Below are 124431 nucleotides of genomic sequence, written 5' to 3'. Positions count from 1 at the left end.
TTCCTGGCTAACAACTAATAAAAAAATTATTCCCTCCTCCACCCCAATAAATGTGTAAAAATACAGAAAACAGGTATTATGTTAAAACAATAATATTGTAATAGTATAATAGTATAAGTTATTCTTACATGTCASCTTTACACCTATGATGATTACAGGAGTCTAACAACGTAATGATGGACCTGAGATTTACTGAGATTTTAATCCTAGTCTTCCCACTGTTACAGCTCATGCATGCAGCCATATCCATGCCTCATTTAACTTCATTTTGCAGATGAGAAAATAAATACTTCCCAGYCTATTCAATAGCTATATTATGGAAAGACACAAAGAATTTTATTACTATTATTTTTATTGACTTATTTTCTGAAGAAATGCCATCACCTAGTTTAGAGAAATAGCATTTATTCAAAGAATTACCATTTATTCTCTRAAAATTACATTTCCTTTACCATTCCATAGCATGGCACAGGAACAAAAAAAAGATCAGCAGCCATTAAGGTATTGCAGCAAACACCACATCTATTCAGGTCTTAAATCAGTCTGAAATGTGTAGTGCAACAGAGATTTATCAGGTAATTGGTGCAAATCTCTGATTCCTATGAAAATGAYTCATTACAAATTTCTATTTTTCCCATAGAATTTTTCTGCAGGTTAACACTGTCACCATTCACTGCACCTCCATGTACATGCACATAACCGAATACACACATAAACATATATAATGTGTGTATGTATACGCACATACAAAATGAAACACATGTAGAAAATATTAAAACAGTATTTTCACTGAGCATTCAATAGCTTTAAAGACAGTGTAACTATAACTGAAAAGTAATCAATTAAACATATTTTAGTAAACATTTCCCCCCCTGATTCTAGGGCCCTTTAACAGCAGCCATACAGATACTGTATTTGCGATCTGCTTTTGAAACAGAAGTAGTCTTTTTTTGTAGACTGTAGGTCCAGTACAAATACACAAAACATTTTCTACATTGACATATTTACTCCAATGCACAAAACTGCCCTTCCATTGCTCCACTTATTCCATTGGTGTCGGGCTTAAATGATGCAGGAGGCTTTCAGCAGTGAGAGGAATGCCATTTTCAACAGCCCAATGAAAAGATACACAATACAGCAACCATGACTCAATACTGAAAAATATTTTGCAAACAAATGCCTAAGTGTAAACAGTACATTCAGGTCCAGCCTCAGACAGAAAGTAAAATAACTTCTCCCAACAGCATTAGGCCCTGATTCAACCCAGCATTTAAGAATGTGCTTATTAACAATAAGCTCTAGCTTTAGTCAAYACAATTTAAATTCAGGCTTACATGCTTTCTTGTGCCAGGGCCTCAATGAATAGATGAGGCTCAATTACAAATTAAAAGCAACAAAACAATCAATATGCACTGGGAAAACAAAAATGTACAAGCTTGCTTCAGGCTCAACAACTGGTCAGATATGGTCAGTGCGAAGTGTGAAAGACTAAACTTACTTTGCCAGTGCTACRTTCCAGAAGAATAAACTGGAAACACTATAAAGCATTTGGTTTTGTCTCACTTTCCCTCTACATCCTACCAAAGTTGCCAAATAYATTATTTGAGTAATTTCAGTAATTTCTTCAACCAAACTTTTTCCCAATGAAGCTGCTCAGTGCAACCAAGAATGGAAGTAACTGATGTGAGAAGTGTTATGGCATCTGTGACTACCAGAAATAGGAGAGGGGATGAGTGAGAATATTGCTTTTATATGGGAAGAAATTCAGTGGCAATATAAAGCATTTTCAAAAATGTCTTTTAATAAAATCAAAAGTCATTGACGTTGATTAAATTGTCTTTTCCCTCTGAAATACTAAGGATGATTTAAAACAATTTCCAAGGAAATAAGATGAATATTTTGTTCCACYCTAACAGGACTGGACAATTTCAGTCAAATCTGACAGATAAGTAGGGGTGTCARTAAGCTCTTAAGCAGTCGCAAGAAAAAAAAATCAGTAACAGAGCAGCCACTCTGCTACTAATCAGGCCACAAAAGGGACAGCGACAAAGAAAGCAGATGTTGCTGCTCATGCCTCCGTTGAGGGYGAGCTCAGCATGCCTTTGCCTGCTGCCTACCCAGCCAGACCCACCTCACTTGGGAAGAGCCCAGCACAACGCTACCCTTCGCCTACCCAGCTGTTATGGGACAAAGTAAAATAATTGGGATACACTGCAAGGGAGGAAGGAGGAAATCCCATGGGACAAGTAAAGGTGAGAGCCACAAAACTGAAGAAAACCAAGCTTCCTTTCATTGCTCACATTAAAAACAAGTGACAAAAACAAAAAAAGTGACAGATTCTCGTCTTTAAGGAACTCTTGGCTTAAAACCCCAAGCAAGTTGCTGCAGGGTAACACACCATGTGCTTGCTGGAACTGCTCACAAGCATGCGGCTATCGAAGGCTGCTGCCTCAGCCCTGCGACCTCCCTTTGCGCTCCGAAGAATTATAGCAGTGTCATAAGCATTTCACAGTCCCTTCGAGCAGGATATTGTTCAGYCTCGTTCTATTGATAAAAGTAGAGGTTAATCTCCTCGCACACTCAGTAATTGGCACTTCTTAACTGAGTGAATTAGTGCCCTTTTGATGGATGTATTTGTGTGGGGATYGTTTTTCCCGAGGAAATTTATTTCTCATGGGACTATTAAATATTCATCTGGTAACAGCAACCTTGTTAGCACCAAGCAAGCCACATCCAAACACTGACCTACTGATGGAAAAGTCTGCCTTCGTGACCCTGAGCTACCCAGTTCCTATTTATAAAATTACTTCAATCTGTTGAGCAAACAGATGATGCCATCCTTCAAATTCATATATATATATTAAATTAAATKAAGTTGCTTGGAAGAATTCTTTTTGCCACTTTCAATACTCTTTTCATTATTTAGATGCCATAATCAGATGTACAGTATATAGACACAGTTATGACTAAGAAGATTAATACATTGTCTTATCTACTACATCCCTCCCATTTTTGATTCTTTCACAKGCCAATCTGTCAGAGGGCAAATCTATGGAAAAAGACACTTGTTTTATTCCTAAAAACAGAAAAAATTACATGTAAAAATTACTCTTCAAAGCAGATAAGCTACTTATTTTTATATAGTGTTAGACAATTAAAAATGTTGCAGACTACTGYTATGAATTTCAGTGTCTCTCTCTCCTTCCTTCCAAAAATATTTTTCCAGTACTTACAAGATGGTATAGAATAGAAACATAGCAAAAGCTTTTACTAGTGCTTACAATTCCTACRTCTATCTTAAAATCTGCATTAAAAAATGACAGATAAACTCTGGTGCCACTGCACAGAACAGCAAAAACTTCCAAATTTCTGGACTATTACATAATCAGTTCTCTCAGTTCAATTTTAAATTATAATCTGGCATAAGCATATACAAAATCAACAGCTGCATGTAAACAAATTATACTTCTGCACTGTACAAACTGTACACTTCAGAAAAGACTACTTTTTGCCTGTGTGTGTGTGTGTATATATATATGTACGTATGTATATTTTTAAACTTAAAAAATCAGCTGGAGGTTTCATCATGAAGTGCTCTGTTTTTCTGCAGCACCATGTTTAGTTCCTGAATCACATTTGATGGCAATTTGTTATCCATATCCAAAGTAGTCTTGTTTGTTTTGTTCTTATTTTTCTTCAGCGCCTTTGCTTCCTTATGTGGTCTTTGGTGTTGGTCAGTTCTGCCTACACCTCGGTCCTCCACACAGATCAAGCTCCGATGTTTTTTTGCTTGATTTTGCACTTCCTCCTCCTTGCGTTCCAAACACTGTGCCAGAATAGAGGCTTTTTCTTTCAAGTTTTTTCTTTCTTCCAGCGAGTCATCCTCTTGATGTTCAACAAGTCTCGGTTTCCCAGATTCCAATTCTATATTCTGAACAAACAAGGCAAGAGAAACAAGATCATTCAAATTAACACAATATTCAATAATATTTAGATCRCAATTTTGGCTTATTAGTTTCACATAACAGTTTAAAAGAAGAATCAATTTTACAAAAGAGCTGGGATACCACAGCTCATAGTTCTAAATTCCTGCAATTTGTGCTATTATGATTTAGTAAGCATACTTGCTTGATTAGTGATACTTCTGAAAATTACATAAATTTACAAATTTAATGCACTGTGACAGTGAATGAATTGAAGACATTCATTTTCAGATATTCACAATTTGATTTTTCATCCTATCATGGTAGATTAAATTTTAACTTTTTACAGCAACAAAACACAGCAGATCATGTAGTCTTCACAACTTTACTGAACTCTAAGACAAATAAAACTGATAATGTCGCCATTTTGATTACTTAATGCCTGAGCTAGATGAATGTACAAAGTGTAATCTTACACTATACAGACAGACATTCTCAGCAGCTGCTCAATGCTGGCTGGTAAACTAAAAAGACTTTGTCTGCTTTTTCAAATTATGCCTATGAATTTTAAGTAACATCCTGAGAACTCTGCTAAAACAAGCTGATGGCAATACAGCTGTTCCATATTGGTGTCCATCTTTAAATATTTAGGGGGTAGGAAATGAAAGGTGAATCAACAGCCACTTCTAAATTAGCAAGTAGTGTGGCCCACCAGAAGCACATCTGCACGGTGAAAGAGTACTGAGGACCTGACATCTACGCCATACCCATTTCTTTTTTTTTCTTTTTCTTTTTTATTTTAAATACACCATAGGCTAACTTTGGCCTTCTCCCATAGACTGAATGACTGAATGCTTACTTGTGTGCATTAGATATAGCCCTGGAGAACAACTTCCAGTTCAGTTTCATCTGAAAGAAATTCATGTTCATGTGTTCCAAGACCACCTTGTAATATGAAGAAGTTATGGCAACTATTGGAAGATTGATTCTAAAGCACACTCACTCCTGATCCAGAGTAGAAAACTCATGTGGATATCTAAACTAGCTTCTCTCTTCCTAAAAGAAGGTTTGAATATATTTCACATTTGCTTTAGCATGTATGAGGTATCAAGATTGCATGAGATGATTTGCTCATATGGTATGGGGGTGAATCACTTCCAACTGAACGAGTGCCACACAAGAATGTGAAAGAAAGAACTAAGTGCCCCTCAGTAGTCAAAGATGTTATATACATATAAGAAAAAATTCTAAAAACTCATTTTCCTCTAGAATTATAAGGCTTTTCCATAAATGGAACGACCTGCCTGCTGTCAAAYGATCTGAGCAGACATAATACAATAATTCCTTTACCATTTTTGTTTGCCTTTTTATTTGTTTTAAAGTGACAGTGATTTCTTCATGAAGTCAACAAATGTAAGCCCAGAGCAAAAGTAAGTGTTGAGGCTGCAAATTATTTTCCCTCCTACACAGCAACTAACAAAATATCAAATKAATTTCCATCAAAGAAATCTAAGTCATAGAGCAAGGCTTATACAGTATCTTGATACTTCATCTGAACTAGGATTTGTTTGATAAYAAAAGCAATAAACACAAGCATTTGCACCATGTAAATCACATCAGTTTAACTTAGGAACTGTCCCTGTGACTCTTGATTAGGGGGAGGTCTGTTCTGCCTAATCTTTGGAAAAGGTATCATTTTCCATTTCAAATAGTTTCTTCCAACTTGCATGAAGACAGTAAGTGTGAGATCACCACTGATCAGTGAATCTTGTTCAATTAATAGAAGTTACCAKCTCCAGTAATATACACACAACATGTGACATTTAAATTCATTAATATAAATCATTAACAAAACATGTTATTTAGTCCCTTCATACAGCAAGAGCCCTTCCCCATCCCGAGTGTTTCTCGGGAAAGTTTCTTTTAAAKGAAAATAAGAACAATTCAAATACAAAACTGAAATTTAAAGGATACCTCCTTTTCTGAAATAGTCTAGTATAGTGACATGTATTCCTTYAACACAGGCTGCTACTCAACATTTGGAACTTTTTAAGTACATTCAGTAAATACTGAGAAAATATTCAATTGATGGAATCAAATYCTGTTTTTCAAATTGAAATGAAGTAAGTAGAAGCTAGCAGAGCAGTTACAGTAGTACCTTTCCTTATGAATAACATGTCAAGATGGTATGTGAAAAAAACRCTGCCATATCCAATTTCCTAATAATATTATTTCTTAATAATATGTGATCTTCTGCCTACTYTTTTTTTAATACAAAAATACCTGTAAATTATCCTGGTGGACTCCATGCTTTTCTCCCAATAATCTCTAACTCAAAAAGCAACAATTTGATGTAAAGAGAAGCTKTTTTGCCTCTTCAGTCTCTTAAGCAAATAATGGGTAAATAAAGTGATAATAATTATTATATCCAACTATATTTTTTCCTTCTTCTGCACAACACCAGCAAAAAATATATAACAAATTTATTCACATCCTTCACTATTCCTAAGAAATTCCGTTCCTTTCAACATGCTACACAGGTATAATTTATTAAAATTCAGTATGATATTTGCTCATGGCTGTAAAGAAAGGAGGGTTTTTTTGCACCTTAATCTTCCTGCATTAAAAAAAAAGGTTGTATAAACTTAGTATAAATATACAGCAGTGTATATTCTATTTTTCTATATTCTGTACATTTCTAATTTAGTTAAATGATTATATATGGGAAATACACATATTTTAAATGCACTTCTTTTCATGTATGTAATGAATGGTACAGAAATAATGGAAGTCTGCTCATTCTATTTGTTTTTAGGAGGTTTCTTAATAAGTGATTTGAAACTTGATTACATGTTTATTTTGTTAGCACACAATAAAACTACTTCCAATAAATATTAATGCAAAAATAAGAAGATCTATAGCTTTTTTCTTTTTTTTTAGCACAGATACAAAACTCCTCTATTGATTACACAGCTGTGTAATGTTTCTTCTCACCGAGTTATATGATGTACTTACTTCCTACTAGCCTTTTGTTATTCAATCCAATTTTGACTTTCCAGGTAAATAAGTGGTAATTTATATTTTCCACTATAGAGTTTGCGCTCAAAATTCCCAAAGTATGCAAATATGACTATAACTAAAGTTGTGAATTTTTTTAGTGCCACAGCCTATGATTTCCTTTCATGAATTTTTCTGTTTTTATAAATGCAAACATTAAAAGAAACAAAGAGTTGCAAAAGTATTTTTTGAGAAAAAATTTAAAATGATAGGACAAATTAAATGAAAAGGGAAAACCTTAATAGCATTCACAGGATATTATATTACTTTAGTAAGGCAGAGCAGAAATGGCTGAAGAAACTATAACAAAAATAGACATAGAAAGATGGGTTTGTCTTGTAGACAGAGCACTACTTCTAGCTTTGCTTTTGGTTTGCTACAGGACTGAGTCAGCTTCACCCATCTGTACCTCAACTGCTATCTCTGTAAACAATGATAATACATTCCTTGTTATCTACTTCCCTTTCAAAGCTACTGAAACATGCAACAAATAATGCTGTGTACAGTTAAAGGTCCAAGTTGTTTTTTTCAACACTCATTTGCTGTTGCCATCACATTAGTTATCACTATTTTCCCCTAAMCAGACTAGTGCTTCACCTACCACTACTTTTTTCTCAGCTGGAAGGAACGCAAATAACACCTCACCACAAACATCACCGTATCTCTGTATGGGTGCCAGGAATTCATCTTAGTGTAAGATGTTAAAATTGAGATGTATCTTTAGCCCAAGTAGTGTAGTGACACTCAAGTCTCTCTCAGACATTCTGCAGAGAGTAGTAATGAAGCCCCAACCATGCTCTTCTTTGAGACTAATAATACTACAACTTAAAAGTATAGCAGTTAGTTCCACCTGAGCTTTCCCTTTACATACAGGGTATGTAACTAAAACTGCACRGTTATTCTGGCATTAAAACAATGACATTATCAATGGTATTGACAAYAAAAGCATCAACATTTTATATTTATCCAGCTCTAGAGAGTCCATTATTCCTGGACTACTTCAAAGGACAGCATTGTAGATAGAAGTTCCACAACAAGTTTAAAACCCTTTTACCTCTATATTCCCTTCGATTTTACAAGTGTCTTTCTCCTGTTGAATGGGAATTAGTGGTAGACCTCCGATCTTTGGACTTTTAGTTATAGACTGTTTTCTTGCTTTTCCAGCAGGTGGCCATATATCTGCATGCTGAAAAAGAAAAAAAAATCATCATTTTTGGCATGAAATTTCAAACTAACCACCTTGGTAAAGCTGTCTACCATATCACACTTGATCTGCCTTTCATGAGAGRAGGAGGAGGAAGACTACAGTCTTAAAATTATGTTAATATTTCATAACAGCTGCACAATATTGAATGAACAGAACTGAAAAGACTGTACAATTGTCATGCATCAAACATCTTTCCTCCATATTACATCCAAAATAATTATCTCTACCAAGAATATAAAATGTTATCAAACAAGAAAGAGACACACATTTGATTAGCAGTTTTTAAATTCTAGGTAAATACACTTTCAGGAGTTCCAGTGAAAGTTTCTGAAATGAAGTAGCAACTAACTCAATTTACAAACAAGTAATTCAACACTTACATTCACAATTTAGGAGAAAATGCTTATTTTCTCCTAAAACACAACATGCATTATCCAGAATGGAGTGACCTTCAAATGCCCAACAATGAGGACCTACAAATCAGCAGATCTGGCTACAATAACAGCTTTTGCTTGGGCTCTACTGAAACAGGTCTGTTTTGGGGAGAATGCCAAAGTGTGCAACTTCATCCTGAGTGAAAACATGGCTTGGTAGATGAGGGAAGAAAAATCAGTAACAGAATATATYAAATAAAATGCTTAAATTAGCTAGCTAAACTAGCACCACTCCAAAGAAAACTGGCTAGCTAGAACTGCTGCAAAGGTATTCTAATGAAAGCTAGGAATTGATCTGGGTTAATATTAATAAAATACTGCTGCTTTGTATTATTTTTAACAAGTAAGAGATTATCTGATCTTTCTAACAAGAAACTGTCCAAATCTCCAACAGATCTCTTTTCACAGGTTTCAGAATCTTCATTATTCCTTTTTTAAAATTACTTTTTTTGGTATTCAACCCTCCACATCCATGAATTAAGATCTTCTCTCTTCAAGACTGTAAACAAAATACAGTTATGGATCTGTGATTATACTTGTMGATGGTCTACCTGTTGAAACAGTGTTATTAGAAAGCCACCAGAATGACTGCAATTCCGTCGTTATTGACTTAGAATAGCAGTCTAGAAACTGGAATTGCATAGCAGGAAAAGTTTTTCATAGACTCACATTTTTATGGAGTAAAAAATTCCCACAAATGGTGCTGACCAAGGTGTGGTACAATGTTGTTGTAAGACTTCTCCCCAATGGATGTTAAAAAAGCACTTTTCACCACAGTGAAACATTAGAAATGCCTCATCTGAGAGAGGGGCTCTTGTTAATCAACAGCAGTTTATTGTGGACCCAGATATCATACTATTCATGGAGCTAGCGCATGAGTTTTGTGCACTCTATCAGTGCATACTTCAAGGACTCAAGACATCTTCTACACTATTTTGAAACTTTCAGATAAGTACATAAAATCTTTTTATATCCATATACTGCACAATAGAACCAGTGGCAGAAGACACTTCTTTGGTATTTTTGATGAAGAGAATAACTGCAATTTAGGTGCTGAATATGGAAGGCTAGGCTATTCTGCTGTAAACTAATGTGATTCAGAAAGTGATGGAGGACCTGTAAGTTAGGCCCTGAAGGAACCTGCCTCCATGAATTTTCAGCAAGCTTAGGGAAACGATCCCTGTCAGTTAAGTAGCCTGATTTCCCTTTTGTGTCTGTTACATTTCTTAAAATAGAACTCTGGAAAATACATCAGAAATACCAGCAACATATTAGGCCACATAATAAATGTATTTATTCATAGTTTTGACCTATCTGCACAACTGCACCTCATGGTAATGTGCTGTGCCTCTCTCTAGCTGATCAGAGGCATGGGAATTGGAAGAGACCATATGTAATTGTGTCCATCTTCGTATCAATTAATTACTTCCAGCTGTATGCTATTAAGTGATTTTGTGCAGAACTGCATTACAGAATCCAAGAATTGGGTTTTAGATATACTCTATGGAACGATTTTGCACAAAAGGTGGAAGAAACTATAGTTGTTCTTAGAATCATCTTAGTATTTAAACTACAAGACGAATAACCTCTGGGATAACTTGAGTTTGTGTAACAAAAGTGTTAGATTACAGCAGGACCTAAGCTTTGTTATTAATACTCTCTGCAGAGCTTACACTATGGGAATAAACATTATCAGAAAATGTGAGAAAAGAAAATAATTGAGTCTTACTGGTATTATTTACTAATAAAATCTCGCTCTGTTGGAGTACTGAAGAGCACYGTAATACAGATTTCTCTCCTAATTGCACTGGATCATTTAATGTAAATGTCTTAATACTTCAAAACTTACTTCATAATATTTTTCTCTTTGCAGTCTAAGTCCAGTAACTCCATCAATATAAAGAAAATATGCTGCCTGCAATATCATCTCTAACACAAAAGTGTTAAAATACTATGATAATTAATAATGTAGAAGACAAGCTATCTTCCCCAAAGATAGCCTCGATTCTAAAGTTCTAACTAGAAATAACCTCAGCTGACATTTATTTTTTCTGGTTTAGAAAGGGATAATTTGATGATAATTGCCTGCTACTACTGTGTGATGTAAAATATTTGGAGATCTTATAGTAAGCTTTAACAACATGAGTTATTGCATTCTCAAGGACAGATTTTCATTGCTAATAATATTGCCATCAAGCAATATACTGATTTTGCTTCATTAGCACTTAATCTCACAAGTAATTCACAGACTGACAACTTCTGCTGATATCCAGAATACTGATAACCAAAAAAGCCACCCTCTGAACACAATTTGTTAGTACTGTTGATTCATTGGCCTCATGAGAACAACGTTTTCAAAGAAAATAGTATTAAGTTATCGCAAAGTTAAAAAAATGCACTTTTAAACAATTTCTTTGGTTGTAAAAATCTCCTGAACAGTGAGCTGTGTCTCTCAGTTTTTGATCTATATTATCAGAGGAACATTCTATATACCACACTACTTGATCAGACTCCTAATAAATAGCCTTTCTTGTGATTTTACGTCAAAAGGATTTCAACAGTTACTAAGCTCGTATGACTTATTTCCTAGCAGTCTGTATCAATAACCTCTGAGCCAATTTGTTGTGACACTGCTCATGTTATGCCCATGAGATGTATGCCAGGACTGGTGGCCGTTTCCATAGAAACCACACTAGCTCCTTCAGTTAAGGGAGCAGAATAAGACAAAATTTTGGAAGTCTTACTTATAAGGCATACACTGTGCTTCTAGTATTACTATTGGCAAAAGTCAGAAAGACAGATTCTCTTTTAGAAAGCCTCTGTGAAGTTTGCAGTGCAACAGTCCTGTTGCACTTTATGTAATACGTAAAGCTCACAAGTAATCATAAATCTAGTGATGTGTATTCACAGCAATATTCCCCAAAGTTCCTTGAATGTTACGGGAAAGACAAGAAAAATCTGACACAAACACAGAATCCTTTTAAAAACTTAAACTCCATTCCAATCTCTGCCAGACTGAATCCTTCCCTCCTCTCTCACTCCCACATCCTGTCATGTAAATATTAAACTCCATTTGCAAGGATGTGTTAAGTGGCCGCCACTCAAATTTACATCCACCTTATTCACAATCTAGTAGAACTTCACGTGTAGAAGATGACTTGAGATAGTACCTATTCAACACCATGAGTCATCAGTGTTAGCTAACTAACCTGAATACCAAAAAAATATAGCTGTGTTGGCAGAGCACTCCCTACAGAGGTACTTCACTCCGCAGTGTGCTTAAGCAGAGCACCCTGCACTCATGGCCATCTTGCACGCAGTATCCAAATAAGCTAACAGAAAAAAAGTACTCAAGGCATTGTGGCACACTGACATACCCTTTGGATCAATGGCCAGAATTTCACCCAAAAAGCAGTTCCCTGCTGCTAAGAAAGGGAGCAGTATCTCTACCCAGCTTCTCTGCAACACAACAGAAAAAAGATCCTATAATGTAATCTTCTGCTCCAATATTGATGTGGAATAGTTGGGAACAATAGCCTTCATAGGCTAAGATCAACTTTTTGTGGTTTTATTACACCAAGTATTCCAAAAGCCTTAATGGTATTGCAGTTTTATCCATAATGCACATATAACATATACACATATATGAGATTGCCTAACAGGATTTTCATAACAGTAGGAAAAGTTATATTTCTTGTATTTGACCAGATTAGTACCTGTGCAGTAAAAACACTGATCAGCCACTCCATCTGTTCATCTTGTCCATCGCAACATATATGCCTAGAACGAAATACATAGTTAACAAGAAAAACATGAAAAAAATCTAGTGGCAGCTAGCCATATTAAGAGAACAGGTTTCTAAATGAGTTCAAATATGGCTTACATTCATCTGTGAATGTCATCCGTATTTATTAACACTAGCTCACAYAAAAGGACAGCAAAATACACAAATACCTCAAATTACCTCTTCACTATGCTTCAAAAAGAAGGCAGGCAAGTGCTTAACTTAAAGCATGTATACAGGTTTCATAAATTTAGAATAATAGATTTTAAGATTGTTTGCTGATTTAAGGCCACAGTAAGGGGACAGACATCTAACCTCAAATGACTACCAAAAACATATCATTCTATAATTGCTTAATTACGAAAAATAGAAAAAAACAAACATGCAGACGAAAACATTAGTTTTCAAACACTCTCTTTTTAAAATGCTGAAATTAAACATTTAAATAAAAATTTAACACTGAAATTAAACCAATCATACATGATTCATGTTTACTTACCACTGGTGTTTTTCAGAAACTACTACAAGACCCCAGCTGAAACAAACACACAAAAAAAATTCAAAAATCAGTTCTAGAAACTCAAGATAGAGACATTTCCCTAAAACTGCAGAGACTGCTACATAACGCTTCTAAGCAAAAAAAAATATAAAGTTTAAATGAGTACTGTAAATCTAGAAGGTTATTGAAAAACGAAACTGCATGATTGATGGTGGATTTTGCTCATTTGTTCATAGATGACTCAGTCCATGAATGTTCTGTTCTGGACAAAGGCTAAAGCCAAGCTCTACAGATGAAAGCTGACTATATGTGTTGTTGYGGTTGTGGATGTACTTTCTGAAAGCTGCTGGAAACAAAATTTCTAAGCTGACATCCAAGAAAACATTCACATAAAGCAACTTCGTGGTGGGGAAGGCACAGAAGGAGCATGAGTGTGCTTGCAATGGAAACAGAAAGAATCACKTAAGTCTGCTAAGATTAAAAAAAAAAAAGGCTGAAAACAGGGAGTAGGTGCACAATGAAGCCTCTGAGGTGACAGACAGACAAACAGACAGCTCCTAGGGATCCAGAGAATGTGTGATGTCTGATGCTGAAAATTGTTAGACTGAAAATAAACCTCAAGGAATGAGCCTACCCTGCAAAGATCTAGACTTGTTTATTAGACTTACATTTCTACTCTAAACTACTCACCTACTTTTTCCCAAGCTTAACATACTTTATTGAAACCAAACAAACCACCACATTTTGTCTAACAGAACTAAGCTCTGAAATTTACAGACCTTTTGAGGACTTTCATGTACCAACTATAAGGCATAAAGCTTTGACCGAACAAGTTCTTGAAACACCTCTGAGAAAAAGGTGTCATTTCTCAATCTCTTCTCCAGAGACATAGTCACTGATGTTTGGAAAAGGCACTGTAGTCTTTGTTTAGAAGGAAAAATGTCAAAATAATAAGGATCCTGAAAAAAAGGAAAATCCTCTGCTGAACAACAGGGACTGTCACTCAAGACAAACTAGCTGGTCTGGGTGCAAGGAAGGTGTGCCCATCGATGAAATGCAGGACACATACCACAAAACTAAGCGAGCTAGCAACAAACACATCCACAAGAGATAATACACTTAAGATTAAGAAAAGCCAATCAATAAAGTAATTTCCTAGCAGAGAGGAGTTAACATGGAACACAAAAGTAGAGATAGCAACAGAACAAATAATATTATGGAGGGTAATTTAATTCAGTGTACTTCAGTTGGCTTCTTGATTTTTCCCTGTTCCACAATATTTTATGTTCCTCTTTCATGAAGATACTAYAGTACCTTGCTACACAGCATTTAACTTATTTTCTTTTCTATTCTTACTTTGTTGGTGGCTTCATTTTCTTTTTCACTCCAAGATAAAGCTTCAAGGAATTGATGGGCAACGCTTTCTCAGGTTTGCTAGCCTGAAAATAAAATAAGATTCTTATTACTGTATGAGAAATATAAAGAAGAGGAAATGCTCTGTAACTATTTCGAGAGCAACTTTATTTCAGGGCTACACCCCACTTTTCTTATTAGTCATTATGTTTTTTACATCTTTCTTTCCCACTAACAAAGAGTGCCAATCCCTATCAATGGGAGAAGACTATTACGAAAATGTGAACTCTCTGTAATGTCAAAAAATTAAAATATAGTCAGAATAGCAGAGCTCTGGCAGCAAAGCTCACATGACTGGAGTGCTGCAATTGATGGATAGAAGCTCTTCAGGAGAGGCAGTCAGGGAAGCTGGGGGGTGCCCTCTATGTTAAGGGCAGCAGAAGGTGAGTGGACTACATGTCAGGGAGATCTTCAGTGAGATGAATATCAGTGTGTTTGTTTCGGACTGCTCAATTAGGATGAAGCAGCAAATGAAGTCATCTTTGAAAAACTCAAGGAAGTATCTGAATCACAAACCTTCGTTCTCCAGGTGGGGGTGGGGTTGCTTTCCCTGACATCTTCTGGAAAGGCACCATGGTGGGACAAAGCAATCCAGAAGATTACTGAAGGGTATCAGGGATAATTTCTTGACACAGGTACTGGATGGGCTAACCAGAGGCGATGCACAGCTGGGTTTGAAATTCACAGGCAAGGAAGAACTAGTTGGAAATGTGATAATCAGTGATAGTTTTGGCCATCATGACCATGAAATACAGCTTAGGACTTTAGGAAAGCACATYTGGGCTTATTCAGGGAGTTGCTACATGTAATCTCATGGGAGGAGGCAATTCTGAAGGGCAAAGCAGCTCAGGAAAGCTGGTAGGTCTTTAAGGACAGCACCTCTTCAAGTACAAGAATGGTTCTTCATGATACTCAGGGAAACAAGTAGACGTATCAGGACACCTGCCTAAACAAGGAATTCATGGCAGATCCCAATGCAAAAAAAGCCAGCATACAGGAGGTGGAGGCAGGAAATTTAGAAACACTGCCTGGACATGTAGATATGGTGCTAGGAAAGGTGAAGCTCATCTGGAGTTGAGACCCACTAAGGATGTCAATGGCAACAATAAGAGCTTCTACTTCTGCATTAGAAGAAAAAGGCAAGGAGACAACATGGAAAATTCTGAGTGGAGTAGCTAGATGAGCACCAGTAGACACAGGTGAGGTTGAAGTACTTGAAACCATCTTTGCATCAGTCTTTATGCCAGCAAGGTCCCTTAGACCTCTCTTACAGACAGGATTCAAAGAGAAGAACAACCAGCACCAAATGCGGATCAAATTASAGATTATTTGAGAGAAATTGAGCCATGCAAGCCCACAGGACCAAACGGGCTGTATCCAAAGGTGCTGAAAGAGCTGGCTGGTGTCCTTACAATGCTGCTTTTTCTCATCTTTGAAATGTCATAGAGATCAAGGCAATTTGCTGATGATTGGAGAAAGACAAATGTTGCAGCTACCTTCAAAAAAAAAAGAAAGAAAAGAACAATTTGGGAAATAACCTGCAATTCAGCTTCATTTTGGTCTGTTGGAAAATCACAGAGTGAGTCCTCCTCGAACAAACTCCTGGGCATGTGAAAGAGAAGGCAGTGAACAGGAACAGTCAGAATAGATTTATGCAGGGTAAATCCTGTTTGACCAGCCTGATTGACTTCGATGATAAAGTGACTGGATTCATGGATGAGGGGAGAGCAGAGGATATCTTTTACCTCAGCTTAACTGAGACTTCTGGCACAGTTTTCCGCAAAATTCTTGTATATTAGTTGTAGTATTATGGTTTGGATAAGTGTATATATATATATGGATAAAAAGCTGGTTGCATGATCAGGCTCAGAGAGTAGCAGTTAATCAGACATACTTTATCTGCAAGCCTGTGACAAATGGAGTWCCTTAGGGGTCTATCTTGGGACCTGTCCTGTTTAATATCTTTATCAATGACCTGTAGGACTCCATGGAGTGCTTGATCATCAGGTCTGCAAGATCAACCTAGAGAACCATACATTTCAGGGCAGGGCTGCCTTCCAGAGGCCTGGACCCAGACAGGTTGAAGGAATAGGCCAATGGGAATGTCATGGAATTCAACAAGGAAAAATGCCAGGTCTTCTGGAAAAGGAAGAACTCCCTAGTTCCTGGGTATTCCCCACCCACAACGGGGCCTGGTTGGTGTTGGTGGACAACAAGCTGAGCACGAGCCAGCAAAGGTGGCCAAGAGCAACCTGGGCTTTACTAACAGGACCACAGCCAGTAGGTTGAAGGGAGTGATTATTCCCCTCTCCTCAGCTCTTATGAGACTGCATCTAGAGTCCTCTGTCCATTTTTGGTCCCTCCAACAGAGGAAAGACATCCATGAATTGGAGTGAGTTCAGTGGAGGCTGACCAAGCTGGTCAGAGTTGGAGCCCTTGCCCTGTGAGTAAAGACTGAGGGAGCTGGGCTTGCTCAGCCTGGAGAGAAGATGGCTTTGGGGGATGTAACAGGAGCCTTCCACAGCACCTATGAAGTGGTCACTAAGAAGATGGAGCCAAGCTCCTCATATGATACATGGTAGGAGAATGACAGACACTGGGCATTAATGGAAACTAGAGAGATTCAGACTGGCAGAAGAAATTTTTTCCCTGAGGACAGTCAAGGACTGGAAGAGCCTGCCAAGATAGGCTGTGAAGTCTTCATCCTTTAGTATTTTCAAGACTTGACAGGACCTGCTCAGGACCTGAACAACCTGGTCTGATGTCATAGCTGGCCCTGCTTTGAGCAGGAGGTTGAACTCCTGAGGTCCCTCTAACTTGAATATTCCTGTGATTCTTTGACGATCAAATACATTCAGCCAGCTTACAACAGATATACACATACTTTAGTGCCTGAAGTGAATGCATCTTGAGGCTGAAATACTGAAAATAAAAAAGAAAATTCTTACACGCACTGATCTAGAACAAGCAGCAGAATAAAATATTATTCATTTAGTACTTTTAGGCCAAGTGTTTCAGGCTTCGATTTACAAAATCTTYGATTTACAAAGTCTTGTTAGACTGTGCATTACAATGGCAAGCTTTTTCAGCCAAWTAACACAATACAGTAATTTAATATACAATATCATGAAAACTTTTAACTCTCTGATAATTCCTCTTGAAGAAAACATTTAGCAGAATTTTATCTCCTCTTGCATATATAAATTTAATTTACTGTTATGAGAATTCATAAATTAATCCATGCAGTCTTATTAAATGCAATTTTCCACCTGCAACGTCAACTGCTTCTACTATTCATTTCTAAATATGACTTAAAATTGAACAAAATTATTGGTGGTAGATAAACATCTCTCAAAAGAAAAAAAACAAATTGAAATATGCTATTTTGTCAGAATCATATTTCCATTTGCTTATTTAAAAAAGGTGTAAAGCTATTTAAAAGTAATGCAGTATTTACACTAAGTACAAAACTCCATCTGAGTTTAGGAACCATTTAATGCTTTATGATCAGAATGGCTGAAAAAGCAATTTTAACATAGTACAATAATCCTATCATAAACTCTTTCCCAGATCCTAATTAAGGTTTTATAAGACTATTAATTTACTCTCACACATACGACAATTAGAGTTTTAGCACTAAATTATGCTACACTATTTTTGACATTCTAGGGTCATCCTAATTAAAAGTATATCCACAGTCCTACAAGAAGACCTAATATTTCTTTGTATTAGCTTACATTAGCAATTAATCCATAAGCTATACATATATATGTATTTTTTCTCCTGAGTATTTTAGGAAGGTCAGCAAGGCTCATATATGTTAGATAGGCAAAAACAGCATCCAGCAAAAATAAAAGCACTTGAAATATTAAGAASTGTTGTTTATCAGAAATTAACAGAACCAAAATGAACAGCACAGCTCACAATATATGTAATTCAGTTTTATCCATTAACATAAATYGCATACACCTGAAAACATTCTTCACAGAAAACTCCTGTGAAAAACACTCAGTTTAACTTACTATCAAGTATGCCTGACTTTGCTTCTGTGAAATTCTGACRTATATCTAAGCATCAGTACTAGCATCTGCAAGACTGTGATTACATCAAGTCCCCTTTTTTCTGAAGTTTTACTTCAAGAGGAGTTTATATTTCCTCTTCATCACTGAGAAGCTGCTGACAACTTTGCAGCTGGGAGGCAAGGAAAGATTTTGCTAGTATATTGAGAGATATTGTTTTTTATAACCTTTTCCATCATGACATTTTTAAGTAAAAGACCTCCGTTGCTTGTAATTTCTAAAGGCTCTGAGACTTGAAGACAAAGCAGCATGCAGCTCACTTAAGTCCTATATTGCTTCTACTACAGCTCAATACAAAAAATTTTCATAAAACTTAGCCACTTAGTCAGAAGTGGGCATTTCTAAACTTTGGTTTATTTTTTTTAAGTTTATAATAATGCATAATAAAACTAGCTACATCAGTAACATTCATAATTTAATTTTACTAAAGTCTCTGAACTAAAAATACTTGGACTTCAACCCTAGACTTTGAAGATTGCCATTTAACACTGTTCACCTGTTTACCTTTCTTCTCATTTCCATATGTAAAAGAATGTTTTAGAGGTTATGATTAAACTGGTGAAGTGTTTCTGTCTGTTGTACCTTCATATCCTTGTAAAGAAGCAAGTTTCCTTCCCGTAACACAAAATAACGTTCTTGAAATTTGTTTCCAGACAGTAGCTTTGATGGTTCTTCTTTGTACTTCAGATAGCCTGCTTTCATACTACCTTTCATGTTTTTCTCTGTCAAGACAATAAAAAGCATTTTGTTAGAAGATTTTGAAACAGTGGAAAATGCTAATTTTTAAGTGCTCCTAGTATTTATTACATACATCAAAAGACTAAAATAACAACTTGACTGGTCCAAATTTTATTAATAAAGTATTAAATATTGACAATATGATGATTTTAATTATTGGAAAAAAAAACAGTCTTCTCTATTTCACTTCTAAAATAGACAATATAGAAAGAACCACTGACATACTTCAATTACAATAACCTGTTCAGGAAAGAATGCGCATTTAAGTACCAAAGTATGTATAAGTTTTTGCCTCTCTGAAGCACAAGTATATTAAAATTACCAGAAAGCTGATTCTGTGAGACTGTGTATATTTTTCTGTTTAAGAGTGTCAAAATACACAGAGGAACACACATATATTTGTCAAAATAAACAAAAAACCTTTTAAAGCAGTATCTTGCAAGCATTTTTAGGAAGAATTAAAATTGATTTTGAAATTAAAAGATTTCTAATGAAACAAATCAGAATCATTGATATTTTCAGTGATAAAGACTAGATTTTCAGTATAACGTTGACAGTATTTTAAAAATCTAAATAAAATAATACAAAAAAGCATTGAAAATGAATTCCTTAAAGAGAAAGAATGGGTCTTTTCTAAATGTTGCTAGATGAAAACTACTGCAGCACCACTTCTACAAGTTTGTCTTTTCTTCCCAATCTTTTTTAAAAAAATAGTTTATCTGCTTTGCCCAGAAAATCCACTTTCAAATGGCAGGACTTCTGACCACTAATTACAATAATTACTATGCTGAAATGACTCATGCATATACATTCAAACCAAAACAACATTTTAACAAAGTARGGAGCAATGAAAAAGAAAAATAATTCCTACTTGCATCTTGTAGAAAGCCTTAGTGAAAGAACACAAAATTSATCAGCAACACTATTCTTTTATTCTTGAGGTAACTGTTACTTAAGGTAGACTGTCAGTGTGAAGACAGAGAGGCCAGACAGAAGGAAATAAACTGCTCTCCATTCCAGTCAACATTACCAGTACAGGCTGGGGGCTGACCTGCTGGAGAGCAGCTCTGTGGAGAAGGACCTGGGAGTGCTGGTGGACAAGTTGGCCATGAGCCAGCAATGTGCCCTGTGCCACGAAGGCCGATGGTATCCTGGCCTACACGAGGAAGAGTGTCGCCAGCAGGCTGAGGGAGGTGATCCTGCCCCTCTACTCGGCCCTGGTGAGGCCACATCTGGAGTGCTGCATCCAAGTCTGGGCTCCCMAATATAAGCGAGGCATGGAGCTACCAGGGAGAGTTCAGCAAAGGGCCACTAGGATGATAAAGAGCCTCTCACATGAGGAARGGCTGCGAGACCTGGGATTGTTTAGCCTGGAGAAGACTGATGGGGGGCTTTATCAATGCATATAAATATCTGAAGGGAGGGTGCCAAGCGCATGGGGCCAGACTCTTTTCMGTGGTAGCCAATGATAGGACAGGAGGCAACGGGCACAAACTGAGATACAGGAAGAACCTGCAACAGGTTGTCCACAGAGGTTGTGGAGTCTCCATCCTCAGAGATATTAAACACCTGACTAGACATGGTCCTGGGCAGCCTGCTCTAGGTGAATCTGCTTGAGCAGGGGGGTTGGACTAGATGATCTTTAAAGGTCTCTTCCAACGTCAACCATTCTGTAATTCTGTGATAACTTCCTCTCAAAAAAGAGCCATACTAAACAGGGCTAATATCCTTARCCTAAAATACTATGAATCTACTACTTATGCCAGATTTTGGCTTGGGACMCCTATTTTCTTTTGCTAAATGTAGATATTTCCTGTAATTCATTAACATATTGAGGAAATTCTGAATAAATTTGGTTAGGCGCTCTAGAATGACACCACAAACTTTTACACTGTATCAWTTCAAAATAAGAAATGAGACTGTGGTGTAAAAGGAGCATGTAGTAAACAGAGAATGGCATCCTTGCCCAATTACTCAAGTGGCCTCTTTTCCATAACATTTCACTAAGGACTTGAGAATTTGATATAAAACTCTATTATCAAGAAGCAACACAGAATACACTCTCAAAAAATAAAAATAAGGAAAAATATTTTAAATAAATTAACAACAGAAGATAAGATATATTTACATTTACTCAGGAAAGACAGGAATATAGGAAAGAACCAACTTTCATATGTGTTGAATTTCTTTGCATAGATTTGATTATTTGTGAAAAGCAGTATTATATAAAGAACTATAAAAATAGTCACACTTTGGAACCGGTAGTTTCTACAATATATAGTAATGAAAATTATATATGTGTTTTTCATCTCATACATTCATTTTAATAAGCACTCAATATCTTCAAGTACAGTATTACATGCAGAAATTAGGTATTAAAGATGACAAGATAGACTTAAGAATTTGCATGGAATATCACTAATGACCATAAAATGAATGATCCAGTATAAATATATTGCACAGTAGTGTTTGCATCTACATGTATTTCAGTATTTATGTTTTCTGCCCTTCTTTTGGGGAACCTGTAAACATTTATGCCACATATAATTACTTAGGAAGAGCCCCAACATTCTAATAGTGAAACACGTATTATTGCATAAGATGTATAATGTGYGTGCACAAAAGGTAGGCAAGTAATATCTGGATTCAAATGTCTGATTACGCAAAYATATTTTAAAATGTGCACACAAGACCAGTTAGGCTACATTTTAAAACACAGACAAATCAGATTCTTCTGTCATTTGTATGGTGTAGTGAGACTTCGGGACTAACTTGAAAAGAYATATCTCAATCCCATCTCTCATACTGGATGAAAATTAATTTAGATTATTCCTCCTACTAACCCTAATTATTTGAAAAAAGAAGATAATTAAATATTGTGAATCTAATTCCCTCTTGCTTTATATCTGAGTACAAACTGAAGTTATAAAAGACATTGTAAAAATATAATGGAAATTAAAAAGATAATAAACTCCTCTGACTTCATCAAATAAAACCAACTCCATTCTAATTGGCATGCCTTCCATTAAAGGGAAATCTCAACAGATTTCCCAGTATTTTCACTAGCTCAAGACAGACTATAAAAACAAAATCAATACATTTCTAACAATTAAAATCAAAAGTTTGGATTGCATTGATCTGAATCCAGTTAGCAGTGCAATATATTTGTACAGTTAAAAAAAAAAGAGCAATATAGTCCCTCTCTGCCAATGTAAATACTTGTTTCATATCCAAAAAAGGTGCAAAACTTTACCCATATCGTCACATAAATTTTATTTTATTTTTTAAACTTCTCAAATGAGAGCAGGAGGATACTTTCAATTCTATACCAAACGGGAGGATTGGTCTAATTCTGCACATAGCTCTCAAAATGACATTAAAAAAAAAATCATTCTAGACTGTGCAGCATTCTCGCCATAACAAATCTATGAATCACTTAGTACATATAAAGATCTTAGAAGAGTCAGAAGGCGGAAAAATAGTCATACTCCATAGTTGATGATTTTCTGTATTCTTTAGCARTAAGTATTTAATGAAGTAAATCTAAAATAATCTGGGTATGTTTTAATCAGAATGATTTTTCATGTACAAACTTGAAAAGCTATGCAAAACTTTTCAGAACTCTGAAACCCCTAGGAACTAGATAAACTTAATCCATTCAGGATTGCTTTACTTACAGTTCAGAAGTTTGTGTTCAAATAATATCTCTAAAAAATAACCTCTTTTCTCAGAAAAATCAGTATTTTCCACTCGAATTATACAAGTCTTTACTGGAAAATTTCAAGTATCTGTATACACACTTTATTGTGAATTTATTCTCTTACATTTTTCTAACAGATGAAACTTTAATACAGGAAATTTTCACATAAGGAGAAGAAAGAGGGTCTTGAAAGAGAATGCACCAAGTATCTGCTATACCAAAATATAATGCACATCTTGCCCTTCTGAACAGCACTTGAAAGACAGTACTCCTGCAAAAGCATGAAAAGCTATAGAATAAATTGTCAAGAGAGAATAACTAAAGATCAAGAGGAAAGTGGAAAACTTACCAAAATTTTTTCTGAAGCTACATCATTAAAAATAAACTATTTTTTTTCCTTGATAAGGAAAATTGATTTCTTGTAACCACAACTCTTTCTCTAGTCACCAGGAAAACTCCTTCCYTGCTGGCCTGATCCTGTGTCTTTTCCCACTCTGCCACTACCTAACAGACAGAAGTACAATATTTATCTAAAAAAACTCAGCTTTGTGTCTTGAAATATCTGCTTACACGTTTTAACAGATTAAGAACAGAAATTCTAAATGGGTATTCCTGTGCACTAACATCCACATTTAAGAACAAATGCGAAGTCTGGATAAATAATACATTTTTTTGTGCATTTTGATCTACACTTAATATATATACATCTCTGTATACACACACACACATATATATATATGTATGTATATGTGTGTGTGTATATATATATATATATGTACACATTTTATTTCCTCAGTATTCCTGATGGTTCAGGGCACATATGCAAGCTGTAAGTAGACTCAAAATCTCTGCAAGACAAAATGACTAAAGTATAGTGTTATTTTAAACATCTTTATTTTGTTATAGTAAGATCCAATTAGTTGTTCTGTTGCTCTACTATGCTATTTTTAAGACAGGAAAGTAGTATATAACCCTRCCCTCCCTATTTTTGCAATATATTTCCTGTTTGATGAAATACATGCAGTGTTACTAAGGAAAATGGTAGTTCAGCTAATAATGACTCAACTAAAYCACATTAGATCTACTTTCTTTATCTCCTTTTTACTTTTTTGATACGAACCTGAAGGTATACCAATGCAATGTAGGGAGCAATATTGATAGGGTTGGTGGCTATTTGATTGATTTGAACCAAAGTAAAGAGAATAGTTAACTACCCCCAAAATTTCCAAGTATACCCTCTAAACAGTATCTAGAGGTTCCTGCTTGTTGCAAGATAGAATTAAAAGGTACAAAATCTAAATATTTAGAAAATAAAATTTATTCCTGAGGTAAAAGCTCCTTAAAATGACAATCTCACATTAGAGTACTGATCTGGCAACAGGAAAATTACTCTGCCACATTAGGATTGCCGAGGTCATTACTATAAGTTTGTAATATGTCAGAATGTTTTTTAAAACCCTTCAAACCACTGAGAAAACCTGTATAACTTACTCAATTTTTATAACTTGTTTAATAAGATTTTAATTATTTTAACACCAAAGAAGAGCCACTAAATGTAAAGATGYGATCACCAAAAGCCAACAGGTCTAGACTAAGGTCAAAGTGAACAAGGYAAGCTTAAGTAGTGTGATGAAGAGGGCAAGAGGGAGAAGAAATGGACACAAAGACCATGAGAGAAGAAGGATGGCAAACGGCAGACCTCCTCCTTAAATAATACTACACTTTATAAGTTGAACGACAGGCATTTGCCTGCTTCTCATTTGTTTCTCAGAGCAGTGGTCCATACGTAGTCCTTATACCCCATTCACTTTTCTGATTATACCTCAGTACATACTGAATGAGGTGAGGGCAGCTCGTATTTCAGGTTTTTAATGAACCAGACCATTTCTCTCTATTCACTATCTGCTACAACACACTGAAAAGAGATAGTGAAACTCAAACATAAAAMAACATGAAGACCACACTTGTTAAGTTTGGGTCATATCTGTGGAACTTGTTTTTACAGAAATAAAGGATGATGAGAGAAGGCTATTACTTTCAGAAGAACAAGAATAATGGCATAACTTTTATTTCTTGAAATCAAGATGTAAGGGATATATAGATGGAGAAACTAAACCCTTCTGTGTATGGGGGAGAGATCTAGAAGAAAAGAAAAAAGGTTATATATTTGAATAAGCCATTACACAAAATCAGTTAGGCATAAAACCAGGCATCAAATGTTACTATCTTATGTTTTATAGTGAGACCATACAAAATGTCAGCAGCTTGAAAACAGGGTAATCATTTTCTGACAGCTCTAACTTTTAATCTTCTGCTCCCCTCAGAGTGAATACTACAAATTACTACCTGCGAGATTTAACCCCAGGTATTTAAAGCCTGGGTCATCTTGTAAATCATACATTTCAACTAGCTGTATTTCCTTTCAAGCATCAGACTTATATTCCTCCTTCTACTTAAAGGCGATGTACTTGCTGCAAGTCACTCAGTTGCTTGAGTATGTCATCCAAATTAGTCTTCCTATTTAGAGGCATTAGATTATATAATACACACACAAAGACAGTAATTCAGATGTTCTGGGACACTTTGTTGCAATGAAACAGAAAGAAAAAAAAAAGTCATCCTTGTATCCCCATGGAATATCTAGTTAAAGAGAAGATACATACCAGTGTAGAGTTTTATCATGTCTGCTGTGAGGAATCTCTTTATTATTAGATAGGCAGTGCCAGGCTCCGGTAGCGTACTCCAGTGAAGAACCTGCTCTAGCACGTTCTCCGTATAATGCAGAGGACGTTCTGAAAAATGTCCAGGAAAAAAATGTTGAAAAAAGAGAAAGAAGATCAGAGGCTCTTTAAGTTATGTATATCTATTGATAAAAATTTAATGATAGAAGAAAAAGTTGATTTTCAAATAACACAATTAGGCATTTCACCGACCTTCCACAGCAATATCTTTGCTGGTAGGGTCTGCATTAGTTTCCCTTCCAGGTAACACAGAATGAACAAGCAGTAGTTATATGTTCAGTAAGTCTTTGGTACTTAAATATTCATTTTTCCTTCTCAAAAGATACTAAAACACTGCTTTYACACTAATAATAGAAGCTAGGAAGTATCAGAGTGCATATGTGCATTTGATCAAACAGTATTACACAGAGTATTATTAGAGACCTGCAGCTCTCATTGCTCTASGCTCCATGCTCTTCACTTCCAAATGGAAGTGAATCTTCCCAGCCAGAAATGCTCTTGAATCAAAACTATATACAGAATTTGGAATAGCCTTAGTGGAAAATATATATATACACACATACACACACATATATATATTGGCACAGATTACATTGCATGTTAATGATCAAAACAGACTGAACCGGTTTTTTGGTTTCATTCTATTCCTTTTACTGAAAGGGAAAAGAATATGATCTTACTAGGTCTTCTCCATATTGCTGTGTTTGGGGAATTTCCAAATTTGCTATTCCAAACTCAAGCAAAGAGTACAGCAAAATTAAAATTAAAATAAGTGGAGGTATGACTAGAATGTGCATGCACTTCAACACTTTGGTTACTGAAACATACATTTGTCTACAGACAAATAGATAGGTATTACCCAGTCCTAAAACAGAGACCCTGAAACCCTTCCACAGGTTTGAAGAACTGCAGAGATAATACATCCCAAACAGTGCACCATACAAACTCCAGTTCACACACCAGATGAAAGCTGAGAAGACTTAGCAAAAGGTCCCTAAACCTGCATTATCAGATCCAGTAGCTACCTAAATGTGTCACACATGTGACACTCAACCTAGGCTACATGCATCATCTTAGGTGATACTGAGGGCACAAGACTGTGCAACACCCCTGTCTAACTGCTTGTTTCTCCAGATACACATCTGAAGGCTTTAGCCAACTCACTAGTAAGCACCTATTATAAACTGGAGGTTCAAAGAAAGCACAAAAACCTTAACAATGGCCATGCAGTCTTAGAACAGTGGATCCAAGAGTCATTTTATCTCCAAAGTCAAACCCCTCCAAAGTTCTGATTTCTCATTTGGACACCAACATATGTGGGTGAGTCTTCAGAAGAGTCGGGTACAACTGCTAGAAAAATCACACCTGTGTGACATTGTCATCTGGGTCAGGCAGTCTAGCTCAGTATTTCTTGGGCACTGAGGGGAAAATTATGGTATTATAATCTTATTTTTCATTTTTGCTGGGGTAGCTGAATATGAAATACCAACACCTGTGTTGGGACAGTCCAGCACTATACTCTACTTGGACACCTTTTCCTGAACACCAGAGCTCTAGGAAGAAGCAATCACAACTGCCGCTTGTACCTCCTTTATTTATAGCACACTATTGAATGGCAGAAAACAACATTTCTGTTATCAGAGGCAAAAAAGCTACCTTACCTATAGACATATCAAATCACTTACATACAGATTTCACTAATCAGACATGATAACAAAGCAGCCTAACAGAAATAACTATTCCTCAGAGAGCAGCTCAACTGCTCTTTATAACTTAATTTTTCTGGTCCTTTTGATTTAAATGGTCCAACTTTCCCAAAAGGTGAAAAGAAGTTTAAAGACTATGGACTTTTAAGTGTGATAAAGTTAAAACAACTTGTTGCCTTTGTACAGCAGAAAAATCCACTTAACGAGAAAAAAATTACAAAAGAAAGGTAGGAAAAGCTGGCAGATCATCACATCTTCCTAGAACGCTAGCACTCCCAGAGTAAACACCTACTGTTTTATTTATAGTTACATTTAAGACCATCTGTCAGCATGGATTACATGGTACATAACTCATCATGCTGAAATGCATTAGTTATATTACTGGCAACACACCTCATTTAAAAACTATCCATCAAGTACAAATTACTAAAAAAAAAGAATACACCCTATTTTATAAAAGCATATGGTACTGAAAGCTCTGCATTAGGTTAGATAATTTTATCAATAATTTCAACTTTTCTATATGCAAATAATTTAGTTGATTTTTAGTACTGCAATTTCACTATTTTTAACATCAARCAGTCAATGCATACATTCAATTACCATTTTACTTAGGTCATCATATATTTGCTGGTAAATATCCCAAACCAATCATTTTAGTCTTAAACAGCAATAGCTATCAGAAGAAAATTACTTTTTAGAAAATGTAAGATTCTAATTTTCTCAACGTTTAAGGGTTAGTTTTTAGAGCAGTATATTCTAAAAACATTTGATGAGAGCTTGAAGTAAAATAATTCTTACAAAAACTCAGGCTTGAGTATAACAACCCAAGTATCACCATACACTGGACAGGAACCAGACCACGGAAGGGACACAAATATAAAATTCATTTCTATTGGAAAGACACTGCAGTCATCTACATAAAGTTGAAGCGAACAAGCAGACTTTGTTACTGTCATGAGTATGTCAAGATCCCAACTTACTTTTTAAGTGCCTCAGATGAGGCAAAATTAAATAGTCCTTATCAATTGATACTAGTAAAACAACCTGCAGCAAAAAAACTCAGGTACTTTGTTGCTTCTTTAGCTTCACGTTTGGACCAAAGACAACAAAGAACTATTCTTCCTCTTGTTTGTTATTTCCTCAATGTTTCAACCTTGCGAAAATCTGTTAAATCAGCCATAGCACTAGAGTAGTCTTCCTGAACAAGTGCCTCTTATTGTCTGAATTATTTTCAGTTTTCAACTTCTATTAATTCAGTTCAGTGTTCTAATGCACAGACTCTTCCACAATGGGTCCAAAAATGGGTCCATTCCATCAACACAGTCTCTGCTTATCTGCTTATTGGAGCCAAGTGCTGAATTAGGACTTAAATCTTTATTTAGTTGTCTTTTTTTTTTTTTTTTTTTTTTTTTTTAAGACACTGAAAAGGCACTTTTTATTTTGCAATGTAAAACTCTTCTTTCAATGGGATATTCCCTTGGCAATATTTATGTCTTATACAGGGTCTGTAGAGTCTCACTCTAAGCTTAATTTTTCCAATCCTCCATAGTCATTAATACAGACAAACTTTCTAGTCCACATTAAGATCCTAGTTACTGCACTCAAATACCTCCAGAAGCTGTCTTGAGCTGTCTTTTTCATCTACCTTTCTACTCTTTCGTGATATCTAGTTTAATTTTCAGTTGCTAGTGTTATCTATCAATTAAAAAAAAATAAAAATCCCACTTCAAGTTTTTCCATTCCTCAGTCAAAAGAAACAGGATTTCTAGGAGTTCTTGCAAAAGTTATCAGGACTCTTCTGAAGATGCCAGTGTTCTTCGACAGCTGATGCCCACATCTATGAATCTGGAAACGAACTTTACCTTAGAACTCTACATAGCATCCCCACAAGACTGTATGCTGCAAAAAGAGGTCACGATCATTCAGTTTACGTCAGAAGGGAGAATGTACTTATGTTGCTGTAAATATTGTCAAGTTCAAGCTGAGTATATCAGGAATGCCAGTAAACTTTAGATGACTGTAACTACATCTTAAGTCAAGTAGAATACAACTACTCTGGTCATCTTGGAACAGTTTAGCTCAGTTGGTTAGAGCGTGKGGTTAATAATGCCAAGGTCAYGGGTTCGTTACCCGTATGGGCCACTCACTTGAGGGCTGGACTAGATGATCTCCAGAGGTCCCTTCCAACCTTAGCAATTCTATGGTTTGGTTGACTTAGTTTTCTCCATTTGTTTCAGATTGTTTTTAAAACATGAAAATAGGGATTTCCACTACAGAAGTTAGTCCCAAGTCCACTTTTGCAACATGCAAATAATAATAAAAGCAACTCACTTAAAAGTGCTAATAGAAGTTACTTTATATATACTACAAGCACATTTCTGCCCCAAGTATTCTTCAAAAATGAGATGACAGTGAGTATTCATCAAAATACAGTTTTAATAAAGAAAGGATTCCTTTATTATTTTGATTATCTCTAATAGTAAAGCATGAGCTCCAGTATTAGCATAGCACTCCCAGTGTTAAAATCTGTTTACAGTTCATGAATATTTTAATCTTTGCCACCGTTAGCATCAGACCTATCTTTAAAATAAATGTTTCAAGATTCTATTTACACCTTAATGTCACACAGACAAGGTTATAGAAATTTATACCTCCTTTTTTTGTCTGCACACTTAAAATAAATTGACTAAATAATTAAAAAGAACTTGTCCTCCAAGTACTGCCTGTATTTTATTAGTTCATTTTCTGAAAGACATGATTCCTTAGAAATTGACTGCTGACTAAATGAAAATAAGTATCTGTGAAACTTATTGGTAAGATCTACTTTTCCGTAGCTGATGGCTAACAAACTGTGAACCAGAGTACTATAAAGAATGTTTTTCAGCCACAAATGCATAAGCATTCTAAACCAATTCCTGTATTTATGACAAACAAAATGTAGAAAGGAATTATGCATGTATTGCAGCACCCAAACAGAAAACAAAGGAATAAAGGCTAATTGTTGTTTTGTTTCTACAAAGTTATAGTAATTTTTCAGTTACATGTTTAAAAATAAAAACTAATGATAATTTGATAAATACATAAAAATAAAAGTTCCACTAACCTAGTTCTCCATTCTCAACTACCTCAAAAACAGCCCAGATATCATCTTTGTTGGGAGTGATGTTTTTGATTCCTAAAACATCATTAGTTAATTCTTCTGCTTCTGTCAAAGGTGATACCTGGAATAAAAACTGAGTTAGTTTATAAAGTATTACAATTTCGGATCTCTGATTTTTGTACAAAATATTCCTCCTTGCAATTGACAAAAAAAGTTAAAAGAAAGCAGATGTGCTGAGTAAATCCAGTATTTCTCACTTCAATATATTTTGATCCATGAAATTGAACTTACTGAGTTATCAATCAGCTAAAAGTCATAATTAGAAATTCCTTTCTTTACTTTTAAAAAATTAGAAAAAAACTTGCATATGTTTTCAAGAGTATGAAAACGTAAATTTTACAAAAGCACCATAGCCACTTTTTCTCCTAGTGATGCATGCTCCCATTTTTATTCATATTAAGGAATGCATGTCTTCTTGGGTGCATGCATGTATGTGTGTATATATACCTAAATATACAAACACATAGCATGTATACATGAAAACATATGTAGTTGTATGCTGAGTAGAGCAAAAAGCTAGAAAAAGTTAAAACTGAAAAAAAAAAGTATTGTCCTAAGTTTGCTTATTCCTTCTTAACTATATCTGTCCTTTGTCATTTCAGAAATTTAAATTTTTTCCTAACATCCAAATAACAGAGCACAACTGCATGGAGACCAGACCCTTTCAAATATGCTATCAGATACAAGGCTGGAAATCTCAATTATAGTTAGTAAGCTTAGGTTTCTCAGCACTCAAGCAACGCAGATCGCCGCTAGCAAAAAAAGAGAGGAGGAAGGTCATTTAAATGTCCTTGTATTGAATAAAGCCAGTATTCACTGCATACTTGTTAATTTTCTTGTGTGTTGCAGCCATAGAGCTGAGAGAATTTATATACTACTGTATACAGCAGTAAAACTAAAGGAAGATGTCTGTCATGGAAAGACTGCCCCAGGCTTTTCCACGCGTCATACTATTAATTTCTTCTGCTCATTCATGTGGGTGCTAATGATACCAAGGGCAAATTGGAAACCATCAAACACGATTTCAGAGTTCTGGGGATGGTGGTCAAGACTGTGGGAGCCCAGGTCATTTCCTSCTCAGTCYTGTCAGTGAGGGGGGAAGATGGGATAAGTAGATGGATTTTCCAAGTTAAYTGGCTGCGCTGCTGGTGTTGGCAACAGAGTTTTGGTTTCTATGACCACAGGACCCTGTTTGAAGGTTGACAACTGATGGGGAGAGATGGGATACACCTTACCAAGCAAGGTGTCTTTGCCAACAGGTTGGCCAGCCAGGTAAGGAGAGCTTTAAACTAGGAAAGATGGGGGAAGGGAACAGTTACAGAGACAGGGTAGTCAGCAAAATGTAGCTCAGGTGGGGATATCTTGAGTAGGTGCATGCAGCCAGGGAACWGCATACAGGACATGACTATGGAGGATCCRCTTGAACCTGCAYGCTCAACTACCTCTCTGAAATGCCTGTACACCAATGCATGCAGCATGCGGAATGAACAGGAAGAATCAGAGATCTGTGTGCAGTCACATGGTCATGATCCYTCTTTGCAATTACAAAGACATGGTCGGATTTCTCGCATGACTGCAATGTTGTCATGGATGGCTACATGCCTTTTAGGAAAGACAGGCCAGGAAAGCAAGGTGGTGGTGTTGCTCTTTATGTGAAAAAGCAATTGAAATGTATTGAGGGAGCRGATGAAGAGCAAATCAAGTGCTTATAGATAAAGGATTCAAGGGCAGGCTAACATGGGTGACACTGCTGTGAGTGTTTACTACAGGCCACCTGATCAGGAAGAGGAAGTCAATAARACCTCCTACAGACAGCTGGAAGTAGCCTCACCATCACAGGCCCTGGTTCTTATGAGGGACTTCAGCCACCCTAATATCTGCTGGAAAAACAACACAGTTTGGCACAAACAGTCCAAGAGGTCCAGAGCACTGATGATAACTTTTTGACACAGGTGGAGGAGCCATCAAGGAGAGGTGTGCCGCTGGACCTTGTGCTAACAAACAAAGAAGGACTGGTTGCATATGTGAAGGTTGAGGGCAGCCTTGGCTGCAGTGACCATGGGATGGTGGAGTTCAGGATCCTACAAGGAGGAAGCAAGGCAAYAAGTAGAATCGCAATCAGGAACTTCAAGAGAGCAAACTTGGGCTTCTTCAGGGACCTACCTGGAAGAATCCCATGAGTTAGGGCCCTAGGAGGAAGAGGAGGGAGATCCAAGAGAGCTGATAAATATTCAAGCATCACCTCCTCCAAGCTCAAGAACAGTACATCTCTGTGAGTAAGACATCAAGCAAAGGGGCAGGAGACCTGCAGGGATGAGTTTTGCCAGGAGCACTTTACTCAAAGAGAAGAAGAAAGTACACAGAATGTGAAAGCAGGGACAGGCCACTTGGGAGGGATATAGGAATATTGTCAGAGTCTGCAGGGATGCAAGGAGGAAGGCTAAGGCTGATTTTGAATTAAATCTGGCAAGAGATGCCAAGGACAACAAGAAGGGCTTCCTCAAATACATCAGTAGCAAAAGGAAGACTAGGGAAGGTGTGTGCCTGCTGCTGAATAGGGTGGGAGCCCTGATGACAAAGGATGTAGAGCTACTGAATGCCTTCTTCGTTTCAGCCTTTACTGCTAAGGCCAGCCCTCAGGAATCCCAGACTGGGAACACAAGAGACAGTCTGCAGAAAGCAAGGCTTTCTCTTGGTCAAAGAGGAATAGGCAAGCTTGACACCCACAGATCCATGGGCCCTGATGGGGGGCATCCATAAGTGCYGAGGGAGCTGGCAGATGTTGTTGCTAGGCCACTCTCCCATCATCTTTGAAAGGTCATGGAGAACAGCAGAGGCGCCTGAGGACTGGAAGAAAGCCGATGTCACTCCAGCCTTCAAAAAGGGCMAGAAGAAGGACCCATGAAACTACAAGCGACTCAGCCTCACCTCCATACCTAGAAAGGTGATGGAACCACTCATCCTGGACATCATCTCTAAGCACATGGAGGAAAAGAAGGTGTTCAGGAGTAGTCAGCATGGATTCACCAAGGGGAAATCTTGCTTAACCAATCTGATAGCCTTTCATGAAGGAATGACTGGCTGGGTAGATGAGGGGAGAGCAGTGGACGCTGTTTACCTTGACTTCAGCAAGGCTTTGAACACTATCTCCCGTAACATCCTCCTAGAGAAGCTCAGTAAGTGTGGGTTAGATGAGAGGAGAGGCAGAAGGCTGTGCTGCCATTCAGAGAGACCTGGACAGGCTGGAGAGTTGGGTGGAGAGAAACATTACGAAGTTCAGCAAAGGCAARTGCAGGATCCTGCACTTAGGGAGGAATAACTCCATGCACCAGTACAGGCTGGGGGCTGACCTGCTAGAAAGCAGCTCTGCAGAGAAGGACCTAGGAATTCTGCTGGACAAAAAGTTAACCATGAGTCAGCAACGTGCCCCTGTGGCCAAGAAAACCAATGGTACCCCGGGGTGCGTTAGGAAGACTGTTGCTAGCAGGTCGAGGGAGGTGATCCTGCCCCTCTACTCAGCCCTGGAGAGGCGACATACYGTCTCCARTTCTGGGCTCTTCAATACAAGAGAGACATGGGRCTAATTAAGAGAATCCAGCAGAGCTCTACAAAGATGATCAGAGGACTGGAGCACCTCCCTCATGAGGAGAGGCTCTGAGAACTGGGCCTGCTTAGCCTGGAGAAGAGAAGACTCAGTGATGATCTTATCAATGTCTGCAAGTATCTGAAGGGAGTATGTCAAAAGGATGGGGCCAGACTCTTTTCAGTGATGCCCAGTGAGAGGATGAAAGACGACATGCACAAATAGAAACACAGGAGGTTCCACCTGAACCTGAGGAAAAACTTGTCTACTGTGAGAGTGACAGAGCACTGGAACAGGTTGCCCAGAGAGGTTGTGGAGTCTCCTTCTCCAGAGATATTCAAAACTCACCTGGACATGATCCTGTCCACCTGTGCAAGGTGGTCTAGGTGAGCCTGCTTGAGCGGGGGGGGGGGGGGGGTTAGACTAGATGATCTTCAGAGGTCCCTTCTAACCTCAAAAATTCTGTGATTCTTTCTTTCCTTTAAAATTATATTATAGCCTTTTGCTTAGAAATGCATAATGAGCGCTCTACAAAATTTACGCAATATAGCAAGCAAAAGAAAATATTCGGAAAAAGATAGTGAAACATAAATTCATACTTTCATTATGCAATTATAAGAACATGTATGAAAATAAGTCTGGTACATTTCATGAGAAATTGTTTAGTAAAAACCATTGTATCACTTTTATGCACTAACCCTGATTATAATACTGCAGTCTGGCTCTTTTCTTTCCACAAAAACTTCAATAAGTAAATCTCCAGCCTGGGAAACCTAGAACAAAACACAATTTACAAAGATTAGAATGTCTTAAAAATACTTTAAATATACATTCTAATGGGAATATGAAATGATTATTTAATAGATGTGCTAGAACCTATTGCACATTAACCTTTTTTTCATATCCTGATCTACGAAAATAACTCAAGCATTGACTCTAAGGGAAAAACCTGAACTACATTAACTAGTGAAAAGAAAGAGATCCTGTTCTAACTGATTCAGGTAAAAATTCCTGACAAACCTGACAGAAACGTTTCAAAAAAAAAAAAAAAATTAACACATTTTGCAAATATACATTCAAGAGTAGGAAAACTAAGAGAGACATGACAAAAATGGATATCAATCTACACATGACTAAAAGTCTACATAAAAGTACTTTAGTGTTTTAAACTGTCAAACGTTTAAYTCTGGTCTGTGTGTTAGAGTTTAACTAGGCTCATTTCATAGTCAAAATGCAGAAATACTGTTTAAAATCAAGATGAAAAAATACAGGACAGGATCTCCAAACTTAAAAGAGTTAGTTAACAATGACAGGAAAAATTACAGATTTCAGTATTTCAGACATTTAGCCATTTTACGGAATTTGTACCTACTGAGATAATTAACAGTCAATAYTACAAAGATTATTATATTTATGACTATTAATCACTGCAAAAAAGTCATACTATTTAAAAAAGTAATTAAAACATATGCTCTTGACAGAGACTTCTGCTGAATGTAAGTCTTCAAATTTGTTAGACTAGTTTGTCTAAACTTTCATGTCAAATGCTAATGTGTGGAATAATCAGATAAAAAACCCAAATATATTAAATAATATATAATTGTTTAGTATATTCAACAGCAACAAACATAATTTAAGAATGTCTAATAGTATTTAACTTCCTTAAAAAGGAATTGGAAAGTCAGTAAAATCAAAATTTTATGACCAAGGGAAAAAAAAAATATAAGAATCAATAGAAGTTCAGTATTTTCCATAGTTATCAGGYTTGCTAATTTAAAACAATAATATTATTTTCTTAGATTAACTTTACTCTTCTATAGATAAAAATGTCCAATGTTTATATAAAAACCTCATAGATGCCTTAAGAGGTTGCCACAAGCATCTTCATAAGATTTTAATTCACCCCGATAGTAAAAATATTTTCTAAAACTAAATACATGATGATGATGATAAGAGCATAGGAAGAMAAAAAATGAGAGGAAAATGGACCTTTCAATGGATGTAGCCTTTTATTAGTAAGCCAATATAAATAATGACTACGCAAATTAACATTAAGCATAACAATTTGTATCTTAATTATGAGAACAGCATTCACAGTGATGCTGCACTACAGATCTATTTATATATTACTAAAACTCAGAGGAAAAGGATGAGAAAAGTAAAACCAACTGCATCATATATAGAATAAGATATGGAGAAAATAATAAAAACAAGCAAGCTTTGAAATACATTTTGAATGATTTACAGATGCTAAAACCACATTTCAATGGAAAAATAAATAGCAGCACTCAATTTTAAAGAACATTAACATTATGGAAAATGGTGACTTTAAAGTTTGTTTAGCCTTTGAGAATAAAAAACTAATGGAAACATTTGCGAGGAAAAACATTACAAAACTACTTTGAAGAAAGCTTCCTAATTATAGTGGCACAGACTCAAAAAAGCTCATTTAGTTGTAAAATTTGCTTTTTAGATGATATTACAGAAAAAGGTTGGAAAAAAAATGAAGTTGACATTTGATTTCCACTGGGCTCATTTAAACAGCCATATGACAGAAAATATGCTGTAAATTACAGCAGCAAACAGAAACAGCTGGCATAAGTATATGGTGGACAGAAAATAAAGAGCAGCTAATGAAGGGCCACCTGGAACRCAGCTCCAGTGACATTTCAGACAGGAGAACATACAGGGTTTCAACAGAAATCTGGTCCAGTTGTTYTCTGAACACTCTCCACATCATCAGCCTGGAGATAATTCTACTTTAGCAAGATATATATTCTAAATACATTAAATATCTGCATCACTGGTTCTCCTACCAACACATCTACATTTTGATATAATAGCACCAAATTATCAGATGTTAAATGGTAAGGATTCTTAGACATAATTCGTAATTACAGCTGCTCAAGGTCTAAGCTGACAATCATCCACACAGTAAAATCACTTAGTCTGCACGTTTTCTCCATTTTTAAGCCCATCCAAGAAAATTTCCAAAGAGCTAGCTCTCCTGCACGAGACTGAAGTCCAATCTCTATGCTGCAGAAAAAGCATCTTGCAAACTGCTCACAAGCTAAATGATCATACCTAATGAAGGGGAGGAAGCAGCTGGGAAGAATACAAGTACACCCATTTCTTCCACTGAAATAATGAAAGATAGTACCTTAAAGAAATAGTGTTCCAATGAACCATTTACTCTGTTCCAAAAATTGTTACCTTATTTCAGGGTCTGTACTGGCAAATACAGATCATGATAATTGGTTGGGGTCTGGTTATGCTTCATTAGTGTTGATGAGAATGTGACAAGCACTAAATACTAAGTTGAACTTAACAACAGTGGGTTAAAAGAAGTTTGTATGACCTAGTCTGGTAAAATATGAAATGTAGACTATATATAATCTAGTGTTCTGAAAATAAGGATAATATGCACTTTGTACTTGTGACAGAAGTTATAAATGAATAAAAATAACAAGTTCAAGCTTTTACAAACACWTAGGGTTAGTCCAGGTCTGGCCCTTCTGTATTCCACAGAACCACAGACAAAGGGTATAGTTAGGACAATGCTGAATTCTGTAGAAAAGATTATATATAACCTCAGAACATCTTTGCAACAACCTAGAGAAAGTGTCATGAATCAATGGGCTTCAGGCAGTTCGTGCTTTTAAATGTAGCAACTGCATTGTCTTTGATCAGAGTTACACCCTTCTACACTGAACTGGTCCCAGGCACCAGACACACATACATTTTCCATGTTAYACATACACTTCAATACATTTCAGAAAAATATACTTCCAAATTTCCTAGTTATGTTAAACACATTGCTATAGAAAAAAAACAGCTCCTACGGCAACAGGCATAAAACGTTCCACAGCTTAATTCAGAGGGAAATTCACAGTCACAGTCAACTTGCCACAAATGGCTATCAGGCTCTGGAGAACAGTATCAGTGGGACGGAGTCCAAATAAGGATAACAGGCCGGCACAGCAAAGAGAATGCAATTCCTATCCCAACAGGCAGTTCAAACTTAAATTTATCAACCATGGAAAGGTATACATTTTGTTCCAGTACGGGTTTAGAAAGCTGAAAAGAAAAAAAGCTGTCCTCTCTGGGGCAAGCACTTCCAAACAACTAAGGTTACCTCAGTTGAAGTTCATTAACTTGACTTCTGGTTGCTCTTTTTCCAGGCAATGTAATTATTAAAGTTTTGATAACATTCAAAATCATTCTGTAACTCAAACTCAACATTTCATGATGTTTTCAGATAGGATATTGGTAGAGATTAATTAATATAATCCAGTACCTCAATAAATATTTCTAAATATAACTGGCTAGGTTAGAAGGCTTCCYCTGTGTGGCATGCTGACTGTTAAGACACCCAATCTCCCTACCCATTTAATAGACAATTTAAATGCTTGATCTGGGACAAAACAGCTTATCTGGAATCAAAGAAAAGCCGTGCACTAAAGGCTCAAAATGGAAATACTGTGTCTTGCATGACGCAGTGCTTGAGTTCACATCACCATGAAACAAACTGTATGGGCCAGGGAAGAAGAGAGGAATTCTCTGGTCAGGCCTCTGCCCTGGGCAGACAGCCCAGGGAGGGCTTCTGCCCCACRGTTAAAATTAGCTTTTGTACATCTAAGACCTTTGGGCTACCACTCTGTGGTATATAAACGCAAGAAATCTTGCCCAAAAGAACAAGGCCAAGACAGAAATCGTAGCYGTGATGGAACATAACTTATATTCCAAATTCTCTGAGACAGCACTTAATGAAGGCAACAAAAACCTACTGAGAATTCAGGCAACAATATGATTCAGCGACTATTTAATGGCAGCAACATGTCAGCCTCAACGGGCAGGCTCCATAGTCCAGCTAAGACTACAGTACATCAGATCTAGGTATTTGGCACTTTTCATACCCTTTGGAGATTTTTTCCCTCCAATGGGACGACCAAAAGAAAAAAATAATCTTAAATTTATATATCTAAATACAATTCCTAGTACATTTCTTTCTAGCCCCTTCATTCCCTTCAAATGTAAATTGGGATTGCCATTTTCTTCAATTTTCTATTATTCTATTTGTACAGACATTCTCTCTGAAACTAAAAATTGTAAATTCTAGCAATGCAATGTGTTTTTAAGAACATACAGGAAGATAACTAATTTGATGATTGTATACAACAAAGTAAGAATCTCTTTTATTGCTGCCTCCTGAATTTTGTACCAGAAGACATCGCAAATTACTCATTGGTAGCTGCAAAGTAACAGACTTAATTTGAATAGGATTTTGTTTYATTTTGTGAAAATTTATTTTTTTCAATGATTTAAATCTTAGCAATGTGTATGATGAGAATCAAGTGAGAGCATATTAATGGAGTGGGCGTAAAGCTGATTATTGATGGTAGCGATCCCACTGAGAGCCAAATTAGGATAGCTAAAATCACAGTTCAATCTTCTTTATAACTCCACCTCCTAACAACTTGTGGAGTCCTAGGAAAACATCCCAAACAGGCTCAATTATTCATGAAGGATCAAATTTGATTACATACTTTAAAACTGAGAAGACTAGCTCTTTCAGGTGTTGCAAACTTTTTAATTAAAAAAAAGGAAAGCCTACACTTTTATTTTAAAAATGAAAAGAAGATTTCTGATATCTTTCTTGAATAGAAATAGAAAGTCTTCCAAATATGACAGACCACTCAAAGGGGATCTCACAGTGGTATCTGTGGTGCAAAAAAAAAAAAAAAAAAAAAAAAAAAAAATCAAACAAACAAAAATAAAACCCCACTACTTTCTATTCCTCACAGCTTCAGGTTTAGATGAACTTACCTAACCAGCAGTAGTTGCTGCAACAATATTCAATCTATCATTGTTTTCTGCCACTTTGTACCCAGCCAACAAGACGATATGAGGAAGAACTAAGAGTCAAGAGAGTAATGTACAGAACTTGCAACTTCTATTCGTATTTGCAAAAGCCCTTCTTTTCAGTGATGGCTTRCAAGGTACCACAAAACAACTGTTGCAAAGGAGGAAGGGAGCCCTCAGAGAAAGCATCACAGTTTTGTTTCTGATGATTTTCTTTTCCARTTTCTAAAGCTCTATAAACTCCCAACTTACTGAATTGCTGAATTACTGAAAGCTTCTCTCCACCACTTCAGATTTCTGAAAGAGCTTGTAAGCTCCCTCTGCTTCCCTTTACTTCTCTTAATTCACATACCTTGGCCAGGTTATTGAACTTACCAGTTTTTGCTGTAATAAAGGCTGTACACAAAGACTACTCAGATAGTGAAACATGCTATCACTTTGCTGTTTCTTACCAATTCTGAAGCTATTCAGAAGCTGTTATAGGCAAGACCAGCACAAGATCTCCTGTTTTCTTTTATTCTATCCCAGAGTTCAGTCTGACTGAGGTAACCTTATACGCGTTTGGTGGTTCCTCAAATAGTGTTTGTAATTCAGGGTTCAGTATTTACTCCCAAAACCAAGACCCAGCAAAAGATTCAGACACTTTAAACTCACAGAGATGGCTATTCTGTAATGAATAAAGGCCACATCTGCCCAAAGCTCTTGAAATAATAGAAATGTTAAAATACATTTCAAGATTTTAATATGCATGTTTGAAAACAAAAAAGAGAGATCATTGGTTTCACACTTAATGTTGATCGTTCCTTTCTACTACAGTTTATGAAGTGTAGTAAAAATATGAGCATGATATACCAATTTGTAAGTTATCCCAGTGCACAGGCCAGAACGTAATTCCACAGTATAATCTACACAGGGCTGCTTTGCTTTATTAGTTTACACTTCCCCTTTTATTTTTTTCCTCCCAGTCCTGTATTTAACAATGCAAGTCACTATACAAATTTAGAGACTTACATTTAGAAATCTAGGTATTGAACCCTAGAAATAACAAAATACTATTTGTTAAAATCTTTCTAAATCTGCTGATTTTTGCCACTTACCTGAGTGTCTTTCCACCTGGTAATAAAGCTGTTCTCAATATCCATTTGTTTCACCTGGTCTTCATTAATCTGTTCAAAATTGATCATCTTTGTAAGTTATAGGAAAACTAATACAAAAACTATAAATACAAAATAAGCTAACATAAATGCTACTATAATATACTAACATAAATATTAGTATAAAATAAAAAAGAGAAATTCTTACAATATTAACCCCACTCTTGCAGGAGCAGTTATGCAAATTATTATGTCAGTCAGAAAGATCATTTCATTGACGGGTTATTATGCACTTTACCAAATATATATTAAACTCCCMAAAAAAATATTACAGCAGAACAGTAAACTCCAAATTGAAAGGSCTACAATAAATTTGTGCCAGCAGTAAATAATTCTCAGTCTAGCTGGATTCAACATTCTTTCTAGGCCCTGGGAATCAAACAGTTTTTCTCTATTTGTTACCAGAGATCAGAGACTAAGACAATAATCATCATCTTGAAGTTTCCTTGAAAGTTGGCATGTTAGTGCCAGCAATAAGAGTTGTAGGCACCCTTTTGGAAAACAGTGATTCTCAACAATCCCATAAATATAGCTTTTCCTACTCAGACCAAACTATCTGGAAACTTAACAAATAAAGCAGACAAAGAACAAAGTCACTGAATAAGAAAGTTCAACAGCTTTGCAAATCAGTGTAACCAACACCAAATAAAAGTTGTTTGTGAAAGAACCACCTTCAACTGTAAGAAGATTTCAATTTTTTATCGCCTCAACCAGTAGAGCTTTTAGGACACTATTTTATATAAAGATACCTACATCAAAAAGTTGTACAAAATTTTTAATTAGATCTTCAATTACATTGACTTCTTCACTAGTCTGGCCTTTAGTTTGAAATAAGCATGAGGAAAACACCATGGCTAGATTGTGAGGGTTCATATGATTGATTTCAGAACATTTCTGCACCCTGTTGAAGGAAAAATAAATCTATTTAGAAAGCTCCATTGTTCCTTCAGTTATTCAGAGCTCCCCTGCAGAATATGGAGTGCATTTCAAAAAGAATAACTACATTAAATGAAATGACCCAACGAAATATTATTTATTGTTATGTACACCTAATCTCCCATTTCATTATAGAAATGAAAACACATACTTTCCACACCTCAAGTGATATCAAAATTATTTGCTGTATTATATAACTATTTCCTGCAAGCTGATGATTTAAGATGATTTAAGATCACACAAAATATGGAAAGAAATGGAATCATTTTTTTGTTTCTATTTTTATTGTAAAGTTTTCATATCAGTTCTATTGTTTACGTAACATATCTTCTTCAGGAAGCAAACACTTGAAAACATCACAGAAATTTGGCTGTTACATGAAAACAAACTACTTTCAGAACAGCTGTAAGAGCATGTAAGTATCTCAACTGGATATGCTTAGAAACTCATTAATTGCAATACTTACTGTAATCATTATCCCCAAAATAACACTAATCATTTTAATATTTGCATAAATAGTTTTTAAAGGACACCTCCTTTTTAGCAGCTTTACTTTTAAATGCAGTATCTCATAAGATAAAGTTCTACACATTCTCTACTCCCTGTTTTACTGGGAATACAATAACCTGACTTGTGGAATGGACAATAATACCATGTAATAATGGCCATTATTATGTAGCCATGATTCTGCAGAGTCATAGTCACACTTTTTTTAAAAAAAAATCTGCTTTTCAGATTTAATAATAGGATCTGTTGTTTGTCTTAGTTTATATTTTGGATATTCTCCAGAGCTACCTCACTGTTAAAATGAAGCAGTGATGAAATACAGGAAGGACAGTTAATTCTCAAAGTCATCTGGTGCAATACAGTTTATAGAGATAATTTGAAAATTATTTTAACCTCAGAAGCCACTTGCAACAATTCTCTGTAAGACTGGCAGACTGAGGAGAATGACCTCATGTAAAGAAGCTCCATCAAAAATTACCCTACTTGGACATAAACACTGGCAGTCCTCTCCCACTGCTCCAGCCAATTGATATTAGATGCCTACTGCTGAAAATTCTACTGAAGAAAAAAAAGATTATAAATTAAAGGGAGTATTGCCTAGGATCTATTATACTTAAGCATGGCAAATACTTAAGGTTTGATGCTTACTGGTTGATAAAACAATCCACATTTCATTAATGCTAGAGCAACACTGAGACCAGACTACAAGTATTTCTCTGCTACAACGAATTACTTGCATTGACCTGTAAAGGTGTTCAATTAAAGCAGCCAGGGTTGCTCTATTGACCGATGGAAGTGTCCGAATAAAAGCTCCATACTTCCTCACACGTTCCTTTTCATTCTGTGTGTCTAGCGGAAAATAATAATCACTGAGCATTAGTAACAGTGTACAGTGGAAACCAACAGCGTTCTTGTTAACTACATCAGCAACATCTAGTCATTTAAAATTACAGTTTATCCAATCAACCCATTCTTTATGAAGACAATTGAGACAATCTATTATCAGCGAAGTCTATTATGGTACACTAGTTCAGGGAAAAAACATTCAGCAATAAAGTGTTGCATTTCTACATTCACGCACCATTTGCTATAGTTTAAGACTAAATCCCAGGAAAACAATTGCTTTTGCATTCAAAAGACGTTTTAACCTGTAGTGTGTGTGTGTGCATACACGCGCGTGTGAAAATAGTTCTAAGAGTTCCTAGAGTTAAGAAATGACAAGATCTTTTCATTTTTTGTATTTTTATAGAGCAGTGTATCAAGGTCCAAAGCAGTTCGAAGTTCTAAACATATAACGCTAACAAGAGCTGAGCAAAAGAGAAGCAGTGGTATGTTGTACAAAGTAACGCAGCAGAACAGCGGCAGGGACATTAACAAAAACTCCTGCCTTGAGGATGATGGTGTCTGAGACACTGTCACAACGCTCTATCTTTAAATCAAGCCTGCCTCTCTCTCTTGCATAGACACTGCTGTGTAAAGTCTACACAGCAAAACCCTGCTCAGGGCAGGAGCACAATTACTACCATTTAAAAACATTTTTCTTCTCAGTCCCTTATTTGCCTCAAATTTATTAAAATGAAAACCACAGAAAAAGACTCTCATTCTTTTCAGGTGATTGCTAGCTATTGAATGTACTAGGTTTTGACTAAAAAAAGTAGTTTCAAAGTCTTCAAATCTGTGTAAATTTTGCTCTCTGGGGTATCTATCTTCCTAAGTGTTTTGGTCTCCCTACAAGTACTTCTGGTGTCACTTATCTACAACAGAACAGGATTATCTGCTTTAAAGCTGAAGCAGAATTTTAGTCCCATGCACAAATCAGGAAGTTAAATCAGTAGGACATCATAACGTACTTTCATAAAAGAGCTAATTTAAATCTAAACAGTTAGAGACACAACTTTTGCTGATTCCTGATGAGATAAGAGCAATCTTGTGATGAGTAAATACATTCTTAATATTCTTCCCTCCAGTTTGTTCAAATTGAGGTGAAAGATCAAGAATGTATAATATTCATACTTGAATTTCCCAAACTTACAGTGGCTCATATTAAAGCAATCTGTATATGTTTTAAATTAAGCAAAAACAGAGAGAAATGTCGTTTTAATCATCTTTTCTACAGACTAAGTTAGCCATATGGTCAATAGGCCTATACTATTTTAGCGCGCTAATGCAAAATCTAATGCCCTGTATTGATTTTTCCTATGCATCTTCTGTTGCTATGCTACTGCACAGCTCATCCCCTGTAAGGTATTTATCCTCGTATCATCTATGTGAAGCCTCCATTTCATACAGGGAAGTTAAAATAGAGAACGAATCAGGAACTGCCTGGTATCACATTAGAATCCAATGAGAAAAATACCATTCCCATGATATGGGCTGGCAACCTCAACACTGGACCATCATCTGCAATTTCATAGCACAGTTTGTGAGCTAAGGAGTTTTTGGTTCTTGCATTATGCAAATAGTGCAATATAAAAACATAAAACCAAATACACATCTTTGTAAGAATACTATTAAAAAATCATGATTTATGTAACAAGTAACTAATTGATGTGTTAGCGCTTGATTCAGCTCTCAATCATTTAAAGACACATATTCCTGATGTTACAAACACATCACAAGTTACGCTTTGGGTTGAAGATGCTAAGGTGTTCTTTCCAATTAAATTCACATTTCTAAGGAAATAAAGAATAAGTAATAGTTGTTAATAAGTATATACTATTCCTATAGGTGCATGTTTGTATATTAAAAGTTATATAAAAGATATTCAAAGAACACAAATGTCTAAGTTGTGCATAGCTATCATGCAGATGACGTCTTAACATTTGTCTGTTTCTTGTATACTACCACAATGCTTCCTTGAAAAACTGATCATTCCCACTTACATTATTTGATACAACTAAAACACAATGAAATATCGGTCTATTGTTCACAGCTATATTGTCAAGCAAACATCATTATTTCTTCTTATTATTCTGTTTCACTTAAAGGCAATAGATTTCTGACATATGAGTCTACTGCAGCCAGTGTCTTTAAACAATTTTTCCCAATAATGTACGCGTAATTATTTTCTCGATTATCAAAACCTCTAATATATGCCTACATAGGGCAAGTGATAAACAAAATCCTTAAATTTGACACTGAAAATGTGCATATGACCTTTACTGTATCCAGAGTTATTAAATATATTACCTAATGCAGAGATCCAGAAGGGGTAAAGTTCTTTAGTGAGAAGTGCATCATCTATTTGAGAAAGAAAACTTTTCAGTACTTCAGTCACATCTTCAAGCTGATGTTTTCCAGCTCTTAGTTTAACACTTCTTGCATCTTTTTTGAAGCTTTCTAGCAGATCAGCCACATTGGAAGAATTGCCATTCTTGAGATAGATCTCTTTGCTACCTAAACCTAAATTGCAGGAATATATGAGAGGAAAAAGAAAAAAAAGAAACAAAAAACCAAAAGAATACAGTCAAGTGTTCTTTTAAAAATTTGAAACCTTACCATACAAAACGCATGCCTGGCTGACAAGCAGACTGTGATTGCTACGGATGTATCTCTGAGCTTTTACACATCCTCATCTCGTGAGAGAAAAAAACACTGACAAGTCTGCTTACACCCACCCAACCTCTTTGCAAATACAACCATCGTAATGTTAAGGAAGCTTGGGATTGCAATTTTACAAATACTTTACAGATAAATTCAAATCCCCAAATCTCTTCAGGACTTCCTGAAACCATAGTTTTAAAAAGCTCAGTATAGGAAAGAACTTTTAATCACTTGTATTGTCTCTACGCACACACGATGACTGCTTTTACAACCAATACTCCTATATTTTTCTTCCCCTACTGATCAACTCTTAAATACACTTTTAAAAGCCTCAAGATTAGTAGCACTAATTCCCTTTTTTATGTTATTTTATCAGGTTCAGCAAGCCACTGGACAAGAATAGTGGCTCAATGTTGAAGTTAGTATGTAATGACCAAAACCTCTAAAGCCCAAACGCAGCTTAAAAATCATAGTCTAAAACATAGTTAATGCTACTTTTAATTACTAAATGTGAAAGTAGCAAGAAACAAAACATTATTATTATTTTTTTAGTACTTGTGGAAGCTTGTCATAGATGTTTCTTTTTGTAGAGGAGTTTCCTGCCTTCCCCATTTTGCTTGAAAAAGAGGGAATCATACTTCCTAAAAAAATTGCTTACTAGTCAAAAGAAGAATTCTGCTAAAACCTATGCAAACTGCATCTTATGTTCTTCTGCCAGCTTCCTTGCGCTGCGATGCCCGCAAGGGCTCCCGTTTGATGCTGCCTTTGTGGTATTACCCTGAGGAACTGGGGGGACCCAATAGGGCCTCTCACTTGTAGGCTACAACTACTGACAGAATCTTTATTATGACAGCAAAAACAGGTATGAACCTAAGCAATGTATACAAATAATAATTCCTCATACAGATAGTAATTCCTTTCTGCCTAATGCCATCAACTTTCAAATGAACATTATTACACACGGTAAGACAAAAAATTATTTAAATGAAGATTTAAAAGACATTTGAAAACTGAATTTTAACTTAAAACACATCTAGTGATAGTTCTGAGTGAGGAACATAATTATCAGGCATATGAAACACAGTAATTCCTATTACTGTTATTACTCCCATTACTAATGATAACACTCCCCTCCCCCAGCAAATCATTTTTTCTTGGTTTTAGTCCAAAGCTATTTGCTTAAATATCCACTACTGAAATATAAATTAGGCTTTCTCATACTGTCAGAGGTCACAGAGAGCATTATCCTGAAAACAGATGTGTACAGCATTGATATGTATGTAGCATCTTCCAAGAGGACTGATTAATTCTCAGCAGTATAATGGAAACAGACATCATCTATATAAGTTCTAATGCAATGGAAAATTATGCTGGCAATAATTACTTACGCAAACTGTAAGCAATTCTACTTTCTTAGGCCATTATGCTGAAACAGAACCAGCCTTAAGACTCAACAGGGGCAGCAGAGTTTATCCCAGTTTCCCAGAATATATGCTGACCAGTCCAGGCCACAACCTCTCCTGGTCCACATAGCTTATTTTCTGGCCAGAGGTGTTCTGCTCTGAGGCACTGGACCCAAAGGCTGAGCTACATCAAGCAGAAAAGTCAGATTTAAAAATACAAAGGGGGGCCTATTGAGCTGCATCTCCCCAGACTGCTCTTTCTCAGATGCATTGCGCTGTACTTGGCTATCCAACCAACAAGCAGCAGGGCTAATGAGAGGCACAGTTTTAGTTTATGTATACATAAATGCATTCAATGAGATTTGATGGTGTGGCAGCTTAGGTATTATACAAATGATGTTAAGTTGAATAAAAATCTGCTATACTTACCATACTGTGTAACAAATGCTATACAGCTGTTCACTATAATAGGAACATCATTTTTGCTGAGCTGCTGATCTTGTAAAGCATTACCATCTGTACCTGCTGCTTTTTCAATTGCAGTATACCAGACCATGAAATCCAACTTCGTATGACCATGGATGTACAATGTTCTGCAAAGTTTAAAAAGATTTTGAAACCAGAGAAGAAGTGGAAATCTGCTGTTGTTCTACTACAGCAGCATAGCAGTTATCAGAAATCAGTTATCAGAATTCAATGGTTTGAGGAAATATTTGGAATACGACATCAAGGAACCTTCTACCCTAGAAAGCTGTGGTGTTTTATTGTTACAGCACCTTTATTCTTCAACGAATTCTCACCTACTATAATAGTCATTATTCTTGTGACAACATTGCAAATAACATAGTATTTGTGCTAGCAGTGTCACAATAAATGGAAGAAGATCCTCAAACAGTCAGGTCTTTCCTCAGGACCTGACAAACATTTTACTACTCTTCTACTCTTCTGGCCTTACTCCTGCTGTGCATTCATACAGTAAATAGCCACTAAGCAGGAAGTACGGATTTTTCAGACAACTTTCAAAGGAAAAGGCTTCTTGTTTTGCTCTTTTTTCCCCTCCCTGTGAAGAAGCTGAGACTCCTTGAACTTCTCTCCTTCCCTCTGTCACTTGCATGGAAATGATCCCCCTTAAGAAGCCATAGATCTAAGGAATATATATGAAAAAAAATATGAAAAAATATATATGAAAAAACAGTTGCGGCATCCCAGTAGAATAAACTTAACCCTTTAATTACCTACCTGATTATCTCAAAGCATGCTTTGCTTTTGTTCCAACTGTATTATTTAAACAAGCTACAATAACCTCCTCTGTTTACCCTTGACAGGCTAGCTTCTAGGAGACAGTTGCAAAACTGAATAGTTTAAGAGAATATGTTCACCCATGTGTGCACATATAAGTAACAGCTGTTTTAATACTAAATTACATAGCAATCTCTCTCATATACATTTTATATAGAACTGAACACTTTTATTTCAAAATGGGATTTTTTGGAATTGTGTATTGTATATATTTTTGTATATTGTAAATATGTTCTGCTTTTTCATATGTTTCCTTCTTTTTAGCAAAATACAAAGGACTTTTATAAAGGTAATTAAAAAATGAACTATTCATAATTGATTAAAACAAAATTTCATTTTGTTCAAATCACGTTTTTCTATATGTGAAACCTCTTTGTTCTTTTTCTTTTGCTGAGAGGTGGGAGCGGGGAGATGACGACTCAATCTCTCACACAAGATACCTAAATTCAGTCAGTGGTATCAGGTGCAGTTAAAAGAAAAGAATGAGAGAACATCACAGCTTACTGCCGTCTTCTACACCTCACCTTCTTGGTGTTCGTACGTTCCCTACGCAGGTCAGTCAACAAAGCAAACAGCTTTGGGCCAGTTTCCAGGACTGAATCAGCACAAGAAGAGAGCGGGTGATCGTCAGAGCTAACACAACGGAAAAGACGGGAACAGCACGGGAGAAGGGAAAAGCTAACTTTACCAAGAATATGGTGTTAAATTATTTCATGTCTCATCTAATGGCACTTTAGTGAAATTTTACACACGATGTTCTGTGTCCAGCTCATGTGAAGGCACAGTGCAAGCCAATGAGCAGTTCTGGAATTCACTAGGAATCTGGGGCTATTTCTAATCTACGTAGTATGTACACTACAGATGTCCGAATGTTCAGAATAGGGGCTTATTCAGCGTGTTTTCTGTACTTTTTCAGCCTATTCATCCAGTTTTCCTCCCATGGAAACACGCATCTATATATTACTATCTTCTTTTTCTACAGAACAGCGGGATTTACATTAGAGTACTATGCAAAAAGATAAATGGAAGCATCAACAGATTTTTTTTGTTAGCCAAAGAATTATGATATATACAGGAAGCAGGCTACCGTAGGTGAAATATATTAATACATCTAAACAAAAGAAAAAAGCAACTCTGCTGTTTATCAGTGAATAGATATTAGAGGAGGGGAGAGGAAGTACAGTAGTGTATTAAACTAACTTAAACATATTGCACCTATATATTTTCATAGAGATATGAGAGTCTAAATCAAGTGCCTGTCAATCAGCTGATACATATACCAATTACTTAAACTACGTGAAAGAGAATATCCCCTATGGATCTTCCCATCTTCCCTTCAGCGGAGTTACTACATCACATAAAGAAATATAGCAATGTAATTGATGAACTATCAGCATAAAGAAATTGTGCCAGTATGCAGAGAAGGTTTATTACCTATAATAAGAAAGAGCTAACTACAAGAGAAACAGGAACAGGAAAAAAAGTAACAGGAAAAGAAAAAAGAAAAGGCATTATCTGGATTACATTATGGTCTGAAAACATTCACCTATACCTAAGAGAGAGCCTAAATGATTACAGAAAAAAAATAATAAAAGAACATTTGAGTACTGACTTGTCTGCACAACTGCTTTTCCTTAAAGTAAAAGGCTAGAGATTTGGCAATAATATATATGGAAGATATCTTGCTGCATACATTTTTTTTCAGATACTTTTCCCTTCTAAAGTATAAAATCAGGTCTCTCTATTGACTTCTGTTGAGTAATAACAGTTATGCTTCTTCACCCATCTACTAGAAAACTTTTGTTTGGATGACAACAAATAATCAAGTATCATTAGTCATTTGCTTTGGGAATTTGCCAGATAGGTAGGAGAGATCAAGGGAACAAGAAAAACTGAATATGGCAGAAACCACAAGATATCTCTTCGTAACCGCAGAGGGAAATGTCAGATACAGAAGTCTGGAAAGCAGTTTGCCACATCTAGAGAGAAATCTAGAGAGAAATGAAGAAGCAGGCTTAACTTTGAAAGCAGAACATGTGAGGAGGTGAAAGAATTATGCTTTGATTATGTCATCAAAAAAAAAAAGCTTTGGGATAAGTCAGGATTTCCACCTGTATTGTAGGTAGTATTAGTAACTTCTAACAGAAATTGCATTGCAAATAAATTTTAATAGGTGCCGTGAAAGTGTGTTCTTGATTTAATTTACATTAATAAACACTCTCAAACACGAATATGAAACATCTTTGTGATTTGAAACAAAATTCTACAATTAGAAAAAATCTAGGATTATTGTGAAAATTAGGGAAGTTTACTGAGTTTCAAAATAAAAATAGTCTATCTACTAAAAAATTACATTAGTCTGGTTCAACATCTCATAATTACTCTGCAATGTTTGTACAGTATGAACCTTTATTTCTGAGTTGGCAGTCTCTTTTTGCTGAACATATCAAATACCATCTTTATTAATTTATTAATTCTCGGAGTAGAAGACAGAGTAGAGAAGAAAGAGAACAAAAAAAGAAATAAAAAGGAGGAGGGAGGGATATGGGATCCATATGTACAAAATTTCAGATTGAAATACAAAAAGAAAGAATTAGAACAAGAACAAAAACTATGAAAAACCTCATGTGTCTTTTGGTACTGTTCTCTCTTTTACTGTACACAAGCTGGAAAGCATACTGAACCTTCAGCCCCTAATCAATTCAAAAGCAGAGAGACATCGAACATTTAATAACCAAAGCAACTATGTATTGCCCATGCCTGAAAGCAGTGACTCTCCATTTGAGTAGTTATGGATCAGAAGAACCTTCAGTTTATGTACTCTATAAATTTATCATAAGCATAAATTTACTACTAATTATTTCTTAGAAGTCCAGAATTCATGGAGTTATTATATTTATTTTAGCAGTAAGCCTACAAGCGTTCATAGTTCTGAAATCGTTTACTTGTACAGAATCACTTTTAAATGAGAACTCTGTTTGTAACCAGTTATTCATTTGCTTGAATAACAAGTCATTCAAAGGTGCATGATGTGTATAATGTATGACCTCCCACCATTAACCAGCCCAGTGACTGGGACTCAAAAAACGGGCATAAGCTTTTGTTAGTAGTGGGATGCTAGACCAACAAACAGAAGAACAATATGAGCCTCAGTAGGAGACTACTCAAGGTTTATCCTAGGTTTGTCTAGGTATATTTATCCTGGGTTTAACTAACTAAAGAATTAATGTGGAAGCCATCAATTGATCAGTGATATAGACTTATCACTCTAATGCAGAGTTCCAACTCTGCATTAGACAGGCACTGATATAAGATTAAATACAAAAAAGGAAACCGGGCATATCATTCAGTTGATACTGACTTCTAGCCAAAAAATATATTATTCTTATTAATGAATTTACATAGAGTTATGGAAGGGGAGGGGAAATTGCTGGGTTTTTTACATATAAAAAATATGAATCTGAAGATAAAGATTTTATTCATTTTCCACTCATGCACATTAAATTTTTTACCACTGCAAGATGAAATATCATGCAACTCTGCTGAACACCTGGATACTTCTGAAATATCCTGAGTGAGAATCACTCTGCCAAAGCTGTCATACCTATAAGGCTTCTAATGGTTAAGATAACATGAACACTATGTATTTGAATTTATCATGGAAGACTTCAGTGGAGAAAAATTCAACATATTCACGGTCATAATACATCAGCCAGTGCTCCTGTAGAAATTATTTTCAAATAGCTCAGAATTTCCATTAAACTATTAAAGAATTTCAGGGAAAACCTGTCTTCACTTAACAGAAATATCATAATGAAGAAATAATAAAATCTGACTTGGAGCTATAAGTTTTGCTCTGCACTTATATCTATGAAATTAGATGTATGGTTTGCATTAATCTGTTGGACTGTACCTTGAATAGGATACCTCTGGTTCCCTAGTCGCTCTGTGCATGTTATTTAATGCTGAACCTTTCAACGTTATTCTTGAAAAAACTTCAAGGAAAAGGTGTTTGTTTCTGATCTACAACACCTTATTAAATTCTGATGTGCTACACATTTTTGAAGCTTAAATAGTATCTGAGGAAAACTTAACATTGACAAAAGTTGCAAGGAGTTTCTCCAACTGTGCATAGATGTCAAAGGTATCTATTTTTCCCCCCAAAAGAGATATAATCAATCTTTTTTTAACCTAGTATCAGCTGTTCAGAAGACTGAGTTAACAGAGGACCATTTCCTTTACAGATGTTTGCCCAATATTCTATCCATGAGATAAATTCTATCGTGAAATAATTGTCACTTCCAATAATTTTATTTTCCTCTTTAAATCGAACTCACATATAAGGCAGAAATACCCTATCAGAAGCCTAACTTCATTTATAAGAAGCCTAGCCTCATTTATAATTTATCACCCTCCCATATCACTACATTTGACAGAGCCATGATAGCAGAACATTCAAGCAGACATGGATTATACTTGCTTCTCAAGCGTATTTTTTCTAGCTAGTATGCTGCTAACTGAAATCAGACATTACAATAAGACTAACCAAGCGAATAATACATACCCTCTCAAGTCCTAATCTACAAAGATTTACATAGAGAATTCTAGGACATAACAGCAGTAGAAACTGAGAAGTAAGCGATAAATGCTCCACAGAAGTACTTTTTTTTTTCTTTACAGGCTAAAGGAAGTGAAGCCCTTTTGAAGAAACAATTATTGGCAGACTAATCTGACTGGGAATAATTTTCTCAGTGGGAAAACTGCATTCAATTAAGCAGTACTTGTTAGCATTTCCTGACACAGACATAAAACGTAATTAATACACAAAGCCTTTCTTCCTTTAAGAAGTCTGCAAATTCACTGTCTCTCTAGCAACCACAAGTGAAAAAGCCCCACAACTGATCAGCAAGAATTCCAAGACACCAATATACAGGCAGATCACAAAGCTTTATTCAAATAGAGACCTTACCTTCCTTTTTCAACGAGCAGCAGGACATCTACTTTTTCTCCATTTTGCATCACACTACTGATTGCTAAAAGCAAAGCACACACACATTCATATTATGTACACATACACATATATACACACACAAATATTTTTTCAGCGATCTTCAGTGACAGAAGTACCATGAAATTCTTAAAAACATTTAAAATCTCACACTGCCCGACCTTTTAATTCTGAATCAAGATCAGAAAGTGTTCACAAATTTAAATGACAGCTGAAGGCACAAGAGTATTCCTGAGTAAAAAGTACTTTCACATTGTTATTCACAGGAAATATTCAGGGGCAGTAGATAAACCATAGAAAGGTCAATGGCATTTAGGCAAGTTCCTGTAAATCAATCTGAAATGTAACAGTATCTACAAAGACAATCATCGATACAGTGCTGAATTATTTTATCTACACTACTTTGTATAAAAACTCAATTTATTTTTACTTTCCTATACTGCATACTCTGCTGCTCAATATAACACATCTAAGGCAGATACACTTAAAAAGGGCTCAAAGTATAACTACAGCCATTGATATAAAAATGGAAGACCATGGAAGACCATTCGTCTAAATATTCTTAACTTTTCCACATCATGAAATTGAGCAAAGAATACTTTTAGCACCAGCAAAAAAATGTCTATTAGTCTCTGAAATAGTCTTCAAAGAGAATTATAATTTTTCCACTACTTTTGAGTATTTTAAAACTAAGTCTGTCGATCATCTCAAGAGTAGATTCTGCAGTGAACACTTCTGTACTGTCAAGAAGACAAGACAATAGTCCCCAAAGGTCATGTATTACTATACAATTCGGTACTCTTGTAAGAAAGATATTGCTGCAACTGGAACAAAAATTGCCCTCATTCATTATGAAGCAGTGAAAATATCTCTAGTGTATGCCATCAAGTTAGGGAAAAAAAAAAACAAGAGAGAACTTTACCATATTTAGAAGAGAGTTGGGATAGCACCTAGTTCATGCAAAGGAATATTTACTGAGCTCCCTAATGTTCAAGCTTTTAAAACGCAATAGGAATTGTGACAACAGTAAATTAATTCTGAAGAGTATTTCCAGAATTCTAGATGTTAACTGAAATTCTTACTTAGTTCTTGCAGCCTCCTTAAATATATCGAGTCTTCTTGGGCATTCTCCATTTCAAGACAAAAATGTAGGCTTGACTTGTCCAGAGCAAACCAACCCTTTCGCCACTGGTCCAGGTTATGGCAGTCCTTATAGTACAGCTGTCCAATTAGATCACAGTCCCTTTCCAAAAAACATCCAGCCACAGGGGGAACAAAATGCTACCAAACAGAAATAGATGAGTCAGAAAAACACTGCCCCTTCTTTCCCTAAAAAAATCAAGATATCGCAAATCTATAAGATACAAAGATGAAACCTGCATTATCAGATGATTTCTGGATTTATGATTCATAACAGGACATAAACACTAAGTTTAAATCATAAAATCAAGTACAGTACCTTTTTCTCCACTCACACTATACAAGCCAAATGTTTTCCTTTTAAGTTACAAGCAATTTTATTAGCAACATGACTATTAGCATCTGGTACTGTATTAGGCACAGTATTGCTTTAAGAATTCTGTTTCTTGAAAAAGAAATACAAATTGCAACCATAAACAACTTAGCTGAAATAAATTCATAGTGTACACTATTATCCACTGAAATGAGCAGCTACAGCACCTTTAAGATATTCGTAAGGCCAGTATTAAAATGTTATTTCAATTCCTTTTCCATTTCATTGTATTACCTTGTTTAAAACATTAAATCACAGAATTTATTTCTTCCTGCTGTATAAAAACCTTTACACATAAGATAGATCAGTATTCATCAAGAATTGCTTCCCAGAAGATTTTAAGCCAACAATGCCACTTTATTCTTTGTGCAAATGTTCCTGGCCTAACTTGAAAAGATAATCATCAATATTACCTTAGCTATTGCCCAAGTCCATTTTCTTTGCGAATATGCAGTTTCAGCTCCAAATAGAAAAACACGTTCTGACATTAAGTAGATTTCAAAGGGAAAGATGTCCCTAAAGCAAGCAAGAGGAAAAAGACAGCTGTATTTAGTCTTTAAAATGGCAGCCAAGCAAGAATTCAATTTTTCTCTCTATAGTTCCACTATTTCATTCCTATGGAATACATCTGCATATCTCCTTTGATGTTACAAACTGGCTAATAACATAGGGTATTTTATATAACACAACACCATCAAAGTACCTTTCAGGTCACTAATACATGTCTAAAGGATACTGCATTCAATTCTGAAATTAATAAAAATATTTAAATATAGTCTTTAGAATTCACAGGGAATTATTTGCATCTGCAATTTCATGTGATTTCAGCAAGAATATTGCCGTGATACATTTAAAACATTTTGTTTAGGTTCAGTAAAAGCAAATAAATTAACTGACTAGAAAGCTGCAGATAAGTTATCATAGAATCACAGAAATGTTGGTTGCAGGAGATTTCTGGAGGTCATTTGGTCTAAACTCATGCTCAGAGAAGGACTATCACCAACCCTGAATCAGCTCATCAATGGTTTTGCCTGGCCAAGTCTTGGAAGCCTTCAAGCACGTAGATTTTACTGTTTCTCTTGGGAACCTGTTCCAGTTCTCTGCTACCCTTCTAGCAGAAAGGCTTCTTCTGCCTTCCAAACCGAACCTCCCAAGCGGCAATCTGTGGCCACTGCCCTCCTTATATTGCCTGCCAATACTCAGAAGAGTTTGGCTCTGTCACATTTTTAAGTTGCTGTAGTAGCTCAAGAAGTTCTTAAAAGATGTTTCGATATTTAATATACCGTTGTTTTAAAAAATGGACCAATTTATTTCCAACTGTAATTCTCAAGTAATGAGTACTATAAAGTCTATACCAAAATAGTATAGCATATTAAAAAAATAACTGTGAAAGACAAACCATTTGAAATCTGAGCGAAATTGAGAACATGAATACCTTGTTGGGCCTAGAGTCAATCTTTACTACATAAATTATGATTTAGCATTTTGGTTTTATTCACCTGTGACCTCTCTCTAAAATCTAAGTCAGCTGGACTATGCTTTTTCCTTTCAATACTGGAGATTGAGTTTTGTCTAGTCAGTCTGGAAAACTGAACCTGAATCACTTCTCTCTTTTGAATAACCATTTTGAAAATTATATTTAAATACATAATTCTGACTAATAGAACAAGCATTTTAAGGACAGATTGTTTCACTGTACAAAATGTGGAATTTAGCAAAACTTATCATAAAACTACCCGAATACATATCTCAGGTACAGCATATCAGGGTGTTTGTCATTCCCCCAAAGTGAGGTATTTAGTTGATGAAATAATTTTAATACCTATGTATTATTCAATCATTTGGAAATGTAGAAAGCAATATGCTGGATTTCATGACAGAAGGGAAAAATGGTATTTTTCTTTTTTCTAGACACCATTAAGGGATGCCACCTCAAAACAATGAAGACTATCTCCTCTGTATTTTATAGTATGGTGATGGATCACCATTTGTCAGGATTTCTCCCCTCCCACTCCCCTTATTTCTGTTATAGTTAAGGTCCTTTCTTCAGAGCATCCTTTTCTGAGGCATACTGCATAGTCCCCATCCTTTCACAGGCACCCTTTGCAGCTTCAAGTGTTCCAGTACTATATATACACAATACAAGGATCTGTTTGTTATTTTTCACACATGCAAAAAGATTAAAAAGGAACGTTATAGTGTCTGTTAGGAATCCATAACCCGCAGCGCACACGCACGCACGAGCGTGCAGAAACCCCCCCTGCAGTAAAGTTAAGGGGAACAATGACATCTGATTTCAGTGTTGCTGCAGTTTTACTTTAGCACACATCTTTTTTTTCCTTCTATATGTTGATACTTTGGACAAAACTAAAAACAATTTCCACCGAGCTTTTTGCAGTCAAAACAAAACACCTTTGTCTACCTCTGTCAGTCAATTACAGCCATTCATAAGCCAGGAATTTTCTTCCTCTCCATGCCCCATTTTTTCAGGTAAAGTTTCAGAATTCATAAGAAGTGGTCATCTCTCCCACAGAAACTTCATATGTATCCGTTCCCACTGGTGTGTTATTTGAACAACACAGAAAAATTAATTTATGTTTCAAAAATGCTTAGAAGTTGAGGAGTGTTCTTGGAAATACTGTTGTTTTCCTCATGACTCTGAGACAGTCATAAGCGTGTATACACTTTTACTCTATATTAATGTTTTATACAAAACCAAAATGATTTCCTTTAAACCTTCACTTTGCGGTGCCATTTATATCTTATTACAGTATCTGTAATCCTTGTATTTTACACTCAAGACAATAGTTGATTCCTGTCGGCTTACAATATTATAGGCAGATGACAGCACGTGTGAGAGATGCAAAAGAAAAATCAAGATCACAAAAAAGTCACGTGGAGACCACCTCGTAAGGAGTCTTCACGAGGCCGAATGCTTGTCTCACATTCCTGCTCTCTCTGTGTGGAAGGAGCCTGGTACCTATCCTGGTGGCTGAGTTGGGGAAGTCGAGGAGTGGAAGCAGACAGGAAAAGTCATCATCTTCAAACTAACTGACTGTTCAGCAGTTACGATATCGTGCTCAGCTGCAGAACAAAGAACTTGCAGAAGGCTCAACTATTGGCCTTCAGAGGCCAAAAGACCCATGACTAAAACCACAAGGATTGTAAAAAACTCTAAACTGTTGTATTTATTATCAGGAAGAAACAAAGCAAGAGTTTTAGCTTAAGGCAGAGGTCAATTCCAGAAAGAAAAGTGACTATTAATTGTTCAATTTATCATCGTGTAACCCTTTAAGTGTTGAGAATATGCACCACAAATTTAATAAGAAACAGACATATCTAATTTGTGCTGCCCTTTTAAATTACCCTAACGTTTTCACTATATCACTTTTAAAATAATCCCCAGACACCACTTAGCACTTATTTCTTGAATTCATCATAAATCAACCCTTTCTTTTTTTTTTTCTAAAATGCATGTCCAAAATTCAGGGACAAATGAACAACCATGAAAATCCAGAACAGAACTGTTAACAATATCCATATTTATTTATTAAATTATTAACTCTGGAACCTACCCTCTATTTAAAAAGAAGTCTGACTTGTGCACTACAAGACAGATAACTTCACTGATGTCGATCATTCCATTCGGAGTGGTAGCTTTATCATTCTCATAGTAGCTTAGAAATCCACTTTCCAAAGTGCACCATCTTCTGTTGCAATCTGTGATAAAAGAAATAATGGAAAAATCAGTTGCTATAAAAAAAAAAAAGAAAGAAAAAAAAAAAAAAAGGAACTACCTCTTCCTACAAAGCTTGCCTCATAGGATGCACAGTAATAAATTTATGATGAAATCTCAGTCCCATTGACTTCAGTAGACCAGAAATTCAATATCTGTGTTGATACTACTTAACCTACAGAAACTCTAGCACATGGTAATTCCATAAAACAGTATTTCATATACAATACACTCATTCTTATTTTATGAGTATATTAAATTGCTTTGTAAGCTTTGCCTTCTGTTTTTACTTTACTGTTTTTCCTTTGCCTAGAGCTTGATGAGGAAAGAGATAATACATAGTATCATGCTATCTATTTAGCACAGAGAGTTAAGAAAGCAAAAAGAAAACACACTGCTGAAAACTCCAAGAACAATATATCCTGAAGATAGTGAACTTCAAAACAAATGGGTGAATTATTGTATGTAATAGCAAAAAAGGGCTACTCTTTCTTTCATGTTAGCTGGAAACAGAGGCCGAGTCGAAGTCAATCTGTTTTCCAGTGTTAGGTGGTGCCCACTCTTTGTCACAAGACCAAGGAAAACAATTTTAAAAATTTTAAAAATTTTATTTATTTATTTTAAATCGTAGAGCAACTCAAAGTATTATTTGGCATATTTAATTTTTTACCCTCTTTTAGGAACCTAAATATAACATGTAAAATAACGTATTTCTCCTCTCCGGAATTAAAACAGCCAGCTCACTTTCCTTGGGTAAAGCAACCATCTTCTTTGAATCGTCTTAGACAGAGGGAACTGAAACTGTTATCTCACCCATACTGCTGCTCTAGCCATCACATTTTCTAATGACAGCAAGAAGGGGGAAAAAAAATGATATCACCAATATCTGATGATCTGCAATGTGCACATACCGTATTAGCTCATGTTAATGAGATTTTACGAAAGTACGTAGTTACTCACATAGAAAAAATATCAACACGGGAGGGAAAAACAGATTATAAATTCTATGTTTTAAAGAGTAAAAGACCTTTTCTTATAATATCTTTCTAGACATTGCTGAGATATATTAGAGTTCTCAGGCAATAGCTGTTTCCAATTAAAAATTACAACTTTTCCCCCTCTTTCTTGGCAGCTAGTAACATCTATGCAAATATCATTAATGTGAGAAATATTCTTAAATGTTTTTATTTATCAATAATTAACTTAATCATTTTTCAGTAGTTCAATTTTCTTCTTTCTCTCTCTGTCAACCCCTGAATAAAGAGATCAAGACAATCATGATTTTCTTTATATGAAAGAGGTCTATAGGATCAAGAAAGCACGTGTCATGTCAAAGATATATGTATCTTTAAACAAGTAACATAAGAAGTTTAACAAAACCATACCATGCATATTAATTCAAATACATAAAGTAAAAGTGAACTACCTTCTTTTAATTTCTTCTCTGCAAGAAGCTTAGCAGTAGTAGAAGAAACTTTGTATAAAAATTCACAAAGGAAGGTGGCATGTGAAGAACCTTGAGAGAAGCCACTTTCGAAACAAGTATCAGAGTTTGGGAAATCTATTAAAAAAAAAAAAAAGAAGAAAAAGGAGTAAGTAACACAGAACTTCCTCTAATACTAGTTATAACCATTTTCCTCATGTCTTTCTTACTGCATAGCTACAGTTGCTCTGTAACATTGGTAAAAATAAATAAATAAATGAAGAGTTGCTGTAGTAAGCTTTCATCTTCATCTCTTATTTGGCATACTTGTATACAAGGGAATTATTTCCTGATGGTTTATCTTGACGTTTACCACAAACTCTGGCAGCAGCCAGATGATGATAAGGAGAATCACTGTCAACCTGCAGTGACTTCCCTGTCCTCAAGGGGAAGAGGCAAGCCCCAGCCCGGGCACACCGCTGGCTGTCCTGGCTACAGAGCCGAGAGAAGCAAACCTCTCTGCAGCCTCAGGACCACCGCACAGCATAAGCAGCAAAAAACATCGCTGCTTGTTTACACACGATTCAACTCAACGTACTAGGATCCGACGTCTGCACTTGTTTCAAAGCAGGGTTCACGCAGAACTGTAGGCACCGCTTTTGTTCTAGAAAGCCCTAAGCCATTCAGGAGTTTGCCACTGAAAAGCTTTTGTAGTGCCATTTTGCAGAGCTGCATGAGACAATGTAAACAAGGTCCAGAAGTAGGTCTGCACTGCTGGCTGCAGTACAGCATAGCTGATTTCTTCCAGTATAATCAGCGTGTGAACTTTCATTCCCAGACTACTTCAGCCACTCAACAGCTCTTTTAAAAAGTACATTGAAGCACATTTGTAATTTCTTAAAAATAGCTTTCTGACTTCAAGAGCATCATAACAGTCACCCATTGAGACCAAACCTGTTCGCTTCCGCAGCCAAATCCACAGTTTATCATGTGCTCTGAGCTATAACAGAAGTTATGATCAGAAAAAGGGTGGTTGGAGGGATAGATCCTATTACAGATTAAAAAGGTGAGTTATATTTTGGGAGGAGAGTTTGCGAAAACAGGTAAGTCTGAGTGCAGTAGATGCACATACCAACTTAATCACATTTAACAAACACCAATACCCACAGGAGTGCTTTGGATAGATGTTAATTATAAATATCCATTTCTTTTCGGGTAACAGCCTGGTAATATGGGCAGAACATATGATATTTCTCTCTGTGCTGCAAAACAAGAGTATGAGGCCTCTGAGTTACCATCAAGTATTTAACTATTTTTTTAAAATCCTAAATTTGATGTCTGAGTAAAAAACAAGTCAATCACACATAACTGCATTTGCTATCTGCTAAAATCCAGTTAATGCTGACCTCCCTATATTATCATTGTTCAACTCAATTTCAATTATATTCTTCTGAGTTCCTTACTCCCTTTTGCTCATATAATATCAGAAAATCAAAACAAAGAGAATATTTCCTACCTGACAGCTTATTATGGTAGAGGAATTCCATTTGTAATCTTTGTCCAGCTTTCTTGGCTAGTAAGTATGGAGTACTGTAAACAGGATCTCCAGTGGCACACATAACATCAGCCCCACTGAACAGCAACATCAGAGTTTCCAGCACATCTTGTTTAACTACTGCAGCACACAAGGCCTGATCATGCAGAGGGAAAAGTAGTTGTCTGTTTACATCAGAAAGTTACTGGTAACAAGTACTTGCAATTTAGATTGCAAGAGATCTTTTCGCCTCTGATACAGTCAATCCCCCTGCATCCTCGAAGACCATTATCACTGAAAAGTAGCAGGAGTCATGAAGTATGGTACGAATCTACCAAAAACCGAAAACCCACCTAACCAAAAGACACTCAACCATCCAAAACCCAAATCCTGCAAGATGTTGCTGTCACCAGTTTTAATAAAGCAGGCTAGCATGAATTATCATAACTGGAGGAACACCTTTCTGTTTATGTCAAAAATTCTCTCTCACCTCTCATCACACATCTACTAAACTACTAAAAACACATAGTATTATTAATAATATAGAATTTTAGTTCAACTAAAGAGACAAGATCAGATCCTTAAACTCATTATTAGAAACCATAGTGAAATTCATAGTAGTTTTACAAATTCATGGTCTCACTCAATAAAGGTGACCACTGTTCAGTGCGTCTGCATACTTGGTCACCTTATCTGAGGTTTAAAGATATCAGTACTTATTGAAAAATCCAACCTCTCTCATGTTTCTATATACAAAGGCAGACATCACAAATCCTTTTTTCGAAGATACTGGTTCACAAAACTTAAAATCCAGAGTAGCTATATAACTTCAGCAATCTACTCCATGACAGTTTCTATGATTTAATGTGTATTTATAGTATTTATTAAAGAACAGGCTTTTCCGGAATGATTAAGGCCACAATTGCTCAACACATGTATTTCTCTTCAAAATTCAGCTGCTCTAATAAACATACAAGCATCCAGAAGGCAAGATGAGAAGGCAGATAGTTCAATAAAGGTCCAATAATTACTTGGGAATGGCCACTTTATTAAATTGTAATTTCATGTCTCTATATAGAATTTCATCATTACCTATGATATTACCCAGCAGTTAAATGCTTAATTGACAGACCCCCTTACTTCATCAAAAAAACAAACAGAAACTTCAGAAAAATCAAGTCTGTAAAATACAGCAAATTATTCAATTTTCTGTGGTCAGCAGTTCTGATATTAAAAAACAAAAAAAAAACAAAAAAAACAAAAAAAAACACCTGTTGCATAGCTATCACCAATAAATAAAAAAATACAATTTTTTTACATTGCAAAGACGTAAAGGGTTCTCCATTAAACCTAAGAACATCTCCTCATTCTAATGAAATACAGCAAACCTGAATTCAAGGGAAACAGAGATGTGGTTCCATGCTTTGGCTAGAAGTGTTTTAAAGATAGCAATGTTTTTACATGCCTTTGTTTTGGCTTCTTATATATATGTAACTATGACATATGACCTATGAAATATATGAAAACACTTCCATTTTTAATACAAAAATTATTGAAAGAATGAAATCTCTAGTACAGGTCACAGTCAGTTTTTAACACTACCATCTCTCTACACTCTCTGTATATACTTTGAGAGAATTTGACCCATATGTCATTGAATGCATTGAACATACGTGTCTTAACTCTTTAATATTCACAAATTCTAAACAATCATGTTTCTGAAATCAACAGATGGTGTAGATCAGTCAACTGGACATCAAAACTACGTAAAATTTAAAACTACAATTACAGTTTTCCACTTTATAACTATACGCAATCTATTTGCATAAAAACAAACATTGAGAACTTGCATTTTTCATCATTTCATTAATTCCAGTTTGCTTCATTTCTTATTAACTATAAGCTACTATGCAAGTGTGCACAAGCTACTTTCACCCTTGATAACAATGAATCGTTTCCTGTGCAACATCTCTAGGTGACCTTGCTTGAGCAGACGGGTTCGACCAGATGATCTCTAGAGGTCCCTTCTAATCTCAATCACTCTGTGGTTCTGTGTGATTCTGTGAATCATCTAACGTACTGGAATGTTAGACGGCAGGCATGGAATATGTCAGAAATAAATTAAGGAGGAATCTAAATAACTGAAGTGGAAATTTTCATCTTTAAAGTGTGAATCTGAAAACAAACATCTACATTTACTGATGGCACTGGGAAACATACTATAAGCAGCATAAAGGTACATGCATATCTTCTACATGCATATCTTCTACAAATAAACCAAAAAAACCCCCCAGGATATAACATTAAAAATGCTTTAAAATACTATAGATATTTCATCCACAGAAAAAAATCTGAAAAAACTTAAACCTGTAAGATCTTTTTTAGAAGAGTGAATTGTTTGTTTGTTTGTTTGGGTTTTTTGTTTGTTTTTTTGTTTTGTTTTGGTTTTTGTTTTTTTTTTTTGGTGGATCTCACTGGCAGGATCTGGCTGCTTGCTCCCTACAAGAAAACTCAAGGTGAAGTCATTTTAAAACTCATAGACAGTGTGTCTTGTACACAAGTCTTTCAAAGTAGCTAAAAGAACAATAGAGACTCATTGTTACTGGCCTATTTTCAAACTACCACAAGATTACTCTGCAGTTAAACCACTCTTATCCCAAACAATGGCTACCTAATACAGAATTAAAACGTGGAGCCTTTTATACTCAAAATATCTGAGAGCTTTAATATTGGCTATAGTGCTTGAGACTGGATTGACGTTGAATAGCTGTCACTAAAAAAATCACAGCTTCATGAAATGATGTACACAAAGGCTCCATAACAAGCCTTATTCAGTTCTGTGACAGATACAGTTCAAGATTCTGAATTTGTCTTTCACTAATTTCACAAGTTGACCAAAATGCACAAAGATCAATACAACAGGCATGGTAAGGACTTATCTGTTCTAGTATTACCTTATTCAACTGTTCTTTGGTTTTGTAGACAAAAGGTGCTTTCCTGAATTTTCCCTCCTTGTATTTTTGTGTAATGAATGCTATCCTTTTTTCTGCAGGGGCATCCACGTGCAGCTCTTCATCTGGAGGAAGATTTCCTGCCCAAAAACTGTTTGCCCTCTTATTTCCAATGATGATAAAGAGCTGGGTGATGCATAACGGAAAGCAAACAAACAAACAGTATGAAAGATACTAAGCTAGTGTCTAAATAGTTTTCATCTGCTAAAGTAAGAAAAAAAAATTATTAAAGAAGAGAAGAATGCAGGAGAGAGACTGCAGGAGAGGCAGTGGAAGCCTCTTGAAGTCATAGCTTCAGGTGACCTATAAATGAATAATGAAAGTGTATAAAAATACATAAAATATAAAAATACATAAATAATAATAATAATAAAATACTCGTGATTTCCCAGCAAAAGCTTTACAAGGCTAACCAAGACTTATACTGCAATACCTCAACCCTGTCTATCAGCATCACTTCTAAATACACGACAGCAACTAACCTTCTAGTGAGGAGACGCTCTCCCTTCTTCTCCCCTCTCCCAATCCCGCCTATTGTGATGGCTCTAAAGCATCTCATTTTCCATTTCCTTCCAAAACTACATGCTCCAGGAAATAAAAGAAAATGCTACAGATGTTTCTCAAAGCAAAAGAGTATTTTGAAAAACTTAGGGATTCAGTACTCCCAGAAAGGTCAAGTTTATTAGAATTTAGCATCTATACGGTTAGTTTTATTGCAACTAAAACAAACAGATAATTCCTATACATGCTGTAATTTTCAAGTCATAACAAAGAGTTAAAATATCACAATATACCTCAATAAGTTCATTGCTCCAGATGCTGGTATCCATCTTTAGGCTCCGGACCTTTGAATCTCTAGGTCCGAGAGATCTGTGCTGTCCTGGAAATCAAAGAATACTTCTACTTAATTAAAGAACTTAAACTGAGTCTCTCTTCTGAGGTAACAAAACTACAATTTTCACGAATACAGATTTATTCTATCATTTTTCTAAAAAAAAGGTATTTTGTTTGATGTTTGAATATATAGTAAAAGTATCAACACCACTTCACCTCACCCCACTGCCAGAAAAAAAATAGATTGCATTTGGAGCAGGAATAGCATCCTCTTTAGGTTATACAAATATGCATATTTTACATGTTTGATAGTAAAGAATAAATAAAGTATGCTGTCTGATGTGGAACATCCTTTGAAGGGTTTGTTTTGAAAAGAAAAGACCTAAAGAATTCTTTCCCTGCATTTACTGCTTAAGAACACATTAAAAAAAAAAGTACAAAAAGACATAACTGAATTTGTAGTACTATCTGAAAAAAATATCCTTTTTGACAGCGAAATATGGTCTGATGTAGTCGAATTAATATCCCAGCTTTATGTTTTACTGTGTCCACAGTTACTGTGTAACTGTGCAAATTGTTATGCATTGGAATCCGGCCTTGGCAAAAGCCAACCATTTCCAAGAAGTGCTAGTGTACCTTCATTTTCACCAAATATTCATCGGAGGAACACCAATCACCTTGCAGACCTGTCATTTATGCATGAAAGTGCTTTAAAATACGGATGAACTTAGTAGTATTAAAACATTACGTTCATTTTTTGTCAAAACTTTTGCAAGGATGGCATGCTAAAAATAAAAAAGCTAATGGAAGGACCTGCACAGCTATGCAAATACGACATTTTGTAGAAACCACATGGCTTATCATTAATTACTCTACCTGCACACTTCTTACAAATGACAACACAGAGATTGATGGACGCCCAGTCAGGATTGGGAGCTTTACAGTCAGCACAGCTCCTGTTTGACTCATTGAACCAAATCTTCTCAGCTACTTCATAATCAGACAGAGTTTCTGCTATTGATTGCTGCAGTGCTTCAATCCAGTCTTGTTTCTCTCTTTCCGACTCTGCTGTAAAGCTGAAACAATTGACTTTTCTGCATTATTGATCTGTATTTTAAAACCCAATTAAACAGCGTCTGTAGTCTCTCTTATTTATTGTATCTGTATGTGAAATAAGAGTCAAAAAACCCTCTTTTACATAGATTTAAATACTAAGATGGAATATATTACTTTGTACTGTTATTCAGTGAAAAGTCCTCAGTATACAGTATTTGCAACTTTCATGTTATGGTCCTGAGTTACTTTCAATCTTTTTATGTCAACACATAAATTTAAAACCTGTACTTTAACAACAGCATAGATTGACTTACAGAAGCACGGAGACTTACTAAGCAGTAAAAATAGATTTGCTACATATAACAGTCAAAAAAAAAGGCTTTTCATTTAAATTGATTTTTTTGAAAAATAAAAGTAATACCAAAACACACACCAACAGGGTGATGGCTTAGAGAAGTTCAAAGAACTTGCTATCTACCGTGTAACCATAGACCCGAATCACTGATCAAGACTAATTTACCTGCTACTCTGGTCTGCTGAGAATGAAAGGAAATTGTTTGCTTTTCAGTCTCCTATCTCAAAGTTAACCTTTAACAATCGAAGGAGAACAAAGTGATTTCTTCTCTTCCTATATTATTGAGATTTCATTTAAGAAACACTGCTGCACTTAATAAAAGGCTTTCATATCTTTATTAGTATGCACTTTTATTTTGTTTTCTTAAAAATCATTAAAGGTCACAGTTTCGGCCACAGTGGGACTTTCTACCGACTTCAGTAGAGGATTTTCACATTGGGTGGAATACAACTGATTCTTTTTTTTTAGAATGAAATGCTTAATATTAGATGGATGCACATTTTTTTCAGTACTGTAGTTTATTATTTCTTTAAGATAAAGTGTTTACAGTAATTTTCTTTTCTTCTGTCCAAGCACAGAATCAGCAAAGACTCCTATGTAAAGATACGAATCTGTGGGCATACAATGTCTAGTAAGGGACATAACTGCTGAAGTGCACAGCTAAATGAAGCCTTAGGTTGTTTTTAAAAAAGCATATTAAAAACATTAAAAGATTACTTTTTCACCTAAACTAGGTTATACCATCATTTTCATATTTTTAATATTTATATTAAAGTTCTCACCTAAAGCTTTTATAAGGAGTAATTATTTCAAAAGATTGCCTTGCAGTCCGATCCACTTGTTTTACGTTTGCCACATTCATAGGGATTAAAGTGATACCAAATCCTGTCTTAAAATCCTAAGGGAAAGACAATAAAATTAGAGTTTTCAATTATTCAAGAATCAGAAACATTACAAAACAATTAAATCAGCATGGTCCAAAAATGCAGGGTCAGTAGTACTGTTTTTGGCAACAACATGCAATCTCTTCCTAATTCATTAAGAAATAACTAAAGCTATATTAAACTATGTCAAAATACTATCCTTCCAATTTTGAAGCCTGCTTGAATGATCTTGTTTGATTGTGAGTGGCAGAAGAAACACATACTATAGCTTTTAATAAAGGGAAAAAGGTAAATAACACGTTACAATAAAACGTGCATCTAAAAGTATAGGAGTTTCTAGCTTAAATCATGCTTTATGGGCTAAATAATGTCAATCTATCTAAATTCTTCTCATTGACAGCAGCTTTGCCTGCTTTTAAACAGAATGTTTTAACAAAATATATAAAAATTATAGTTTTTATATCTTTGACTGCTCATGCTGCTGATGGATTATGTGAACTAAACATGTCAAACATGTTTTAAAGAAAAGCCCTATACCTAAAATAGCCCAAGAGTTATTTGTGGCCCAATTAGAGATGTTAGGCATTTTTGCCTGAAAAAAATGAGAAGTCATATATATGTTTATTTCTGACATATTCTGAATACGCATTATTTCTTTCTTAAACTAATTTAGATGTTCGTCTAGCAGCGATCACCTTCACAAGTTTATTTCATATTTCTTGGAATATGAGCCGACTTCTTGGAAACACTAACTGCACTAGAAATAAAAAATCCTCACTCAAGTAAAAAAGCCGAATCCACATCTGCAAGATGTTTAATAAGTCACTTTTCAAAAGATAACTGGGTGAGAGCTGATATGAGTAGATACAAAATGCGGCCACTGCAGACAAAAGTCGCAGCAGTTACCTGCATTTGCAGGGGAGATTGGTTTTCTATTAAATACATATTTAAACCTGCATCACTGACAAGTTTCTTTTCATGAGATTTTCAAATTTTGTAATAACATTAAAGCTCACGTGCAGAGCAAAATTCACAAAACAAATTACATTAAGTACATCAACAACAGGATTAAAGTTATCAAATATTTCTTTGGTACTGAGTATTCAAGATGTGGATTTCAGCGTGATTTATAAAAATTAAGAACTTTTCAACAATCTTTCTAGCTTAGCCACTCATCACATAATTGTTTTTCTTGAATGTTTCTAGTTCTCCTCTACTCTTATTCCCTGTAACATACACATTCTTATTCTTTTCCCTCAACCTCAGCCACCCTCCCCACCAATTTTTCTTTAAATCGATGGTTTTGATACAGATACATCTGCTTTGGAAAAGATCTCTGTGAAGCCTACACAGTCCCTAATTCATCCTCAAAGAGCAGTTCTTTGGGAAAGGAGTGGGCAGTATAATCTCTTTTTGAGTATGAGCTTGACAGCATGTTTTGTAGCAATGAAACATTCTTAAAAGTCAGACATCACCACTGACAAACAGAAGCATGAAATACAGAGTAAAAAAGAGAGAAGATGGAAAAATGCAGTACTAAATTCCAACTTCTATTAGTAGCAGTGTCTTAAATCAAATGAGCAAGACAAAATGAAAAAATAATCTTCCACTTTTTACACTTAAGTGATTTGTACATTTAAGTGGTAAATTAGAGGCATGCGTCAATTAATTGTCTATAACTCTAAGGTGGTCAGATTTAAAAGGGCAGTAACAAGACTATGCTTGTACCTGGATAACTGTGCACCACATTCTTTGTTATTAAATGACAGCTGAATGACTGCCAGAAAACACAATTAATAGGAGTTTAATACACTCTCAAGTCTAGATTAGAGGTTATTGAAAGTAAAAGAAGAGTAATGAAGAAGAGTGACCATAAAAACTATCATACTGAGCCTGATCAAAGTTCATCTAGTGCACACAGTAGCTTCCCCTTAAGCACTTGTTATTGGCAACTGTCATAAAAAAAAGTGTAAACCAAGTAAAGGTATATTCTCATCTTCTCAAATAAGCTTCCAGCAATCTAGGGACTTCTAGCTCAGAAAGTCCCTGAACAACCAGCTGCTGCCAAGCCATCACACTTAATAGTCATCGACAGCCATATCCCCAAGGAATTTAAACAAGTTCACGCTCAAAGACCTCCACAGCATCCTACTTTCCTGAATTTCCCAACTACTCATGGTGCACAACAAGTACTTCCTTCTGTGCATGTATGTTTATTTTAATCTGTCAACAAAGAATTTCATTTCATGGCTTTCGCTCTTGTGCTAAAGGAAACATCAACAAACTACTAGTTATCTACGTATCCCACACCATTCCATCTTAAAAATCTCTGTCCTATATTCCCTTCATTTTCCTGTTTTCCAAGCTTAAGGGCCCTTCACTTTCCCTATCCTAATACCAGCCACTATTTAAAGACAGACACCAATTTTTTTTTTGTACTGAACTTAATGCAAAACTTAGCATTTATAAACAGAAGAAATTGAATACAAAGTCTTTACTGATAGTCGGAACATCAAGCCTCAAAAAATTTGTACACATATCCAAAGTATGCAACCAGTCCCACTGAAGAGAGTAACTACTTTCCATGCTTTTAATTCAACACGTTTGTAAGAACTTAGTGTACCGAATTTCAGTGTGAGGAATATCAGAAAGGTGAAGAAATCACGAGCGAGGAATATACTTTTCAGAAGTGAAAAAGAAGGTAAATTAACTGATTTTGTAGGTGTGTGAAAATAGGGTTCTCTCTGAAATGGTCCAAACAAACTCTTCATGGTTACTGTACAACGTTTGGCATAAACTAGGCTTTGTGAGTGACAAGTGCACTGGAAGCTAATTTTCAAGGTTCAGAATTATATGCTTTCAAAAGTGTAGCCTGGTTCTCGCCTTCAGAAACAGATGTGGGAATTGGTACAGAGGGAAAGAAATGCTCCACTTTGAAAAATAAATGCATTCATTTTGAGTGCACAAGAGGACAATTTGGCCATTCAAGCACTACACGAAATGTACTGACAGCAAGACCAAGCAGTATCTTTTTGGAATAAGAATTGCTCTGCTCCAACAGTCTGAAAGTTCATTCCTCTAGATAGATTAAACTATATGTTAGATTTTCTGACAATTGAAGAAAATATTTAAGAATATTCAAAAATACAGAGAATGCTGAGTTTCTGTGGGTTTTTGTTTTGTTTGGTTTTAAATTTTAGATGTCTATATTGATATTATCTGGATGCATTTGGAGAAGGTGAAAAAAATCAGTTGACAATAGGAGATTTTTTTAAAAARAAATCCACGCTTTATGTGTATAACAACAGACCAACAGGATTCACTAAACAGCACAGTTAACTGAGCTAAAAATATTAATAGAGGAAATAGAGGAAAGTAGTTAACTATGTGATAAATACTGGGTTTCTGAAAGGTTACAGCTCCCTCCTGAATAATTATTATGTGTGAATCCTATTGTCATTATCCTTCCTGTTCAAAACCTATAAAAATCTGTCATCTGTACCTGAACCATGAAATTTTATACATATATATATATATATATATATATTTAACATTCTTTAAAGTCTATCTACATAGTGCATATCCGTCTACAAACTTGCTTCTCTGTAACATAGTACCTTTACATAGACAAAGGCTATCCTGATATCTGGTCAGTACACAGACTATATTAATATTTCTTTGATTCTTTTCTTCTATATGCAACTCAATGAGCTACAAAATTAGTCTCCTATCTTTGTAATATAATATCACCATTTTATAGACACAGAAATATACACTGAGTTTAAGGAAAATTTAACTACATTTATGAGTAAAATCTATGAAGTCTGATTTTCAGAGTTGCGGAACATTCATAACTTTTGGCATGTTAGCTTAAAATGATAGGTCTAAGCATCTTTCTCTGTGAAATTTTTATGCAAATCTGTAATGATGGTGTGAATCTTGTGGTTCTCAGTTAACGAACAGGCCATATCCACAAAACTATTCCTCTTCTCCTTGAATAGTATAATATGTTCCTATTTTTTTTTTCTTCCAGTTTTACATTACTGCCACTTTGGCCAGCATTCCTGTTAGCTAGATTGGCCAAATCAAAATTTATCTGAACACAGGAGTCCAGAGCTGTTGCCTGCATTCCTTAGATTTCGCTGGTTTAGCAGTTATAATTGTGTCTTTGGATAATCAGTCTTTAATGAATTCAACATTATTTTAAAGATATAACTTGAAAAAAAGACTTGATTTAAAGAAACAACACAAAAAGCGAGTACAAGCTTACACTTCTCCCTCAGAAAAATCCTTGGAAATAACTCTCAGTTTTATTTTAAAGGTTAACTAACTCTAATATTTTCCCATCAGAAATATCAGTCCACATTTTTATCTCAGATGTCTGCTAGAGGATTAAGGGGATAACAACAAGAGCATATAAGAAGGAATATTTCTGCCATGTTTTCAGGAGAATATCTATATATAGAGAGATATGTATTATCTATCTATATAGACAGATAGATATAGATAGATACAAGACTCTATTCCTGTGCTACTGTCCATACACAGAAGGGTCTCGATCTTTAATCGCAATGCTTCTGATGAAAGTTCCAAAATACAGTCTTACACATTTCCTTGCACTTACCTCTGCTACTTGCAATAGCTTATCAGGTTTACTTTTGGGAAGCTATCACCAGGTTTGTGAAAATTAGACTAAAAATTACTTCTGAAAAAACCTGGGAAGGACCTTAACATTTTTACATGATTTAGACTTTTCCTTTACACTAACCTTATGCCACTTGATTCCCTTCAAGTAGCCAAATTATTTCAGAGAGGCCAGTAACTAGAACAGTTCAAGTAAGGCAATTACAGCTTAGTTAGCATAGCATAGCTATATAGTTCAGCCTTTCTAGCTAGCAGGGAAGGTTAACTTTTGCAATAGAAAGATGGAGAAATTTATAAAAACTTAAGACATGCTTATGTATCAGTTTGAGAAATAGTGACTAACAGTGCAGAAATTGATTCGATATTAATTCTTCTCCAGAAGTTTATATTGATTTCTTCTCCTTTTTAATTATACTTTGCCTTTGCCTATTCAATTATCTTTCATTAGGCTTTCCTGATCCTTAAGGACTCATGTCCCTTATTTCAGCCTAAAATCTTACAACTTAGATTTTAGGTGATAGTCGCATATCATGGATTGGAATCAAAAGCACCAAGACTAAAAACATACTCACTCACTCTTGGTCTTACTAATGAGGTTTCAAAATGTCAGTGAAGCATATCGTATATAATTACACAGGAAAAAAAAAAAAGAAGAAGAAGAAGAACCCTCAAGCCCTGATGAGCATGGAGATGCTAAAACTGAAGCTGTCTGTGTATGTTAATTCTGTAGCTTTGTGTTCATCTATTATAATTCCTGGGGGTAGTCACATCATCAGTTTTAGGTTCTTTACTTAGTTAGCAAAATTCCCAAGTTCTAAGCCCAATAACAGAATCAGTTGAGTATGATTCAGGCTACAAATTACAAAACATTTTGGTGATGAGGACCTGACATCTATAGTTTTGTGGGGAAGGAAAATCAAAAGGATGGGGAAAAAGGAAAGGATAGGGCTAAAAATAGAGGGCAAGAAAGAAAGGACAAAAGAAAGAGCAAGGATAAAAGGAAAAGAGAGGACACCAGACTGGCTCTAGTCAGTACCACGCACTGTAGGGCAGTTTGCAGCATAGTGGTCTGGAGCAGAGCGCATTAGCTGTGCTAACGACCCTGCAGCGCATTTACAGCAGAGGCCTCCAGTGCCCGCGCTTCGGGATGGCTCCACGCTGCAAGCCAAGGCACGGCAAGCAGGGACAATTCTGAGAGCTGCTTCAAAAACGCATTCCTGTCTAACACACAAATGCAGCTACATTCTTAGATCACTTATCATTTATGTTACAAATCTCTTTATCCACTCACTACAGAAGTAGTTTAGAACCTTAACTTGGTGTTAAGATGTCTGGATTTGGCACGTGTTTGAATTTTACAGTATGAATGCAGTTTTAAATTACTTGATTATGTACCACCAGGACGATGTCTTGCTTGCTGAATGGACCGATCTAGGACATATGAAAATGAAAACCATCTTAACTCTACAGATTGCAAAACACAAAAAAAAAGGGATGATCACATATTTAATGTGACTGAGTATTATCTGGGAGAGTTGCCTCTTATCTTTGCCTTAGCCAATTTCTACACAGTGTAAATCAAAAGCCTTAACATACAGTCATTTCGTTGCACATTTTTCATTTTCTAGTATCTGACTTGAAGCTCTAGGGTTTCTTCTGCAGAATAGCTGAGAACTAGGAAAATAGTATTTCAGGTAGGTATGGTGAGACATTAAACTCTCCCCTCCTCTTTCCCTCTTCCCCCTCAATGAAAGAGAGAGAGAAACAGATAACACAAAATATATGGATATTTGAATCATACACCCTGTGCGGTCATAAGGAGGAGGAGGCAACCACATTCCCTTATCTAACAGAAATGGATGAAAAATAAGTTAATCCTTGTTCCTCAAGTAGCCAAACACAACATGAACTGATCATTTCTTCACAGAACTATCTTCTTTTGGTGAAAGACTTTTGCTTTAAGGCATTTTTCAACAGTGTACAGTAAAAAGCACGTGGGAAGAAATTAGGACATTACTAACATTTACTAAGTAAACAAGGCACTGATTGATCTACTGATCCTGTGGGAAAAGGAAAAGAAAAATGTTACTGTATCCCCTGCACAATAATAGATTCTATAGATTTAATAGTGTGAAATTAAGGCTGGAGAAGTAACCCACCTTTCTCCCACCTTTAAAGGGGGCACACAAATCTGTAAACGTGATAATGTTCTTTCACACAGATCTGGTTTGAATTTTCACAGGTTTTTAGTTCAGTTTCCCAAGAAAATGAGGTTTACATAATCACAGGTACATTTCTAACCCCCAAAATGTTCTTAATCTAGACAGATGTTTGACTTCAACCAAATTCACCATAACGGCAGCTACTGAAGAACTTGCGTCTTAACAACGTGTAAGGAATATAAGCCACAGTAGAGGACATTAACCCCCCCTTTCCTCTCCTTTCCACTCCCTGAAGTAAAGGCTTTAGTGTATGTTCACAGTGAATTAAGACCAGATGATACAGCCTAGGAAGAAATGTCCAAAGACCACAGCTACTAATAAGCACTAGTAATTAAACAGATAAATAAAAGTTTAATTTCTTAGTCCTCAAAATCAGAAAAGACAATGGCAATGAGAAGTACAGTAAAAATCAAAATTCCAGACATTAATGAGCTTCTCACTACTACAGAAGCAAATTGAAAGAGAAGGAAAAAAACACACTATGTTGCAGAAATACTTGTCATTGATGTGGCTCATCAATAAGCCGGACCCATCAGAAATCCCACTGACTTATTTTTTAAATATGACATTTATCAGACGACTCCATCCAGTATCTAGTTTGGGGGTTATCAGTTGCTTTGCTGTATAATCACCAACCAACTCTCTGAATTATGAGCAAAACCAGAGTTTCAACATCAGAGTTATGAAAAGGTCTTCATATTATGATGCAAAGATTACAAATAATTTGTAAGCGTGACAGTTAGTGATGGTCCAATAACCTTTTTTTGTTATTTCTGAAACTGTGAGAGTTGTTGCAATAGTGCAAGTAATTGAATTTAAGTAAAGCTGTACATTTTAACTCAAAGCAATTGAAAGCTATTACTAGAAGGTAGAGTTCATGACTTAAAGGTACCACAGTAATTTGCACAGTTACTTTAGAAAAATACTGAAAGGACTGACTTCTTCAACAGTATTACAATTCAGAGTTCAGCCGAGGTACAGAAAATAAACTCTGCACATCAATGCTTTCTTTTCCTTATCACTCAAGGCACGAGGAAAGAGCCACAGTCCCCCATCTGAGCCACCAAGAACCACGCACCAAAAGCAAGCTGATAACATTGCATGTCTAGCGGTCTCCCTCGATACCCTGACAGATATCAGGCAGGAGAGACTTAACCGCTCTTTTTTGCCCCTCCATGAAAAACTGGTGCAGACAAAATTCCCCTTTGAACAATTACTGGAACTCCTTTCCGGCAAGGCTCCTCGCTACCACGTAGCTTGTCGCAGTTCGGTATCTTACTAGCTGAAGAGGCTGGCGCAACTGCAGCGTGCCTGTGCTGCGATCTCCACGTTTGGCTGCCTCTGGAAGAGTCATGAGCGCACACAGACGTGTGCAGCTAAATAAACATGTAAACAAAATTAAAAGCCTGTCACAAGCAAGTACAGCCTATATTCATGTCTTTCACCTTTAGTCTTATTCAAACGCTCACTTATAACAGCAACATTTCTTTGCTCATAGTAACAGAGACGACCGCTCCTTACGGTACGCAATGTGTAACACACGGAGATTTGTTCCATTTCAGAGTTTGTTCTTTGCTATTTGTTTGATGCATTTTTGCCCCAAAGGGATGTTACTTCAACGTAAGTGAAACCTCATATTATTACCTGGAAATTCCTCAGCTGTCCTTGCTTTTACTGTTTCATCCCTTCCATCCCTTTCTTTCTTTCTTTTTTTTTTTTTTTTTTTTTTTTTTTTTTTTTTTTTNACAGGTTTCCCTATAGCCACCATCTCAAACTTGCATGTATTGTTAAAAATTTTCACTGTAATCAGCACCCAGAGCACCTCTTGTTGATGCAAAGACATTTATAAATATAACTATTACTATTAAAATTTTAAGTAGCCGTCTGGACCCTTCTTTGAAAATGGTTCACAACTGGAAGCTCTCTTGGCAAATTTATGAAGCCTGTTCTCCAGAGACAAGTAGGATCTGTTTATTTTAAAAGTACCATGTACAGTTATGGCTTTCTGAATTCACATTCAGAAGGTCTACATATTCACCAAAAATCTTATTATGTATTCATAGTCTAGACAAACTGCTAACAAAGTGCTTAAATTCCTAGAGGAAGGACAGATTGTGAATATTTAGATGATATATACAATGGCTATCATGCAAAATTGATGACTCTCTTTATAGACCTTTTTGTACAGCTGTCACTGGACAGAAGAGAAGCCTAGTAAGAGAATTCCTTCTCCCTCTAGCCCAGCAAAACAAGAAAATCTCCAGCCAATGGGGTTCCTGCTATCCCCCAAATTTACCTACGGAAATGAATAAATATGTATTGACAAGTAAAAAATATCATTGAGTAAGCAAAAACACTTTTATTCTCTGATTGCAAACAGAAAACTTTCAAGACACTTAGTCCTCTTTTATATATAAAGACAATTATTTTTATCTTCCTACCTCCTGCTTTACTAAAAAGGAAATGTACTTCTCCAATATCACAGTTTACAAGTAAAAAAAATGATTAATTTTACCTTCCATAAATTAATAATTATTAGCAAAAGAAGTAATATTTTCTCTTGGAGGAAGTTTTCCAAAGCTTTTCTACTTGTCTCTCTTGAATCTAATCTCAAAGTAATCAACAAAATTCAAAATATTTTCAAAGGAGGATTAATACAAGAAAGTTGTTTCAACACTTTTTAAAGCCATTCAAATAGGATTAACTATAAAGAGCATTTTCAACCATAAAGACAGAAAAACAAGAACAGTTTCTATGGCTTTCCAAATTCTCTAAATTCCAAATATATCCCAACTGGATCACTATCTGATTTCAGTGCTGATCTTAGTAACAATTGCAGTCCAAATTTCTGATGCTGTGAAACTGAATGGCATTTTAAGATGATGCAAGAATACACAAGAAAGTCTTAATAAGAGTACATTAACGAAATACAGAGATCTCTGGATTGAGTTAATGCTGCATAATCCAGTTAGGGAAATTTTACATACTTGCTGTTCACAGAACCAAAAAATTGCACTTTAACTAGTGTCATCATTATCTTTAGATTAAGACAAAAAAAATAATCTAAAGAAATACAGACCCACACAAAACTTTTGTCTGGATGGTATAAATTCTTATTTGTTTTAGAAAACTTCTCTCTAGCAGAATGGAGACAATCATTACCAAATTTCAGATTTATTTATAATCTGAAATTCAGATATTTTTGAAATATCTGAATAAAAATACATACCTAGCTAAATAAATTTTGCACTTACAAATAAATACTCATTTAGCAGAACTGTATTTTGCACATAAACACAGAGGCATGCATGTGTACTTTGAAGAACGTGCCTCGGACTACATGGAGACAGACACATTCCTCCAGAAGCCAGTTTAAAGCAAAAGCTTCTTACTGTTGACTAGAATCAGAAAACTAAGGAGGGCAAACAATGATTTGTGAATTCTTCCAATTTCCAGAATATTTATTCTAAAGTAGTGAAGCGACAACAGCACCTATATTTTTCCTATACGTTCTGCCATGCCCAGTGCAAGCAAGGGATGATGCCAGGACAACAGTAACACTGCACAGCAGCTCTTGCTGAGCAGAAATCTTTCCTGACCTACTACTCATCCATTTCAGCACTGTCTCTCTGGGGATTAGATTCTGCTTGTATGTAGTTCAAACATTAATATATTTTTTTAAAATAAAATATTTTCTTCTAATATTTTTAGGTTCCTGTATGCTAAATTGCCCTAAAGAGATACACAATAGAAAGATAAAGCTAACTGACAAATGAACACATAGGAAGTATTTTGATTTTACATAATTCAGAACCACTAATAGACACACTTAAAGTTCCTATTTGGTGTCTATTAATTCGTATATTTGCCAGTGCCTTTTGTCATGAAGATAAAATGATTCTACATGCAGAAAACACTATTAATAAGTGTAAAAATGTTTCATAAATTAATGCAATTTAGAAGCATGTTTGCTACCTAAATATTGAAAAAGTTAGAGTATTAAATGCTCGTGGAATTACTGAGCTCTCAGTAAATCAATCCTAAATAAGCAATTTTACCATGGGTTCATAAAAGCTTTTGCAATTTGCTTTTAGTGAAAATTTCTTTATTTTTAAAAATCTTTATTTTACAGTGATTATTAAAGCTGAGAAGGACAACCATCACAGCTACATATTAGCTTATAGCTGCAAGGAAGCTACTCAAACATTTTTATAATAGTCCAAAATAGAATGAGGGCCCAGCCCTAAAACATCTGAATTGAATTTACATTCAGGTTTAGCCCTAGAATTAATATAGCCTTAATGAACTGAACATCTGTGTCTTAATTAGCATAATAGTCTAAATCTTTATGACTATCAGTCTTAAAGACCTAAAAAGTTATGAGCTAGAAAGCATCTTATGTAAAAACAAGCAAGTTTAAACTTGCAAAAAAGTTATTTTCTGCTAGTGAGAAGCAGAGGTTAATATCCAAGAGAAAAGTGCAAACTATCTGTATACACAAACACAGAACAAGTGCAGCCTTAAGACATGCTACTTCTTATACTTACTCTCATACCATTACAAATTAAAAAAGAAAAAAATAGAAAAACAAACAGAATACATACTCCCCTCCAAAAGGTTCCAAACTTGGTATTGCAGAGGTCTAGTTAGTAGAAAGAACACTGAAAGCTATATGATCTTTAACAGACTAGAACCATTTACCATTTCTACAGTTACCTCCTGTCAATTTTAGAGTTTCCCGTTTTCATACAATGAATGAGCCGGGAATGGCCCGAGGCACCCCAAAAAGGCTACAGCCCTGTGCCTCCCTTGGCACATAATGGTTCCACCAGCCTCCTACTTTCCTTTCCGTTTCCCAGTCTCTCACTCCCATCTTCTTTCACAAGGAAGAAGTAAATCCTGCTCATCTGAATTTTAAAAGACCCTAAAAAAGCAAAACTTGCCAAGACTGATGTTAACTCTGCTTCACTGCACATTGTATAGGGATTTTGATCATTACATGCACTATTATTCTAAAAGCATTAATATACTTGGTAACATGGTGAATGGAAGCTTAACTTTCACATTTATGCAAGTTCACAAATTTACTTCCTCAAAGTTTTGTTAGAACAGTCTTTTAATTATTTTATGAATTTATAGTTATTTGAAACATGCATTACTATACTCAGATAACTTGAGATATCTTACAAATCACAGAGATGTAATTCAGAGGCTGATCTAACAGCAACATCGTGACCCAAAGACCAGCAAATGGAAACTACTTTCTGGTAGTGCTGTTCTCGTTCATACGGGAACATATGCAGGTTTACCTCATCACACAAAAGTTGCATCAAGACTGTAGGGGTTGATAAGATCCCTGTAAAAGACAGTCTTACAAATGGTGAAACAGAACCGAAATTAGAATTATAAAATTGCCCCATTTCAGGATATTTTGAAACTCAGCAGCAGCATTTTGTACCAGCTGTGCATACAGGTGGGGAGCTACAACGAGTTGCAGTGTTTTGTAAGAATAGAAAAACTACAAAAAAAAAAAAAAAAAAACTTTTATACTAGCAAGATTGGGCAGTTGCAATCTGTAACGACCCAGCATTTTCCATCTGCATTTTCCCAGCACAATCATGCCTTTAAGAAAGTAGGCTGAAGAGGAATTCAGGTACAAAACAACATACTTGGCAAAAATGAAACTTGGGCCATGCTGACATTAGCAACAAAGCTCCATCTGACATTAACAAAGCCGAAGAGTCACCCCCGGTATCTGTGTTTAATCCTACCAGCAACAGCTTTCCTTAAACTGTTCTGCATATACTGAAAACATACCTTCAACTTTTCCATTTACAAGGACAAGCAGCTAGAACAAAATCAGTGCAGGCTTCTTAAGACTAATTTTAAAATACATCTTCATGCAGTGTAGGAGAATGAAATTTAGGTCTGCTGATGAAAGACCTGCACAGTTAGAAGCCCCGAAGAGCCAGCACCACAGACTCGTGAAGAACTGTGATGAGATAACATCTCCTGGTTTTGTACCTACAGTGCACTCTATTAACCTTTATTTTTTCTTCTCCCTGTAAAATTCCAGAACAGCTCCCTCTGCATACATTAACAGAGATGTTTCTGATATTCCATAGCTCAGCTATGACAGAAGGATGAAGAACACTGATCTGAATATCAAAATGGAAACATCTAAAATAGAGCCTTATGTAACCCTTTTACACCCACGTAAGCATTTATTAGTGAGAACACCAAGACAGCCAGGCAAGTTTCACATAAATTAAACTGCTAATTGCTCGCATCAGCTGAAAGCTAGTGCTACTACCTAAGATCATCCTCAAGTTAGACTTTCAAGTTTTGCCTACTGCAGGTTGTCATTTAATGCTAACAGTGAGAAAAGACAAAACAGGTAATATATCATTCTTTTTTTCAGCTGTAACAGGAAAGTGAGAAACTGCCAGTTCAAAACACACAGGAAGGATTACAGAGCACACAGGGAACACGCAGAGAAACAAGTAATGTTTTTATTCAGCGTGAAACAAGCCCCTTCTCTGCAAGTCACACCGAAAGGGCAGGCATCTCTGCTAGCAGCGCGGGGTTTGCCCTGGAAGGCAGCAGCTGCTGGAACCCCCCCACTCGCTTTTGCCGAGAGGCAAGTGCAAGGTCAAACCAACCAACGTGAAAGTCAGGCTCCATCTCCCACCTCGGCACCAGCGATGACCTGTCAGCACTGCTGCCTTTTCTTTCTTATGACTACTCAGATCTAACGAATTTTGCCTTGATCACTGTTTCTCAACTTTGTTCTGACCCCCGTCTCTCGGCTCATCTCTTTTCTCGCAGCCCAGTAAATTGGCAGCTGCTCGGTTCCTTCAGGGGAGACGGGGGAGAGTCAATCGTAATAACGGGCTGCAATTACTCCGGTGTTGCAGGAACCGAGCCGCTGTTGCTGACTGCTGTCGTTTTTATCTGCCTTTGAACTTCTTTATGACCCTGTGGCAAGGAATTACGGCCCTCAGCTGGAGAAACCACCACACCTCGCATCATCGCACAGCATCCTGCCGACACTCTCAAGCGTCGGGCCAGCTGCCTGTGGAACAGGAACGGTATGTGCAGCCAAAGCAGTTATACTAATGCAGCCTTATCGCCTCAGGCCTTTCGCAAACCTCGCTCAGGTACCTCCGAGACAGCGCTGCRCTGCGGACACAGACCGTAGAGAGGCGCACGGGGGGACAGACGCCTCCCTGCCCGGGCACAACCGGAGAACACGCGGCAGCACGAGGCAGCGTGCCCTCTGCAAACAGCCCGCCGGCCGCTTCGCTCTCGGCGCTACGGGGCCACAGCCCCCGGTCAGCAGCACCGTTTTGACATAGCCCAACTCGTGCGAACGGAGAGGAACGGGCAAGAGCTGAAACGGTCTGTTAAACAGCAGAGGATGTTAGGCTCCCTGAAAGGGCTAATTGAAGTGCTGGTCTTCGCCAGCAAGATGAATTGGTCAATCACGGCATTCTTCGGGTTAACATTTTTATAAAAGCAAGTTTTACTAGAAATACTGCAGAGGGATGACATAAAGGCAGCTCTAAAAACTTCAAAAGGGGAAAAAAGTTACAGATAGACATTGTTTGAAATATTCAAAACATACTTACGTCATTAGACTTCACTTAGAAAACAAACAACTCTTATTTCCTGCATCATTCCTGTACATCTTCTCTATTACTAAGCTGAAGGCAATTTCCCTTCTCAACCACTGTCAAGTCCTGTCCTTTGACCTTCGGTGAATCTGAATAACAAACGTTGATTTTTGTTATGAATTCAGTGCATGTAATGAAAAAAACCCCCACTATTTTTCAAATGCTTCTTTTAAGGTTTTGGACAATCGATCAATCACTTTGGTGCATCTTTGGGTGGTCTCATTCACACGCTGAGATAGCAATAACTTCTGAGTGAAGTTTTCTAGAAAAATCTATAAGATATTGATTTTTGATGAACGAGTTTTAAAATGTGCCATCTCTAACATGGTATTTTAGTGCAAGCAAATTTTTTTAAGCRAGAGAATTTAATTTAATAACAATAGCACTGATATGTTACATGAAGCAGTAATTCAGTTTGAGTTGATAAATTTCAAATTTGTTGGCCTAGTAATTTATTAACCAGAGTCAGAAATCATTGTCGAGAAAGCACACTGGGGTATTCCTCATATTCTTAGGATGCTGCAAATCTTAAGTTCCCTTCCTTTTGCTGTGAGGATGGTGCATTTATTTAGAATAAAGTTTGTAGAAACAAGATAGAGGAGGAAACTTGCTAATAAAGAAAACAATGCTCAGCTACTGTCTCAAACGATGTCTTACTACTCCAAATAATACACAAAAACCAGRACAAACAAGCAACAATTTACTTAATATCCAAAAGACGAGAATGTCACTAAAGCTACAAAGGGATTAAAGTTCAGTATTTTACGGATTATCTTTAAAAGATTTATTTTAARCTACCTATCTTCTACAACTAATGAAAACTCATATGACCTAATCTATACAGACCACTAAATGGCATCAATCTTTTTATTKCAATTATTTTACCAGTCCAATAGCAACGCCAACGTGCCTCCCCTCTACTGTCAACGATGACGCTGTTTGCATTTTTAGTATATGCTGTGCAGAAGATGACAATTCCAGGTCAGTTGTCCACTGTTGGATTAATGGTTTGTAACAAAAAAGGTGGAGGGTGAAAAGGGTATGAAGAAAAAAAGAGGGAGGAAAATACAAATTCTGGACATCTCGAACAAATTCCAAGGATCCTTACTCTAACAGARATTGGAGCAAAAGCAGCACCCATTCTTGAAAATTATCAAGAAGCAAAGAGAAATCATGAATGTCAAAATAATGTTCTTCATGAACACTGAGCTTTGCATGCTTACTCAGCCACTGCAAACTAAATACATTATGATTAATCACCTGCTTTCACCTGCTTGGGGTTCTAGACATTATGGTGTCAGTTATAAGGCACATTAATTAACTAAAGGCATAATCTAAGTCTCTTGTTAATGTACAATAATACTTTTATTTAGTATTGCACCCAAGAGGAACATTTTAATCATCATGATGGGACTGCCAGGTATGATACRATCATACCCATAAAGCAAATCCTAAGGTCAAACATACTGCTATCYACTTCAAACTGGACTCAGCTTAAAAATCTTAAAACACTTTGAACTCTGAAAGCTTAAAGTTTATCTTACACTAAAGGTTATCCATAGAACTTGGGTCTTTATCTTACAGGCAACACAAAAAACCTCTCTGTGATATTACTTGTCTGAGCTCTCCTACACAAACTAATTTAACATTAGAGAAAATTCATAAACTGCATTTGGTTAATTGAGTTTTAAACAGAATTCACAAATGGCAAGTTGATAACACAAAATATATTCTAAACAAATACAAATTTGCAATAGCACATTATGGTATTCTYGCCTACTTTGGAAATGAAATTCACATATCCTATCATGACATGTGACTGCGCTTAGCTTTAAAAACTACATTTGTGGAATGGACACTTAAGCGATGACATGTCATACACAATGCTTCAAAAATACTCTACTCTTCACTCTTACATAATGGTCTTGTAACCTTACATAACACAAATTAACCAGCTACATAAAATAGTTTGAAATAAAGGACGCAGGTTGAGAAGAAAAACAAACAATAAAAATCAATTTTGCCACTTGTATGGTTAAAAGTTACTTCTGTCCCAAGATATGGCCATGCATTAAAGTAATAGACRTATAAGAAAAAATGTGCTTTACAGTGTCTTTAATTTTAAAAAAGAAAAAGTAATCTAAACGTACTGATAAGTGCTTAAGCATGCCTCCTATGAGTGTTGACTGATATAGCTAAATTAATAGAAATCAACTAGGTACAAATAGCATTCCAGTTGTATTCAATTTTATGATATTTTGAGCTATTGAAAAAGAGTTCTCAACTATTTTTWAAAAATAAATTGCCTTTTTATTAATTTATTGTCATCTTAAACTGACTTGTAGCACAATAAAAAAAGCACTCTAAGTATGTATATCAGTGGGTTATACAATCCTTTAGATTAACTGGATGAAAAAATATTTTGTTCATGTATTTAAAAAAAAGAATAGATATAGGTTCTATCATTATACACAAAAATATACATAACGGTGCTTTGCTCTCTGTATTTAGGGCTTTTATTCAATAGATYATTTTAACATGGTATTTGAAGCCAAACTAGTAGCTTTTTAAATGCAAGTAAAACCATGTAGGATGACGGATAATGTTCTCAGATAGTTCCAGATCTCTTGTATCTTAATAGTGTAAAAACAAAACCAACACGAAAAAAACACTCATAAACAAAAATTAGTTTATTAAAAAGTTATTTTCTTCAGTGTGCAGTTGAATTAAACTTTGGTTAAGAGGATTCCTGTTTATGCTCTTCTACGTGTTCTTTAATATCTTCAACACATTGGAATAATATCCTACAATGTTATTTCCRAACGTAAAATGTAGATTTTTTTTCTTAAAAAGTCATCGTCACGTTTCTCTTGTTTGGATTTTACTATAATAATATATTATTTCAAATTTGTGGGATTTTTTTTGGGGGGGGTGGGGGAATTAGGGGTGCGATTGGTTTAAATCTGAGGGAGTTTTGATCAGCACAACGGCAAACCTCCTCCCACCCCTGACATTTGCTGTAATTTGGGGCTACACTGCAAGCAGAAAAGGAAGTTTTTAAGCTTTCTTACAGAATTCAAGTTATCTTCCTTTTAAGTTGTTTCCGATGTTATGAACAGCAATTGATCTTTGCCACAGTTCTGAGTGCAGAAGACTGGAATGAATTTGATGTCAAGAAACTGCTGGAAAATGAGGAATACAACCTTAATCTATCATCCCAGCTACAGCCTGATAAAAATGACTTTATTTAAAAGAGGTTGGATCATTTGCTTCTACTTCACGATGCCAGTGTAACAGTATATTTGATCTTAAAATGGCTGATGATATTAATCCTCTCCCTTTCCAAGATATTTCCTTGGATTTTTTTTTTTTTTTTTTTTAAACTTACTACAGATGGCATCATTTTAAAGCAAAGAGTAAAACCTGAATGAATGAAATGAGGACAAATGTCCATTTGGTATCCTTCCTCCTCCACCTACGTGAGGCATCTCAGACCAGAGTCATTCACAGGCTTGCTAACATGTTTGTTCATAGTTCTCACCAGTAGTCATCTCTATTACAAAATATTGCTGTTCTTTATAGACCTTCCCAGTTATTGTTACAAATAACTTATTGACATGACATCTCCAAAAGGACATATGTTCCAGAGGGATGAAGGGAAGATGGGGAAACATTCAATGCCTCTTTTGATTTTTTCAGTTGCACTAATTATATCTTTCACTGCCCAAATTTCTCTCTCTTCCCAATATCTCCTAGCAGCTATCTAAAAGGTCTTCCTAATTCCTTCTCCTGCTTTCTCTTGTTGTCTTTAATCCGCTGCCTCCTCCCTCATCTCCCTTTCGAAAGCTCTGTCTGTTGCTTTTGTAATATATTAATATCACAATACCTTCCTAGCTTGAATTAGCATCCACTAATCTCAGCTGGTACTCGAAGTACTGCTCAAGGCTTCTTACTAGCTCTAAAAATCTTTAGGCAACTATTTTGCTCTCGACACAACTTACATTCAGCTCTTCTCTTATTTCATATTGCTGTTGTCATCATCTCAGTCATTCCATATTCACAAACATCATCGTGATGACACAGCAAAGAACTGAAATACAAGCTAAGTCTTTCTCACGCTTCTTCAGTGAGGCAAGCAATCATTACTATTTATATTCAGGACGTCATTTAATCCCCTTAGTTGGGGGTTAAACCCTCCCTTATTTGACACTCCTTCTACTGTACTTTCTATGGTCCTTTACTTATTCTTTTGAAAGCTTCTCCTTCTCATCTACCCTGTTCACAACTATTATTCAGGATTAYACCCTCACCAAAAACAGAGCATTTCCTAATGAATGATTCCTTTGCAGATGATCTTCATACATTCTCATAGTCACAGTACCAAAGTCATAGACTTCTAAGTCTGCCTCTGAATCCCAACTTCATCATCTCTGGCACTTGATTTCAAATATTCCTCTTTAAACCTGCATAATAGAGATATCTCTTAATTTTTAAGGTATCTTTAAAAAAAAGAAATTAATCTGTACATATTCCCTTCATTTCACTCCACTGACATTCACTTTCCTCTCTTTCTCTCTTTCAGCCTATCAAACTCAAGTATCATCTTTGACTTGTTCTTCTACCTATCCCGTCCATTCTCTACCTTTTGCCATCTTTTGTCTGTTTAATATAATTTCCTATAACACATTTTATGTCATCTAGTTTTGCTTTAAATGCATGATTTGCATTAGAGTGGAAATAAAAATTATTAGGCACAATCTTACTTACAACATGCATAAACATTTCCATTTGCCAGAGCAAAATCATTTCAGTCTTAAAAAGAAAAAAAAATGCAATCAGAAAGAGCATTGAGCTAAAATGAAACGTGAGGTTTTTGATAAAAAGTGGGTAACATTTTGTGTACATAACAGAGAGCTCTCTCTTATCACCATTCAAACTTTAACTGATCATGGAAGGGTAAAAAAATCTCAATAATCTTGGCACACAGTCACACATGCCATTTCCCAGTCTATGTTTGGCAAGGTTTCCTCAAATCTCCCAGGTAAATACATCTGGTTTGGAACCACTCAAGGCAGTGACAAAGAGGGTCCTGAGCTCTCTTCATCAAAGCCACATGCCTTTGCAAACACTGCTGGACCTAGGCCTTCCCTAATTTCAAATRCCAGGGAGTCCTGAACATGCCCTAATGAAGAGGGTATATTTGGCAGACTGGACAAGCTTCTGTCACAGCCCTTCCGATGATCTCAGAGGAGAGGTTATCACTGGCACCATCACAGCAGACTGACATTTCAAGCCAAGGTTTAAGATGTCATGAAGGACTAGATGACACATTTTTATTTAACCATGAATGATTTTGAAACAGAAATGGGAATTTCAGTGAGTTACAGGTTGAACAAATTGATTCTCCACGATCTRTTTTTCACTTTTTCTCCAGTGAGGAAGTTTAAGAAATTCACACTACATGGAGTCAGAGAAATTGATGGCTTCATACTACCACTATATCACTGCCAGAAGCTTGAGCTAAACCAATCACTTTTTAACTAGAAATKGGCCTGAGACACGATGTTCTGATCTCAATCTGAACTTCACAAAGTTCATGGTGGTTATGTTAGGATTTGATATTTGGCTTAGGCTCTTCTCCACTTTTAACAATGAAGAAATATCTTTTAAAGTACCAGTAGACTCTTCTCTATCAAGTTTAATAGAAATCAATAAATCAGCTTGATCCAATCTCATTTCAACATTGAAAGAAGTCTAAATAGGTGTCTTTTAGCACTGCAGTTATAATAAACCCCTCTAATTCTCTCTGGGAGTAGTTTTAGTGTGGATGTGAATTCCAATATGAACAGGATTCGAGGACATCCCTGGACATATTTGCCTGGTAATTACTGGGTTGAGTACAAACTTTAAATAGAGAAGATTTTTGGAACACCAGAGCCCCCTACTGTCTTAACACCACATTACTGGAGATTTGGTTTTGAACATGAAAATAAAACACTAAAGATACTAGAAGCATAAAAAAAAGAGTGCAGACTTCAATAAAGAAGCTACACTCTACAATTTCAAAATAGGCAAAAGTCATATAAAGAGAGAGACATTCACTCAAACGGAGAATCTATTAAGAAACCTCTTATGACCATTATATATTTTTACAGTTTTAAGTAAATCAGCCTGGAGAAGAAAGTTTTGCACCACTGTTTGCAATTTTTGCACAAGCAGAAGAAATAGAGGTGGGGAGCACCTTTGAATTTCATCCTTTTTCAGGACTCTGTTTTGCCTCCTGTTGCACTGCAGTGATCTCTGCAGAGCACCTGTGCATTAGAAAGGAATAAGCAGAAAGGCTTTATAAGGGTGTGCTTTCCTGATCAGCTAAAACTAATCTAAAATCAATGACGTCGAAAGGGCACAGCTGGTACAACTTACCATACAGCCACACAAGCAATAGATCCAAAACACCACTCCTCATCCAACACACACCCCCCTCCCCACCCAGAGTAAATAAGCATACGCAGCTGGAAGGAAATGGACAGGGGTTAGGGAGAGGAGGAAAATAAAATAGTGTTAGATTATTTTAGATCAGTCATGATCTACCCTGAAAAGATGTAACARAGCCATCAAGGATCCTTCAATAATGAATGACTCTGGAACAGTTTTCTATCAACACAGACAGTCCTCAAAGGCAACACAGTCAGAAAAACTGACTCAGGAAAGAGGGCAGAGCTTAGAATTTCCCCCATCAGAAGAGAAAGACCAAGGGACTACTTGAGGCAAGAAAGATGCTCTCTATGGTTATAAGCAAGTAGAATRAGAAAGAAGGAAGAAAGCAGGAACTGTTTGCCTCGTACTAAGACTCAAGAGGGACATGGTCGGTCTCAAATGATCTGCTGCTCCGTGGAAGAGAAATTGCTCTGCAAAACCTATAGTCCTCATTTAAATACTATATTTGTCCCTTAATCAAGAAGCTCAGAATTTCCATAAGGGAGCCTTCAAAAGTATTCAGGGGCAGAAGAGAAATATAGTATTAATTCTGAAGTCAAAAGTGGCTCTTTACAATGTCTACAAACAGTGGATTCTCATTAATGAAAACAAATTAACATATTTCATGGATTCTCATCGATATATCTGAAAATCCCATGGCAGCACAGCAACATTTAGAGTATTGCATCATCTTATAGGCAGAGACTGTAAAGTAAGATGATCTTCATCCCTTCTACTGGAACAAGCTAAGAGAATAGTGGTAAACTACAATCTACTACTTTTTTATTTAATTTCTTTTTTTTATTTTTTTTAATAAAGACCTCTGGTGCTAGAATTTACTGAAATAGACATAATTTAAATGTCAAGTCAGCTGTTCATTACCATGATCAAGATCAGAAATGTTAGTATAGCTGTAAAGTATTGTGCTTAGCTACAAAGACCGATTCCTCTCCAGGGTGCTCRATCAGCCAAATACACTGTAGGCTCAAGTTCAATGAGATGCAGCCAATACACATTTGATAAGATATTACATGTCTAAAGCACTCGCACAGAGTTTTGTGATAGCTACAGAACAATATACATCCATAAACTGCATTACATTTTTGGATCAGTTGGTAGTTGATTGACCTCAAACAACGCACCTATTGAGTAAAACCTCCTTGGAAGACAGCAAGTAGAAAGAAAAGCTTTCTCAGTCTCAAACTTTCTGCCTTGCCCTGAGAAAGAACAATAAGGTCTAATGCTGAACAATAAGCTGACCCCCAAATCCATCTGAATAGTTTCACAAAGAAGAGGGCAGCGGGAGAGAAATTGAAACAAAMCCCACAAATCTTCCTGTCAGATCATTCACATTTGAAACACGAGATTGCTTATACACAAAGTTGCCTAGCATTATAACGTCTGGTTTAGCTAAAGTGGGCAAGGGCAAAGAATATACTCAAGTTACTTTCGCCTGYCATCTGGTCCTTCTAGAAAGCAAATTTTTGTGTGACTTCAGAACAACTCTTTCCCCTCAAGAAGTGCACATGGAATTGGGTTAGATGAAAGATCTGTCAAACCCAGTATTCATACTGTTGTCTTCCCCTAAACAAGGGCATGAGAACAAGGCAAGCATATAACAACAGCTCCTCAAAATACTCTCTCAGGCTTGAGCAACCTGCGAATATATACCTGCGAAATAATACCTTTCAGTTAATGTCCTGCAACAGATTTTTTTTCCCCAGTGATTTGCCCAATTGTTCATTGAACTCAATTATCTACATATATCCTCCATATACACATCATCCTATTGTAAGGAGTTTTAGTTAACTACATTATTATATCATACTGTATTCATGCCCAAGACAATACAAAAACCTCTAGATTTTAAGAGCTGAACTGATAGACCTACTTCATGTTTTTTTTAATACTGGATTTGTATAAAGTATTACAGTGCACAACAGAAAMTGCTCAGTCTAGATTCTTAAAAACTGAAAGGACAGCAGTTTTGAACATTTAATTGAGGTATCACTTAAATTTCACAATGTGCTTCTGAATAATGCACTAACTAGAGCACTGTATTACAGGAGGATGGTGAAACCAGTGCACAAAATAAGCCTTCTGAATTAGCAGAGTCTTTATGACACACACTTAAAGAGTGAATTAATCACAGCCCTGCCACTAACCTGTTGTGACACTCAGGGCTTTTCACTTCACCCCACTATATATTCAGTTTTTCCATTGTGCAATAGACATAATGATACTTCTCCTGCTTTTTGAAGCCTTCTGAGAATAGTAGCAATAAAAGTACTACATAAAAAGAGATATGCATTTATATTGAAATGTATCTATTCACTAAGTGCCATCAATTTCTAACTCACCAGTTAAATCATCTTTATAAGCATTCATTCACAAAAGAACATGAAAAATTTACCTGCTCATTTTTGCAGATCCACACTGTATTCCCCTGAAGTAGAATAAAGATTTTGGCTTTGTATCCTTTCAGTTCAAGATACCCACATTTCTCAGGGGCAACAGTTCGAGGCTGAGAGTTATTATCTGACTGCGATTTCAAGGCATTGAGCATCGTATTAACCCAGTCATTCCTTTCTTCTAACAACAAAAAATTAAACAAAGACAAGTTATATGTTAAGCAGCAGCTCCATTCTTCGCTACCATCTTGGTTTTCCTATTCTTTCTATTGTTATACTGCCATATGGAATAACTATACTAGATCAGAATGAACATCCACCTTGAACAGGAGGTGCGAAAAGGAAAAAAAAAAAAAAAAAAAAAAATCTCACCCCAAACCATGAGCCCATGTCAGTGGAGAGCTTAGAAAAAATATCCATTCCATTAACTCCCAACAATTAACATGTAAACTGAATATACAAACTGATGATCAATATTTTAAAAATTTTGACTTATTGCACTTAGATGCTTAATTTCAGAAAGTTTAAAGACTGAGGCCATAAAGGTGGAATGTCTACATTCTGGAAGATTAATGGAAAAGAATTATAGAAGTTACACAAGTAAAAATTGGGGAGTCTAAATGTTATCTGCTACTAAAGAGGCAGGCCATTCCCCAATCCTGTTTTACGTTTGACTATGTTTTACACAAAAACATTTGGCAGTTTACAATCTATTCCATTAAGGTATAGTGGTTAAGCTTGATATTGTCAAGAGAACTGAGTAACCGAGCAAATGCATGTTTGAATCTCTTGCATGCATTATTAATTTAACATCTCACAAATCTATGAAGATAAGTAGGTGAGGTAATAAAGTTCCACTCAGTCCACTATGTTTGCACGTTTTCCAGATTAAGAACAATATATTTTAATATTGAATAGTTTGATTAAATCAGACTTGTCCCATGCAATAGGAACATTGTGAAAATTCCAGTAGTGAAATACACTTGGCCAAATAACGATTGTGAAATTTTGACTACACATATGTTGGGTCTCCCCCTCCTCCCTCAAGGAAAAAAAAAAAAAAAAGTTCTGTTCACAGTATATATAAAGTTCATAAAATCAGTTCCCAACATTGCAAAGAGTACCACCAAAACAATAATGCCTCTTAATAAAGTCTTCTTAATAACAATAAAGACTTCTTAATGTCACATGTATAATAAGGAGGAACAAATAAATGAACTTAAACATGAGAAAATGATTTGAAGAATAGGAAGACAGTAGTCTGATATTCTAGCACAGAGAAGATAAGCTGAGTATTCCTCTTGGAAGTATGTTTTATCTTAAAACAAGCTTTTAAAATTGTTTGAAAATAGTTAAAAAAAAAGATTACTGGAATTTCAAGAATAATTGAGGGTATCACATTAACCTAAAGCATTTTTGATAGTGTTTCACTCCAATCAAATAAAATCTGACCATATCTGGATAGATCATGCATCTAAATCATTACTACCACTTAACAGAATAATTTTTTGCCCCTAAATGTTCCTCAACTTGCCAAGGTATATATATAGTGCTCTTTAACCTCTAGCTATTTAAATAAATCAAAAAAATAGTGGGTTTTGATATACCAATAAAAAAAAAATCAGAACATTGAATGTGAACTAAGTGAGCACCACAAATTGAGGACCCATACTGGTACGAAGCAACAAACGTCTGCAAACTCAGTGATAGCATTCTGTATTTAATACTCCAGCAGAAAGAAAGAAAAGCTAGTAAATAAAGTCCACAGGGTGAAAACTTGTAGAAGTCTCCATTTCAAAATCTTTGAGTAAAAGTTAAATACACTTGGAATAGCCCCAGCGCAATTTTCAACCATAAATTCACAGGACTAGAATCAAGTAACAGTTTGTGCACCTACCAGAAAGCAAGCAGGGTTATTTACATAATTTACTGTGAACACATCATCCAGCTCTGGATATAGTAAGGACCAAATTGCTTGTCCAACACATATTTCTAACCTTAAGTGAACAGCTTTACAAACAGGCCACTCTGTCCAAAGAGGGTTACATACCAAATAAAAATACAATTTCATGGGTAACAAGTGGCTGTTCTGAATACACAGTACTAAATATTTTATAAGTAAATATAAGTTGTTAATGTTTTTATAGCATTCAAAAGCAACAGTCCATAAAGCAAATTATGGCCCTGCAAAATTCATGTATCGCACTAAGGCTGTTGCATTCCAATGTGTTGAAAAARCTCTATTTTAAAAAGAAACAAAGTCAAAAAATAATAAAATAGACTTATTTTTTAACTGAGCTAGCAGCATAAAAATGCCTGAAATGATTTGAGCCAAACCAGATAAGAAGGATTTGTTCACTGATGCTGCATTCCTGTTACAGCCTACAGCAAATGTTTACAACCAAGCTATAACCCATAGCTTGGTTATAAAAAATGAGAATTGATAATGGAAATGTGGAGAGACCCTAAGCTATAATGGTGCTAGCATGTACTGCTGTAAATACATATTGCATATCTTTTAAGTACTCCGTAGATACTCCATTTTATTTTATTATTTCATAAATAAGTTAAATCATACATGCATTAATATTGATTCTACATATTATAGCTGTTGGTTGATAAAGCATTAAATTAGAACATACACTAACTTCTCATTTACATTTGTATTCTCTATCAATACATTGTAGAAAATACTGTATAAGACAGTAAAYAAAGACATCGAGAAAAATCCAGATTTTCTTTGATCACAGTGTCACATCCAAGCCATCAACTTATTGTTGCTGTTTGTCAATTTTATATCAAGCAGTGACTTGGAGCAGATGGCTAAAAGGAAGCAGACTAAGCGCTAATAGTACGTGCTAAGGAATGCCCAGGGGAAAAAAAAAGAAAAAAAGAAAAAAAAAAAGAAAAGAAACTTTGAAAATGATAGAGAAGGAGGTAAGAGCTGGAAATTAGCATTCTTATTTGATTTTTTGTAAAGCCATTCTCTGACAAATTCAGTTCTTCAAAGCAGATTTTCTACCAACTAAGCCTATCAATGTTTAAAGGATACAATTATGCTGGAGATCATAAATTAGATCCTTCAAGTAGCATCGTACTAGAGGTTTTCTGATGCTCTTGCCAACCCACTTTGGACTGGGTTCCTAAGGAAACAGGCTTACACAATTACACTGTGTAAACTGACATATGCGTATCTGTCTATCCATCTAACAACTTTTAAACCCACTAGAATATTTCAAGAAAATTTTGCATAGCAATGTCAGTATGAAAGGTAAGCTGCAAAATCTGCATAAAACAGTTGTTTGCACAGAAAAGGTGCTATCACATGAGCACAGATCCTATAAACGACTTTTGTGGAAAATTTCGGTATTAACTTTGAAGCTATAATACATCAAACTTTATTCAATCTGGTGCCCACAGAAGCTTTTTTTTTTTTTTTTTTACTATTATTATAATCACAATATATTGGTTTCAAGCATGGAAGTGAAATGAGAAATATCCTTGATCTACTTCAAGGAGATTTAGGTGGTAAATTCTGAGAAGTTGGGCTAATAGTTGAGCTTCATTAATCCAACTACTCCATAGAATTTGAGAGAGGCATTTAGTTCTGGATAATGTAAAATAATTCCACTTTTTCCTCAAAAAAAAAAAAAAAAAWTTGCTTCTCTGGAGTCCTAAAATTCCAGTAGCAATCTCCACTGTGCCTAGACCATAATTTAATTTAGAGTCTCTAAAAAGAATTTTTAATCCAAAACTTACAATTATCTCGGGTCTCACTTTATGAACCTGAAACAGCTGAAAATATTTCTGGTAGTGTGACTTTACACATTACATTTCACAGGCATGATTTACCAGCAGTTACCAGCCTGCTCAGTATAGCAGTCATCACCAGAATCACATGTGTTCTACTTACCTTCTTTATCCACCCGGAAGACAAAAGTCCTGTGGGATGTGACAACTTCAAATTTATTCTCTCCATGAACTCTTACTGTTGCTATAGCAGAAAGAAGGATTATTCCCTTGGAGAACACTTCCTATAATAGAAGCACAATAGAAATAGTTAATAACCCTCAGGGAATACTAAATCTCTCTCTCTTCTGATCTAAATATCACATTACTTGCCATAATGTTTAGGAGGTTCACATATTCAAATGGTGYTCTTTAAAGTTAGTAACATTATTAATAGAAGCTGCACTAATTAGCAAACTATTTCACTACCTACAGTCACTGACTTCACTGGTATGCCTCTATGCACACCTGATGCCTTGTAAAACAAAGTAAAATCATATACATATATATATATATATATATATACACACATATATATGAGAGACTCCATTCCATGAATTGTCTTGAGACAATTACATTGAGTTAATTACATTGAGTATCTCACTGAGTTTTTTTTTTAATTGAGGTTTTACTTGTGGAATAGAATCAGAAAAAAAAAAAAAAAAAAAAAGAGTACCTTCTCTAGGTTTGAAATTCTAGACAGTTTTTGTGCCTTTTCTTCTCCCTCACTGGGAGTCAGTAAGAAAAAGGGTAAGTAAACTTGCTGATTTTATCTCTAATTGTGAACTGAAAGGGGTCACCATTTCTCTGCAAAAATCCATTACCCTGTCAATTCTAAGCAGAAACTTCTAGCTTGGCTTGGCATGTTCTTTTCTGCTGTATGAGATGGGAGAACAATCCCTTACAAATATCATTTGCAAAATTTTCTGAGTAAATTTTCTCCAAACTTTCTCTTTTTAACTATGTAAATGGGACAACTGAACTGAAAATTAAAGCAAGTCAGGAAAACAGAATTACCACAAGACTGCTAAGATTTATATCTTACTGCTATGATCCACATGTAGTAATAGAGTCAGCTTCCCATAAGAAGTTTGTATTGCAATAACTTCCTTCCTAAAGTATAAATTATTATTATAAGGACTCAAAGCACCACTATGAAGGTTAAACATGGAGGATGTTCAGAATATATTTTCTGTTTCAGCTCAATATATTTCTTTCATAAATTCACACTTTCACGATGTTCCATTTTTACATACAAATGTGTGTCGAATGTTGTTCAGATAACAGCAATTATCAAAAATATCAAAAAATGCTGAAATGAACACTTTGCTATAATTAAACCACAAACTTTTCTCTGTCAGTCAGAATAGTCTTASTATCAAATATTTCCATTATGGCTATATCTTTTCAAAGAGATTTTAACATGGCAGTTTTGTATTTGTTAAATAAGTTAGATAGTCTGTTAACGACTGATCTTTCACAGTAGCAAAGCAAAGTCTTACTACAGATATTATTTCTAAAAGTGTTCAGATATAACTATACTATGGTGTTTGCAGGCATCTACTGGCAGTATTGGGTACTGTAAGAGAATACCTCAGACTGTGATAAGTATATAAGCTATAAGTAACTGCTATCTCATTTTTCTTGCTTTTAAATAAAGCGGCTTTCTTTTTAAGCTGAATATAGTTTTGGTTTTGCTATTTAAACAGCCAACCTTTTAAAATCTTTATTCTCCAAGGCATATATATTTTCAAATACAGTTTAAACAATGATAATTTTTCCATCATTTCTATAGCAACTTCTCTTTCATATACAAGAAATAACACCYACTATTACAAGCTCTCTTGTTGATCAATACAATTTCTCTCAAATACTCAAGACAAAAAAAAACAGAGAAAAAAGAAAAATAATCCCAAAACAGGTATTTCTTCTGTTACAAAAAGATGTCTACATTAGCTTTTGAGCTTTTTAACAATTCTCTAGCAGAACAATTTTCCACTGGGGAAAAAAAAAAAACAAGCTTGTTAAGATCAATGGGTTTGAGGGAAATGTTTATTTTCTAATATAGTCTAATGGAACCCTTCCTCGCTAGTTATGTTTCAGAACTGGCTTAAAAGACCCATGAAAACACCATTTTGCACTGTTTTGGCTTTTCTTCTGCAACAGACTAACTATGAGCTATTTCAAGAATGACAGTGATTCCTCTGTTTCCCCAGCAAATTTCATTCCTTGTTAAGCTCAAGTGCAACACAGCATATCAAAATATAGGAATTACTTTTCTCTAAATCACTAATTTATTTCTTAGGGCTCCTAAGGTGCTTTAAAATGAAAATAGCAATAAAAGCAGGAGTTTTGCCTTACTATCTAGTATGCTTTATAGCATCAGAGTTCTTCTGTCAAACATGGGAAGAACTCCCAAATAAAAACTATGTATATTTGGTAGCTGAAAAGAATTYTCAAACTGTATCTTCTTTTCTTGAGCTTGCTCTTGCTTCAGTTAACCACATTCTGTTAAAGACAAAACCACACAGGATGTTGCTCTGACCACATCATCTTGCTCAGAACTGTGAACATCAGAAGTGAGCAGCATCAGTGATTCAMACAAAAACAGTTCCTACGTTTGTTTCTGCTGCTTGTAGAAAATTATGATTTTTTCATATATGCAGGTATAAAGGAAAGAAGAGATCTGTATTGATTTAAAAAGCACACACAACTAGATCAAAGTTAGAGAAAGCTTCAGACAACTCAGGTTTAGAGCATTTAGGAATGTGTCATAATGGGCTAAGTACATGTTTTCATGAATACTACCCTCCCTCATCCTACACACACTTCACTCTTGATTAGCCATGTAGCACAATTCCCCTCCTTGAGAACTGCGCTCCTCTCAAGTTCCTAATTTGAGTGACAAATAKAGTAACTCAATATTGGTAGTGTTTCTGGGTAAAATAAACTTTTTAAAAATCATTCAGTYTACCTCTCTCTCCGAACGCTCCTTACAGTAATGAGGAAAATATCTCTGTAAGGATTTGCTCTCTTTTGAGAACTACTTTTAATCGAGATTTGTGAAGCTAGTAGTATAACACTTCCTTCAGAACTAGCTTGTTTGTGAAGAAGTGTTCTTGGACAAACACATACTAGAATAAAGGGATCTGGTCATTAAAATCTAGATGCTAAGAAAACCCAGCTTCCCTATTTAAATATAGCTAGACATTAAGACCACTCAGAGGAGAGACATGTGCAATGAACTATAYGACTATGCCTACCTTTTATCAGAACTGGCAATGCTAACTCCTGAGCTGCATACAAGTCTTGAAGAGCCTGCAGATAGTTACTTATAGTGTTAAGGTAACAATACACAAGCAAATGCAACGTGCTGGGATCCACCTACTAGGCAATGCTGGCTATAGGAGGAGTGATTCAGCAGAGATCACTGGACCAAAAACTCCACGTCCCGTAATGACACCACCACTCGGTCCAACACAGTCCCACTGCACTAAGAACTATGGGTAGACAAGTATGTTYGTCTTATCTGCAAACTGCTCCAAGAGTTTCACCAAATCCTCGGCTGTCAGTTTGCTTCAGGCCTTGTATTTCTCAGATATATGAAGATTTTAGCACGTGACTCATCAAGTTAAATCAGACACTCAGGCATGGTCAAATAGTACACACACAGATCAATCAGTGTCTCTTCAAATCTCAGCAGTGAGGTTTTGTACTCAGCTTCCAAGAAAAAAAGAGATAAAGAGGCTTCAAATCAAGTCTTTCCCGAGGTTCTGGTAGCCAGTCTCCCTCCTTGTGCCCCCAGAGACCTTCTATATAGAGGAAACAGAGATGGTAGCTTCCTATGGGTCCTGTACCATGTTACGTACTTCATTAAACAGAAGGGAAGATTTCTGGAATCTCCTATSACAGATGAATGGAAAAAATGTCCCAGGCCAGAGTCAGTAACCTCAAGATAAGTGTTCAGTTGCATTCAACAAAAAAACAACAATGGCCTCAGTATAGATATAAAGTTTGATGTAATAGCACTTCTTTCTTCAATTATGCTACAGACAATGATAAACAAATACCAGTGCTGAATTCTCCAAGTCTTAATGACTAAACCTGCTTTTCTGCTCCTCTAAAGATCTGGGACGAACACACAAAGAAGTTAACAATTCATTGTCACTCCAATCCCAATGTTATTCTATTGCACCTACACAGCCATGTCTTTCGCTGCAAGTGAAGTTAAAAAAGAAAGCATGAACAAGTTGTCTCATGTTCCTAATCAGTAGGCAATAATGAGGATCAATGAATATTATTATTTTTTGAATTTGTGTCTAGTTTCCCTGGCCATTCAGGACATAATCAGCTTTTCCTTACTTCTATTTATTCTCCTCGTACCATACTAAAATAAGTTTAAAAGTGTGCATATTATGTTCTGTAGAGTATCTACAGAACTCTTCCTATTTACAATCACCCAGAATTATACTCATGAACTTTTACTGGAAATTGCATTTTGTTCCTAATTTAATATCTATTTTCAACAAGAAAGTCTTCTGAGTTTCAGGAAGCCTTCCAGTGTTTCAAATAATACACACACTTATAATCTTAACTCCATCAAACAAGCACGTTATATCTATCTATCACTTTTAAGCTTAGTAAGATCTTTATTTCTTCTAAGACAAGAAATGAAGTGAATTAATCACATAGCAACAGAAAGAGTTTTGTAGTGAACTCAAGTATATAGAATAGACAGGAAGCAAAAATCCAAAACAAGAAATGGGAAATATTTTTTTTTTTGGGGGGGGGGAAGCAAGTATGGTTTAAAGACAGGTCTCTAAAAAACAATGTATTTTCATTGTGAAAAGTAGTATCGAAAGGTCAAGTAAGTCTTTTGTGAATCTTGGTTTCATAGAGGAAATACAGTTTTTGTTTCAAGGCACAATTTATCAATGCATTCTGGTATCATGTATCAAAAGTGAACTACTTCAATCAAACTAACATTCTAAAATTGGAAAGAAAGCATGCAGCACCAGGCAGGTAAGTATGCCTTTTCAGCCTGCAAATTAAATTAGATCATGACAAAACTTTCAGTAAGAATCAATCTGTAGCTACGGAAGCAAAGAACAGTCACTGACATCACAGCATTATGCTGATTTTAAACAGACCCATTCAAATGTAAGCTAGTCTAATGTTATGTGTTTTTTTTTTTTTTTTTTTTTTTTTTACTAGGAGATAGGTAGGAAGAAAATCTTTGCAATTAAAGAGTATGGTATTCCTTTCTTCCAGTTTTAAAATGTTCCATGCCAGGCTTAAACTTTCTTTCAATAAATTCCAACATGCTGAATTCTCATGATAAGTTAGGACAGTTTGCTGCCACGAGCAAAATAACTCTTGATTTCTTGAGTGTGCTTTGCTCGATTCTGCTCTGTTTCAGAGAATTCAACAGTCTCCCCCCTTCAATAAGATAAGAAGTTCTGATGATATCTAACTGAAAAGGTCGGGATCAGGAACAGGAAGAAAAAGAGGATTAACAATAAATTAAGATCTCAAGGACACCTTGAAATATTTAATGTCTCATCCTAATATTTTGCAATCAGAAATATATCTAATATGAACATTAATTTGTAATTATTTCTGAATTCCTTCACAGTACTGTATATGTTACACAGACGCATTTTGTCCCTACCAACTTCACTTACCTTTTCGTTATTGTAATAGGAAATGCTGTCTCCATCAAACTTAACCCAGCGCTTCTGAAACATTCGTTTGCTGTGGATCAAAAATTAAAAGAATTAAAATGATGACAAGATGCACTAGTTCTTAAGAGAACTCCAAGTGCAAATCATAGAAAGGCCAAAGCATATTTTAACTTACTGTGTTTCAACCTATATATTTAGAAAATTAAAATAAATGTTAGCTCTATTACCTCTTCTCAAAAGCAGTAGAAACAATTTCAAAAATAATAGAAATATCAAACATGTAAAAACAGTAAATGCAATATTAATGGACTTGTTTATAAATCAGTGTCTTCCACATTTTTATGAATTCAAGTTTTCCCCCACCACCACCCATTGGGTCTATATCATATTCGAAGTAATAAGGAAGGAGACTCTCAGGAACTTAATTTTGCTGTTCACTCGAATAAACAATTAATGAYTTTTAAAACACAAAGAAACACACGTATGAACGATAAGAAATTGCATGACTTATTTCCATGCATCTCCTAGCCCACCCCTGAAGACAAAGCTCAGCTAAATTAACATTCTGGTAGGGCTTACTGTCCCCAAGGCCTAGGGAGGGAGTCTAGAACAGAAAACATTGGCATCAGTAGAGATCAAAGATACTTACAAAGCAACATAGTCAGCAGGGCATAGCCCCATAATCAACTTAGTTCACTCACCTAGAAGACTCAGTTTGGCCCCAATATTACACTGCAATGGTTTCATCAGTGAAGGTGAAYAGTATCATAGTATCAGTGAAAGATACTATTCTTCTAATAACAAATCATTCACTGTCCTGATAAATTTGCAGTGGAAGTAGAAGTGTTTCTGAAACTCCAGTTATTCCTGATTCCATCTACTTTCAAAGTCTTCCTGCTCTCTCCCAGAAAGCAYGAGAAATACACGGAAACTAACAGGTATAAAAGGTAGTCTGTTTTTCTTGGAGGTAGGGGAAAATTCTGAACACAGAGCATACCYTTAAGAGATGCATGCTCTGTAAAATCTTCAAAAAGGAAAACTGAGTCTAAAATGATTATTTCACTGACATGTATCATGAAAAGGACATCTCTGTTTATAGGGTATGGTATCTTCTGTCATCAGCCTCTTCTATACACTCTCATTCATCTCAGACCAACCAATAAATGGTGGTCACACCAAATCATTCAACAAGCACAACAAAAAAACTTCATTTTCGGTCTGTATTATCTGCTGGAGATGATTAGAAGTGTGTTTGAAAATCTCAGTTTACTGTTAACTGACTCTATGAGGACCTCCTTAAAAAAATATTTTATATGAAGCTTAAGTAGTTCATTGTGCTCACTAAACATGTTGACAACTTATTAGTTACCTTCTATGTAAGAGTTTCAATTTTAARATACATTAAACAGTTAATTAAGCAAGAACAAGACCCTACTCTAACATTTCTTTTCCCAACATTATATCCTTTCTTGTTAAATGAGTACTCTGCTTTAGGATTAGTAGACTGAGATAGTTTATCAAAACTTTTATTAAATAGCAGCTCTGGGTTAATTAACTTGTGTTATACGACAATAATAAATCATATTTTTTCTTAAACTGGAAAGGCTTGCGTAAAATGTAAAATCTAGTTTGCGTTAAAATGTCAATAAACTTCAAGATGACACAAAGAAAAGTGAACTTAAGTCTCGTATTTGACATGAATAAACTGAATGGCTTTAAAATATATAGTGAGTTAACTGAAAAGAAAAGTTGTACTTTAAAGGCACAATTTGCAGCAATTTAAGGAAACAGTTTCAAAAGACACATCTTCCTTCCCCTGAGAAGATACAGAGAGTCAGGTGTAAATAAGGCGGCTTTAAAAACAAACAAACAAACAAAAAACCTCAACACTTGGGAAAAAACATGAAAAGCTTTTCAGTTGGTACCGAATGAAATAAAGCATGGCATGTTTTTAAGAGATGAATAATTCATTGTTCTGTTTTCTTTGTTTCTTCATTTAAGGAAGAATCAGTTCTCAAATATTTTTTGGAGAGAGAACAAACAAAAATGTCCATTTATTAAAGCACATTTAAGAACAAGTCCTTGAAATTTAACCAGGAAATTTCAGTGGTTCAAGGATACTTACACTGTAACTGTTCTATACACTCCACCTAGATATTAATTTTGTGGTAAATTCCTTATCTTTTGAAAAATAGCATATGCTCACTCAGGACTGTATCTAAAGCTTTCACTCTCTGTTCTTAACTCTATTGCTTCTAGCAGCACCAGACAAGCCAGTTGTTTCTAGAACTATATTTCATATCATTCTATCAACTAACTGTCAAAGGTGCATAAAAAAATACAATGAAAGAGTCCTGTTAAGTGAAGTAAAAGAAAGTTAAAGCTAAATTAAAACTAAAGTGAATACATTCAGCATAAATTCTGGAAAAGCAGTGTAAACATATATCACTGGAAAATGTCTTTTAACTCTATATGAAATTAATCTTTGATTCTTTCATTCATAGTAAAGAGTAAAAATCTATTAAAGTTATAAATGGATGAAAAAAATCTGATGTTTGAGCAGAAAAAAACTCCATAATGGGAAAACAGGTTTATCAAACCAAATTTTGTCCTTGAACAATGCATCACAATATCTAGCACAAAGAAAGCCAAAATTAAAGGAATTAAAACTTGGTAAGTCAGAACTATTAGACTAATAACAAAAGCAGGAATTGCCATGCAACAGAACTGTGGGGTCAAACCAGAATGCATTCTCAACCAATATTATTCAATGATTTTGTCACTAATCTGAAAAGACTTTGAAGCAATTAATGTAAAAATAAGCATAGATAAAGAGTAATGCTCTTATAGCCACAAATATTGAAAGCCCGAACACTTTAATATCACTTTTAAATATAGCTAAACACATAGCACAAAGAAAGAATGCAGCACTACTAAGAGGAAAGGAAGAAAAGAAACTACAGTGTAAAATAAAAGYTGTATTACAGCACTGACAAGGATAACAGCTTCAATTTCCGTATCTATAGGTTCTACTAAAGTATCAGAAATAGACTTTAAAAGTAAAGTCATACAACTCTTAAAAATGCARAAGGTGGGACAAAAAACTCTGAATAAAATTATAAGAACAGCTAGAGAACTGGAAACATTTAAAGCAAAAAATAATCTACTCAATGTACTAAGGAGGAAGTTAGAATAATTTCATTGAAACTTACAAGTATTATGAAGGGAAGACCTGATAATAGAGCACTCTTTAGCACAAAAGATCATAAGAAGAGCTGAAATTTAAAGTAGGTTAAATTAAAGCAATTAAAAAAAAAATTAAACAGTGAGAGCCACTAGAATCTTTTACCTACAAATGTGATGGCTTCTTTATTAAAAAGAAGACCTGGACAAGACCTTTTCTTAAAAGCAAGACCTGGACTCAGATTCCTCCTGCAGTGGCATCTCAGTAAACTAAACTAGAAGATTGTTCACTCTAGATGTTCTTTTTCACTCACGGTTCAACTTACAGATTCATATGAGATTGAACAGCTCTGGAACCCAAGAGCGTGTCCTGTCAACAAAATCATTTATTTATATATTTGTGATCAAACTTGGAGAGTAGTCTTTCAGAATCAGACTTTGTTTTGTCTTACTTCATAGTCCACAGAGAAGCAGCAAAAAAAACACAGACTGGAAATATTACTATGTATTATTTCTGCATATTTACTCTACAGTGCATGAGTGACTGACATTTTTAAGAAAAATATATTTCCTAAGTACAGTTCCTAAACAAACTTCAGAATGGGTAACATATCATTAAAAATTGAGAAGAATGTATAAACTTTTTTGGGGGGGGAAAAAAAAAAAAAAAAAAAAAACACGTTCCTTTCAATTTCCTACCAAACTTAATTCTCCCTCTAAAAGCAAGCAGTGACCATACAGAAACCTAGTATCTCTCAGGCAAACATATACCTTCACAATTATATAGTAATCATTACAAATACCATACCCTTGAGGGGATAATTTATCCAACCATCCTGCTTTAACCTTCTTTGCTGATGGCACGTAAAAACAAGCATATGGTGTTATTGACTCATTTGCAGTCGAAGCTGGATCTCCATCAGATGTCCGAAAATGCATTTCTTCACCGACCAAGCAATTTGAATCTCCACTGTGGATTTTACTACATGATGATGAATGAGATTTGGCTTTCTTTTTCTTTAAAGGTAAAGAATGTTGTTCCACAATAGAATATACGGATTCACTTTCAAGTTCTTCCAGTACCAGCGATTTGTTCTCCTGAGATAGAGCTTCATTTTTCACACAGTTCTTTGTCTTCTCTTCCTGGTTACTAAGGGAACTACAAAGAAAAAATGCATTTTACTCTTAATGTATTGCTACAATGCACAAATAAATAAAACTAATATTATTAGTTATTAGATAAACTKTTACTTATTAGACAATTATTCTTAGGACACATCTGTTATGTTTTACTTTTGCAATAACCACAGACCAATTCTAAACATGTTTTAATTACAACCATAACTGAATCCCACTTTCTCCAGGCAGTAGGACTGGAACTAAGGCAACACTTGCCAGTTCCTTTAGAGGTCTGAATATTGCAGAACTTCAAAATTAATTTTCCTTATCAGGAAAATGAGTTTTAGTTTTATTTGTTCTACAGGTTTGGGGGCTTACAGTTTCCCTCTCTCCCCTTCAACAGGAGCTAGGTATAGACTGAAAATTTAAGAATCTCACGAGCTGATAGCACCCATCTGCTCAAACCACTGGCCATGGCCACCTGACAGCACTAGAGAATGATTTTGTTCACAGTATGGTTGGGAGAAGGTAGAACAAGAAATATTCAGACAGTTATCTAGGAGACTAGGAGACATCCAAAAACAAAACCTGTTTTTCCTTTGTTCTGACTGGCAAAACACCTTCCAATTCCTTCCAAAATTTTGAAACTTGGGCTAGATGGTCTTAGGGCAGGTAGAAAACCAAATCTCAAGTCCTACTGCATGAGATGAGGGTTCAAACAGAATACAGTAATAGTTGTGCCTTTCAGAGGTAGAGATCTACCATGTGATATCAATAAAGATCATTTCTCCCCCTAAAATTTAAAATTTCTTTTTAATTCTTATTTAATACCATAGATCCTTGTGAAAAGAGTGTTCTTCATTCATTTCTAGATCCAATTTATTTTCATAATCCAAGAATTCACTTCCATGAAGTTCCTAGAAAGTAGAAATATATTCCAACAAACATTTGTACTGAAAGACTTAACGACATTAAAATTGTTGCAGGCATAAATCACACACAAATGCTCCAACTAGCAAAGCTATTTACTGCATATTAAATTTAGTGGGTTTTTCTTATATATATATATACTATGAATATTATTTTTAAAMCGAAATTTTCTAAGTCAATAGCCATGTGCTGAATATATATAAGTTTATCACTAATTATGTACCACTGTTAGTCTGTCTTTAATGTCAATACTTGTTTTCTGGATTAAATGTACAGTCCTCAGAGTACAGTAAGGACAAAGTAATAATAAATTCAAATTCCTACAGTAATAATGAACTCAGCCATATCAAATATAGCTAGCATTTTCTTGCCAACCTCTTCTTTCCAAAAGGCACAGGATCTTTCTGTTATCAATGTTTGTTAAGAAATCTTTATCACAAACTGCTCAGTGTACAAAATGTCAAGGTTAACACTGTTCAAGAACATTACATTTTGCATTTCCTAAACTTGATCTGTCAATCATATTGCATTACTAAGCTTCTCACTCAATATTCATTTTTCTTTCTTTAGAAAACCAAACTAAAATGAACAGCTTCATATTTTGTGATGGAAGCATTTTAATTTACTCACATAAGCTTTGAAGTACATGTCACAAAGCTGAAGGGTGACAAAAAAAGTGGATAAGCTTTCACAACTGTTGCCATTTGTTTTCTGAGAAGCAGTACCACATCCTACACTTGAGGGATGTATCTTGGCAACATGAAAAGGCAAACTTAAAAAAGAGTATAGCCAAAAGCTGAATATGTGTAACTACAGCAAAAATTGCAGAAATCGCAGGTTGCTGAGGGGGTAATCCTAAAGGAATATTTTGGCCTTCTCTGCCAGCCGGATCCTTTTTTTTTTTTTTTTTTTAAAGGAAAGTATTTTGCTATATTGTAGCTCTAAAGATTAGACAAAAAACAATAAAACAAAAACTTTCAAATAAACTAAACTCAAAAGCTGACATTGCCAAGAGGCACAACACTCTTCTTGCACTGCAGAGTATGGGGACTCAGGGCACAGTACACCATGACTTGATGCATTTCAGGACAGGCATCGCTACTGAAAAGAGATACTGCCTTAGTTTTTTATTAAAGCTAATGTCACAACCCCTCCTCAGCTTGATTCTCAAAATATAGTTTGGCAATATGATTTTATAGCAAGGCCATGAAGGTAAAAATTCCTTCTTTTAATGTATTAAGAGTTCTTAATGTATTAAGAGTTCTTATTTTAAAGTTTCAAGATTTGCAGTCTGGCCAGAATTCCACAGTACCACAATGCTTAGGAGCTCAGAGAGATGCTGACCTCAATATGCACATCCAATTTAGTTCAACAGTCTAGCACAACAAATAAAGCCAACACTTCACTCCAGAGGCCTGAACTCCTCAGAATTCCTTCAGAGAAAAACTGAATTCTAATCTATTTGGTTCTTCAGCTGGCCATGACAAGAAATCAGCTTTGAAATATTATTTATCATTTCTGCTACTGTCTAATCAATATACAGATCTGTTTCTTCCTCAGTTTGCTCTTTAGAGGCTTCTGCTTCCAGCTGTCTTCCCCTGACTGAAGACAAAGACGTTTTCTTCAGAGCCCTAATTCCCTGTTCCCTCATGCTGACTTACCTCCAGTCTTCAGTGACTCATTACTTGTTTCAACAGACACTCCCTTATAAAATACAGCCTTTTCTTCTTTACACCAACAGAACAGGAAGAATGTTAGTGGCCTGCTTCTAATCACTTAGAGCAAACTTCATCCAGTCTGCTTAGCAATTTGCTACATTTTATTATACATATGTATATATAAACTGTATTCTCAAGTTTTTTTAAAAATAAGAAGTAGCAGTCACCATTACTAAAATCGCAGATACAATGTTACAAAGTTATCTAAACTTGTTTATTTGTTCCTAGATACCTGATACTTTCAGATTTTTTCAGTAGGTAAAATATATCTTAGGACCTTTGTTTTATTGCTTTTCTTTATGACATTCACCTACAACAATGATGTAATGGAACTGAAGTTAACCGTGAAGTTTCCAAAAGGCATGTTATAAATACAACTTGAAAAAATTTGTTTACTTACATGAAAGTGATAATTAAAATCTAAATCTTCAGATCAGAAAAGCGTGACGTAAAATATTACATTAATTGAGATCCTGCTACCAGCAGAAATAACAATTCTATTTCAAGCAGTTAATCTAGTTTAATGGCATAGTATTTTTGTATTGAGTGCCTTTATAAGATAAGAAAAAATGCTGACAATGTTTCTGGTTTCAAAAAATACAGGCTAATGCTAAGAACTAATAAGAAGGCTTCTTACCTTCTTATGCCATTAAACTAATTGAAAAGTTCAATTTAGTATTTTTAGGATACCTTAAAAACTGGCACTAGCAAGACATCATACACAGGGAAATAAAAAGAAAAAGGTCACTCTTGTGAAAAGATTACTCTATTTAACAAGAGCTACAAGGAGAAACAAGACATGAGTTGATGCATAGCTCATTACAAGAAAAAATAAAATAAAAAAAAGAAAGAATACACCAAATCTGATYATCTCCATGCTCCTAAATCACAGAAGCAATAATTCCTGATCTGCATCCTGCTGCGTCAGAATCAGAAGCGAGGATTCACCACATTTTACAGATGCCTCACTAGCTACTGCACCTCCCATCCCTCATCATGACTCAAAAGCCTGTCCACATGACATTTAGGGCATTCATACCTTCCACTACTGACCCCCAACAAAAATCTCCAACAAACTCTCCTCCAAGAATCCTACATTAAAATTGACTTACTGGGCATACAAGAAGTTTGGAGATGTGTGACCAATACCCAAAGTCCTGAGAACTTTCATAAAGAGCAATTTAAAGAGTATACAGCAAAAAGTGACTGTGAGATCATCTAAGGTAATGCATAAGCTGCTGTCATAGGATGTCCATAAACCTTTGTGGAGATGACCACTCTTGATCCGCAGTTATCACAAGACAGAAAAGCCACTTCAGTCTTTATCAGTCAGTGGTAATGGTTAACCAGCATTTAACCTCACTTAAGAACTTGCCTGTAAATCGTTGTTTCACATTTCATAGTGCAACATCTAGCTGCAGGTGGAATAAAATGTTACCTGTCTACATTTTTTTTTAAAAAAAAAAAAGCATAAAATCCCACAGCTTCCTATTACTACTGAATGGTACAAGGTGTATCTTAAAATTAAGAAAAGTCACTAGTCCATAGATATATATGCTACAACTCTTGTGCCTAGAAAAGGTATTGAGAATTGAAAAAAGGAGAGGAAAAAAGAGTTGAGGACAATATATAACATGACAAATAAAGGGAAGCTAAATCATTTACACCCAGGTTTCTCAACTTACTTTAGCATTTGTAGAGTTGTTGCAAAAAAAGGTTTCTCCATATGGAGAGATGATGGGTGGCTTTTCTTCTGTGAAAGTGTCTTAAAACAAACAAAAATAATTTTTTAATACATATATATGTGTGTGTGTGTGTATGTATACCTATATATACATGTATTATATATATATTAAATATATGCATATATAATAATTTATATGATATATTTTCAYATATAGTACATACAACAATGAATACATACAAACAGACTTACAAACACTTTAACAAGGTATTGCATTACAAAATCAACATGGAATGTATACTTTTCTGGCTGTGATTTCTCTATCCTTCYGAGAAAAAAAAAAGTTTCTTTTCTGCAATTGGCTAGTGGTTGACCTACAAAGTTGGTCTGATCAATTTGGTGAGCTAATTAATTCTTTTAATGCAAGTCTGCATGCAGAAAATTCCTTTTTCATAAAAATGATGAAAATCACTAATCCTCAAAAATTCCAAAAATGCCATACAAAGGAAGGAGGTTTTGTCAAAAACCTTTATAAATGTTTTCATTCTACAAATACATAAAGCTGAATTTTCCTAGAACCAATGTGATGCAGGAAGCAGACTATGCCTAAAACAATCTGAAGTCTTGTTCGAGATCTTTCCATAGGAAGATACAGAACATGTCTAGAACCAGAAAGCAATAAGGAAGAACTTGAAACAATTTCCCATTTCTACTTGAAATCTAGACACTTTCTTCTCTGATATTTTCTCCCAATTTACTCTGTCTTCTTAAAAGTAAGTAATTTGTATATAACTTGTATATATAATTTTTCTTGTCTATCCTACAAGGTAAAAAAAAAAAAAAAAAAAAAAAAAAAAGAACTTCTATTGCATACTCTTTGGAGCAATAGAGTCCTTTCTTCAGATTTTTTTAAACCACATTTCTGCACTATTTTGATTTTGGTACAAAATATTTGCTTGAAATTAACATGAGTAAGTTTAAATGAGATCTGCTTTTAGAGTATAAAAGAACTACTGTTTACAACTGACTGAACAAGACTTCTAGCCTCTTCTGGTAAACTATTAATTTCCTGTTATTTCATCTAACTTTGAGCCTTACTAACAAATTAAATAGCATTTAATACGGAATACTCTCTTTACATATTTTAATACAAAGGTAATTCTGCTTATAAACATCCTCATCTAATCTTATAAACTCAACATATTCTACTCTAAAAAAATACGTTAAAGTAAATGGTGTTCAGACCCTGGATTTTCTAATTTTCATTCTATTAGTTCAAAAAAGCCTGTCTTTGTAACAATGCAGAAATAGTTAAATGCTCTACCATTACATACATTACTGCTTGCAGCCTTTCCAAATCCCTGATTTTGCTTAAAATAAATAAGCAGGTCAATACTTATTTTAGACAACTTTTGGTCTGAGGTTTCTTTCTGCTCAATGTTCAAGATGTAAACACCAGCATGCTTGACTCACTTTTCTGTGAAATCTGTCTTCCAGTACAAGCTATATTTAAAAGATCCACATCTCTTCTTTTCTGAAGGGAACTCGAATAAAACAAAACACAGAATGAAAACATTAAGTGAAATTTCCCAGAAACCAAACAAAAATGTCTTACATAGGTTAACTATTAAAACTGTATACAGATATACAAATAGCCAATTTTAAATCTTGGAAAGTCTTCTGATTAAATTAAAAAGTTACCCAAAAACTTGTTTTCCTCCCTTTAGCACAACAAATAYCTCACTGATTCGAACATACATCTTGGGATTTTTTCCTTTAATTTTGAATTGGCCTTATGGTACATTTAGATTTCTGGATTTTCTTCTCACCGCCTCCCCATTCTTCTCCCACATACTGACTCTTAATGACTACATTTAAAGAACATTTACAATGCAAGTCAACTTCCAACATTAAATTCAAAAGGAACCTGGGCATGGACATCCAGCAAGCACAGAATTACACTTCAGAAGGGAAAGCAGCAACTCRTAACATTATAGTTATTAAAAACTCTGAGTGGATACAAGCATTTGGAGGCAACAGGTGATTCAAAACAGATGCTCTGAGACACTGGAAAAAAAAATCMTGAAAGGTACTGAATCCCATGGATGGTTTTCTCTTCCAGAAAATTTTCAATCTGAGACATATATGAAATTGCTTTGCAATTGCCTGCGACTACCATTTCACACTTCGCAGATGAATGACAGAGTATCCCCATACACATTACAAAAATGATTGTATAATTGCTGTTGTGCTGTCCTCAAAGTATTTCAGCAATTGCACTCTTCATGCTGCTAAATATCATATTTTTATTATTATTATTGAGTTCTTAGGCTGAAGCAGAAGCTTTAGCAAACAGGAAGAAATAAATATGCCTGAGGTAGAATGGTTCTAATCCATCTTTACTATGCCAATAATCAGTATTAGAGCTGTTTTCATCCACGCTCTGATTTGCCCTGTTAACACGAAGAGCTTCTCTGTGCTTCATTTCCCCTGCTTGAAATAACAGCAATACAGATCCTTGTCTATCCTCAAAAAGTATCTGCTGGTTGGCAAATGCTATACAAAAATCTGCAATTTTTTTTTCTGAAAATACACAGGTCCTCCATCCTTCAAAGCCACAGAGATCAGTATTTTTACCAAAAGCACCAACATTATTATTTTCTTTTTCCCCACTAGATATATTGACAAATTTTATCCTATCGAGATTATCTACACACAGGACTTCAAAAACATTGTCCTCTGATGAAGTCCAAGTTAAACTATTTCCTGTTATCTGCTGATGTTTCTCTGCAATGGAGGCATACGTTTATGAACTCCTATTAGCATTTTTTAATCACACAAATGCATGCCTAAACCTGCCCCAAATTAATTATTAGCTTATATTCAAGACAGAGGCTGCACTTTATAAAGTTACCTGACATCTAAAATGTTATCCAGGTTATATCAAGTAAGTTTCCCAATGGTACTTAGTGAAGTCCTGATTTTAGGAAACAAAGAATCAGTTTGCCCAGCTGAAGTGGATAACAGCCTAGCTCCAATATGATACATATTTACTTACTCCCTCTGAAGTTACCATTACCAAAAAAAAAAAAATAAAATAAAATAAAGTCTGCATTTCTGCATACATTTTACTGAAACTGATGTAGCCATATCTTTTCAAACTACATTCCTGAACTTTATGCATTTGCACTAACCCAATTTTAAATAATCCAGTATGTCTAAAAGAAAAAAATACTTTAACATAGTCCCTACACAGTCAAGATACGTTATAAATATCTTTAAAAATATAAGAAACCTAAGTTAGAGAGATACAGTTAAAGCTCTTTAAGTCAAAGCTGCTTAATTGATAGCTTGCTTTCTTATATAAAACAGTGAGTCACTGTCTTAGTTTCAGGGTGGAAGGATTTAAAAGTGAGCAAYGGTATGAGTAATCAGTCAATAATAATATTGATAAATTCACCAGGAAAGAAAAAATAACAAATTAGCTTACAAAGATCAGTATTCTTTTTTATTCATATATTTTTCAGAAACTGTATTTCGTTTTTTTTATTATGTCTATGTATGTATTCCATAATGTATGATAAGGAATCCTGTTAATAAGCCAGCTGTAGTCTTTTTTCAGCAATCAAAACTAAAACCTGTTASGGAGTTTGGGAAAACAAAGCTCTAATTCATGCCAAGTAAAAAATATCTCAAGAAATAAAATCAACAGAACAAGGTTGCTTTGAATATCTGTTTGACAGAGTTCGCGTAACAAACAACATATAATGCAAGATAAAAGCAACAATCTTCTGTCAGTGCTAAACTACCACATAAATTGCATTCCTGGGTTAAAAGATGGAAAAAAATATTTATTTAAGGGCAAATAAGATTTTAAAAAAAATCTTACTGAAAAATCTACACAAATCCATAACTTTCTTTAATCATTTCCAGAATGTAATTCCTCTTCAGATTAATGATCTTTTCTGTTTTGCCTTTTACAGGAAGGTAAGCACAAAAAGTCTGCCAAGTGTCAATTTTACAGAGGTAAACTGTAGAGTGAGATCTGTATCTATAAACTATCACTCCACTATATGTGGAGACTAAGGCCACTATTTTCATACATTACGAGGCACAGGAAGTAGCTCAGGCTGCACACTCTTCCCCAGCACCCTGCCCCGCTGCACAAACAGGATGAAAGGGTGTGATGAGCAGCAACTGGCCTTGCTAGAGGCTGAGAGGCTGGAAGGGTCAGAGCTTAGCACTTGGTTGCCCTGAGTTCTACTAGTCGATATATTTCTGCCATCTCCCAAATAAAATAAGGCAGAAAGTTCAGCGCAAATAGTTGTTCCAAGCCTTTATTGGCATTCATTTGCAGATTGTCTTAGGTGAATAAAGCTTTTGCTTTCAAATTTATTGAAAATGTTTTTCTCTTCTACTCAGCTCAAGATGACCCCAACTCACCATGCTGTACTGCAAACATGTCAGAACTGCTCCAGCATGCTGATTTAAAGCTTTGGAGTTCAAAGACTACTCTCAAAGGTAAACTAATGCAAATGTTTGGCCAGAGGAAAAGGAGACAGAGCAACTTCTCTCTCTTAGAAGACTGCTTTGGTCAACAAAATAGAAAGAGTTGGCTGCACTCGCTTTGGCACTCCACTAGTACCCTTGGTCACTCACATGCAAAGGAAGAGTCTAAAGAGTATCAGCGAGAAGTTTCATCCTTAGGATTTACCAGTCGCAGAGAACAGACTGCTCCAGCTCATGCCAAGCAGCTTCTTCCTCCTTTCTCTCCCCACCTCCCCCGCCTTTTTTTAATGTAGCATTTTTCAGAATTTACTTTTAGTTTATTTCTTTTAATGAACACTCAAAGCAATCCCACTACCAAATGATACAAATAACAAAGCTGGATGATATGAGAAATCTAAAAGTCTGTCGATCTGAAGTTCCATTTGTGTAGTACTCTGTACAACAATCATGTTACCATCYTATAAATTTTAAAGTTTTTCTTTAAAGGGATTGCTGCTGTGCACGGTGCAACGCTAGCAATTTCATCTAAGAGCAGCTGCCAAACAATATGCTCCAAGGCAACATCCAAAGCCTTGAACGTTATCTCCACAGTGATCATCTGATTGGGCTTTTTTAATCATTCTGCATCCCACACTGCTACAGTGAAGCCAAATATGCTTTGAAGAATCAAGAAAACAAAAATATTTTCAACCTCTAAAGAGCCACGGTGTCTTTCAGGCTGACCGCATGTTTTGTTACAAGACAAGAGCCAGGAGCATGAGTGAGGCACAGTGAAGCAGATATAATTGCAAGGGAGACAAGCGCATTATCAGTAATAAAACGTGACATGGTCACAGCACTACTAGGAAGCACAAGGAGATCCCCACTATGAACCTTTTGTGCCAAAGGCACTTAGAAGATCACCAAAAAAAAAAATCCTTGAACAAAAATTTAATGACCAATATTTGTGCATGACTAGAAGCAAATGCTGAGTTTCACAGTAGATTTCAGCTGGATTTCTCTCCCCCTATGGAAAAGCCTTCACACAAYGTAATAACAACAAAGTCTGTCAGTAACAGTCAGATAAGAATATTTTTCTACGCAATTCTATAGGAAAGACTGAACTTTCCCAAGGTTAAGGATGCTGCAAGGTGCCATTTTAAAGTTTTGTTTTAATTCTCTGCCTCGAAAAAAATACCACGCAAAGTTAATCAAAAACGTTTCTGTGAAGTTTAAGTTGTGCTTTGAAGTTCTGACTGAGCATTGATCTCTCAAACAGGCTGCTCCTCGTCCTTCAGGATTCCTATACTGTTATAACTGGAGCGTAAAGATGAAGAAAAGAGGMCAGAGTTAGCAAATCAAAATGGTGGGTAATGGAGTTAGTGACCTAGTCACACATCAATCAATAAAAGACTGGGGGTTGGAGGATTTACTTCAATCACTACAAATACAGCATATGCCCTCCACAGAATGGCTGTTGCTCAAAAGAGGTAACAKTATTCTTTCTGTATTGTTACCTTTTAGCACTAGATTCCCATTTCGGCTCTGCAAGAACAGTTTTACTGTATGAAGCAGAAACAACCAATCCACAAAACGTTAACATAGAGCTACTCCCCACTCACAGATATCTATTTTTAGGTTTCAATAAGTACAACTTTTGGGCCTTTTAAAAAGATACAGATGAAACATTTTTAAATTAAGGCATACAAAAATCTTGTAATCATTGCACAGAATCTTTGTCTCTCCATCTGTTCAATCAAATGATTATATTACAACATTTAATATTAAACTGATTTCAATGATTTAGAAGAAACAAGAATATTAAAACGCATAGGAAAACCCTGCAAGTAGGGCAAATATAAACATGTTAATGATGTTTCTAACTGCTGAGATATGCAGATGAAAAGGTACAAGATAAAGACAAAACATTCCCAGACATGTTCCTTCCGGGCATAGCAAGTGGGTTAAAAAAAAAAAAAAAAAAAGGCAAAAAAATGTGCAGCCTAATGATTTGGACAAGGCTATGCTGACAAAAATTTGCTTATGTATTTCTATGAATTCTTCTTCTCTCTTTTAAGAGAGTCACCCAGCATGATAAGTAAAACATTACAGTCAACAGAATCAAAAATATCACAAAAAATCTATGAGCAGATTCTGTTTATATAGCCTATAAATATTATGACCAACAGTACATTCACTGCCTCTTATTTTTAACATTAACCAATATTATGTATATTAGGACTGGCCTAGAGTTGAGTTTTACATCAGACCTTCTGCTTTTCATTATCTTTTTGAAAAATAAGTCACAATAGCTAATTTCTATTCAAGAGAATAAGTGTTACCCACTAATTTGCAGATTCAATTTACAAACTCAACCATTTTGAAGGGGAAAAAAAATCCACACCCACATCACATGAATGTTTTGAAATAAATTCAAACTCTCCTATGCTATATAAATAACAAACCTTATTGGACTGTGTCCAATAATATTTCTCAACAATGCTGCATGAAATTATCCTTAGAAGGTTTCCATGAACTCTGAAAATGTTCTATCCAATGCATAAGACCATTTAGCRAATGGCATGTCCTTTAAGTGAAATGTCTTTTTTTCAGCCTATAAGATTTCAGTTAAGTTCTCCCCCTCCCTTTACTTCCTTCATCCTTCTGGAGCACCTCAAAAACATGTTTATAATACATGTATCATAAAAAGCCAAGCTCTCATTGCTATTAGACTAGCAGCATAAGCCCCTCCAACACATTACCAACTTGGTGCATTCGTTCTCTGAATTGTTAGATAACACCCAGTTTAGAAACAAATCTAAGTCATCTTGACAAAACTCCTTGSTTTAGACCCTCAGTACAATTTCTGCCTCCTGTTGTAACTTAAAACAATGTAAATAACATTCCACTGCAGAGTCATGTGCTTTAATGCTAAGACTTAATATAMTCATGTAATCATTATGTCATGCCTGTGCCTGTAATCATATCAGATAACTATGCTCCTTTTATAGGCCTGCTACATCATACAATGCACAAAAGAGACAAGAGTTTCTAAACTTTGCTTCTCTTTTTAAATGTTAACAAATTATGTAATTTCTTAATTTTTTCTTATAAATTACATAAATAAAATTAATATTAAACTTTATTTTCCAGGAATAGCATCTCTTAAAAGATGCAACGATAAAAGATACTATAATATAATCTGAAAACTTATATTTCACAATTACAACCAATGTCTAATAATCAAAAATAGATTTTATACTTCAGAGTGAATTTTTAGCTCCGTTGAAATTCTGATCCATGAGAGGAAACAAAATTGTGATTTCATCAGATACACTGGGGCTAGTGTCTAGTTAGTGTTATAACAATGACTTGGTTTAGAATAGATGGAATGACCTTTTCTGTTATTTTTCAGTCTTTTTCTATAATACTAGTGTATTTTCATTCATCCCTATCGAAGACCATACTGATTCAAAAATGTTTGATACAATTATATGTTTAACACAAGTTAGGAAAAAATTCCTTTCTTTAAAAAAAAGTTCAGAAGTAGATGCTGAGATGATGGAAGGGGTTTTTAAGGAGACTGTCCTAAAATAAATCTCCCTTTATACTCCCATTTCCCCTTTTAACTTGCATTGAAGTTTAATCCTTTTTGGTTAATCTGGTAGCATTCATTTCAGACACAGTCTGCCTGCTGCACAAGAAAAAAAAAATCTACAAAAAAGGTATAAAAAAAAMCACGACCCATAATTTATATGATAGCAGTGATTCTTCATTAAAAAGAAATAAAAGTTACCTTGATAAAGTTTCAACTTTATTTGAATCTGGAATTTCTGGAACAGGTCGATGCCTTAAAATAAAAGAGCGGCTTGTTCTYGGAACCACTTTCACGCAGCTTTGTGCACAAGAATCATATAAGTCATTGTCTATCATTTCTCCTTTAAACTGAAAGAATGGAGAATTTGGCTCACTGTCAGATAAATTGTCCTCATCTGCAAACATCAGCTGTTTGTTTTCACTGGATTTTGTCTCACATGAATAAGCAAACGAAGGAGGAGGATGGGCAAACACTGAATGGCCATCCAAGTGCTCATCAGCTTGGTATGCAGCAGCTTCTTCCAGCGATGCATCCGGCTGTGCATTCGTCTCAATACTTCTACTTCGATTGATAGCTTTTAGTATGCTGTCTGAATTCTGGTATAAACTAGAAAGTTCCAAATCTGTAAAATTATCATCTTTTGCCTCCAGTAAGTTTTGCTCTGCAAGTTCCAACTTTTCTTTACCAATGTGAGTTTTATTAGCAGGTTGTACTGACAATGTTGCAGGTATCAAGCTAGTTTTTGCAGTCTCGTCTACATTTAAACTGCTTATTGAGGACTCCTGATTTGAGGATGAACACTGATTCTCCTCTAACCTTTTCCAGTCTTTGAGTTTTTGATTTTCAGAGAAAAGAGATTTTTCTTGCATTTTCGAAAAAGTGGTGTCTAACTGCTTAAGAATCCTTCTGCGGTGCCCTGTAGGCAACACGCCCATTTGCTGAAGCACGCTGTTATTTATTCCCACACAATCTGTCACAATGTTATAGCCATATTCTTTAAAGTTAGGAAGATACTGTCCCAAATTAATGTTGACCAAAAATTCTTCAATCTCAGTGCCATTGCCCATGGAAGACATGACAGCTTCATTCCGAGTATCGTCCCACACAGTCACGCAGAAATATAGTCAGGATACGTGCATATTCCCTAGCAAAACTCTGTAAACTTGTTGTCAAGTCAGTCAACAGAGAATAATACTTTCTTCATAAGCAGGCCTCTTCAGTGCATGATGATATTTTTTAAGATTGCAAATCTAAARGAAAGAAAAAGGACATTAAAACATAGAACCACACTGGATTCAGAGGCCTGAATTCACATTAATTTCGGATAAAATTCTAAAAGGCTCCCTATCATGTGTACAGTAATTTTTTTAAATTGTTTATATATGAAAATTTAAAGCAGGTAAACAGCATAACCTCTCCACCCTTTTGTCCTGGCCTCTATGAAGAGAAAAGAGAAATCAAAGTCTTAGCACAAGTTACACAGCTTTGAAACATATAATCCTAGCAGACACATACATACATACACACACACACTTGTTACATGGCCCTTGGCTATATACAGGGGAGAAAAAGGAATCCAAGTACAGAGCTGGAACCCAAAGCTTTCCCCTTGCCCTGCTAGCACTTTAAACAAAGTAACTTCAGCCTAAGGCTTCCACTCACTCATCTTACCAGTCTTACACTCTTTTTTTGCATAGAAATACATTTTCAACAGGAAAAGGGAAAAGYTGCTGGCCAGAGCATTCTTTACAAAGCAGGAGCTGTGGGTTCAAGCCCTCTCCAACTGAGGATCCCGATGAACAAGTGCTGTAACCAAYAAAATTTTATGCAAAGGTAGAGACCTTTCTGAACATATTTGGGGGGGGGGGGAAGTGGCTTTAACTGCTTAACTAACTACTGTCAGTAAGCTGTGGAGGTGACCAAGACAGGCCTCAGAGACCAGGCCCTTCAGAGAACTGTCACAAGGAGACCAGGAAATGGGTAACTCGCTTTTCAGCTCTGTCAAGGGAGCAGCTCTCTTGCACACAAACAGAATGAGAAGCATAGTCACATAGGCAAGTCCTGGCCTCCGCACTACAATGCTTGGTATCTCAAATATCCAAGAGGGTTTTTCYTCAATTTTTTCTAACTTGGCTCTTCCACTCTCCAGATTCCACCTATTTCRGTTCTTCTTTCTACTGTGCCATGACGAGATCCAAATTTTGACTTATACAACCCAAAGCAGGTACAGACACAACCATTCTGAAGGAGTTCAAGACAGCCTGAAACTGCATCTTTACAGAAGTTTTAAGATCAGCAGCAGACAACAGGTTTCCTCTCCTCCCCCTTCCTGTATAAAAGGTAATTTGGCCTTCGGGAAACCTCCTGACTAGCACAGCTGTCCTGGCATGCAGATACTAGCGTTAAGCAGCCTGAAAAAGAAMGAACAGCTTTGCTAGAACTGAACACAAGCGTAAGACTAAATGTAGCAATTTGAGCAAATATGCCCAGAATACGTACATGGCAGGAGGTAGTGATACTCATATTCTTCAGAGTATTTCTTGACAAAAAGGACAATACTTAGATCTGAAGACGGAAGATGGAAAGTTTGTCTGGTTTTTGTACTACTCTAAGGTAAGAAAAAAACCCTCCWGTGAGATTTCCTAATACCTTTTGGCCATCTTTAAATCAGTATCCAAACAAGAAGTCAGAAATAAAGATCTATGCCTCTCTGTTCCCAAAGAGGCACAAATAAACATAAATTTAAAATCATGTATGGAATGAAACACAGTTGTTACCACTGCTGTTAGGGATTGTGCTTTATTATGATTGTGAAATGACTAGTTCAGTCACTAGAAGTTTTTCTTGGAAAGTTTTATAACTATCTTTATTACTCACACATGCTTAAAAAGAAGGGGGGGGGTGAGAAGAACCAAAAACTCTTTATACTATAACATAAATAAATATCTGTGGCRTAATAAGAGGGAAAAAAAGTTGAACAAATCTACATCTTCCTGGAAGATATAAAAGTCAACACAGTACATTTACTATAAATGTTCCATTATAAATAGTCTTTTATAAAAAGTCTTTAGATTCTTGCTATTTTCTTTAACTTCATTTTGGGGGCAATATTTCTTCTCAGCTTTGAAGTCTGCTCACAAAGTCTGCTTACTATCTCGAACAACAAAAGCAAATAACTAAAATTTTTTAAGGAGATAAGCCAATCAGATACCAGCCTCTCAAAAGAGTTAAGGTTTGTCATGGAGTTAACCCTCACTAAAAGATTCCCAAGGCATATTGATACAAACAGATCTGAACTGAGCTGAACTGATTAATAATCAGCTTTTAGATTTAACTTTGTCCTTTCTCAGCCTAAGTACTTATCTGAACACTCATCATTTCTCTCAAAATTTCAGGCATCAGCACTTTATCAAACTTTTCGTGAGTCTTTTTCAAAAAGTACTATTAAACAATAYTGCCCATCAATTATCCTTGAGCACGGAAAAATACAAACATATATGTATATACAAATACACACACACAAACAGACATTCATATATATAAATACATATTCTTTTAAGAGAAGAGGTTGCATATATGTACAGGATGAAAAATACTAACTATTATAGGAATTACTAAAGTGAGCACAAAGTACCAGGCAGGCACTGCTTGCACCAGGGTATTTCATATACCCATCAAGAAAAAAAATAAAGCATACATCCTCAAAGTAAATAACCTCCTTGAAATATTAAGGATATCAGTCCAAGTGTTTCAAGACTGGGGTTGAAATTGGTTATTTCAAGCAATTCCTTCCTTTCTGGTAGTTTTGAGTTTGAGGGTTTTTTGTCCACCCCCCCACCTCCTCCTGGGGGAAGGAGAGTTGTTGCTTGTTTTAGGAAAGTATCACTCCACYACACTCACCAACCCTTTCCCCTTCAGCAATAATCAAAAGGCACTGACAAAAGTGCTATTATTTACTTCTCAATATGTTAAAGTACTGTTTCTTCTACATAGAGTAGCTTTGCCCAGACCTTATTCCGGAACACGTTCAGTCTGATTACTTCAGGAACTCAAACAGCCACAGAATTTCAGTTGCTTGGATCCTAAAGTCATCCTTAGGCAAACCACAACAGAATGCAGAGAATTACCTAGCAGAGAACAAACTTGGTTTTACAAACTTGCAAAACGTCATTACTCTTTGCAGTGTACTTTATAAGGAAATATATAGTAGTCTAAGAAGGAAGAGACTGTTCGCTGCAAAGATGTTTTGACTGCAAAATGCCAGCACTGCTAGAAGCTGAAGCCAAAGCCATCTTTCACTTGTAATTCACAGCAGAAGCTGCCAATGCATCCACCAAGACTTCTGAAGAAATGCCACAGAACTGACTTACACACACAGCTGGTAAAATATCAGTAAGTTTACAGTCACACACATTTTGTGGATCTGAGGAAAGGGTTATGCTGACACCTGCTTCGATTTGACTGTTCAAATGAAGATTCAAGTAACACACACCTAAGTAAATCTATACACAATCGGCCTATCTTTGTGTCACAGGCCAAAAGATAAATGCCACTATTTCTTACGTTGCAASTTTTTATTCTGAGCAAAGATTTAAGCTCAAAAAGGATACAGAAAGATACAACTCATGAACCACCTTATTCAAAATACCAATCTAGTTACATGAAATTAATATCAATCAAAAGTGGGATTGAATTATCTTCTCCATAGCTTTAACTACACAGTCAGTCATAAAAAATACTAACGAATACTTGGACAGTATTATATACACATATATACACAGTATATACATATGATATATATGAACACATTCACATCACTTCACATACATATTTATATCAACAAGACAAATTATAAGCAAACAATAGTCATCAAGATTAGTTCATGTAGTTGCATACATTCTGCATCTCAACTTCAATTAGAAGCAAAACTTTTAGAGATTTACCCATACTATTTAACAAAAATAAGTACCAAAAGAGAAGAAGAAAAAAAGGGGGGGGAATTTTTTCTTGCTTAAATAAAACTGATTCTTATTGCATTATCATAACTTCCAGTACAAAGTAATCAGACAAAACTCAAAACATTCAAAATGCTATGTGAAATGGGAAAATGCTACAGTGGTTACAGAAGATCAAGCTTCTCTGAAGACACTTGACCATCCCGTTTTATAGAAATAAGGGTACAATATTCAAAACGCAATGAGGAAAAACAAAACAAAACRAAAAACACAAGGGAATCACTATGACTTCCCTTCCAAGAAAATATGATTTGGTATGGGATGGATTGCAGATCCCATGCAGATTCCCACTCTTACCTGGGATCATCCAACTTTCTTCCATAGAAGATGCTGCTGCATATAATTCATTTCATAATGTGATTTTCACATCCTTCCCTCTTCCCCTCTTATGGAAGAGGCTTAGACAACTAGACAAGAACTTAAGAGCGGCATAACAAGTCTTTTTGTTTTGCAGAAAGTGACAGCTCTATCCTCTATATGCCTCCAAAGAGCATATTGGCACAGAAAAGAGTATAATTTTCAGGACACACTAGCTCACTTCCCTTTTAAGACTGCTATTAGTTCACCCAAAGTGTCAAATCTTTAGAAGAGCATAGCAATACAACCACACTTTAAGTGTTCAGTTCAACAAACAAACTCAAGTTTCCTCCCCAACTTTTGCTAAGCCATAGGCTAGATTAAGATCCAAACAAACAGAAACAAACACAACAACTAAGACAGGACTGACCATAGAATGAAATGAAACATGACAGTGGTGAAATTCATCTTCCCATTGTACTTGACTGCATATAAACTTACAAGACTAGCAGGCTTAAAAACTGTTCTTTCCAGATCTTTCCAAAAAAATCTACGTAATACAAACAGCATCCTGATTGCATGCTCAAAAACTCTCAAATGACCTTTTTAAAGAGGAGATAAAGGAGGTTACTTAAGGAGATAAAATTCAGGTCAACTCAGAACAAGACCGCTGACTGCAACTATATGAATAGAATCATTTCCCTTCCAAGTGCAATAAAGTTACTAAAAGCAGTTCAATGTCATGAGTAATCATGAAATAAGCACATCCTCTCACAAAATGTTTCTTTGCTGCTTGTTTCAGAACACCTGCCTTCTGGAGAAAAGTTCAGCCAACTTCATTACTTTGGAGACAAACCTTACACTGCGAGAAATTCCAGCGGGACAATCGCAGAACTGTCTCCGGACTGTGAAACTACACGGCATGAATAAGCAAACCGAAGCTGAAATTGGCTGAGTACRGTTAGCAAGTTGCTGTGGCAACACTTGGGTGCCATATCGCACACTTCGTCTTGCCCGTCGCTGCAGATATCGCGGCGGCTCTTCGGCTTTCTCAAAGCGAACCTCACTGACTCTCTGACAAAATTTCCACCAATTCAGAAGTATTGCCGCATCTCACTTTGCAAAAGCAATCCATACAGTCAAGAAACGCACACTAATAAAACCAGTTCCTTTGTATGACATTTACAAATGGATCATTAAAATAATTATGCTGAAAAGAAAATAAAGAAATAAAGAAACCCCGCACCCTATTCCCTGCCTACCTACACGTTACTTCTCGTGYGAGTCCAACTCTCGGAGCGGACACTCACCGCGGAGGCACGTCCCCTCCAGACCTCTCCCCTCGCCCCTACACACGCCGCTAGCTCCCACGCACCGTCTGCAGAAGCGCCGCGCCGCGCCGCCGCGCCCG

General features: G+C 35.6%; 1 protein-coding gene across 1 annotated transcript; it reads right to left on the bottom strand.

Moving 5' to 3' along the window:
- Window positions 1–3517: 3517 nt before the first annotated feature.
- On the bottom strand, window positions 3518–118835 carry ARAP2 (ArfGAP with RhoGAP domain, ankyrin repeat and PH domain 2). Its single transcript, XM_085322743.1, has 32 exons — window positions 117907–118835; window positions 111096–111166; window positions 109624–109703; window positions 106122–106207; window positions 104980–105321; window positions 100989–101058; window positions 95429–95549; window positions 91518–91696; window positions 67984–68099; window positions 66667–66866; window positions 65751–65836; window positions 64900–65082; window positions 61928–62102; window positions 60415–60549; window positions 58828–58972; window positions 55666–55768; window positions 54822–55020; window positions 53701–53764; window positions 47862–48025; window positions 45676–45888; window positions 43230–43335; window positions 41797–41944; window positions 40987–41055; window positions 34726–34800; window positions 30388–30505; window positions 25498–25626; window positions 18979–19118; window positions 14261–14343; window positions 12905–12940; window positions 12338–12401; window positions 8035–8166; window positions 3518–3931 (listed from the first exon to the last, which is right to left on the bottom strand). The coding sequence occupies exons 1-32, from the start codon at window positions 118782–118784 to the stop codon at window positions 3569–3571; spliced, it is 5073 nt and encodes a 1690-aa protein (XP_085178869.1). The 5' UTR covers window positions 118785–118835; the 3' UTR covers window positions 3518–3568.
- Between the last annotated feature and the right edge of the window lie 5596 nt (window positions 118836–124431).

Source organism: Rhea americana, unplaced genomic scaffold (genome assembly GCF_003343005.1).
Source record: "Rhea americana isolate MKP2758 unplaced genomic scaffold, rheAme1 scaffold_8, whole genome shotgun sequence".
In the NCBI taxonomy this organism is placed as follows: domain Eukaryota; kingdom Metazoa; phylum Chordata; class Aves; order Rheiformes; family Rheidae; genus Rhea; species Rhea americana.
Note: the sequence above shows the minus strand (reverse complement) of the source record. Positions and strands in the feature narration are given on the sequence as shown.